Here is a 120,386-nt window from a genome sequence, read left to right as displayed (position 1 = left end):
AGCAAATGTTTATTGAAGAAAATTGATTATTATTAATTAAACCGGTCGTGTTTTCGCAAAACTTCATTTTTCCATCAAAATCGTCGTCAGAAAGTTCCTGTAAAATGTACATTTTGTAGCAATGAAATTTGTTTAATTTCAGCGCATTTCCTACAGATTCATGTAACATTCCAGTTTGACTTGCGGCCGTATACAGTAAATTGCTGAGCTTCGCAAAGAAGGTTCCCAAAACCTCTATTTGAGCAGTTTCATTCCAAACGCTCTGAAAAGCTCTTTTTTGGTTTGCAATAGAGCCCGTTTCAGTAATTTTTTTTTATTAAGTTTAAAACGTATCTTTGACTCACATTTGAGTTGGTGTTTCTACCATTAAAAACTTCCGCTGTTCTTGCACATCTTCGCTCCTCGTGAGCAAAAGTAATTTCAGTTCTTTGCTGAATTTCGCGTACTATTTTTAACATTACTCACAATACATTTTAATTGATTTTAATTAAATATTTAATAACATCGACCGGTGCCAGAGCATTTAATTTTAATAAATTTGATATTTTTCGTGCAAGATAATATGAAATTTATTAAAACCGCATTCCAATGCAAATAAAAATAAACTGTAAAAAAATTCACGTTTTCATAGATGTTTTTTTGAGAAGATCAAGCGAAATTGTTAGACTGATAAACATTTGTTTCGGTGATTAATGATTCTTTTCTTTTAAAGGCCCTGTAGACTAACAATATGTCAACAGGTCAGTAAATAAATTTATTACAACAATTTCCTCATCGTAAGACACGTTTGAATAAAAAAGCTTTAGTTTCAATGCCTTCCACACCCTAATAGGACAAATGAATTTAGAATGATCAAACACGTATAACTTGATAACGCAACAGTCAAATGGAACGAGTGAGGTATCAAAATGTAGGGATTGAAAAGCCCTTTAAGATGATGTATCACTTAACCCCTTTTTACCATATAAATTATTTCAGAGCGTGGCTCTGGGGGTTTGGGGTTGAAAGAGGCCCAGTGAATTCTACTTAAAAATTGTTTTCCTTCGATAACATAATCGACGCGTTTCGGTGGATTTTTAAAAATCTGTCTCGTTTCGCGACAATAGGGGTGGGAACTTTTCAAATTGAAACTCTGTATAATTCACTACGCCAGTTTGTTAACACACTGCGAAATACAGTGACTTTCTATGTCGCCACTAAGCAGCATTACAGTAATAGTATATGGAAGATCTATGGTCCGTGTCACGAAGATAAAATATCCATGTAAACAGATGTATCCAAGCCATCCGCTTACGATGAGATTATTGAAAAGGACTGCGGTCAGGTCATTATTACAATGAAAAAATGTTTTAGAAAAGCCTTTTTAATCAATTACATTTCTCAATGGTTATTAAAACAAATATCTAGAAGTGCGCCTAAAAGGCATTATCAGCTAAATTACTATTCGTCTTGTAATATTTGGAACAAATATTCTCCATTGAAAATGAAACAAATTTAACCCTGTGAAACGCTCTTGCACTTATGGAATATTGGTCGTTCAGACGACACAACCAACCAACCAACCAATCAGCGCCGACTAGCCCAGAGATCACACGTTTGGTTCGTTTACATGGATATTTCATGGTTGTAAGATGCAGTTTAGTAAGTTATAAGTTTTATAATTGTGATATTAGAGTAAGATGTAATTATAAGATAATACCAAGTCAACTGACAGAACCAGCCATGGTTGAAACGCTGTAGAATTATGTTACTAGTCCTCCCTCTGTTAAATGACTAACTCTCGGGGAATCCCGTTTTGGATTGAAGTATCTCCCAAGAACTGAGAAGGAAGGGGCAGAATAGAAATTAGGCAGTTTAGGTTAGAAGGGTAGAGGTGCTGTCGAGTAGCAGTAAAATTCGTTGGTCCGCCTTTCCGTATATAATTATCATAACAAAATAACATTTATTAAATATGAATAATGTTCACATTGTTATTACGATATATACAACGAATAGTAATTTACAACAGTAAAAATATGAATGAGCTGGATAGCTGCAGGCTGCAAGACTTCGAGGTTTTTACCCACCGTGTAGTTACATCTTTAAATCATACGGAGACTTTTTTGTACAAGAATATGTCAAATATAATGAAAAGTTCGTCTAAAATTGGAATTTCTTTGACTAATTTTTTGATTATCATTGTTAATGGACTAAGAAATGTTCCTTGTTATATATTTTTATATATTTTGTTAATGAACTATTTATGTTGCCTCTAAAACTCCATAAGTTTGTGTGGTAACTAACCGTACGGAGACTTTTTTGTGTTACTGTAACTGTTTTAAGTTAAATAACGATTATTGATAGTTTATAACTGGTTTTGACGCATGTTAACATATGCACGTTCGCAGACAGCTCGCTTTAGAATCGCTTCCAGAACATACAACCACACTTCTTTTTCATTTCTTTGTTAGAAGTAATTTCTACAAGTAAGAGAGAGAGAGAGAGAGAGGAACATAGGTATCGAGGGAACAATTATAGTGTAGATTCTCTATGACAAATAAAAATGATATGTCATTTATGACAAGTGAGTGATGAGTGGTGACAAATTCACAAATGTGGTTGTGTCTTATTGTTCATAATATTGAAAATAACTAGTTAGAAATTCAGTAAATTTGCATTGTAGTATTATTGGGTTTTAAATAATAAGTACTTATAATAATTAAAGGTTTTATGCTTATATTTTCCTATAGTACCCATAGTGCCCTACTCTAACCAGCTATCTATAGTAAAAAAAGCCATAGGTAAAATTAGGGAAGAGCCTCAATTCCTTATACATTGAAAGGAAGATATTATTTTTTTCTTCTGACCAAAATATGTCTAGTATGGATTCAGAAGGCAAAGAAATTCATTCCCCTAAAAGGACCCCCACTCATCACACAAGGAAATCTGATAGGAAGAGGAGGCATGATAAAAGCAGATCTCATTCTCCATCATCTGACTGTGAAGATAGCTATAAAAAAAAGAGCAAACACAGGAGCTCCAATAAATCCCATCATTATGACGATGACAAGAGGAGTAAGAGGAAAAATGATGATCGTTACTGGACCAAATACCCTAGAAAGGATGACTCATATATTGGAAGACGATACTATGATGATGACTTGCCTCGTGGTGGCGATAGAGAAAATTTCTCCAAAGGCAGAGATCCAGAAAAGAAGGCGGAAGATGCGGTTGTTAAGCCTCGGGAAAGAAAAGTTACAGATATGATCACATCCCGAACTGGAGGCGCTTATATTCCTCCTGCCAAACTGCGAATGATGCAGGCAGAAATAACTGAGAAGACATCGGTCGCATTTCAAAGACTTGCCTGGGAAGCCTTAAAAAAGTCAATCCATGGATACATTAATAAAGTTAATATATCAAACATTGGAATCATTGCCAGAGAGTTGTTGAAAGAAAATATTATTCGAGGCAGGGGTTTGCTGTGCAAATCGATCATCCAGGCTCAAGCAGCATCACCTACATTCACCAACGTCTATGCAGCATTGGTTGCAGTGATTAATTGTAAATTTCCAAATATAGGAGAATTGCTGCTTAAGCGATTAGTGCTGCAGCTTAAACGGGGCTTTAAGCAAAACAACAAGATGATCTGCATTTCAGCTTCCACGTTTGTAGCTCATTTAGTCAATCAGAATGTAGCCCATGAGATTTTGGCATTGGAAATATTAACGTTGCTTATCGAAACTCCCACTGACGATTCGATAGAAGTTGCTATTGCCTTTTTAAAGGAATGTGGACAGAAATTGTCTGAGGTGTCTAGCAGAGGTAAGATATAATGTTCTTTTTAATTTGGGTTTTGTGCTTGAAGCACTCTTCAATAAAGAGATAAACAAATTTCTTACTACTTCCATTACTTCCACTTAATTTCTCTATAAAGTCACAAAACTGGTTTTTAATAGCTTGATGAATGGAATGTTCCAGCCTAAGGTTATTTTGATACTCATGTTTGTCATAATACTTAACTACCAAATTTTTATGATTTAGGTATTAATGCCATATTTGAAATGTTGCGGAATATTTTACATGAGGGGAAACTGGAAAAGAGGATCCAATATATGATTGATGTGATATACCAAATAAGGAAAGACGGATTTAAAGATCATGCTGCTATTATTGCCGAACTAGATATAATTGAGGAGGATGATCAATTTACTCATTTGATAAAGTTGGATGATGTAAAACAAGCAGAAACAGAAGACATCCTTAGTAAGTTTAAAGGTAATTTCAAGAAATTATAACTTTAAAAACCCTTTTTAGATGTTTTCAAATTTGACGACGATTATGAACTAAATGAAGGAAAATACAAAATTTTAAGTAATGAAATTTTACAAACTGATAGTGAGGGCGAATCAGGGTCAGGGTCAGAGTCAGGTTCTGAGGAAGAGGAAGACAGCGAAGAGGAAGGTGAAGAAGGACAAAAAGAAGGCGGGACAATCATTGACAATACTGAAACGAATTTAATTGCATTAAGACGAACCATATATCTCACCATTCAGTCAAGTTTGGATTTTGAGGAATGCGCTCATAAATTGCTGAAGATGGAGCTTAAACCTGGACAAGAAATTGAGTTATGCCACATGTTTCTTGGTAACAAATATATCTGTTTTATTTATTAAATGCCTATTATTATTTCTTGTTAAATTTTACAGATTGCTGCGCTGAACAGAGAACATATGAGAAATTCTACGGACTTCTATCTCAACGGTTTTGTCAAATTAACAACATATATGTGGAACCATTTCAGCAAATTTTTAAGGATACATACGCCACCACTCACCGTCTCGATGCCAATAGGCTGAGGAATGTGAGCAAGTTTTTTGCTCATTTACTATTTACAGACGCTATCGGGTGGGAAGTTCTGGACACTATGAAAATGAACGAAGAGGACACCAACAGCTCTAGCAGAATATTTATTAAAATTCTGTTTCAAGAGCTGGCTGAGTTTATGGGCTTGGAGAAACTGAATCAGAGGCTGAAGGATCCGTAAGTAGCATCTAAGCAAAACGAGTTCTCCGTTTGCTTTTTGTATTAAATTTAAACTAAGTAAAGGTATACTTATAATATCTTATTCTATATTTTTTCCTAATTCAAATTCAGAACTCTCCAAGCACATTTTGCTGGCCTATTTCCCAGGGATAGCCCCAAGAACACACGGTTCTCGATTAATTTTTTCACCTCCATCGGTCTGGGTGGGTTGACGGATGAGTTACGTGAACATCTAAAAAATTTGCCCAAAACTCTGCCTGTTCTCAATAAAGAAGAGAGTAGTTCCAGCTCGTCCAGTTCAAGTTCTTCTAGTTCCAGTGAAGACAGCAGTTCTGGTTAGTATGTTCGATTGTAACAAAGGCCGAAAATGTGAAAAAGTTGGAAATCATAAAAAAAATTAGTTTTGACGTTGCCAAATAATTGAAATTTTTATTAATTTTTCACTTTGTTGATTTTCAACATTTTCCTTTAATTGGTTGATGTAAGGTTAGTTTAGGTTATTGTATAATGTATTTCTAACGCTGTGTGGCATGTACCCACCCTTGTTATAATATGGCATTAAATCGAACTTGTTTTTTATATAAACTAATAATCATTATATTACTCTAAATTGAAGTTTTTGCAATATGTATTTAATCATTCTTTTAAACAGATTTAAGTGATTCTTCTGAAGACGAGGATTCAAAAAAGAAGCAACAACAAAGACGGAAAAGAGAACAAAATGAGAAGTCAAGAACCAGTGTACGCCAAACCAGAGGCGAAAAACTAGAGTCAGCAGAGACGAGGACAAAGCGCATTAAGAGGGACAATAATGAATCACGTCATGATAGACGTCGACGGGATTCTACAGATGAAAATCGGGAAGTGAATCGCGGATCTCGAGATGATAGGAGAAAAGACTATGAGTGGATTAAGAGCCGACATGAGGATAATATTAGCCAATTGAAAGGTAGAAGGAAAGCTTTTGATAGACCTAGATCTAGGGAGAGGGCAAATGTGAAAGAAGGGAGGTCACGGAGGTCCAAATCTAAAGACAGATTGTCGAAAAGTGAAGAGGAAAAATTAAGGAAAAGGCAAAGGAGTAAAGAAAAGCGGAAATAGCCAATTTGACGAAATTTGGTTACAAATAAGTTTTATGTAATTTTAATTTTGATATTACAAACTTAATATAGGTCAAGATAATTATAAATTAATAGAGTGAAGTGTTATTAAAATTACAAATTATTGTTTAGGTCCACTTTCCGTATTTAAAAGAGTCCCCCATTCCTAAGTCAGAGAGAGGGATTTTACAACGTGTTTCATTTAATTGCGGAGAAAATACTGACATTTAGAAGACTCTTTATAGTCTAGTATTACTGTAGAGATCCGTAGAGATTTCTATATATATAATTTTTTTTTAAATACCCACCCTTTAATTTCCTTTAGTTACTTCCTGCTCTTGAATTTTAGTAGAAATCAAACTAATGCTGACATAAAAACCCAATAGTTTTAATAAAACCATTAAATATTAAATTTTCTAAATAGGTGTCATAATAGAATGAATTAAAAACTTTCCAGATCATATGAATTTGGATATTATCATAGTAAGACAATTCAAAAAAGCAGTCGGTTATTTTTTAGTAAAGAGTTGAGGGAACATACAGTTGCAAAGAACTGAACTTTATAAATATAAGGCGATGTTCACTGCCACTTAGTGTCGGCGCGTTTTACGCGTAGGGTTAAATAATAAGGATAAAGTGTACCAATTTTTAGTACCATATGCAAGCCTTTTATCAGCTCAAAGCGCTTATGGAAAGTTACTGATCCATTAAAGATAATTTTTTTTTGTACGTGTTCAGTACCACATACTTATTCAAAGATTACATTTTCAGCAAGATCAGAGGAAGAACTTCATTTTTTTTTCCAATAGTGTGTTAAGCATCCACGGTTCCTTATACACTCATTGATACGCCTGAGCTCGGATCTAATAAGATTGTCAATGTCTTCTTGAGGTATCTCATTCCAGGCAAACTGAACTTCATGAGTAAGGGCTGCTAAAGTCTGTGAAATTCAACAGTCTGCGATCAATCATGTCCCAGGCATGTTCAATAGGAGACAGATCCGGCGATCGAGGTGGCTAGAGTAAACGGTTGATTTGATGTTGATCCGCGAACGTTATTGTTTGCCTAGCAACATGAGGTCTAGCATTGTCTTGCTGGAAAATAGTGTTCGGGATAGTTCGAAATTATGGAATCACATATGACTCCAACACTTCTTGGATATAGCATTGGGCAGTCATGTTGCCTCTAATGAAAACTAGGGGTGACCCGCTACCATATGCGATAGCACCCCATACCATAACGCCTACAGTACGGTGGACATGACGCTCTCTGTCAAATTGTAGATCTCGCCTTTCACCACGTCGCCTTCTCACCCTTGCCCGACCGTCGTTCATTCCCAGACAGAAGCGAGATTCATCACTAAAGTTCACCTGAGTCCATTCTTGGTCCCACTGAATCCTCTCTCTACACCATTGTAAACGGTTAGATCGATGTTCGCGAGTCAGAGGCAGCACCCAATGCGGACGATAGGACAAAAGGTCAAAACTTCGTATTCGGCGATATACTGTACGCATACCGACCCTATTCCCATGTTCTTCAAACCACTGATTTGCAATAGCTCGACTGCTGCTAAATCGGTCTCTAAGAGCCAAAAGTCGCAATCGACGATCTTCGCGCTCTGTGGTTCCTCTGAGTCGCCCAGTGCCTCTGGCTCTGTGCCCACGGCCTTCCTAAGTCCACGCCTGGTAACACCGCACCATGGTTCCTAAGGATCTGTTAGTTCTTCTAGACACTTCTCTCACCGACAGACCTGCTTCGCGCAACCCAACAATCCGACCCCTCTTGAAGTCACTAAGCTGACGGATCTGTTCAATTCTACCCACTCTAGGCATAATGAGTAAAAATTATGACCGATTGCAACACACTTCACAAAAGTTGTGATACAAATGTGAACAAAAATGTTTAAATAAAATTTTATTTTTTTAAGGAACGACCCGTGGAAATTAAAAAAAAATTAACAGATAAACTTGAAATTTTGATCATTTCTTTCTTTTTTTAAGATAAGTCAACATGCAAAAAATGATCTTTAATGGGTGTTTACCTTTCTTTGTCACGTAGTATATCTTTAATCCGAACAGTCAAATGATTCCTAGATGTAAATGTGAGAATCCCCTAATTTAGTTATTAAATTTAGATTCTGTGCCGTTTACCTTTTAGTTTTATTTAAACTATTGGCCGTCACGGGCTGACTTCACTCTTACTCTATAATTTTCAATATGTTTTACAACAGAAAACACGCCACATTGTCTCTATAAGAAAAAAAATGAGATTATAAAGAACTTAGACTCAGGCTGTACAACAACTTTTTTATCGCAAAAATACAAGGTGGGAAGATCAACAATTTTTGATATGAAAAAAAAAAAGAAAAACAGTATTCTCTCTTATGCCACTTCATCGTCGAGTTCTTTAGTGAATAAGCGAAAAACGTTGAAAGCAAGTGCTTATCCCGAAGTTCACAAAGCAGTTTACACTTCGTTTCTGCAGGCAAGATCTAAAAGTAAAGAGATTACAAATGATTAATGTACATTTTTAATTCCATAACAAACTCTTAAAATTATTGTAGTTGTGCCATTATGGCAATATCAGGGGATATTTTGCGTGAAAAGGCACAATTTTTTTATGGCCACTTTTACAACGAAGGTAAATTCAAAGCCAGTATCAGCTGCTCGATAAATTTAAGAATAGATACGGAATAAGACAACTCGCTATTATAGGAGAGAAATTATCAAGTGATGAACCTGCTGTTGCACCTTTTAGAAATTTGCTTCGAAAGAAAATTCAGGAAATGCAGTTGTCTTTTGATCAAATTTGTAACGCGGATGAAAGTGGACTTTTTTGGAAATTGCTTCCCCAAAAAACGCTAGCTCCCCAAGCTGAGATCTCTGCTCCGGGCAGAAAAATGAGCAAGGAGCGAATTGCATTTATGCCATGCTCTAATGCTTCTGGAACACATAAACTAAAGTTATTAGTTTTGGGAAAGTCTCAGAAGCCAAGAGCCTTTGGAAGAGAATCGCTACCAGTGATATATTAAGGACAGAAAAAAGCCTGGGTTACCAAGGACATTTTTAAAAACTGGTTCTATACATGTTTTGTTCCTGAAGTATGCACAAAATGCAACAGTTAAATTTAGACTCTAAGGCAATTTTAGTCGTAGACAACGTCCCGGGACACCCTGATGATATATGCTCAGATGATAAGAAAATTATTTTATGCTTTTTGCCTCCAAACGCAACACCTTTAGTGCAACCAATGGATCAAACTGTGATTCAAGTGATCAAGTTGCACTACAGGAGGCTTTGTTAAAACGTATTGTTGCTTGTGAGAATACCGACATAGCTACAGAACTAAAAAAAAAAAATCTTGAGGATGGCATGTTTGAATTGAGTAAAGTATGGGAAAACATAAGCCCAGAACTTATTAAAAATTCGTGGACCAAACTTTCAGGTCGAGTGAACGGTGACTGGGATGAAGATGATAATCTTCCACTAGCTCAATGGAAGAACAAAATGGAGTCAGGAAGCATAGATAGTGAAATCGAAAAAGTTAATGTTCTCCTAAATCAAATTGTATCTGAAGATGTAACAAGGCAAGAAGTTGTTGAATGGGCTGCTGGACAAGAAGAATCATGTGATTATAACGATATGGAAATTCTGAGACATTGTGAGTCTGAAAATTCTCAAACTTCAGATGAAGAAGTGGACGCTACGGAAGAGATGTTACAGAGTGTAAAACACGTAGACGTAGTTAAATGTTTCGAAACGTGTTTAAAATGGGCTCAGGAAAATCATGAATCTGAAAATCACATTATATTATTATGCGAGATGAAGAAACGAGCTAAAAAGACAGAAAAAGCAAGCATTAAACGAAGCACAATTAAACAATTTTTTACACCTTTATTTGAAAATTTGTTAACTTTTTTTAGACAATTTGTTTTTTTTTTTAATTTTGTTTTCGAAATAAAGCCGGTTTGTTGAATATTTATTGATGTTTTTCATTGTAGGTAAATTGAAGTTCGCAAATAATTAGGTAGATACAGTCGTCTCGACAATTCGGATAGCCACGTGTAATCATTAGCTCGGATTAAAGAAGTTCTACTGTATTCATCTCTGGCACCGGTCGATGTTTTAAATATTTAAATCAATTAAAATGTATTGTGAGTAATGTTAAAAATAGTACGCGAAATTCAGCAAAGAACTGAAATTACTTTTGCTCACGAGGAGCGAAGATGTGCAAGAACAGCGGAAGTTTTTAATGGTAGAAACACCAACTCAAATGTGAGTCAAAGATACGTTTTAAACTTAATAAAAAAAAATTACTGAAACGGGCTCTATTGCAAACCAAAAAAGAGCTTTTCAGAGCGTTTGGAATGAAACTGCTCAAATAGAGGTTTTGGGAACCTTCTTTGCGAAGCTCAGCAATTTACTGTATACGGCCGCAAGTCAAACTGGAATGTTACATGAATCTGTAGGAAATGCGCTGAAATTAAACAAATTTCATTGCTACAAAATGTACATTTTACAGGAACTTTCTGACGACGATTTTGATGGAAAAATGAAGTTTTGCGAAAACACGACCGGTTTAATTGATAATAATCAATTTTCTTCAATAAACATTTGCTTCAGTTCGGATTCAGATTTTCTTAATGATCCGGTCAATAAACAGAACTGCCGATACTGAAGTGATTAAAATTTTCACGTTTTTATACCCAGTGGTCTAAAAAAGTATTAAAGTTTGCGCTGGTATTCTCGGAAATGACGTTATGGCACCTTCGTTTATTGAGGAAAACTTAATTGGAGACGCGTACTTAAACTTACTCGAAAACGTAATCGACCCTTTAGTAACAATTTATTTGACAGATCAAGTTGGTGAAATATTTTGCAAGAAGGCAAAATACATTTTCGGCAAAACGGAGCTTTGCAGCATTGTTTTCGCCAAGTGCGAGAATTGTTGGTTGACCGATTTTCCGACAAACGGATTCCTATCGGGGGACCGACAGAACGGCCTGCAAGATCACCTGACTTAACGCCGTTAGATTATTTTTATGGGGGCATACAATATCGGTTTTTTTCTACGTAAGGCAAGCAGGGCTATTCCGGAAGCGGTATTTGAAAATTTCAGAGAAAAATTTCAAAATGGGCTTTATTATTGTTTGGAAAATAATGTAGAACATTTCGAACATTTAATAAACTAAAAGTGTCAAAAATAGGAATGGCAATTTTGACCGTGTTTTTTTCTCTGAAAGGCCAATAATAAGAGAAATTATTTGTTTTGTAGTTCAAAACGGCCATGTACGAGTTTATTACAACAATTTTCTAATCGTAAGACATGTTTCAATTAAAAAAAGTCTCAGTTTCAACGTTATCAAAGCACTAATAGAAAAAATGAATTTAGATTGATCAAACACGTATAACTTGATAACGCAACAGTCAAATGTACGAAATGAGGTACCAAAATGTAGAGAATGAAAAAGCTCTTTAAAATCATGTATTACTTAGCCAACTTTACCACTTAAGATGTTTAAGAGGGGGCTCTGAAGCTAGAGGGTTGAAAAAGACACACTGAATTCTACACAAAAATTGTTTCCTCTTGATAAGAAATTCGACGTGTTACACAACGATTAACACAAAATCTTTTCCGTTTCACGATAACAGGGATGGAAAGTTTTCAAAGTGACCCCCTGTATAAGTAAAAATGACATCGAGAGGGGCAGATAACGTTAAATTGTTCTTCCTATTAATCCGCGGATATTCTTCTTGGAATCTGTTATGCCATTCCGGCACATTTGATTCACGAAGTATTGATCAAACTCATCCAGAGCAACGTACATTATTCAAATAAAAGTTCTATTTTCTAATGAATATCGTAAACGTGTGTTCAAGGTTTAGTTAAGAAATTTATTAATTTTGTCATTTATGTCCGGCAATTTGCTTGCTCTTGCAAAGTGGTTTCCTTCATCCATTGTCGAACATGAAGACGTCTTTAGTAGGTGCAGAGCCTTAAGGGTGACCTGTTTCACCCTAATTGGTAACATACTGAAGGTGGCAGATACAATAGAAATGGCTCAGAGTGCGAAACCTGACGATTCGGTAATGAATGATTCCGTCATTCTGGACGTATGTAGGTATTATGAAAAAGGTTTATTGATGACTTAGAGAAGTTGTCTCAGTAAAAAGGGATCCCACGAAAAATTCAACTTAATAATATACATAATAAATATTAAAACGTTGTAATGCACGGATATTTTTGTGACACTCCAGAAGTGGTATGTTATTTTTATAGCCGAAATCTGAATTAATATTTAATATTTAAATTACAATAAAGGAGATAATTAGGACTCTCTCACATGTTTATATGTCAATTTTAATTTACAACCTTAAATGTTTATTTATACTAACATTTTAGATGGTGTATAAATATTTTCGTGCCTGACTGTATAATGTAAATTATTACAGAATTTTGGCATAAATCCATAACACTAAATCATTTCAATATTTGCAGCTCCAAGTATAAGAAGACACATACCTATATACGTATCAATACAACAAAACAAGTGCACTCCACAGCCCAAATTACTGAATTTGTTAGTCGATTTCAAATCTAACAACAGCACAAGAACTCGAAAGCTAATGAGAACCATCGTCGATCTATTATTTGACATGTTTCGAGCTAGTTAGTTAAAATGCGTAACACAGATATTTGGCTTAGCATTAAATATTTGGATGACCCTGTACATTCTACGCATATTTCAATACGTTTCATAAATAAAATTCATTTAAGAAAACATCACCAGCTAATTTTCCATAATAAAAATTCGAAAATATTGTCAAGATACGAAGTGTTAAAGCCTGCAGACTTGTCATACATTGATCTTAAAATTTTATGATACTGAACACATTGAAGAGGTGATAACTGAAAATTTACAAGGAGATAAGTACAAAATCTCAGAAATCCTACTGATGCCACATTGTGCTTTCCATTTAAAGATACCGTAATGCGTTCGACAGTATAAAAATGTTCAGAATTTTCTGTATCGACTATCTATCACATTTCCTCGAAAATTTCCAGAAAATTGCTTTAAGTTCTAACCCCGCACCTCCACACACAATGACGGATTGGAAGCTTTTCCACAGGTTAAATATAACCATCACTGTCTAGGCCTCAATCCAGGATATGCAGACCTATAGTCTTTCTCACTTACAAACAGCCCCCACGGGGCACGGTCAAATATTGGCTCTGTAGGACTCCGATTGCAAGTCGGGAAAGTGTGAATTTGTCATCAATGGATAAAGTGAAATGTAACGCTCATGGTGGTGTGAAAATTATGTAAGGGTCGGTTTTTCATCAAAAGTGGAAACTAACACGCGTCAGAAACTTTGAATGTGTACGAAGTATCTTACCTTTAGCAGGCTAAAGTCACGGATGGTAAATCAGACACCAAAGTTTCTGAGGTAAAAAACGAGGATAGTACGATTGGAAAATTTGTTCTTAGTACTAAGCAAAGGACAATAGCGATACAAACTGAAAATCGGGAAATATCAGAGGAAAATACTGAAGAACATTAACAGGAAACCCTTCACGGATTTTAACACGGAAGAATTGCAGGAAGTTATAAGTTTCTACAAGCCAAGTAAACACTACGTCAAGACCGTAAGTGAGAAAGGCCGTGTCTTGAAACACTGTGATTGTTGCGGACACAAAATGAGGTCTTGAGTACTAACGGTATCCAAGAGAATGATTTTACTAGATGCACATAGCTTTCCATGAGGATAAGATGAACCTTCTAATGACGGCAACCTCGGCGGATACCTCAAGAAAGCTGAAGAGGGTATGCGAGTTCTTTTTTTTTTTTAAAGACGGATACCATTAACGAAAAGGACGTATGAGGTATTTTCAAAAATACAGGAATGCGCCAAATAACGGTAATCGTAAACCAAGAGTAACTAGAGATAGAAGGATCTACGACTAACACAACCGATGGCTAAAGAAACTAGTGAGAAAATAACGGTAAGAAAGAATAGAGCGAAAATGTTAATTATTAAATTTCAGGATGAGTGCTGCAACTACGCAGACGTATTGAAAATTTTAAAGAGGAATACCAATACTGAGGAACTGGTGGTTAAGGTCGACACCATGAAAATAACCTGCAAAAGACATACAGGGCCCTGCACAGGGCGTCAGACTTCCTTAGCTTCTATACCAGTAAAGTTAACAATTTCTTTCTTCTGTAGGACTATACAGCACATAATGGTGCCTTTCTAGAAATTATTTTCTTATGTACAGGGTGGCCCCAAAAAGTGTGACGATATACAACTTCGTTATTTTCAATCTTTTTTGAAATCTTTAGCTTTTTCGTTAAATTTTAAGGTCTGTTTATGTAAAGTGTCCTATTTTGAAAATTCCCCGTTTCCATGTTATTTGGACAAAATTTGACAACTGTAAGGTTCCACGGAAATCGATATTCTCCTCTGACCTTTATAAATTTCTGAATCAGTCTCCTGGGGCTCAAGGAGGACCTAATAAGCTACGTTTTGATGTGTTTTAATTTTTTTTTTAATTTCCATAACCCCCGAAGTTGCATTATTTCAAACTATAATAACTCACTTATTTCAAACGGGACGCCCCAGTTTTCTCGACACGATCGTATTCAGAATTCAAAAATCTAAAACTTTTATCAGAATTTCCCTATCCCTAAACCCAGCCGTTTCTGAGTTTCTGAAAATTGCCCCTTTTTGACTTCACAATATTTTGATAGTCATGAAAAATGTCAAAATGACACCAGCATGAAACGTGTGCAAATAATAAAAAAATATGAGAATATTTATTTCTGCACAGAGCAACAACATCTTTACCTGATTCTATCAACTTTTCAAATTAAAAAATAATAATTAATTTTACATAAAAACTGTTGTCATTTTTCATGATTATCAAAATTTTTAGATGCCAAAAAGGCGCAATTTTAAGAAATTCAGAAATGGCTACGTTTAGAAGTAGAGTAATGTTAATAAAAGTTGAAGATTTTTGAATTCTAAATATGATCTCGTCGAGAAAATTAGGGCATTCGGTCTGGAAAAAGCAAGCTATTGAGATATAAAGTTATACAACTTTGGGAGACTATTTCGGAGTTTCTGAAAGGTTTTTTTTTAAATTAAAACACGTTAAAACGTAGCTTATCATATCCTTTTTAAGCCCCAGAAAACGAATTTCGAAATTCACAGCGGCATCGAATTTGTCAAATTTTTCCGAATAACTCGAAAATGGTAAATTTTAAAGGTAAGATTTTAGTCACATTTTTTGGAATTAACCTGTACGTAAGAAAATAATTTCTGAGAATCTACCAATGTGTTGTGTAATCCTGCAGAAAAAAATTGTTAAGTTTATTGGTATAGAAGCTAAGGTCTGGCGCACTATTACAAGATGCCGCATACAACTGAAATCAGTGAGGGAACCTGACAAGCAACATGTAAGAATGAGCACGGGAAAAAATATAAAGTCCAAAGGGATCGGGAACATGAGTGCGATTTGCGTTATATTTAAATTATAGAAAGAACATCGTATACTGGTGGAAAAGTATCATAGCTACAAAAGGTAAAAAATGCGTTCAAACTCGGAGGAAACTTGCCACACTACGGGTATCGAGGGAAGGACATACCTGCCATATCGAGGAACTCCATTAACCAGTCAAATAGGGCCCAAAGGACCAAATCAAAATAAGTAAACAAAAATGGGAGAAATCCTGGGAACGTGTTTGAAAATAATTATTGACTATTACTTACATAATTTTCTGATATATAGAAAATAGCAAGGCTAATGCTGTTAGAATAGCCTAAAAAGAACAGAAATTCGCCGACGGCTTAACGCCCGACATGCTTGATGAATAACACTGATTAACATCTGGAAGGGCTGATAAGGCACCGGCTTTAGAAAAAATTAGACTACAGCAACGAAATCACCAAACGCTAGTTCGAATTCAGAGCGAGCCAACCCACTGCAAGTGTCATACAGGAAGTAAAGGAGCAGATTAATATTATCAGAGTGAATGCCTTCAAAAATAGAGAAAATCGCTTAATGATTTTAATCGATCTCAAAGAAACATATAATTTCACAACATAGGACATAGTAGTTGCTGCCCTTAAACATAAGCGAGTCAGCCTTTACCTTGTGAACGTCTTAATGTCGACGAAACAGGAAAATTCATTATCAATAAAAAAAGTCATCAAATCAAGGAAAAAAGCTGACGTGTTATACAGGGTCTTCCAGGGATCTATACTGGAACTTACCCTTTGAAACATCTTCTACAACGAAATCTTGGTAATTAGAAAGCAAAAAAGGGCAAATCTCGTAGCAACAGAAATTAGAAACTATGGGTGTGAAGGTGGCGATAAGTAAAATGAAAGAGATGTTATTACAAGGAAAGAGGAGATCTATCAAAGATATAAATCTAAAAATACATGATGTAGAATTTCTAAATGAAAATAAGGAAAAGTGTTTGTGAATATTCTTGAATAGGGGACTCAATACGGAGGATTTTTGTTATTCATGGAGATATCCTCAAAAATACTAAAACATGTGACAAAAACGGGCCACGAATCTTTAGAAGCTCACCCACACAAGATCGAAAAGCTAAACTCCAAAGAGTGCTAGTATTGTGCGTTAGATGGCGATCCAGAACATGTAACCTTCACTGGCGAAAGTTCCAGAAAGTCAGGAATAAATTATCTCTGAAGTGTAAAACAACCATTAGTATTGGCCACGTGTTGCAATTGTTGTTAAAATGTAAAAGAATGCATAATAGAAATGTTGGAATATTGGGGGGGGGGGGGGGGGGGGAGGGAGAGAAAGGAAGCGAAATATATAATATTAAAAATAGACCAAAAATTATAAAGTAATTTAAAATAGATTGCTGAAACTGAACTAAATAAAAGAAAAAAATGTGAGCCCAAATGGAATCCCCCCCGTTAACCAAAAGTAATGCCCAAGGGCAGTTGCTAATAAGAACAACGATGAAGGGGATGGATTTTGATGGGTAGGTGTTATCAAACGAACCATACCTTCATAGGCCGGTCATTAGATCACCAGATCCGGCACGTACGCATGTTTTTTTTTGTAAAAAAAAGGAACCCAAAAGACTATTTGCCATCCCAATCCCGACGTCTTTCTTGAATTTCGAATTAAAAACAATTGAATTTCCATCGTCTGCATGTTTAAATGCAGCTGCTAAAAATGAGGGCTCCTGGTTTTTTTTGGCAAATAAAAATGAACTCAAACAATAAAATAATCATGAATCATGGTAATAGACAAAGATTGAGTGATTTATAAATTTTAGGACGTGGCATATGCATGAGTCGCGGTCGTGGAATGTACTCACCATTTTGTCGAGTTTTAATTTTAACCAACGACATTAGCTTTAAAGGTGGTAGCCATTCCAGCTTATGCAAATCGAATGTACATAGTCCGATATCAATCATTATTGCAAGTGGATATTTCAAATTTGATACAATAATGAAACTTAACTTTTGCTAATGTAAAATTTCATTTTATGATTGGCCAAATTACTATTAACTTCTCTTTTTAAATAGCAAGGCTTACTTTTTAATTAAAATGTACTTGAAATTACCTTTTCAACAATCTGTTATATTTACGTTTTGGATAAATCTGTAAATATACCATAACTTCGGTCTACAAACTATGGGCTCCCCGCATGTGATACTTTTTAAACTTTTAAATTACAAATCAAAACTGAAATTTCCGAGTGAATAAATTTAATCATAGAGAAAAAATAAAGTTAGGTACATAAGTATACTATAACGTTTGGTTTCACAAAATATGAGCGATATGCGCGTAGCGCTTTTTAAGCACTTTTAAATGTCAAATCAAAACTAGCAATTTTTTAGAGGAAAAAATGCTTCGCACCCACACATAAAGCAATAAATGGCATTCGAGTCCGCACACTATATATGTGTAATGTAAGGTGATGATACCGAAAAATCTGTACATTTGGGTTGAAAAAATCATAACAGCGTTAGCTAACATCACCCCTTGTTATGTAAATAGTAATTCTAAATGTTGTAGGACACCCTGTACAACTGAACTTATATTTTCTCAAATATTATAACCTCAGAGTTTCGACATTACAAATCATTGTCCCAGGAGGTTGTAGGTTTTTTATGGTTACTATGGACGCTAAGAGTAAGCAGGAAAAATAAATATTGGGCGACAAGAAAAGTGGGTCACCCTGTCAGTTATTTGCTCTTTCATATAAAAATTTTAACTTTAAGTCACATATAGAAAACAACATTGCGAATTCTTTTGGATAATTTTGAATATTATGTTACACTGTACATGCAGTTAAGTTTTTTTTAATGAGATTTCAAATTTTTGGTTGGAAGTAACTATTGATAAACAAGAGAACATATATTCAGATTTAGTATTTCTCCCGTACTTAAACCCTAAAATAAAAACATTTTAAGAAAATAACTGTTTCGTAATTCTTTACATTTAAATTTAAAAAAATATATACTCCCTTGAAATCTAAAAAAAAATTCCAAAATGACTCTATTGCAGATAAAATTATCTGCTGAATATAAAAATGTTAAAAAGTACGGGGGAGTCCCATTTAAGAATCAAAATTTAGGCTACTTCCCGTCAGGTTGGAAGTGACATATTTAAAAAAATTTATAATTCAAAATTCAAATTTTTTTAGAAAATGGTAAAAAAATATTGTGCCCACTTTCTGTCATGGCCCGATATATTCTCGTATGGCTGTTCTCATACTGTCAATATTTAGTATATGTAATTTTTTTTTTAATTGCAGAAAAAAACAGTAGGTATTTTCAATTTGCAGCATAATCTTACTATCAACCTATTCCTATACATGATCCCGTTGACTGAGCCCTTCCACTTCATTGTGGGCCAAGAATGTTACTTATCTTACCGGATACATAATACACTTTTACGTCTAAATAATAAACATTTTGTTATGCTTCTGAATAAAAACATGCTTCCCAAATATATATACTATAATGCCAAAAATGTCGGGTAATAGTTATAATATTTTAGTTAAAGAAAACAAATAAAGAGCATAAATATGGAATTAAATGTGCTTACTTGAAATGATGGAGCATAACATGATTGACTAGAATCACTTGGTCAAACTATTTTTTTATCAAAAAGAGGCAACTTTGACCTAACAGCACCTTCGCAAATAACTAACCTCGAGCACTTCGGTCTCTGAGGAGTTAAATGTGTTAAATGTACACCCGAACTGGATACACCAGAGGAATTATTATGTCTTTCGAGTGAACGCCGCAACGTTGCTATCCTAGAGTTTAATTGTAGGCCACCTCTTCCTCCTCCTGAATGTCTCAATGAGGCTTCTTTCTTTTCGAAGTAGTCTACGATTGTTGATATATTAGGTTGCACATCTGTCAAACAGTCTGAACCTGCTAAGCTGGAAATATCCTCACTGCTATCCGTGTATATTGACGAAGCCCTTTTGCATAGAGCTTGAAGTTCTGCGGGTTCTAATTCGTCAAGTGATCGTAAGGAGCTTACTGCGGTTCCACTGTCTCCCCATAAACTACTAGGAGACAAGCATTCGCCTATACTCGAGTAGAAACCTGATTCGCATGAGCCTCTTCTTCGAAGGTTTGCTGGACTAGGAGCTTCATTTTGGCCCATTATTTCCGAGAGGTTACTACTCGAACCTCCTTTATACAACGGATGGACGAACAGGGAAGATTTACTTTTGCAACATTTTCTATTAGTTGTAGGGGATCCAGGTAAGGATTTGGGCGTTTCGGAAGAGGAAGACTCGATGAATGGTGCCGGCAATTCACAACAAGACGAGAAGTTCCCAAGTAACTTCTTTACTCCATGGAACTGAGTAAGTGTAGCAAATGGGTTGGACGTACGAGGCTTGTAGTGTGGATCTTGCTTGCACATGGTGATCGCATGACGGCGGGCCTTGTCACTAGGTGACAAAAACAAGGACAGGGATGCTACAGAGACGTCTTCTGAGAGAGATCGCCGATGAAGAACTGAAAAAAAAGTGCACTAAAAATACTGAAAACTACGACTTTAAACACATGTAGGTAATACATAAAAGTATATCGCGTGTTCATCAAAAAACAAAAATTGCTGCGAAACTGAAAGTGTTACGGAACCTTTTACGTACTAAGATCCTACTTATTATAATACGAAATGGCACGATCACAACTATGGTTTTTTAAATACCCAATCAGTGACTTACGGTACAATACCCATGACCGTGTTTTGTCCCCGATGCAAATCACTTTTTTCTCTCATTCTTCATCCCTTCAAAATTTATATTAAAATGCATATCACGATTTGAAGTTTAGATTTATAACTCCTAGATAGAAGCCATTTTTCGAAAAATAAAAACAAATACGTAAAAACAACTTATTTTTTCAAAATTACGATCACCGTTAATTAGTATGAGTGTATTTATTTATTCAATCTAATATTTTTGAAATAATTTACTAATAATATTGATTAATTCTGTTATTGAATAATCTAAGATTATTTTTGCAGTTTATAATGCACCAATTACGTAAAAAACTTATAACGAATCTTATAATGTTGATATTTTGAATTCGAATGATTTCTTATCCAATATTATGGGAACAAAAACCAATCCGGCTGTAGAAAATATGACGGTTTTTATCTAAAATAGTGTTGAGTTTTACTCACTCCTAAACTCTGGCAATTTAGATGATCACAATAGCTACATCAATACCCAAAAATGCCCACGCGCATTTGGAAATTAATTTGTATATTTTAATATGAAGCGTAACAAATTAAAATCTAATACATGTTGTTTTACTTAGCCTTAACCCAAATTTGAATCCAAATATTAAAAGGAAGCCCAAATGATCAGCTTCATCTTAATTGAACGGACATCACCTATATTATATTTACCGAGATCCCCAAGCGCGAACTACAAAAGCAGGCATTACGTAAGGCAGGTAGCAAAAAAGATTTACTTCTAGTACTGTTTGTATCAGTTTAAATACAAATACGGATAAGAGCCAATAACATAAAAATGTTGACAATGAAGAAACTAAATACGTACTTTTTCCGTGTTGTGGGGTGGAACTCTGCTGGACAATAGCCGCAGGTAACTGTTCTTCACTTTTTGCAGCACAACTTGAAATACTGGACTCCCTACTGTCCTTGACCTTCTCCATATCGGTAACGATATCCCTAAGGGTGTTTTTAATCTCGGTAAAAGTCGGGCGACTTTTTGGCTCTATCGTACAACACCTTAAATCAAACACATACATTAACAACATCTATGTCATACAGCTCGTAATGTTTTATTCAATGTTTTCATTACACAATTATATATTATCACTGTGCATATATTATGTCTGCATTATAATACTGCATGACAAGACCGACGATCTTTCCTAGTGTCTCACGATACAGTTAGAAGTTACACAGCAAATCTTAAGTTATTTAAAGGCCAAATATATTTCTCACCTACCTAAAAGTAAGTTTTAAAAAGTCAGGTACTACATTAGGACCACATAGCTCTGTGAAAGCCAGGTAATCTAGCCCGAAATTATCAGTTCGTGGCAGCTGGTCAGGATCAGCTTCCACTCGAGCAATCAATTCACATAGGACAATTCCGTAACTAAATACATCGCTACGCTCATCATAGTAAAAGCCCTGAAAGTATCATTAATTTTTAATTGACCATTCATATGTTACGGTCGGTTCTAAATCAGATTTGCATATAAGGCCTGTACCACATTCATACCTCACCATATTTGCTTATATAACGATATATGTACATAATATGAATAAAAAATTCTGTAGCAAATATGCCCAGCTATAAATGTGGCGCAGCCTTATGTGTATATCTCTACAAGGTGACTCATAACGGAACCAACACAGAGCAACTACCTGTAGGGGAACTCAAAATACGACGATTTGTTAAATATTTTTTGTACGGTTGATAGTTGAGGACATAGTTAAAACAAAGAATAAAAAGAGAAATAAAAATAACCAAAGATTGTTTGTGAGCAAAAAATTGAAAATAAACCAATTCCCTATCAAAAAATAAGTTTTTCCATCGTTTACGTACTACATATTTAACAATGTTTGTATTGCATTATTATCAAATTTATATATTTTTTTCTCAATAATTAAGCGATAGATTTTAGATCACAATACACAATTGAATGTATGAATATTCCCAAACACCTTCAATGTGAGGTATCGCTTGACTTATGTTTAAAATTTTCAAAACTCAGCTATTCTGTGTTACCGGTAACGTAAGCAACATTTAAAAAATAAAAAAAACGACAAAATATAGCATTTTTTGTCTTATTTAATGACACTTTTAAATTAAAAAAATAATAATAATTTGTTAAAAAGTAATTAGCGGATGTGTTGAATTTAGAGCCGCACAGTATTACATAGTCTGTACCAGATAAGGATGAGTAGCATGGAGGCCTCGGAAATGGTAGCATATACAAAATCACTTGAATTAGGAAAAAACTGCACAATGCAAGGCAAATAAATAATTTGTTTCTATACCGGCTAAATTACGAATGGTTAGGAAGATATCCAGAAAAAAACGAATTTGGCGGTTTTCGGCTTTTGCAAATAACTCTTATATGGTTATAGTTAAAGGAATGAAAGCCTCATATTATTAAGGCACTTTTTTGAAAACTTTGCAGAAACGTTGCCAGTTTTTTGTTAAGTCCTTATTTTCGGAGATAAACTTTTGATTTTCGTATAGGTGCAATATCGAATATTTATATTTTTAAAAACGTCATAAAATTTCCATTTTAGCCAAGTATTAAATTGGGCATTTTTCTCATAAACTCTGTGAATCGTTACCATTAAAACATTTTTTGATAAACGAGCTATGATTTTGGCTTATAGCAACGGTACACAATAAATATATAAATCCTATGGAAGCGGTAAAAAGAGCATATTTATGTTTTGATAATGATCGTAATTTATTTGAGTATTTATTATAATTTGAAATTTCTATTCGATCCAAATTTAGCGGAATTACTCTTATTAAATACATAATTTCATTAAATGTTTTTTTCTTACTTTATGCGGATTTCAGGAATACGCGTAAGAAAATATAACTAAGCACGTGTCAAAAAATTTTAAGGTTTTACAACTTTAAAATACATTTGACAGTTCTATAGCATTTATTTATGTATTTTGTGCCATTGCTATGTGTCAAAATAATAGCCAACTTATCAAAAAATGTTGTAATGATTATGACACATAGAGCTTCTGAGAAGAATACCAAATGTAATACACAGCTGAAAAGGAAACTTTCTGACGATTTTAAAAATGTAAATATTCAATATTGCGCCTATATGAAAATCAAAAGTTTAACAATTTATCTCCGAAACCAAAGATTTAACAAAATAACCGACAACACTGCTGAGAAGTAGTCAAAAAAGTAGCTCGATAATGTAAAGTTTTAATACCCTTAACTGTAACCATATAAGAGTTATTTGTACAAAAACGAAAACCGCTAAATCGTTTTTTTTTCAGAATATATTCGTAACCATTAGTAATTTAACCAATACAAAAATAAATTATTAATTAGCTTTAAAATACGTTACTTTTTCCAATTTAAGTCATTTTGTATCTATTACTCTTTCCGACATTTTCATGCTGTTGATCCTTATCTGGGACAGACTGAATATACAGCACCTTTTTCGCTGCTATGCACATGGAATTTTTTTAATGAGTGCAAGCAAAACGCAATAAGACCATTCATAAATGCGAGGAAGACAGGGTACCGTTTCCCCTTCCATTGTCAACGATTAGTTAGTATCTTAGACTCGCAAGCAGTACGCCTTAATCCAAGGATGAATCATGTCACAAAAAACTTGTTTTTCAATTGTTGTTTTCTAAAAGTACCATTTCTGCCGTGGCATTTGTCGAGGCAAAGCTACATTAAAATTTATCACTGAATTTGTTCTCGAAGAACGCATTCAAACTTGCATCTTGTATTTTGGGTATGATTCTTTGGTGGGTGTCCAATGGAAATTTACTTTAAAATTTCCTGATCGGCCCGCTCTTTCGGTGAGCACTACCAGAAACATTGTGGCAAAATTTAAAAAATATGAATGTGTGAATTCTGTACATTTAGTGTAAAGGAATTTACACAACCACAATCGGGAAAACTTTTATGAGGAAGACAAATTGAACGTTTGTCTGGCTGTTCAAAAACAAAAAAAAAACGTCATAGGTCTATTGAAACCATAGCAAGTAGGGTTGGCGTTTCTAATTTAAATGTATACAACACTCTTAAGAACAGTAACTACAAATATCTCGAACACTTGGCATCCTATAAAAAAATGTTTGGTATCAAGCTTTAATTACTCTGAGGGGAAATGCACTAATGCTAAAATTGATTTCCCTCCACCCCCCGTATTAGTGGGGTGGAGGTTCACTTTTTAATTTCAAATTGCAACTTCCTTTCTTAAGATTCGGATAATGTGACTAAAAATAAGAAAACGCAGTAATTAACGAAATTCAATTCAAATCTTAAACGGCAAGCTCCACTTTTAAAATATTTTTATGAGACAAAAAAATTCTATGCTAATAAAATGTGACAAATAAGCTATAAAGTAAACGAATAAAACTACTACTTTTAAACATTACATTGTTAATACTCCTTCACGAGGGAGTATTCAGCCGCAGAGTAGAATATTGAAATGGTTTTGGTGTATGTAGAAGGTGGGGGCATTTATATAATTTTGTCAATCTCTGCACTACAGCATTTTTATGGAAAGCCATAATCCTAGACTTCTTTCTCTCGTGTGATTAAAAAATTTATTAATGAAGGCACTCTAAATCAGAAAAAAGTAACTCTTCCAGCTACTGTGAGTGGACAAAACTATCAAATTGCGTCTTAGATGCTGTTGCTTTTAATCCCTACGTGATTCCCAGAGAAATATCAACATTATTAGGACTTTCTTATGTGAGTGTGTGGACAATGTTTAAGATGCACAAGTTTCATCCTTATAATACCTCTTTACATCAAGAGCTTCATGAGGTAGATTTTCAAAATTGTTGAGACTTTTGTGAGCGGAGATCTGGACAAGTAGAACGAAATCCCAATTTTCTTCGGTGTGTATTATACTCTAAGTAGTCATTATTTACACATTACGATCAGTTAATAGGCGTAAAATTCATTACTGTAATGTTGAAAATCCGCATTGACTTCGACAAGTTTAGCACCAGCGTCCTTGGACTGTCACGAATCGCATACAATTATTATTAGCAGTAAACTTATCGGCCCCTACATAATTGATGGCAACTTGAATGGTGAAATATACCGGAATATTTTGGAAAATGCAATGCCTATAAAACTCGACAATTTAAACTTAGAAGTACGTCAGAACATGTGGTTCCAACATGGCCGTTGTCCAGCTCACTATTCTGCGCTGGCATGGAAAGTTTTAATGGTAATTTTAACGGTTGACGGACCAGCAAATCTGGTCCGGTGAATTGGCTTGCTTAGATCTTCAAATGTTACTTCGCGGATTTCTTTTTGAAGGATATCTCAGAAATCAGGTTTATAAAGGAATACCAACGATACATGAGAATATCATTCTGCGAATTACAAACGCTCGTACCGATATTTTAAATGACACTTTGTAGATGGGAAGTTCTTTAAAATACAGATAAATAAGTGAAATGAAGTTTGGAGGCACCACTTCGAGCATTTACTTTGTAATGCTTTAAATTCACGGTTTCATTAATTCTAAAGCAGATATCATCAAACCTTTCGGTAATAATAAATCAAACTATAATATATATGAACATATATGTATCTCATAAATTCTAAAGGTTATAGAGAAGGCCAAAGTAATGCTAGTGCTTCATATAAAAAAAATTCTACCAAGTTATTTAAATCGTGAAACCTTTGTTTTATCATGAAAATCCTTTGAAAGTTACCACAAAAATACTTTTTAACTTGATAACGAAAGCCGCTAGGAACCTTTATGTTAAGTACTGGCATTATTTTCTCCTCTATAACCCGTAGAGCTTATGATAAAAGCTTTCCACACACTCTTCTATGTTCCAAACAGAGACCTCAGTAAACCAGAAAGTTAATCAATTTTGCAATTTTATGTAATGTTGCATTCTAAACTTCCAAATACCGCATAAATAATTATCTGTTCGATCATTTTGGTTATGGTTTGTCTTAAAAAAAAAAAAAATCACCCCGTCTGTGAATACCTCTATTGTACGTTAACATACTTACTTTAAGGCATTCTGGGGACATCCAATATGGCGATCCAACTGTACAAAGCTTATTTTTAGTCGACGGATCAGGTATTGAAGCAGAAAGACCGAAATCGCCAACAACTGCTTGCCGATGACCCGACTCAAGCCGTTTAATGAGAACGTTCTGAAGTAAAAGAATTCAATAACGATCATTTTATTTAAGCAATGATTCACTAACGATATTTTAAATTAAGCAAGTGAAATGTTAAAATTTTATTTACTTTATTCGAAATTAGTACTATCCAATTCTAATCGTCTACTCACCTTACTGGTTAAGTCCCTATGAAATATATTATTGGAGTGAAGATATTCCATTCCACAGGCAATATCACTAGCAATGCTCAGCCTTAACGGTTGCGGCAAAAGAATAGACCTATTTTGAATCAGTTGATCCAATGAACCTCCATTACAGAACTCGGTAAGGGCATGTAATTGACCCTCGTGAACGCAAACGCCCATTAACCTAAAGACAGGTTTGTAATATTATACATAAAATATATAAGTCTATAATGAAATATAACGGAAAAAATCGCACAAATAAAATAATGCAAATAGTTAATGCGCCTTGGAACTCACCTAAGAATATTTGGATGGGAGAGTCTGTTCATTAATTGCACTTCTTTCAACATATTACGTCGATTTGATCGGAGTTGGTTCATCTTCAACACCATGACTTGATCTGTTACTTTATGGGTGACCTAAAATATAGATGTGATGAAAGTGAAAATTATTAGCAGTAAATGACTATAAAATATAGACTTTTTTAAAAATTATCTGATATTTTTAAAACATGTTACTCTACAGGATGCTTCTTAATGGATGGTAAAAATGAAATGAGTGACTCATAGGCTCATTTTAAAATAAAAACTTCAAATAAAGGAATATCCTAAATTGGTTTCGTTTTGATTTGTAGGGTTTTGAAGTTAATTTTTATCATTTTCATAAATTTCTCTGTTATGTGTAAAGGTAATTAACTCAAAATTGGTGGTAACAATCGTTTTAGCATTAAGAAGAAACTGAAATAGCAATTATTTAAAATATTGTACAAGGCGTTACTTTTTTTGTGGTTGCTCATGATATTTTACATAAGAATTTGCCTCACGACGTTTTTAGATTTTGACCATTAAATTCTTTCAATCCTTTATGTCTTTTATTAACTTTTTTGCTTCTTGAGTTTTTTTTTTATCAAGAACGCTAGTTTATAAGATATTTGCGAAAATTAAAACTACTAATTGGGATTATAATCAAAGTAATTGCTGAAAATGTCCACTTTCTACCAAAATATAGGATTCTACCTTTCTCCTCATGGACTGCCGAACTCTACGAAAAAAAAAATTTCAGGTGTATTTCTGATAGTTTGACAAGCATTTACAATATTTTATTATATTGCCGTTTTTTCATATCTTTGGTCAACCGGGACGAACATGGTTAAATATTTTTGCAAATATCTCTTACATTATTGTCTCTGATAAAAAAAATTTAAGAGGCAAAAAAAATATATGAATAAAATTTTTAAATGTCGGTAAAAAAAAGTTCTGATGTAAAATGTCGACAGCGACCATGAAAAAAGTAACGCCCTGTGGAGTATTTTCAATAATTCTTTGTTTGTAATGCTAAAATTCTCATTGCTACTAGTTTTAAGTTTGTTATCTTTGCAAATAACAGAGAAATTAATAAAAATCGAACAAAAAAATAAAACTTCAACAGAATGTGAATCAAAATAGAACAATTTTGGACGTGCCTTAATATGAAGTTTTTATCTTAAAATAAGCTTATGATTCACCTGTTTAATTTTTTTACCATCCTTTAAGACACACCCTGTAATGAAACAAAAAATTTGTGTCTAAAAAACCATTTGTTGTAAAACTAGTAGCGTAGATTAGTTTATATTGAGATTATTTTTAAATATATATATATATATATATATATATATATATATAACAAATCTTTATTTCCAGTGGAAAGGGGCCATCGACCCATATGGTCTTTCAGCCCATGTATTTTTAAATATTATACATACATTTCCACTAATGGGACTGTAAAAACCAAAATTTCAGCTTTCATTATAACATTTAGGAACGCTGGGCTTCATCTTGAAACCTATTTGAGTGTCTTTTTTCATTCGAATGAAGCAAAAATAATAACATATACCTCTACAGGATGTCACAATGAATAGGAGCCATCTAGGATATTTCTTATATTGTCACGTTTGGAGAAATTTCCCGAAATACGTGGGTTTGTTTTTTTTAGGACATATTTTGACGTAGACTTAACGCCTGAACAAGTAACCCTCTACAAGGGGCCGTTACACCCCTTCCAATTTGCATAGGTAAAGAGTCGTGTGACAACTAGTTTTAAAGGTCTTCGAATCCTCTTTACAACAAGCAACGATGAAAGTAATTTTAACGAGTCGTTTTAGTAAAAATTTTAATTTCGTCATTGTTAAATTTACATTTAAAAATCACAATTTAAAGATTTATTTAAATTAAATGCTGGAGTTGACCTCCATTTACTTCTATACAAAAGTATAAAAGCGATTCAAACATTCCCGTACATTTTGTAAAACTGCTTACGATAATTGGCGACACTCCCAAATTATTCGTTGTTATAAGTACACCCAAACAGCTGGTTTTGTTTGTTATCCTTTAGACTTAGGGTGCCCCTATAATCCAATTTTTTTATGAAGGCGATAAATAAATTTTATTTTTCTCGATAAGTCCTGTACATGCAATCCAGCACTCGTGTAAATAATCGTTTAGAAAATTTCGAATTGGCACTGCGTAATGAGGAAGGACTCCATTCTATCAAAAAACAGAGTCATTTTCGAGTAAATTGTCTGCTCTTTCTGTTATTTCAATAATTTCTAGATAGATTCGATTTCGCAGTATATTGAAACCAAAGATGTGGTAGCCTGATATCCCTGCTCAAACATTAAGTTTTTCAAAATGTTGTGCCTGTTCTCTTCTCATTAAATGAGAGCTACCTTCGCTCGACATTAACAGTTTTGCCTATTCACCTGACCATTCAAGTATAATGAAGATTTACCCGAGAAACGAATGGGTAGAGTAGATGTCGATTATTGTGTCGGCGGTCTAACATGATTTCACAAAATTCTACATGTTTGCCAAAATCCTTTTTATGGACAAGATTCATTTTGTAAGGATGAAATGCATATTTATAAAGAATTATTTCACAACAGCAATCCATTCCAAATTCGTCGAATGGATTGCATATTATTTATTAAACAAATGTGGCCCAAAACACCGACTAAACTAGTTTCATTATTGATAACCCATAGTGAGTGATGGATCCGGACGCGAACAAAACTAGTTTCCCTAAATTTGCCAACAGTTTCAATACATACTTGTGACGAACAAACTTATCAGGACGATGCTGGTTAAATAGTTTTGCAGGAACCCTTGTACACTTGCAATTTGAATAATAGAAATTCACTAATTTCACACATTCTCATATAAATATCAATAAATGATCAAATTAAAAAGTGATAAGTGAAGAGTTTATACACAAAATTAATTTTTTTTTCTTGCAAGTGAATTTAATGATGACAAATAAAATGTATATTTATGCAAAAACAACTCTTCAAAATTATTTGTACCAGAACCTGTTATAAAAAGAATTCCAAGACCTTTAAAACTATGTGTCACATGACCCTTCTTTCTAATTCAAATTGGAGGGGTACCCTCTCTTACAAGGTTGATCATTCGGGTGTCAAGTGTAAATCAAAAAATGTCCCAAAAAAAATCCATCGACGTGGATCTAGAAATTTATCCAAACACGATTATATAAAAAAATCCAGACTGGCTCCTTTTCATTAAGATACTTTGTATGCCAATACAATCTAATGGGGTTTCAGGTTATCCACACTGAAGTATGTTGATGTTTAATATCAACTATCTTCTCAGTGCTACATGAAGTAAAGAAAAATGTTCTATAAACTTCGAAAATTGCTAAAACGCGTTTGAAGTTTTTAAAGAATTATAATGATCAAAACGATACAGGGTCTTATCTGATTAAATACACGCATTCTGTTTCACCTATGTTGATAACTACTTTTAATAAATGATTCAAGAATCTTCCTAGGGCAGTCATAGAAAGAGCACCATTTTACTGATCCATACTCCACTTATAACACCGAGAAAAATATTTGGACCGATTTAACCGCTTTTCTGAGGCAATCATCAATAGGGACTATAGTACAGATCTATGGTTCAAACTAGACCTACCAAATGCACAGCATAACCCTTTAACGGCTTTATCCTGGGAATGTTCACAATTTCTGATCGCCAACCTCAGGATAATAGATTCAGAGGCATAAACCTACTTAGGACACAACCCTTAACACTCTATGGAAAAATGATTCAATTACTGATAAGTTGAAAATTGGCTATGACACATTTATCAACATTAAGATACAATTGGTTTTTAATGTATCAATTCGTGAGAAACTGCTAAAAAAACTAAACTCTTATGCAAAAATTGCTACAGTCCACAACATGGCTAAAGATTTTCAAGCTACCTGTGTAGCCAGCCACAAACTCGTGGTGCCGTTCAATTGAAACAAGTTAGGTGAACAAATGGGTTAAACTGCCACTACTGCTTGACCTCTATTTCACAGTTTGTTAAATATTGGTAGCTTTGGTGGCTCACATCACATTCTAGTTCTTTAGTTTGTGTGTACCAAGCCACTCAAATGCCATTCAGGAAGATCTCAAAAAGCATATTGCTGATTACTCAAAACAGGACTAATATGGAGGTGGAAGCAATGTGAAAAGCAAGAATCAAAGTTTATAAATCAGGCCTCTGGGTTTTGAGTCGTTTATGCCACACTATTTAAATAAATGCCAACATTAAACTTTTGGATCAAGATAATGACGTAAATGTGTACATAATTAGTGAAAAAATAACATGTTTTTGTTTTGAAAGCTTTTTCATTTTCTGTTGAGGGCATGGGGTAGATGGTATATATGTATATTAGCAAGGTTTCTAAATAAGACAATTATGTATGATCAGGCATAAAATATTTATAAACAAATGCATTAAAAAATAATTCTGGGTCAAAGTCTTAAGCATTAATGCTTTTTTCATATACACAATCGCACAAAAATAATTTGCTCAACTATTGTTTCATAAAAATTTACGGCAAAATTTGTGAAAAAGGTATAATTTTTTGATTAATTAATATTGTACAAATGTTAATTCGTTTAAAACATATTAAAAAATGGATAAATACTGCAAATATTTCAATGGATGCTTCATCTAGGTCGTCCTCGTGACTGAATGATTGCAACGCATAACTGGCGCATCTATGCCACGGGTTTTTTCAAGATATCAGATATTATTTCGTCCTAAGGTGCTTCTAAATTATTGAAAGTCATTGGCTGATGTGAAGACCAACTGCCGGATCTTTATGTCTAATTTCTCCCACAATAATTCGATTGGATTTAAATCCGGGCTCTGAGGAGGACAAACGATTAATTTAACAATACGTTCCATTTCTAAATTGTGAAAATATTCTTTTCATAATTTGTATGTGTGTTTTGGATCATTGTCTTGCTATAACACAAAATTCTGATCTAAAAGCATTAGTTCAGAAGGTATTTCATGAGTTTCCAAAATGTCATGGTATCCTTTTTTTCTCAAAATGCCACCCACAACTGTGCCAACAAAATAGCCTTAAACCATTACTGAACGATCTTCATTTTTAATAGTAGACAGAATTCTGTCTCGCACATTCACTTACTGTTCTATGAAAGAAACCTACGTTTTCGTGAACTAAACAATTTAAATTTCGACTCATTTGTTCATAGCACTTTATTCCAGTCTTCTATCATTAATGTTGGTATTCCTGGGCCTATTGTAGTCGTTTTTGTTTATCCCAATTGCGTAAGAAAGCTTTCTTTATTGTTTCTCAACCTTGACATCTATACTCCTTTAGATTACTTTTTACTGTAGAAACGCTAACTAGCTTTGACAGCTTAACATTTATTTCTGCAGTAATTTCTGGAGCTGTTTTACTTCTATTTCTCATAGTAATCAATGCAGTTGCTCGATGATCTACAGATGAAGTCGCCCTTAATCCCCTCTCTGTTGTTTGCTTAGAAAACTACCAGTTTTTTTAGCATTGTTTTACAATAGTCTATGAACTATGAAGTCAACTAAACGCATTTCTCTGGTAATTTGTCAATTGCTTTTGCCACTCTGGTGGAAAGTTACAGTACACACATGCGTTTTAATGTCTAGTCCTCTCCGTTTAGACATTATTTTTAAATTTTTGCACTTTATTTCACACACATCCTTGTCACAATGAAAATTGAAGCATATTAACTTTAATTTCAATGTATTATGCAAATCGTCAACAATGCAACCTTATTATTACTATCTGAAATAAGAATAACAAAGACAAATCCAAATTTTTCTTCCGAAATCATTTTAAATTATTGTTAAACTTGCGTTTCTTTTGATGTCGCATAACCGTTTAATTTAAATTTACAATTTCCTAGAAAATAATATCCTTAGGCTAATATTAATTGCTATATTTTTGTGCAAAAATACTATATTGGATAGAAGTAATTGAATGTATGCAAAGGGGATATTTACACTATTTTTTTATATAAACAATATAAGAAAATAAGAATGCCCAAGTACTTTTGAGCAGTATTATAGGTATATTTCTCTAAAATAATCATAAATTTTTATACAGCAGTTATATTTAAAGATTTCAGGAACCAAATGGTACATTTTTTTGTGTTATGACAACTTTGTGAATTTTTTTACACAGAGATTTGCACAAATTTCATCATGACAAAATTCATGTTTTTTAATATTGAATACCTAATTTTTAACCTAGCACAGATATTGAAAGAAAGACCCCTGTAATCATATTCAAAATTGAACTATAAGAAAGATTGGACAAATAGGTACCACCCAGGTGGTTTGGGTCATACATCTAACATATAGGTCTGGTGCATTGGCCATTAGCATATAATGATTTGCTGAACTATTAAAAATGTTCAAATCAGAACAGTACATATATATGTATATTGATTGGGAGGAAAATTTTACGAGTAAAAACAAGGGTATTCTTTCACAGGAGAAACAGGTAATAATTTCCAATATTAATGATGTACATGTAACCTCACCTCTATCAAATTAGGGAATATCTAATGAACTTCCTAATAAGTAAGGAGTGTACGATAGGATTAGTTGTATAATTTATAATGTATATAAGTACCTTGAAAACTTCAGAAAAGAATCCAGATCCAATCTTGTGTTTATGAAAATCATCCAATCTGTGGAGAGCCGCCACTGCATGTTTAAGTGCTTGGCATGATGAGCCAGTCTTCAATCTATCACATCTAACCTTAGGAGGTTCAGAAAGTTCATTATTGGGACAAAACAACTTTTCATAGTCACTATCCTTGGGATCACATGGGGTGTCATATATACAAGAAATTTGTGTGGAGGAATCATTTTTTCTAATTGGGTACATCACACTAAATTAATGCACTATGTATCATTAACCAACTTCGTACATACTTCTGTACGAGTAATTGATGTTCTGTAAGTCCTCTTGTTGTACATACTTTAAAATTTACTTCAGATTTACCATAACTTTAAAAAAATCTTGGACATCAATAATTTGGCATTTCTGATGAAAAGTCCTCAGAAAACTGGTTCTGTGATAAAAGTTTACTTTAGAACACCTTCACAAAAAGCACCTATGAAATTCCCAAAGGCAATAAACTGTCTTCACTACACTGAATAGAAAATCTTGACTGTCATCCCCTTGGAGAAATTGGTCTGAAATTAGAGTTCACTCCAATCTCCTGTTATTTTAAGCTTCAGATAAGATATCTGCAAAATCTGCGTACAAGGGTAGCTAGTAAAATTCATTGACCACGACATGTCTCTACTTTTCAAAAACTAATATTCTTTATCTAAAATTATTATTTTTTAAAAGAACATAAAAGTTTGGGGAACTTTCACCAATCACCACCACCAATCCACTTTATTCACTATTCACTAGTAAATAATTATTCTAATGTCAGTGTCAATTGTCAATGTCTATTATGCTCACATGAGTCGCAGGTATGGTATTGAACATATTCCATGGGACCCAAATAGCATGGAAACAAATGGTTAACGTGGGACAGAAGGGAATGTTAAGAAGTCAACAGCAAAAGACACTCCCACAATGACCCTGATGAGAGGGTTCGGGCTTCTTCAAAATCACATGACACCTAAGTTGACGTGACAACATCGCCATCCGTCCTAGAACTTATTTCATGTGCATGAGTTTCACAGCAGACATTTTTAAAACGCTGCGCTCGTACTACTTGACTTAAAAAACTTTGGTTCTCTTCGTCTTATTATTCACGTAAATTATTTTTCTTTTCTCGAAATTATTATACGAAAAAATGTCTCTGATACCGCAAGCTCAGAAAGGTCCTAATATGAATATTCAGTCCATGGTTAGTTTGGCGTCCCATTTTTAAAATGTCAAATTTTGATAAGTATACTCAGGATGTATCAATAGAATTTTGCAACTCCAACGTAAAACTTCTTTCCAGACATGGAACACGTCTAAAGAAGAGTTCACACGTACCTGAACGTACTGGTTGCTCTAATTGTAATCGTATGCAATAAATACGTACACCATACTTACTCTGGATGGTTTTTACAGATATTTTTGGAACAGTTTCGTTTTTAACTTGACTGCGTGGTGAAGAACACAAATAAGATTCAACATTTTAAGAAAAATATTTGCTTCATAGAAGTTTTGTGGGTGTCACAAACAATGCATACATATCAAATGTATAGAAAATCTAATATTTCGGATTTTAGTGTGGTCGAAACATGTATACTCACCCGGTGTCGGGCCATGGTCCAGAAGAAGTGGATGTAGTTTTGTTTTCTTCTTGTCGTCCACCCTTTTTGGAAAATTAGGCACTGATCTATGGTAGCGAATCGGAAGAATTGACGTTATGGCCAGTAATAAGATTCTAGAGGTGTACATCGTATCTTTGGCTCCAAAATAACATTAGGATAGCACTAATACATAGGCCTAATATAAAAGTTAAATTACAGTTCATTGCTTGTAATTGTTTGTTACAGTCAGTTTTTTGATCATTGAGTAAGAGTTGGAAATAGTCACACTAAGTAAATATCGATAACTGAGAATCGATTCGAATTATCGATATGGTGGAGAACAAAATATCGATATTTGGATATTATTCTTGATGTTTCTCGATGACGGCCGATAGCAGTTAAACCGATGAGCGGCCATGGAATCAAAAATAAGAAAGGTAGAGGATAGAAGACTTTATGTCAATTCCAAGTCTCAAGTCAAGAAAAGGGACAATTATAATTCTCAAGTCGGAAATATCAATATCTAATGTTTTCAGCAATAATAACAAAAACCCTATTAGTAGAGTTTTGAATAACAGTTTAGTTAGTGATTAAGGCAAGAAAGCTTCATATCTTCCATTGGCTTTCAAACGTTTGTCCAACCAAAACATTGCTTTCTTTAATTGTGTTTACCGCAAGCCTTTCAGAGCCTTTTCACAAGCACAAGCAGTTTTCCAACAACTTTGTATTTAGTGAAAATCGCCCTTAAACACTCTTTTACCCGATATCCCGATAAGTAGATGCCGCAACCTACTGCTAACTCAGCTTATCAAACACTTTTATATCTTTGCCCAGTGATTATTTACTTGAAATCCCTGCAAGAACAATAACTTATTAGTATGTAAACAAACAGAATACTTAACATCCTACCTGTGGATGAAATGTTAAAAAACAATGTTTTGTGAATGTGTATGATACATATTTGTCGTCAAGAAAGTGTAATGGAACCAGTGTTGCAAAGGCTTGGAGATGTAACGATCCAGAGGCTAGAAAAACCCAAGGACCCGAAGCAGGATCCACCAAGTGGTATCAGTCATATGGAATCTAATAAGCCTGAGGAAGACCCAGAGAATTTAGATGGATTCTTGTAAGTAAATGCAATGATTTTAGTATCTATTATACAGTCACAGACAAAACAATTGCACATTTTGTTATTTGTTGGTTTGTTGAATTTACAGAAAAAGTGCGGATATATGCTCATGCTCTATCACAAATTTGTACCCACTGGAATATCCTGATGAGGGATATTAATAATAAAACATATGTTTAATTTAACAAAACAATTAGTAGAGAAATCAAATACAAATTGATAGGGTATGCTCATTCATCATTGAATATTCTTAGGTAGAGATGATGATATCTTTTCCTTTACTCACAATGATGTCAGTTTTTACATCTATTGAAACTTAAAGTGGTGTACTAAGTATGAGATGTGTTCATATTGTGCATCTCGTCTATGCACTAAATTAAGTCTGTCAGCGACTTTTATAATTCTACCAAACCTGGTCTTTTGAAATCTATAAATTGTTTGAGGAATTACTCAGCAGGTTCTGTGGATTTCTTAGACATTTTATAATCTGCACTAGTCACAGTAACTGGCTACTGAGGTTGAATCAACTTAAAAAAAAATATCAAAATTCTTAGATTTCATTAAATGTTATTAGGAAGCTGTTGGAAGAATTTTTTGAATCTATGTGTGTTTGTGATACACAATTTGCTTAGACTCACTTTGAACCATATAAGGATACATTGTCTTATGGATACTCAACATCTACCCAGGGTTTTATTGTTGCTGAATATGATTATACACTATGAGGTCATTAGATTATAATGTTCTTTGATCTGTTAGTTATATTACTTATTATATACTATACTACTTATATTTTAATTTCACATGCACATTTTTACAGAAGCTTGGATATAAGAATTCTGAATGAATTGGAACTTTATTTTTACATACTCAACCTTGGGAATCGGCAAAATGTTTAAGTGGCAAATTATGTCATTGCAATAATGAGATTTCACTATCTTCACTATCTAATGCTGTTGTTTTAATAATACTTTTAGTTAAATTTAGTCCCTTTTTTGCAAGATCATTGGAGTCAATACAATTGTAATAACAATATTAAAATTCCAACATTGTAAAAAGAACATATTGAATTTCATTATTACTTATTTGACATTTGCACTTTATGTGTTAAAAATAAATATATAGATTAGATTTTTATATGATTACAGTCCTTCAGATGAGGAAAGTAGCGGAGAATTTGACGACAAAGATAGAGTTGACTACCACCCACCTGTTTCAAACTCACTGCCATCACCTCAAACTCAGGATTTTAAACGCAGGTTTCCTGAAAAGTGGAAGCGTGGAGGTTTAAACTTAGGACCTGAAATATCATTTAAAAAATTCAAACCTGCTGATAATGATGTTGAGAAAGAAGTATTACCATCCAAGGTGGTTCCAAAACTTGTCCAAAGACCCATATCTCCTGTATTATCACCAATGAAGTATGAAGATGATAGTGAACCTAATCTTAGTGAAGATGAAGTATCTTATTATGATTCTGAGTTAGAGTCAGAGGGAGAGTTACAGGACCTTGGTTATGATCTTGGGATAAATTTAGACTCTGTTGAAGAACGGAAGGATGCCGAAGTGAGACCTCAAGGTAAGCATGGTTAACTGAAAATAATTGAATATTGGTATATTAAAAAAAGAAACATGGGCCGTCAGGCATGATTGGGGTATCTCAGTTGCCAAGATCTGACTGGGCAATAACAAATGTTGACCAATCATAAATAACAAATGTTGAGCACATATTGTTGGGCTGACCTTTTTTTTAAACTTTGTATAAAAACTCTTTTCGTGAATGTTAATTACCCCTACTTAAGATCATAGTTTTTACCACTGTCACACTAGATAATATTTTTTCAGTTTCTTATTTTGTTGTAGCTACCAGCTTAGATTCTATGTCTGCTAACACAGAAGCCAGTCTACTGAACTCTACTCTTCTAACGTCCGCAGGTAGATCAGGAAAATCTACCATATCTACATCAAAAAGTAACTCTTTGGACCCTGTTTCTAAAGGAGAACCTACTGTCAATCTTCCGTCATCTATTGATGGGGATGAGGGTAGTATTGCAGATGGAGATGAATCATTTTTTGAGAAACTTGTTGAGCGGGCAGATATACCTCCTTCAATAGATGCAACTTGCAATGTCAAATTGGAGAGTCCAGATGAGGATTATGACATCGACATAAAGGAAAAGTTAAAGGAAATGGGAGTTACTTTTGCTTCAGTTAAAAAGGGGGATAAACCAAAAAATCCTGAAACGCCTCCTTCGGAAAATGAAGTAGTCATAACAAAGAAATCAGGTTTGTCAATATATAAATTATATTTTAAGGTGGATTATATTGAATGACGCATTAATATTGGTCGCCAGCAGTTTATTGAAAAACTACTAGTGGTAGATAGATGCAAGAAAGTTTATTACTAGGAAATTCTCATTAAAAAATGGCTGAAAATAATTTTAAATTTACTAGACAAATTTAATCCAATATAGAAAACCCATTCTTTTCTATAATGACACACTCAATATATGAAAATATTTTTCTCTTATGATTCCATGAAGCATTTCGTATGTTTTCTGGTTAAGGTTCTTGCTAATCTATTCAATTAAACTGGATGGGGGAAAATGAATTGTTCTAAACACGAATATCAAAGGGGAATTTTAATTTTCGTATTTCTGATGGCCATCGTAAAAACTGTGTAATGGTTTTCACCTGCAATTTATCCAAAGTTAACATTCAAAACGATCAGCATACAAAGTTGTACCACTCTCCACTTTTGATGTATTATATTCATTCATTGCGAAGAAGCAGATGATGATCCAAGTTTGTATAAAATTTAAAGATTTGTTTCATGTAAGCAAACTGTTGGCTACTATATGATAGGAAACTTTTTTAACTGAGCAAGAAGTAGTTCTTGCTGTAGTACTGCATCTTGAAGGCCATTGTTAATGTTATGCATATTAATCAATTTGAGGAATTGTTCCTTGTCTTGTGGATATACGAACCTTACTACTAGTTTTGGATCGTACAATATTTCTATTACTTGAAATATTTTTAGAGATTTTGCCTTATATTTCTGGTTGTAGGAGAGGAAGTGACAGTTATGAGTAAGGGAAATTTACGTCGCAATATCAGAGAAGTGATGGATGATACGAAACTCGATGAAACAACTTTGGCCGCACAACGGCAGGAAGCTGAAAGATTGAAAAGGGTACAAGAACAACAAAGGATATTAAGGGAATATCAGAGGCAAGTGAAGGAGGAGAGGATGCAGCAGAGGGTAATGTCATTGTTGCAAGGAAATGATTTTCCAAAACCTGGTAAGTAAAATTGTCAAATGAATTTCCATAAAAACTTTAGGCGTTAGTGATCTAAGTGAATAGTTTTATCTAATATCTTTTCATATTGTTTAATTTGTTTCTAGGACCTTCAAATCAAACAAGAATAGGTAACACTGTGCTGGTGAAGTTGCCCAATGGTCAAAGCAAACCAATGACCAAAGTGCCAAAGCCTCCATTTGATGTTCTTAAGGTAAATGTGCAGTAAAAAATACTGGTTTTAATATAGTCATAATTTTCATTGAAGAATTAGGTATTTTCCATTGAATACTTAGATAAGTTCTGTGAGTTAACGAATATTTAACTCATCTTACATTTCTTGTAAAACTACTTTCATTTTTCGTCGTTTCTGTGCTGATGTAACTTTTCATAATTGTCAAGGGCTTAAATAGTACATTACATACTGAAGAGGAAAGTGTTTCATTATTTTCAAGAGATTTGATGGTTTACCACAACCCACAACGTTGAGGTTAGCTATAATTTTGGAACGGGAAGGCAAATTTCTATGTTGGTTTGTATATAGTTTTATTTACAACTGTCATAAAAAAATATTAACGTGAATCTAATCAAACGTTAGTTTTTTGCAAAAACGATAAAAAGTTTGAGCTTTAAAAATGCCTTAATAGTGTATTTTAGAGAACAAAAACAACCAGAAGGAATCATAATCCTTATACACAAGAACAATAGTAGAAATTAACAAAAAATGGGCTAGGAGTCAGGGTAGGAAATAAGGGTGGCGAATAAAAGTAGGAAATATGATATTTCCCAAGATGTAATGAGATTAGTATTGAACATTACATATATCGTTATAAATAATGATTTATAGTATTTATTGCGATTAATGAAACTATAGTTATTTTTCATCATTTTTCAGATGCCAAAAATTGAAACCGCACATTCAAGATACCCCCATCCTGGATCATCACTGGGGCCGATGGTGCCTATGGGACCAATGGGCGCTCCTCGTGGATATCCTAGAAGACCAATTCCTCATAGACGAAGTAGTGGGGGAGTAAATCTACCGGCTTCTTTGAGTTTCTCTCCCCTGTCGCATCGGGGTCCACCGTTAATGCCAACGATATCTCATCACAGCGATAGTGACAGTGAAAGTGAGGAAATCAGGCGAGATACTTTAATGAAGCTACCAAAAGCAAAGAGAGGTAAATAGTTAAGTTTATGCCAAATTTAAAATTACAAAAAAATAACATTTAATGCACCAAAGCTTAAATTGACGTCGGGTCGGTAGGTGTCTTCTATAAAATTGAACTCTTTAACTTCTTTGATACAAATGAACTTTAAATTGTTAAAAATTTACGATACATAAAATGTTTGCAGGTTTCTAAATATGTTGTAGGTGTGAAAACAGGTGCTATTTTTCTTTTGAAGCATCCGGTACATTTTTGACCCCCTATTATTACTTCAGAGGTCGAAGATATATGTCTACGATACGGTATAAGATACTCTGCAGATTACGCTACGAATAAGTTACTCTGATTTATTTGGTGAAGATATAGGCACATATATAAGATCTTAAGCGTCAGTAAAACGTGTCCATATTCTTATATAATTTCCCGAACTCTTTGTATTTTATAACCAATTAAATTTTGAATTCTCTAACTTTGTGTAATAGTATTAATTTAAGTTAAAAAAAAGTAAATTTTGTCTAATTGGTCGCTACATTAGAAATTTTAAGGACTCAGAAATTATTTTTGTAGGGAAATCAGCAGATAGTCAAACCATCGAAGTTTCTTCTGATGATGACTGCATTGTTGTTTCGGAGTCCGAAGCAGATCAGAATATGGAAGATGAAGATCAAGACGACCCAAGCAACTCCGGCATGCATACAAATGACGAATTTAACCTCCCAGATGAGCAAGGACGTGTTTTGGTCAATGTAGGACATACTGAAGATGAGCCCGATGTCTTTGTGGCACCGCAAATTGCTAGGATTATTAAACCACATCAAATAGGTGGCGTGCGGTTTTTATATGATAATATCGTTGAGAGCATTACAAGGCAAGTTTAATAAGATTTATTCTTGTCAATATAGAATTAAATAATTAATTTTCACCAATTAATTTCAATTGACCATGACGTCACAGGTTTTCATCTGTATCTCCATATTCAATCAAATGGACAAGTAAGATGCAGTGTATCTCGTTATGGTCAATCTTTATTTTCTGGGATACAGATATTTTTAATTGATAACGATTTTTGAGTTTTTCATATATATTAGTGTACAACGTGAATAGTAAAATAAATATGATATACAGGTATTATAACCCATGTCATTTACTATACACTTTACTATATATATTTTGTAGGTTTGATTCATCTGCTGGCTTTGGATGCATATTAGCACACTCAATGGGACTCGGAAAAACTCTTCAAATTGTAACATTTTCGGACGTTTTCCTGCGATATACGCCAACCAGGACAATCCTTTGTATTATGCCTATCAATACTCTTCAAAATTGGTTAGCAGAGTATAACATGTGGACCCCAACAGCGGAGGTAATAATATGTATACGGGCCCTCTTAAAATACGAAAAAACGTATTAATAGATGTACTCAAAAGAAATTCATGGCATTATTTTCGAACATTTGCTTTGCAATGTAGACTTTTTCATAAACAAGCTTAAACTTGTCATAGTAAAACGTACATCAAACTAAAAGAAGAACATATTTTTAAATTGTTTTCTTGCAAAAGTGATATTGACACTTACTGTCCCGCACTAATAACCTGAAAACGATTTGTTTATTATACAGAATATCTGAGATCACAATACTAGGCTTCTGGAAAAAATATTGATCTTAGTACTTACAGATCTTTACTGCATGTTTAGTAAAAATATACATAGGCCCTGTTAAGTAGCGTTCAATCCAATCAGAAATCATTTGCAGTGGATTGATACTGCAATTAATCTTATTTTAATTATATTAATTAGACATATTGATATATTAGGCTGCAGCAAACAGCCCATTAGGTGTACACGGAGAAGTGAGGCCACGAAATTTTAATATACATGTCTTGAATGATGCACATAGGACATTAGTGGCCAGACAAAAAGTGATTCACGAATGGACCACCAATGGAGGAGTGTTATTAATTGGTTATGAACAGTATCGGCTACTAAGTATGAAGAAAAACCCAAAAACTAAAAGAAAATCTATGGCTGCTCCTGAAGTGAATAACGATGATAAAAATAAACCTATTTTTGATGGTAAGTTATATTTTTCACATTTGGTGTTTTAGTTTAACGTTCATATCATTTTTGTTAATTTTTGGCAAATGTTTATTTAGTTTTTACTAATTAAAATAAATCAGACAATTGAGGAAATTAAGTAAAAAATTAAATTTGGTTTTGAAATGTAAGTCAAAGTCAACATTGTATATATGTTATCTATTTGTACCAAAATATTAGTGTATAATATACAGAGTGTTTCATTAAATCTGACATAAGTGTCTATATTCGAAATTAAATTTAAAATCAAGAAAGTTTTAAACAAACCTTGCTTGTTATGAAAAGGAATGTCCAACTCATGTCAGCACATTTTTACTTAAGGTCATTTAAAGGACATACGAAGGCCAGCTTTATTGTATTAATAACACACACTTTTTTGAATAAATTTGCATAGAACTTAAAAACTGAAGTATTTGTTGCTGGAAAATTTGTTTCTAAAACTTTTGGTTTTCCAGATATTAACCAAAATTGAAGTGGCACATTTACAATACACGTGACTTGAATTATGAAAAAAATTATTAATTGAAAATAAAAATTCATAGATTCTAAAAATTAACCCAAAATCTTAGTAAAAATTGTTTTTGAACATGTATCAATTAAACAAAAAACATATTTTCATTAGAATGTACTAGTAATTTTTTTGAGGTATCAAATTTATAAATAAAAAAAATCTTTCATGTTTAAAAACAATTTTTACTATGATTTTGGGTTAATTTTTAGAATCTGTGAATTTTTATATTCCACTAATGAAGGTTTTGCATAATTTAAGTCAACTTAGTTATTTTAAATGTACCACTTCAATTTTTATTGATATCTGGAAAACTACAAGTTTTAGAAAAAAACTTTTAGCAAAAAAATACTTATTTTTTTAAGACTTAAATTTACCAAAAAAGTGTGTTGCATTAAAAAAACAAACTTGGCCTTAAAATGTTCTTTAAATGACCTTCAGTAAAAATTTTATGATATGTGTTGGACGTCCCTTTTCATAATACGCAATGTTTGTTTGAAATTTGTTTTCAATTTTAAATTTGGTTTCAGAAATAATCGTTTACGTTACTGTAAATGAAACATCCTGTATAATACAGATAATGATACTTCCTTTCCAGAAATATATACCGCCCTGGTAAATCCAGGGCCAGATTTAGTAATTTGTGACGAAGGACACCGTATTAAGAATGCACATGCATCAACTTCAACAGCTTTGAAACAGTTGCGAACAAAGAGACGTGTTGTACTTACCGGATATCCGTTACAGAATAATTTGACTGAGTATTGGTGCATGGTAGACTTTGTACGACCAAATTATTTAGGTAAAATATTATTGCACTCACAGATATAATGTATTTGGTAAAAATTTTCATGTCTATAATTCTGTTGCTGTCTTCTCCATACTATTAAATTACTTTTGCTCCCTCCATTCGGAAATAAGTATCTGGTTTCAAAAATTTGTTTGTTCAGAAATAAAATTTTCAGTTTTGTAAAACATATTCATGAGCTTTAAAATAGACATAAAATACTTAGTCTGTTAAAATATTTCTATCACATTTCATTCTTCAGCGAATAAATTTTTTCCAGTAATTACATTTTAGTTTTTTAAATAAGATTAACATCACATAGCAGACTAAGTGTCTGCTAGTCTCTACAAATCAAACGATCGTTAACCAAATGGAGTATTTTGTTGTTACTACTGTTATTGGTTAATCGCTTATGTTATTAGACAAATTTAATTTTTAATTTGCTGGAGTAACCAAATTTTCATTCTCACCTTCAATATTTATTTTATAGAGGTGTTCCAAACTGCAGGCTTAAAAGTACACAAAATTGGATGTGCATTAAAGGTAGAAAAATTATACATAACTTTGCTTACATTTTATATATTGTCACATTTAAATAAACAACAGCTAGCAAAAAAATTTCGAAACCTAATAAGACAAACTTCACTTCTGATAAAAAGGAAATCAGACACTTATTTCCCAGCAGAGAGAGTATTTAAAATCTTTCTATTTTAAAACTGTACTTTATTCAGTAGCAAATTGGTATGATTGCGTAAAAATTTAACGATCCTAAAAATTAGTGCATTCATAAAAATAAAATTCACGTGTATGCATTTTTAAAAGTAATGTTATTTCTATTTAATCGTATTTGTTGTGCACCATCACATTAGAGAATTCCATATTCAATGATTTCGTGATCTGTTTTTAAAATGTCAAGTAGATAAGAAGAAAATGAAGTTTTCAACGCTAATGTGGTTAATTTAATATGTGGATAGAAAATATATATACCTGCTAAATTATTACCATGTATAACTTTCAGGTTCAAAAACTGAATTCCTCAATATGTTTGAGCGTCCAATAATGAACGGCCAATGTATAGACTCAACAGAAGCTGACATTAAGTTAATGAGATACCGAGCACACGTTCTACATTCTTTATTGGTGGGTTTCGTGCAAAGGCGATCTCATAGAGTATTGCAAACAGTCTTGCCACAAAAGGAAGAATATGTGCTGTTAGTACGTTTGACACCGTTTCAAAGACTACTTTACGATAGATTCATGAACGAAGTGGTTAGGAAACAATCGGTGCCAAATCCATTAAAAGCTTTCGCCGTTTGTTGCAAGATCTGGAATCATCCAGATGTGCTGTATAATTTTTTGGTGAAGAGAGCTAGAGGTGACGCAGTGGATCTCGACCTGGAAGAAGTCGCAAGTACCATTAGCAGTAAGTTTGTTATTTTCCCTTAAGATTACATATCTAGTTCAAAGTGTCGTCATATTTTCAACAATGTAAATGCTGTACTAAAATATGTAATAACTTGGGATGTCTTGATAGGTCAATTAAATGACGGGGAATTTTTAATAATTATGTAAATTTCAGGGTCAACAACTTCCGAGACAAAACCAAAGAGAGGACCAGGTAAACCAAGGAAGGCACCACTTAAAGGTCGAGGTGGTAAACCGGCTGCCTCCATAACTCCCTATAATAGTAATATGGAACCTTCTTTCAATCCTATGCAACTCCCTACTTCTACAGGATCTAATGGACCACCCATTAATTCGCAATCTGCTAATAGTCCTGGACATTCTCAAGCTGGAGCAAATAATATATCATTTTCCACTGCCCCAAAAAGTTCTGAAACTAATTACGGTCCATACACCGATGAATTTAATCAGCCTCGTATTACGTTTGAAGGTATTTCTCAATTCTTTGATGATCACATAACTCAATCTACCTATAGTCAAAATTTTGATGAAAATGCTCAGTTTTCTCCAAGAATTCCAAGGACTTTCGCTCAATCACCGAGTGCTGTTAATTCATGTGTCGGCGGGTTTACACAGCCCATCCAAAATATGTCTCAAAATCAAAACTCGTCATCAAATCTTCAAGCACCTGGACAAACAAGGCTTTTTAATTTAGATAGCCAAAATACTGTGACAGTTAGCAGTACGAACCAAGCAAAACAGCTCCCTATTATACCCAGTCTGCCTTCTGGAATTTCATTAACTCCTTTAAGTAATAAAAATCAAACAAGTTCACAGAATTTTCCCAGTCAAGTGAAACCTCCCTTGGATTCCATGGAGGTTACACCTCCGACAAATCCCACTTCATTTGGACAGTATGTTGAAAATGTTCAGTTGCAACCACAAATTTCACATTTCGGATCACAAAATCCCGCCCAGAAAGATTTCGAATCCAGCCAAAATCCCCAAATCGGTTTTGCACAATCGGAGCAATGGAAACACGAAATCAATCCATCTTCAAGCAATTTGAATCCTACTCCTAGTACCAGCCCTCTTAGGCCAAAGAAGGAAGAACTAAGCCCAAGCGAGACTACTAATCATTTTGCCAGTCCTCTGAAAAGCGAATCAAGCAACGATTCGAAGCCAAAAATAAATATTATCAGCGACATTATTTTACCGTCAGTATTTGCCTCAGACAAAAAGAAAAAAAATATTAGTGATTGTAAGATTGATATAAAAAAAGAAGATGTCGATGAAGATAAATTTGGGGTGAAGCGGGAGATAGAGAAAATTAAAAATGAATTAAATAATGAGCTGAAAATTGAAGATGACAATAAGCCATTGCCGGTAGGCGAGCCTCCTTTGTCAAAGTTTCCTGCATTGTCACCAGCAAAAGATTCCAAGGAGGATAGTGGAATACCATATGATTGGGTAAGTCTACAAAATATAGATATCTTTGAACTCCAGATGGTGCTAGAGGCATCTTGGTTTTCACTTTTTAAAGTCGAATATTTAAATTTATAGTGACAAATTGCAAATAGTACATACTACTGCGTAAATATTAGAAAGTTTTACATATTACAGTAGGTTTGTCTCAAAAAAAAAACAAAAAAAAAATATATATATATCGGGAGTACTCAACATTTTTTAAATCAGAAAAAAGAGGTGTTTTCATTTTTGCAAAATACATTGAGAATCAAAAGTCCTGTGTAAATTTGTTGAAAAATTGAAGTAAGTATTTTTCATTAAAATGCTGGAACGCATCATGTATTGTTTCTAGTTGTGCATTTTTGATATAACACATACATACAGGGTTACCTATGTAGTATTTAAATGTACTTTTCAATTTTTTCTTTAGAAACCCCATGTATATTAAAATGTTTTAGAACTCTAAGCATTTTTGAACATATTTCATGTAATATACTCATGTTTAAATGCAACTGTTTTCTAAAAAAATTACAAAAATAGAAATAATGATAGAACTATTAACACTTAAAAAATAACAACATAAACTACTATAATCGAATTATAGTAATTATATGTATAATAATATATATTATATAATAATTAAACTTGCAGTGTAACTGCTCACAGAAAATTATGAGGAAGAATGATGCAGTTCCAATTGTTAAGGGTGGCCTTATCTTGTCTCTTCTCGTTGTCAATCATATGGGTACCACTTGTCCATGACGTCAGGCGTCTTTGTACAGTATGAAACAACAAGATGAGATGGAATGAAATGCAAATGATTATAGAATGACACAGATGGCCTCGCCATAATATAAATGACTATATAACTTATATTGTTGAAATTTTCCAATTTTTTTTAGTTCAAAATTGTTTTAACTGGAAACTCTTAAGTTGACACTTGAAGCAGAAGTTGAGTTGAAAAAAAAAACAACTTTGACGTTACTTAGTAGTCTGAAAAATATTATTTTATTTGGTTTTTGGTTCATCAAAATCCGTTCATAAATAACTGAGTTATAGCTTTCCCCATTTTTTTGACATCCTTTATATTTATTACATCGGATGGTTTTAGATAAATGAGACAAGCAAATATCTTGAAATCGAGAAGATTACAAAAAAGCGTTCGAACGAAGCATTTTTTAATTTTCGGTGGTTCAATTTTATCTAAAATCACCCGGTTTATATCCATCTTTTGATATCATTTTTGTGTTGCTCTATACATAATATATTTGGAGATTTACGGAGAGAAGTTCTAAAAATATTTTATTTAATATATCACGGTATTTTGACAGTAAATTCTTTTCTAGATATTGATGTTTGAAATATGTCGCTTTTTGCATTTTTGAAGATCGCAACGTCTAGCAGATTATTGCTTTGAATGTGTAATAGCTATTTGCTTTCAAAGTATCATTTAGTATATGGCGCTTTATTTAATAAAATAAGAAATCAATTTCTAATATAACCGAAAGTTTCGCTTCCTTTCTGTGTTGAATTTGTTTTAATGGTTGTTTTTCTTCTTTTTAGGCGATTGATTTATTAAAAGAGTACGTTCCCGGCAAGATAGACAATTCCGCTAAATTTCTCATTTTATTTCGTATTATAAGGGAAAGTTTAGCATTAGGCGACCGGCTATTGGTATTCAGTCAGTCTCTAATAACATTAGATTTGATAGAACAGTTCCTACAGGCAAGTGATATTCCTGGCGAGACACAGAAATGGGCAAAAAATATTAGTTACTTTCGTAAGTATTCGTTTAAGATGTTATTTACGGTACACCTTTTTCGTAATATTTCTTAAAAAATATTAATATACTGGGTGACAACATGTCATGTGTGCAACGGTATTTTTATATTTCGTAACGGTACCTATGGTATGTTTTTTGTTCCTTGCTCTTTGTAGCTGTGAATGACGTATACATGATGCGCAAAGAATACATTGTGAATCGTTTCCGGTCACTGTTCAGTGTCGCTTCACAAAATGTTTCCAAATTTAATTACTGAGATATGATATATTTACAATAAATACATCGAATTCCTGTACTTATATTACTTTGCGTTGCCACCTGGCATGTGGCACCACGTCAGAATCTAAATATAGTTCAACGTTTTGATTTTTAGGATTGGATGGATCTACAGTTGCCCAAGAGCGAGAAAAACTAATCAACGAGTTTAACTCTAATCCAAAGATTTACTTATTCTTAGTTTCTACAAGGGCAGGTTCTCTTGGAATTAATCTGATTGGTGCGAATCGGGTTGTCGTTTTGGATGCATCCTGGAATCCTTGTCATGACACACAAGCCGTTTGCCGAGTATACAGATACGGCCAAAGAAAACCATGTTTTGTTTATCGTTTAGTGGTGGACAACTGTTTGGAGAAAAAAATATACGATAGACAAGTTAGTAAACAAGGTGAGTTTTTTTAATTCACTCATTAAGCATACAGGGTGAGGCACACCTGAAGTGTACATATATTACTGGTTAAATATGCAGCTTCTTAAAAATTACAATGTAAAATTATCTATACAGGGTGGTCAATTTATCTTGAAACTTAAAATTTTCAACAACGGCGCATTTTTAAATAAAACGCTCAATTTAGTGTTGTGCTGTGTTAAAGGGGTGACAAAATAGCAACTTTCGTTTTTCATTCAAATATCGTTTTCTAGGTTATTGAAGATGATCTCTATTTTTTAATGGTAATGTGTCGTTTTTATTACAATTGCATATGCTTCTGACAAAGACGAAGAACTTTTACTTGAAAGATTTTTTACACAAGCTCCAGTTAAGCAAGTTTTGGCATTACCAAAAGAAATTTAAACATGTATTGAATGATAATTATTTTTTATTGTCAATATTGATAGAGTCGATCAAGGCTTATTTACATATTTTGAATTGGTATAAGTTTTTATCATTTTAAATCAGTCTTTTTTAAGATCACAATTTGTACGGAGTTTCAATATGGTGACTATTATTATCTTGTTGCAAATATGAAATGTCTCTCTACCGCAGAAGAAAAATCAAAATTGTATTTCTGTACAGTGAATGCAATAGAAATATTGCGAATATTGTTGTATTATACGCTGATTTTTTTTTAATAGAAATGCTTTATCACTTTCGTCCTTGTATCATGTTGTAAAAGAGATCAAAGAAAGTAGAAGTGTACAGCTAAAAAAAAGCTACCGCGACATATAGGTACTGGGGCAGATAATGAAGTTTCCATATTAGCAGTAGTTTCTGTGTGACTGTCATATTTCCCTTTGGAAACTTTTGCGAGACTGGAATTTCTAAAAGAAGTAGTTTAACAATAATGAAGCGACATAAATTTCACCCGTATCACATTTCTTTACGTCAAGAAGTTTATAGTGATGATTCTCAAAATCGAGTGATGTTTTCTCAACGGGCAGGTAATAAAATTGAAATTAATAATTTTTTTTTGCTAAGTGTTTTATTTTCTGACAAATCCAGTTTTACAAATCGTGGATAGGTAAATCGCCGTAATAGGTATTATTATAATGTTGAAAATCCACTTTGGTTGAGAGAAGTAGAAAAGCAGCATCCTTGGTCAATAAATGTTTGGCGTGGAATTATAGGAAATAAATTGATTGGTCCATATTTTATTGATGGAACATTGGATGGGCGAAAATATTGAGAATATCTGGACCAACATCTGCCAGTTCTAGTTGAATACGTGACACTTGAATAAAGGCTAAATATGCGGCATCAACTTGATGGCTGCTCGGCCATCATGCCAGGATTTCACGTGAGGCATTAGATCAGGATTTTGCTGATCGATGAATTGGTAAAGATGGTCCTGTTGCGTGGCCTGCTAGGTCACCGGACTTTACGCTCTTTGACTATTTTTATGGGGTTACGTTAAAAACAAAGTTTATCACGAATTTTAAACTACACCGGAAAATCTGAGAGAACGCATTGCAAATGCTTATGGCACTGTCGATAGAGAAACTGTTTTAGAGGATAGGGAATCCTTCGGAAGGCGAATTGGCAAGTGTATTGTTGGGGGTAATTATTTCGAACTCCTTTTATAATAAACATTTTGTCATTAGTCATTTTGTTTTATTGAAAAAATCAAAAAAATCAAAACGCAAATTTTAGATATCTCACTCATATCTGCTTATCTTGCTGTTGCATAAAATATGTTTCAAGTGAAAATTATTTCTCTCTGTCAGAAGCATTTAAATTTGTAATAAAAACGATACATTTTCATGAAAGAAAAATAGAGGTCACCTTCAAATAATTTAGAAAACGACGTTTAAATAAAAAATTAAAATTGTTTTGTCATCCTTTTAACATTTTCATATCTTCTGCAGTGATCGGAACAATATGGTATACAACATTTTTTATTTGCCCCCATAGAAAAAAATCTATTTTTGGAAAGTGTGGGGATCTTGGTGGCCAAAAAACCGGACCGCCGTGGCCTTTCGACCTACCTTTAAATTCTCGATTTAACTACGCTCTAACGTCTATCGCAAAGTGTGATGGAGTATCGTCATGCTGTAGCCACACGTTCTTTCTTAAAACTAGAGGAATATTTTGCAAAAGTTATGATCAATCATTTTGCAAAAATGTAAATATTTAACAGCATTCAAATTCGTTGAAGAAATGTGGCCCAATTATAAAATCGTCCATAACACTACCCCAGACATTTACACTTCACTGCCCCTGCGCATCAACTGGTCTTACTATTTTTGGGACTTTCGTTGCATAATAATGAAGATTATGGCTATTTGGACCACCACTCTGAGTGAAAGTTGATTTGTCGGAGAATTATACTTTTAGGAAAAAGTTAGGTGTTGTTCTTTCCATTTCCAACCCCCACTGGCAAAATGTTCTTGTTTAGGCCAGGGGCTTCCTGAGTTCCTGCCTAACAGTAGTGACTGCTTCACTAGGCACCCACAGAGGAATCCAAATACGCTGGCGAGGTTTCTTAGTTGATTCGAAAGACCAGACGGGCTACCGTCATAAAGTAATGGGGTTCCAAAGGTTCGAGAAATTATATAAACTCGGTTACATAAATTACCTTAAATTTAATGACAGACTAGTTGAATTACAGGGTGAGTTGTGACTAACTTATTAACAATAATGCCCGTGTGTGGGGTTTTATGGCAACGAGAGCTAGAGAAGTTTGTTGTTTTCGCGACGGGGTGAAAAACGGTTCTGGTCTTTGCTCCAAGAGGAGTTCGTGCCCCTTCCCGAAAAGACGCAGGTTCCCGAGTTTGGGTTCCCACGATTTCATGAGAAAGTTGCCACCTTGATGCTTTCACACCATTACCTTATCGCTAACACCCTCTGGTTCATGTCCACTTGCACGTTTGTTGCCACATTTCATCCTAATTTACTGCTGCCCTTAATGTGTTTGGGCAATTTGCACTTCATAAATCAGGGTGAATGTGCACCAGATGAGAGGTGATTAGCGCGGTACCCATGGTTTGGCACCCAGTGGTATGTCGAGCTTTTGTTTCTGGTTTCTCTCTTTACCAGATTTATTACCCAGATGTTAGGGCAATACGTGAGAGCGATCTTTATGTTGGAGTTTTTCCAACAGTTCTTCTAATCTCTAAATCAGGTTTCAACAGTTCTTGATGGAAGGATAAACTGTAGTCATGAAAGTTGTTCCTCTTTAAAATTTTACTAATGGCACATTAGGGTACATTGATTTCCCTAGATATTGTTGTCAACCTGGTAGGTCTCAAAATTACAGACAACAAAATATTCAGCTGATCTTCGTGTCCCATTTGTCCTTTCACATTTTGTATAATTCACATTGTCTGCTCTAAAAATATTTCCTTAAGTTTTTTCAAACTCCTAACCGACGGTTGCCTTCATCATCATCATCATCAATCATTTTTTGCAGAGTTATTTATAATATATTCAAGGTGATTTGTAAGTTGATACTTTCTTTTAACTCTGTGTCAAGAAGTCAATATACCAAACATTTTCAAATAACTTTTTCAAAACATTTAAAATAAGAAAGTTACATCAATTTACCACAAAATGAGTTTACAATTCTATCTAACTACAAAGATGTGTTTAAAACTGGCACCATTAACTTCAATACAACGCTCTGCTGAATGCAACCACTGTTTCTTAATGATAAGTAATAGGGAAACCGGTTTTCCTTTGATTGTTGCTGCTGCCTGCTCTATGCGAAGTATTAATTCCTCTCGTGTGTTTACAGTCGTCTTGACAAATAAACTTTTCATTTAACCCTAAAGGAAGAAATCGCAAAGATTTACATTTCCTTATTACGCGCCATTAACGAACAGTTTTTGCATTGAGCAGAGGGTTGTGTTGAAGTTAATGGTGACAACTTTAGATACATCCTTTAAGTTAGATGGAATTCTGAACTCATTTTGTCGTGAATTGATGTAAGTTTTTATTTTCCAATTTTCTGAAAAAAGTTATTTATTTATTTATTTATTTATTATTAAAAATTAACGTGCGCCGGCAACTACAGGCCATTGGCACAGGGACGCGAGACAAAGAGTACACGTGAAGTGTTCGGGTTATAGACTGTTGTATAAATTGGTGCGTTTCAGAAATGCAATAACATTTGACAGTATTTGATAGCTAGTAAGATTTACTCTGATGTCGTCGCTTAGGTTCTGTCGTGACCTCTCCATGGAGTAGTAAGGGCATTCGGATAGGATGTGTTTGACTGTAAGTGTTACACTGCAGTGCTCACATACAGGTGATTGAAAAAAGTTATTTGAAAGTTTTTATTTTCTGGACTTCTACGCACCAAATTTAGTATCAAATTAAATTGACACCATTGTTAACTTTGTTATAAGCAGAGATAGAACCCTAGTTTAAATTGTAAAAAGGTGCATTTTCTTGGGTTGGTTACGATGGCGATACAAGGAAAACAACTGAACATCGCATTGTAAAGATAATTTTAAAACACTTTGTATATTTATAAATGAAATTAAAACTTATTATATTTTATACAAAAAACTTCAGTATTTTTTTAAATAAAATCAATATTTTTTTAAGGTATTGAGCCATTTATATTTCTAATTGTTCGAGCGGCAATCAATCAAATTACTTAAAAAAAAAAAAGATATTTAAAGCAAATATTGAAAAATGCTCCCTTCTTGCTCTATTGTACTCTATTGCAAGCTTTAAAAATTTGTTAACCATTTAAATTGCGGAATACTTGACGTTTTTTTTGTTTTCACTTTTTGATACTTTTCTCGATACACCGCATCTTTTACAGTACTCCACGAAAAAAATTTAAAGGAGTAATGTTAGGGGATAATGCAGAAAGACCTATAGGACCGTGTGTACTTATAATTCTGTAAACAAAATATTCGTGTATTAATGGATAAATTTCTTTCATATTTTTAGCTGGAGTACCGCCTTGTTGAAAGGATAGCTGCTATCTTTCTGCTAAGCTAACGCCATTCATAAAATCATCAAAAACTTTTCTTAATAACTGATCACAGCTTTGCTCTGTTAACGTTCCTTGGTAAAAAGCTGGTCCTATTATTTATGAGCACGTTACATACATTAACACTAAAACGTCTTTGTGAGTGGTTGGGATCTATCAGATAGATTTGTCTTGCTCTAATAAAGGTCATTTTTTCTAATGAAAATTCCTTGGTTAGAGAAGTTTGACTCATCACTCTACAAAATTGGTCGGACAGTATTTGGTAAATCTATAAACCATTGGCGAAATTTCCACCCTTTTTTCGAAATTTTTCTCATGAAATTGATGAACTGATTGAAGTTTATATGGTACAAACTTGAGTTTCTTTAAATTTCGCCAAATTCTGAGTTAGGGTAGGCCGCTTTCTCTTGTTGAATCTTTCATGGATTTGTTAGGATCTGCCTCAAAATATGCCAGAATATTAATTTCGTTTTGTTCGGTTATAACATTAATTTTTCTTCTTTTTTTTGAAAAAATGTCATTTTGTTAAAATATGCGGTAAAGTTAAAAAAAGTATCGACGAACGGGAACATTTTTTCTGCGAATGATTCGCGATATAGGTTTAATGCATTGATACTATTTTTGTTAAATAGTATGTACAATTCTAATATATAATTTTTTTTCTTCGTATAAAAAACATTTTAAAACATTGTAACACATTTACTATAAATTTGCGAGTGCTTTAGATTTGACATTTTTTTATTGATTGCCGCTTGTACAATTAAAAATAAAAATACCTCAATATCTTAAAAAATATTCATTTAAAAAAAAATGTTACTGAATTTTTTTGTATAAAATTTAACTAGATTTAATTTTCTTTATAAATATACACAGTGTTCCATAAAAAAGTGTTTTTTTTTTTAAAGATTTCTGCAACACGGTGTTTAATTGCTTTTCTAGTATCATCACTGTAACCAGGTCAAGAAAATACAACTTTTTGCAATGTAAATTGGCGTTCTATCTCTACTAATAACTAAGTTAATAATAACGTTTGTAGAATGTATTGCAACACGATTATAACTTTCATAAACTTAATATTTTGAAAAAATTCTTATATGCTACAGACATATAGCATATAAGAGGGAGTTCCATTTAAAGCTGCTATTGAAGATTACTCCAAAACGATACGTTGTATGAAAAAATTTTTTTAATAAAAGTTGTCCTCTGAAGCGAGCGACATGTCATGAATATGGTAACTTTTAGCCAAAAAGTCATATTAGGGTTATTTCAAAGGCAACTTTTTTTTTAACGGCAACCCCGTATTTTTTTTACATCCTTGTAGACCTTCAAAAAAATTTTATCTTTTATTTGAACAATTTTTTATTAGCGTTTTGCTGCAGAATTAGCTTTGATTTTGGTCCAATTTTTTAAATCGTCGAAATTATTGAATTTTTTTCTAAACAATTTTTGCAATGCATATTCTGTCTAAAACATATAACAATTCTTCTATCTAAAAAAAAATCATGGCAGTGAGGTAAATTATTGCAATTTTATTTTTAAAAATGCATTTAGTGCATTATTTTCGATGTTTAAATTTTTCACTCTTATCCAGCTACTCCTACTAACTTTTTATTTAGAAATGGAAAGGTACTTATTGTACTATATCAAATGAAAGGTAATTTAATAAGGGATACAACGGTATACAGAACTAAAATTGGATCTACAATTTAAAAAGAAATTAAATTATTAGATTCAAAATAAAGTGACTCATTACATCAAAGAAAATTGAAATTTCTTCAATAAATGTGCAAATTGGGCTCCAGCAACAATTTGGCATTGAGTTAGTCGTTTCTCGAACATTTATTCGCAATTATCCATTGTTGTTTCTGTTATTATTTTTAATTGTGCTTGAATTCTAATACGTCAAACATCTAAACTTGGTGGTCTATTTTTGTAAATAAACCCTTTTAAGTATCCTAAAAAAAAAAGGTGTTCCATATGATTCCAACTTAAGTAAACACATTGCTTCTCTATTTGTATTCTATGAGAGATCATATATGTTATTCCAATTTATTGTAAATCTTGACTTGCTACGAAATGCAGATGTTTTTCCTTTCACAAATAAGCGACAGCACCAGTGGCCAAATTTGACAAATGAATGTAGTTAGAAATTTAGTAAATGTGAAATTTAATTGGGAAAGCACCAACTTTCTGATCTATTATATAAGAATAATTTAATATTTTTAATTTTAATTCTGACAAGGAATCCTTCTATTGTTTTGCCTTCTATTAGTTAAAAATAAAACTAACAATAAATCCCATTGCTTTTTAAGGTATTTACATATGTGGTTGTGTTAAGTATAATTATTAATTTTTAACAACTCTGTATAATGTAGAATGTCGCACACACGAATATATTTTAAATAGATGGGCCAAGGATATTTACTTAATCGACTAAATTGTGAAAATTATTCTATATCTAATTTTTCATAAAAGTCTAAAATATAATACCTAACAGACACCCTGTCTCGAATTTGGAAAATCAAGTACCTTAAATGAGGTTTATTATTAGTTAAAGTTTTGCACAAAACAAGCTGGAAGTCTTTCATAACTCTTGCAGCCAGCAAAAGATAACTGTGAACCGCCTCATCCTGTATAAAACTTATAAAGATTTTTTCCATGAAATTTAGATGGTAATGTTTGAGGTCAATATTGTATTGAGGTGTATGGTTGGTTTTAGGTATGTCGGATCGGGTGGTTGACGAATGCAACCCCGACGCACATTTAACGATCAAAGACGTAAGTACTCTGTGTTTCGACGACAAAAAGGACGAGGGAGAAATAAAAGACTGGTCTTTCTGCAAAGACAAATACATAGATGTTGTTTTACAAAAAGTTCTACAGGCGCATGGCACCTCTTTAACCAAAGAACCATTTCAACATGAATCGCTTCTCGTTGATCGAAAAGAAAAACAACTGTCTCAGCAAGAAAAGAGATTAGCTAAAAAAGGGTATGAACGGGAGAAGAACGCAGCGAGACAGCCTTCATATCTAAGTGGATCTTCTAGAGGTAAATTTGTTTCCTTTCCACATTTAGTTATTTACAAAAATGTTCAAAAGTGCGTATCCATTTAAAATGCAAAAGAAAATATCTGGATCTGAATAGGATATATTTAAGACACATGATGATTGAATGGTATTTCACTTATTACTTTAAGTGACATATTACCACATTTTTCTTTTAACAGGCCAGAGGCCAGTTGCTTCAGTAAGACCAATGCAACAAGGAGGGGAGCGTCCCTCAAGGTGGATTCCAGCCGAACACTGGCAGCGACAAGGTATGACCGCCCAAGAAATGACGTTGCCTCTAGACGTCGTAATTCCTACAAATCAGCCAGAAAAAGGAAATATCGTTCTGAAAGCTGGACAGAAAGTTCTAGTTTTGAAGTCTCCTAAAGGGGTTTACATGCAGCTAGAAAGTGGAAAAATTGTTGCCATTAAGACTGCTATAAAAGTGAAGGGAAAGGCAGATGATAATTCGTCTGATCCTATGAAGATGAGTGTTAAAACGCCTTTCCTGCCTCCTTCAATGAAGGTTAATCCTCCTCCTCCTATGTCACCGATTGCCCAGAAACGACCTTGCAAACAAACAAACCAAGGACCATTTATGACAGGGACGAGAATGAACATGAAAAGCGTTCAAAAGCAGGTCCCCAATTTATCTTCAAGAGTTCAAGGTGTAGGGAAAAAACTTCAGAATATGCAAGAAAAGCCCAAACCTTATGAAATAGGAGCAGAAATTATGAAGCCTTTGAAAGAAAATGAGCCGCTTCCTGGGAGTAGTAGCGAAGATGAGCACCCCCCTCTAGAGCGAGAGAACGCGCGACCACAGCTTCCGTTACCTACCAACGATGCGGATACAGATGATTTGGAAAAGAGGATATTCCAGTTGAAGAAAAATATATCGATACAGCGGGTAAGATTGCCTATCACTTAGCAATACTTCTACCAAAACAGTACAGTCTGGTCAAGCTTCGATGCTTATAGTTTAAATTAATAATTTTTAGCATATACATACAAATATTTACAATGAATTTGAAGTAAATAATGAAATTACAAAATACAAATTTGTAAGCAAATCTACTTTGCTCATTGCATTGGTTGTAATGAAGGATTAGACGGAAAATTATTTGAGGAGACAAACAAAAGCAACTACTTTAAGGATTAATATCCTTACGAGCATTGGATTACAGTGTTTGCCTATATGAGAAAGTGAATTTACAAAAATTACTAATCGGGCGCTCTACCTAGATGTTAATCGGAAAGAAGATTTAATTATTGCGAGAAAAAAAATTCAGTTTCGCATTTTTAGCGTTTTACAGATCATCATTGAATTGCTATAATATAATGAGTATAACAAACCCTTGACTGTGAATCTAGTAATTAGTAGTAAATTGGGCTAATATACTATTTTAATATTTATATACATACATACATATTAGTAATATAATATTTTAGGTGACGACTGGAGGTGTGAAACAACCTATTAAAGCCTTACCGACTTCCCAAATTCCTGGCAGTTCTCAACCGCTACAACCTTCTCAGCAACAAAAATCAACGCTGAAAGAGTCTCAGTTTTTACCGAAAAACGTAAAAAAATTAAACCTCCAGGAGAAGTCGAAAATAAAGCAAGGCGATTCGATTCTAGAGCGTTTAGGACAATCTACTTCCATAATGGAAACAACACCATTTCAGGTACGTAATAACCGGTTGTAATCAGAAATCAAGATTATGGTGCGTGGTTGCTTGGCAATAGGAGTAACCTAGAAACACTTCTTATCTAGACAAACTTGAATTTTATAAGTAGATTGTATGGAATTGAATTAAAATGAGGTGCAATTGTGCAGTGACGGCATCTAAGTTCCAGTGTGTTATTTTAGGAAACACTAGACAGTATAACTGCCGGGTTTAAAAACCCTGATCATTTGGATCATCTTGACACAGATGATGATGAAGACGAGGGTCGACCTTCGCTGGATGACCTCGAAAATGAAGAGGATGGCATTTCTGATGAATCTCTGGGGCCCCATAAACAGGTAAAAAAGAATGTGTGGTTGATCAAATTTTGAACTCTAAAAATCTACCGTTTAACACCATTTTTTTACCTCTACACAAAAATTTTATTGTGGATAGAAACCACCCACCGCCTTTCTTTTAAATGAATGAATTGTAGCAGGCTTTAGATAAGGCATAAATTTAATTTTGTTCTTTCCTTATCTGTGCTACCTACTTTTGAGAATCCGATCACATAGGACTTATTTTTTCTAATTCTGAACGGTTGACTATTCTTTTTGACTATTTCTTGTAGTCCCTGCTTGCAAAACATATTACTACGTTTAAGAAAGCCGTAAACTTTTTCAAAAAATAAAAGTGTTTTTAATCTGATCACACAAAACTGCAGTTCTTTCCCCATTTATTTAACTTCGTAACTTTGTTGATTTCATGTCATTTAACTGACGAAAGAAATTCATCCTGTATGTCTCTCTTATTAGAATTTAATATCTATACAGCATACCCCTTATGTAACGTAGGTTGGGATAGGCGTCGAAGCAGAGCCCATCGAAGGTAGCGATCAAAGTGATGAAGTCACTTATGTTTCGGAACAACCAGGAGAGGCAGTTGCCGGACAGTTTCCCAATCAGCCAAAATCTGACGGGTCGGCGGATTATAATGCAAGCAATTATAGTTTTAACTATAACTACAATGTCACACCATATCAGGGACATCCACCACCTCAAAGTGAGTAATGAATTTTGAAATAATTGATACAATATATTATTACTAAACGTCTAACGTATCATAAATATTATTAAAATTACCTAATCCCCATATTTTCTGTACGCCAAAGTTGAACTAAAAATCCAAAGGTCGCTAAAATGGACAAATCTATACATAACGTATTATAAAAGATTGTGAATTTTATTCAAGTTTAGATTTTTCCTATTTTGACCTACGGAACATATGGGGCTCAGTCTCTGTGATATATCGATAAGTAATGTCACGGTGGTGGTATAGTATACGACACCTTTTTTAGAGTGCGCCATGTTATTTTCTTATACCCTTCAACTGGAATCTCATGATAGAATCCGTTCAACTCCTAGTAAAACAGTGTATAATTTAAATTGGTCGTTTTTTTCGTGAAAATTTGATACTTTCCCTTCTATATAATACGATAATATGCAAAGGATTGTTATTCTTTTAAGGCCATATTTGAGCTTCGATTCTGTGTATTATTTAGATTGAAGTATCCTACAACTTTTGTATTTATGGCGTTTTCTTAGAAGCACTATCTCTGTTAGGTCAACATAAAGAAATCGACAAAATTTGAATTTTGTTATATATCTAATAAGCAATGATATTTTTAAGAAAAATGAGTTAAACTACAATTCTTTCCCCATTTAAGCCACTTTGTACCTTTGATAGTTTCTGGTGTCCTTTCACCAATCAGCCAAAAAAGTTACTCTGAATAAATAAGTGAATGTTCATCAGATAAATACAATTATTTTTGTAAAAGCTAAGTATGACAGGTATCTCATCGTATTCAGAATAAAAAGTAAAATTTATTAAGGATAAAATAAAATTTTTCGACAAAATATAAAAAAACGCAGTTAATGATGGCTCAGAAATGGTGAACCTTTATAAAAGTGGCATATAATGTAAAATTATTTTCCCTTTATTCTTTTAAATGAAATTGGGAAACTAAACACGAAATTGTAAAAATTCGGTCTCTCTCAGCTATTTATTTTCAAAAATAATCAGATTTTCTTAAACTTCAAAACCCAATATTCTACTTTTCATTAAGGTATACTTTTTTTCTAATTTAATAATTTTTGCACTTCTTATGGTTCACAAGTTATCTATATTGCACTTTTATCTATAACAACTTGTATTTTGATTCTTTTTATTTTAAGAATATAATTTTTCAAGTTAGATTTCAAAAGCTTATATCCGTTACTCGACAATAATCAAAGTTAAAAGTTGATGACGGAGACATTAAGGCGTCTTTAGATCTAAGACAAATATATTGAGCCGTCTAAATCTTCCAGTGTTTTCGTTCTAAATCCAAGGGTTAAAGCGATTCTATCTGCGTTCAATTTTTGGTAATTAACCATATGTAATCCGTAGAATAGCGTGGCTAGTATACTCTGTATATTAATCTATTGACAAAGACTGTCTCTTTTGGGACGCAATGTTGCATTTTCTTTTTCTAAATAAGGGATGAAAATGTAATTTTCTGTTTAAAAATTATTATTAGCACAAGGGATCTTCTCTTCTCCGATTAAATGTGCAGGACGTTAGCATTCAAGGGAATAAAAGGTACTTTTTCCCGGAGGTGTGTACTTAATTTTCTCTACGATTTTTGTCCCGTTTTATAGAAAAAGAAGCGTATGTTGCCTGAATAAATGAAACGCAACCAGTAACATTAAAATCGCAATGAAGTAAAAGTAATAGTTTCCTCCCTTGTTGTGCGAATAATTATAGAGTTAAGGTTAGGTAAAATACTTTTACTTACTTTTGCTGCTCTTTTCCATCAAATAACTGAGGCAAGTCCTGTGTTCTATTAAGGTCGTAAAAAAACAAATTTCTGTCGCGCTTCTTCACTTACAAGCGTCCCCCGAGTATGTTATATGGAGACCCTGAATATTATTTTCATAATTTTTGACCTACGACTCTCATTATTATTGTTTTTCAGGCTACACATACCCCCCTCAACAAGCACCGTCATATGATAGTTATAGCGGATACACCCCCCAACAACCACCTTATAATTACGGATTTCAAGGTTATCCTCCGCAGCAGCCACATTACGCTTCTCATCCGCCCCAACCAGGATATGACTACAATAATCCTCCTCCGGTATATCCAAATTACCCTTACCCAACTCATTCACAACAATACGCTCCTCCACCTCAAGGAATGTACCCTCCTCCCGCGGCAGGTGTTCAACCTACTGGTTACACCGAGTATTCTCAATATCCCGGTCCGTCTCAGCCAACTTCCAACTACTACCAAAATAATTAATGCGTCGGAAATTTTTGTCAGATTTTCGATTTATGGAATAATGTTATTATTGTCGTCTAGTGACATTTATATTCCTTGTGATATAGATCGTTTGGTAGCATAATCTAAAAATTTTAGCTTAATGTTTTCACGAATTCTAGAAAACGAAGCATTTCGGTGAAGATCTTTCAATCTTGAATAATCTGATTAGTAAATGTTCCGTGTAAATTCTTGTTGTCTACAAGAGTTTTGTTGCGAGTCCCCAGATTTTCTATTTGTTAAGCATACATTTTTATTTAAAAAAATGGCAGTGCCCCTGTAGCTATTATGGTTGTATAAAAATTGGATAATGTAAAATTAATTTTTCTACTCGTATACAAGAAAGTGTACTTTTCCTCACGCAAAACTAGGTTTGAAGTTTACATTTTTCAGCAGTAGAGCGAAGAAAGCATTCTTGCCGCTTGAACACAAAAATTGCAGTTTCAGCTGCGATCGGAAAAGGCAAGAGTACTTTTGGCTAGAAATATAGGCTATACTTTTTCGACAATTGACCATTCCATATTACTAAGTCAAATTAAAAAAAATTGTATCATTTTTATTTTATTAAGGACAGTAACAAATAATTATTGGTTTAAACGCTAGTTTGATTGTTATTGTGAACAATGTAACTTACTGTACAATTTTGATTAATAATTGATTCATTTTCGCTACTTGTTACGGTTGCAGATATATTTGTAGATAGCGATCTCTATTGTATTTTCCGCGCGTTGGGGGACCTGATTTTTCGAAATATTTCTGTTTTGTCGTGTATGGAGTTTTCTATGTAGCCTTCTGCTGTTGTGTTGGGTCACTACAAAACCATCCTAGTCTTTTTAAAGTGGTGTTATTCGTTTTAAAATCTTCTAGCACAATGGTTGATGACAAGTAATTGCATATTTAATCACATTGGGAAAATTTAAAACACCTTACTATTTGTCTTGGTACGTTTCCAGAAGTATGCAATTCAGCCACTTGATTTACACATGTCCAAATAATCTCAAAAGAAATCGTCTTGTTCAACTTAACGGACGCAGTTCAACATGTTTATGGTAGAATCAAGCATAATTGAAAGTCTCCTGTCCACTATTTCAAACGCTAACTGTGGATTTAGTATTGGTTTTTGTGTTCGGTATTTTTATCATTATATTCTATGTTGCTGTAATTTTTATGTTGACGACAAGCTCCGGAGACACCCAATATTAGAGAAACTATAAAATGGTTAAATTAATATTTTCTAAATATATCAACTAAGCTACCTGTGCAAATTTTCAACAGGGTATCATTATGCAAACAACCAAACAGAATGTCCAAAAGTTAAGCCCAAAAAAAGTCGGTACTTTTTTGATACGTCCAAAACGCAACGATTTTGCGCTATCATGTTCTGTTCATTTACTTTATATTACGTATAATGTTTTCTCAAATTGTAAAAGAAACATTGAAAAAAAAATTAATAAATGGAAGTGGCCCAAATCAAATGCACAGATAGTCATAGCAAAGAAAAATTTTAATTACAGCAAGTACGTAATTTCATATCTATTATCTTTTGAAGCTGTCAAAAACAAATAAACCGAGATAAACCAGCACCTTAGCATTTTTTTATGGAGCATCTTGTATATTGTTCTCTAGTATAAAAGATTTTTGTTTTAATAAATATATAGTTTGCTTATATTTCTTTCGGCCATTTTAAAGTAATGAGTTTTAAAATTTAGAACTGGAAGTTTGAAAAGAACAAGTATAATTCGTAGAAATACTCAATATTGGTCTTGTCACTGGGTCCATATTTGGCCAAGAAGTAATTTTGTTGCCGCGGAGCAACGAAATTGCAAAAACGCTCGCTGATCGGAATACAGCAGCTTTTGATCACAAAAATGGGAGTTTTAAAAGCTGTCTTTTCGAATTCTCATTTAAAAACACATCGAAAAAAAGTAATTTCACTAATTTTTTGCCCATAAACGTGGATGCGTGGTTTCGTTGACGTAAGTCGTAACATGTAACCTTTAATATTAAAAAAAATTCACAAAAAGCTAACGTAAGACGCGACATCTGATTTCTGACATCTTTATAATATTCAATATTGGATCTTAAGGGTACGGCTTACATTAAAGAAACTATAAATCTATTTCAATAGCTGCTCAAATGGAAGGTTCAAACACTTAGTTGCAACCTTTTTTTTATTTATCAAAATCATTTATCAGTTGTATATATTTTGCGCTTCTGCTGTCCAGCTAAAAAAGTTGGAAGTTTAATAATTAAACAATAAAATGCAATAATTATATCTTTGCATAATGGCCGCATAAAGGGGCACCATGCATAGGCTAGGTAAAGGGGTAGTTTCGGTCGTATTACATTAAAACAAAAAACCATCTGAACTATAGATTTAAACGAATCACAATTGGGCCTGAAACTGCTCTTGCAGCGTAACCTAGTAGATCTGTTGTGTTTATCTGAAATATAACGAATTGTTTCAATGATCAATGAAATCACTAAAATTATAATAGATCGTAAAATGTAAATCTCTCCTAAACTGGACATCTTGAACTGAAACTGGTAAAATTACAGCTTCTTTTCAAACTGATCGTTGTTTTCTTACTTCTCGTGTTACTGTACTTTTACTAGATACATTTATATCTTCATAATCATTTGGTTTCTCAGATTCAAGCTGCAGTAGTTTTAAAAATGTTCGATCTATTTTCAATTGCTATGTTCATTGTAGATCGAAGTTCCATCGAAGTAATCGTCGAAAGATGAGAAAGTAACTTTATTTGCACAGGATTACTATTGAGTGGTATCAAAGCTTGTAAAAAGGATTTTTTGTGATTCAAGAAATATATTTCATTGAAACTCTCTTGCTAGGATTTCTTGATCTCCAGTCATCAAAGAGACCGTGCATTTGCGGTTAAAAGGCCGATTTTGCACATTCTATGTTTTACAACATGCTTCAGTGTTATTACAAATAAGTATCTCGTAATCCATCCTGACTTACTGCCATATGGTGCGCATAAAGCCAGACGATTCTCTAAATAGTTGTTAATCTTTCTATCTTTTAGAAATATACATGTTAATGCGTGAAAGTGCATTTCCTGTGGTGCTAATGACTCATAAGTAACAAGTTCTTCTCTCTCAGCCGAAGCTACAAGATTAACTTGGTTTTTTCCTCTCGGTGCTACAACGCTTCGTGATCTTAGGGCAGTTGTTTTCCAGATTTCGTCTAAGTTGTAGATTCGATCAAGAGTAAATTGATATTTCTCCGAAACACGAAACAAGTCTTTCTCTTTGGCTTTACTAAAACCCAGTTCTTCGGCCAAACTTGGGCATTCTAACTTGTTTAATTCTCATTCACAAATTGCTTTCTTCTTCGAGTTCCATCTTTCAGGATAGTTACAATATGACTGCATTTTTGCTAAGGATATAATAAAACATTGGTTTGTTCGTACGTCAAACCATAATTCATTTCTGAATATTGTTTAATATGCTGAATTAGTATATTTTCCTACGAACTCACAAATCCTTGAAACATATTTACCCAGAAGAAATGTCAATAAAAGTAGCATTGAAGGTAAGTTATGCCACATTTTGAATAAATGTGCATAACACGGTATCAATTAAAATTTCGATTTGTACATATATCTTTTACTTAAATCACTACCGCATACATCATAATCATAACGCTGCAGATATTCTTCAGCTGTTGTAGCTCTCGCATTTCTTCTTCCACTGCTAGATTCAAAAAATACCATTATTGAGCATGTTAAATGAGTGTGAAGTAAGTTTCTCATCGTTTTTCCAGTCCAGTCGAATAATTGGTTAATAATGATGCACATAATACGGTTTAGATAGTAAGCCAGTCGGCCAAAATGTCCTTATCATCCTCATTATTGTATCGTGGAAATGGAAATGATTGTGAAATAAAACATCATCCTTGACGTTATGGTTCAAGACGCACCGTCTTTTTGTATTTAGGATTTAATTTATGCTTAATTTAGATAAATGTATTGTAATTTTATCAATTTTAATTAAATCTTGTAGTGGAAACAAGTAAATTACACACCACCGTTGTAAAGTACATCATTATGACCCGAACGTCAAGTTTAAATCTAAGAGGTGGGAGTCACAAGTAGGTATCACTTTCCGAATTTGTAGGAAAATATTTAACTAAAAGGTATTACGTGGCTTGGTGGGTTTTTGTTAATAGTTTGCTAAAATATCTCATGCAGATTTACTTAAATTTTAGCATGGCCTGTCCTTATGTAAATGAAACTGACACTCTACTTACCAAACGTTCCCGAGCTTTAATGAAAGTGGAAAGATTCAGACATGCTACTTTGAATCGAGTTTCACGGATGGATTCTCATTAGCATGTGATGATAATACAGAACTGATGTAATAATAACTTCCCTGAAAAATCTGAACCTTTGTAAATATTAGAACTTGCCACGACTGTTATTACACAATGACATCTTGTACATCGCGGTAAGAAAATGACAATTCAATATGATAGTTCGTCATGCATTTTTACAGTAGACAATTACATTTCTTATCGTTAAATTAATAACTTTCAAATGTACAATGTAAGTTTCACTAAAGGCAATTAAATGTAAAACGCCGTCATAAAAGTATTGTTTTTTTATTTCCAGTGTAGTAGTTCCTCCTCTCTTTACATCGTTTTAATATTAAAAATACTAGTAGTATACAGGGCGACCGTTATCTTCCTCGTAAATGGGCAAAATTTTTAGACTTCGAAAATACAGGGTGTCCCAAATAAAGTGAGTTCCATGGGGACTATGGGAGCGGTAAGAGATACAAGGTGACTCAAATTAGAAAAAAAAGCGCATTTTTGTGCCCATTCAAAAATTGTTCTAAATTTAAAAATATGCACAGAGGTTGTCAAAATATGAGCAAAAAACTGTTTGAGTAAATTGTACCAAATTTGACAGTTCTTTATTATCGACAACTGCCAATTGAATGGCGTTTTCAGAATTTTCCCAGGCCTTCTAGATTTCGGGAAATTATATTCAACTTTGTTATTTCTTATGGCCGCCATATTGGATTTTGGTGCCATCGAATAGACAATAAAAAAAGTTTTTTAACACAAAGGTGCCCTTGGACTTGCAAAAGTAAGAAAAATAAATAAAAATATTTTTCACCTTCCCCCGCCAGGGGGTTGAAAGTGGCAAGGTTGACAATGGTCGCAAAAGATGTCCCCCTCCAAATAAAAATCGACGGGAGTCAGCGATTTTTTTTTTTTTTTTGAGTGATAAATAAGAGAAATTGGCCTTGTTTCGTCTTCGTTGGTCCACCCTGTATATATAGGACACAGGTTAGTTGAGGTTAGTTCTTCTTAATATTCTTGAAGCAGCGAGGGTTTTTTGATTTTCCAATAACAATCAACATAAGTTTTTTTTGGTTTTGTCGCTATGGCAACAGTAAAAACGACATTTTTCTACCTGTGCACTTTTTTTCTTCAAATTTCAGTATTTTTTTCGACTTCATTCTGTAGAAAAGACAGTTTCATCTACGTTAAACATCTCGCCATTCTGGTTATTTTTTCGAATTCTTAGCCACGTAGCTTTGAGCTAGCTTTCTGTCGCTAAGCCTGGTACACAGTCACCTCTCATTTTTTCATACACACTGTTAGGCCTATATCGGTCGCGTTTAATATAACTTTCTGACCATTTATATTCCGGACTTTTATTCGTTATTTTGGCAAACTGTGTCGCTTTTCCCTGTAGTATTGAACCACTGATTGCTGGCCCTTTCCTTCTTTCCTTATTGAACCACTTAAATAATGCCTGAGCTACATCTCTATGATGGAATAACTTAAACTTTTTCTTTGACAACATTTCATTAAACGTATTCATGATATTTGCCTTGTCCCTCCGAATTGTAGAAACAGTCAAATGCAATAGGTGCAACTCATTTGCAATGGTTTTATTGCTTTCACCTGCTTCAAGGCCGGAAAGCTTTTCTTCTCCTTGGAGTCATTTTTTTAAATACAACAAACTTATAATAATGCAAACATGCTAAATATTAGGTCGTGTAGTATGAAATGAGTAGATTCTCAAAATGCCAGATTCAACTGCGAATTACTTCACTCTAAATCTATATTTGGACTTGACTTTTTTATGTGAAAAAGGCACATTCTCTTCCTCTTCCGATCAGAGTTTAAAGTGTTAAAAATCATTGAAAACTTTTAATTTTATAAAAATGTTTGTGCAGCCATGCAAAATAGTGAAATTCGTGTGTTAATGAAATATGAGTTCCACTGTGGAACCACAACAGCTCAGACGGCTCGCAATATTAGTGATGTGTTTGGTGCTGAAGTCACTTCACAGCAAACAGTATCTCGTTGGTTCATGAAATTTCGTTCTGGCAATTTTGACCTAACAAATGAACCACGTGGACGACCTGAAACTCAAGTGGATAACGATCATCTGAAAGCCGTGGTGGAAGCGAATCCACGTCAAAGTGCCTTCGAATTTTCGTTAATATTCAGTGTAACCAAAAAAACAATGTTGACTCATTTGGCTGAAATTGGTGAGGTGAAAAAGCTGGACATTGGGTACCGCAGGGTACCGCAGGGTACCGCATGAGTTGAGCGACATACAGAAAGAACGACGTCTCGAAGCTTGTGTTTCTTTGCTGTGCCGGTGTAATAACGATCCATTTTTGAATCGGATTATTACTTGTGATGAGAAAAGGATCCTATATGACAATACCAGACGTTCATCGCAGTGGTTGGATCAAGATGAACCACCAAAACATTGTGCGAAAGAAAATGTTCATCGAAAGAAGCTTATGGTGTCCGTTTGGTGGTCCAACGCAGGTGTCATCCATCGCAGCTTCATGAAACCTGGTGAATCGATCACGGCTGATGTCTACTGCCGACAACTGACCGAAATGATGAGGCAACTGACGGTTAAGCAGCCAAGATTAGTCAATCGAAGCGCACCGCTATTGCTGCACGACAACGCTCGGCCACACACCGCACAAGTCACCTTGGCCAAGCTACAGGAGTTGGAATTGGAAACTCTTCGTCATCCACCGTATTCACCCGACTTAGCACCCACTGATTACCACTTCTTTCAAAATTTGGATAACTTCTTGGTAAGGAAAACATTCAACTCCGACGAGGCTGTCAAAGCTGCCTTCCACGAGTTTATCGACTCCCGGCCTGCAGGCTTTTACAGCAGGGGAATCAATGAACTTCCCGTTAAATGGCAGAAGTGTATTGATAATGGTGGTGCATATTTCGATTGACAATAAAAACATTTCATATGAAAAAAAAAATGACTAAAGTTTCAATTCAATTCTACTCATTTCATACTACACGACCTAATACATACAATGAACACAGCCTTTAATTTACATATGCAGTCCTCGTTCATAATTCAGGAATTTTCACGACAATTCTGATTCTCTCCGTACTTTTCTATACAAAATTAATTTTTTTGAGTTTTTTTATCGACAAAAACATAAATGAAAATATCGACATGAAAAACTCATATTTTGTAGCTTAACTGAACAAACGCCATTGTTGCAGTTGCAGTTGCTTAGTATTGGTAAATATCTCAAAGAATTTTTTTTTTTGTGTATTTACAGTAATTGCAATGTAAAGGTCCCAGTACCAGCATTCAATTAGAAATTTTGCACAAAAAAGACTGAAACTTATAAAAAAGCGGGGTTTTAACAGTTTTACATAGAAATCACTGAAAAACCATACTCATACGTAGGTGTGTAAAATAGTATATAAAAAAGAAATTTTCTGAAATTTGTCTATAAAAGCGCTACAGGCATTACTTCAAAAAAAAGTCGGTCACTTTTTGAATGACTTTTGAAAGAATGCCGATAGTGTCGGCTTTATTCTACAATCACCATATCCCATTGCGTCGTCATACCCGGCTACTAAACCACAGAAAATGTTTTTTGTGGAGTTTAAAAGCGACTTTTCTACAATGGGGTACATGCAAATCCTACCAATCATTCGGGTTTCCGTCGCTATGTGCCACTTCTTATAACTGATGTCGTTATTTGCAACTTCCATTGCATTTTAAAGAAAAAGTAAACTATTTTGTATAAAAGCAGATTTGAGTTAGGCATAGTAGCGGCTCCCCCAGGAGACCCCAACCATAAAATAACTTGGAACCAGCATGCAATTCTGTCGGGTAATAGCCAATTGCTACAGTACCGACGTCTTTTTCAGGTACCGCTGAATTACCCAATTCAGTCTCGGCGGTTGTAAACTTGGCAGAAACCCTAAGACGAAACGGCACAATGGTCACGTTCACGGGGGTCGAAGAAGGAGCCCTTGAAGAGACGACCAACACTCGACTGAACTTCCAGTTCTGAGAATGGTTGAACACGTAACCGACAGCTTCGACAAGAAACAAGCCACAGGAGCACTACTGTTGGACGTTGCGAAGGCCTTCGACAACGTATGGCACAGAGGACTGCTGGTGAGACTGTTGGACTCAGGATTTCCAGTACCACTTGTCAAGCTAGTTAGATCCTTCCTCGACGACAGACAATTCTGCATCAAGCTGGACGGATGTTACTCAACCTACAGGACCATAGAAGCAGGAGTACATCAGGGAGCGGTACTATCGCCGTTCCTATACAATGTCTACGTGCCGGATTCTCCCAGGACGGAAAGGACAGAACTGGCACTTTACGCAGACGATACTGGAAAGATCCGGCAACGTAAAACTGTCTGTCAAATACCTGCAAGAAGAAGTGACAGCGCTGGACAAATGGTTATCGAAGTGGAAAATCAACGTCAACGCCGAAAAAACCCAGGCCATCGTCTTTTCCCGAAGGAAGAAACTCGAGACGGAAGACAAAGTGGTAATTCAACACAAGCCGGTGCATTGGAGCGACAATGTCACTTAGCTTGGAGTACACATGGACCAGAAGCTCATGTGGAAACATCACATTGCAAAGACCAGGCTAAAGGCGAAAATGACGAGGGCAAAGCTCTACCCTATGATTAGCGGCAAAACCAAACTGCCCCTCAAGACCAAGATCACGCTCGTCAAGATCGTCATCCAATCGCAGCTATCGTACGCATCAACAGTATGGGGTTATGCAGCCAAGTCGCATCTACGGAGCCTACAGGCAGTGGACAACATTGCACTAAGAACGGTTCTAAAAGCGCCTTGGTTCGTTAGGAACGAGATGATCAGAAGGGATCTCAACTACAAGTCGATGACGGAAGTCACTAAAAGCCATGCCATCAAGACGTTCCAAACCACGGAGGAACATACAAACGAGCTGATCAGGAGGGCAACGGACTATCACCCGAAGGATGCCGTTCCACACAAAAGGCCAAGACACCAGCTGCTGAACAACGGGTGAAAAAACGGGGATCTACCCAAGCACGACAAAATCAAACTAAAAAAAAAAAGCTACAAAAGCATCCCTGCAAGGATGAAGGGAAAAGACCCGAAAGCAATTCAGGTACTTTGAAATCATCGTTGTAAAATAGGTCAAAAAAGAAAAAAAGCCGACAAAGAAAAAAATCACCCAGAAAAAAAATTAAAAAGGGCAGGAAAATCCCCAGTCGGCAGGATATTTCTTGCCGAAGATCTGGAAGGTGACGTAAAATATCCTCTCCTTGGAAAAGGCATAAAAGGTCCTAGAGAGACGGCAGAGCAAGAAGCGATGGCCCCACTTGTCTTTCTTACTATAGGACAAAAATCAAAAGCGCCCCAAAATCGCGATTGAGGTTGTTTGGGCACGGGCCCGAAAACCTCTACGAATTATGGGGTTTTTTACTGGGTGAAAACCACCACACAGGCTGGTGCACGGGCACCGGTAACGTTTTACCGACAAGATTTTTTATCCCCAGAGTCCCCCCCCCAAAAAAAAAACTTTTACCCACGACCACCTTTCGAGGTACGAACGCTGACTATCGTACTTTCGCGCTCGTTCATCATCAATACATACCACCGTTAATTGTTCATACCGGGTATTGCTTTAACGCATCCCTAACCCGCCAAAGCATCTAATACGAAGAATTTTAAGGAAGGCATAAATCAAGTCTAAAACTCAGAAATTTTATTTCCAGAATACTTGAACAGATTGCAAAATATCCTTTTAATATTAATGTCAACTTTGGTGGGCTCCGCCTGAGAAAACCCTTTTACCTTATTGGTCACGACTTTCATAATCCCACTGACATCTTCGCCGGGCTGTTTCAGCGACGTTTTCACCTGGTCGGCCAGTTTCTGATACTTTTCTACATCACCAGAATTGAGGCAATCGAAGATGGGCCAGTTATTCTCACATGCCTCGCAAGTACAGGTGAATTGATAAAACCTCCACAACTGGTGGGACCTGACCAATTTTGGGTATTCCGCAAAATTGTAGTTCCTGCAAGAAGTCAAAACGAAATACTGCAGTGAATTACAAAAATCTTTAAATCGTGGGTTTATAAGTACACCTAGTTGAAAGTCTCTTCGATATTTATCTCCAAACAATATTAATTAAACAGGTTAACGTACAGTAGTGGCCATAAGTATGGAACCTTTTTTAATGTCGCTTTTATTTAAAATGAACGATTATAATTTGAAATTGTAAATATAAAATAGATTCTATATATATATAAACAATATTTATTTCCTCAGAAATAGGCTATCGATCTGTTAGGTCTTTCTGCCTGTGATACAATGGTAATCTTTTGGTGACTAACTACTATCACATTACATCTGGAAGTGCTCCCAAAGGGTGCTCGAAGGGAAAAGGAGGCGGGATTGTCTTGTCTGTCTTGTTAAGCAAAGCGGGCTCAGTATAGTTGAGCTGTTGGTGTTCTTTTTCCATCTGTTCTGTAGTTGTCGTAGTCTTTCTGTTATTCTTATCATGTTTGTGCGTTCATACAGTAATTGGTTGGGTGGGTTGTGTAACGGGTTTTCGGGTGTCTTAGTTTTGTGATTAGTCTTAGTGTAATCTGTTCTGTAGTCTGTATGTGTTTGCTTGTTTTTTCTGTTGCATTTGCCCTCAGTACGTGCCCGTAATCCAATAGTGATCTGCATATGGTTTTGTATATTTTTATGGCGTTTTCCATACTAATCCCTTTGTCTTTGTATGTCAGTGTTCGGAAGTGTTTAACACAAAATCCGCATTTCATACTTGTATACCTGGTATATTGGTATTTATTGGAATTTGATTTGGAGTAAATATGAAATTAAAAAAAAACTGCGGACAAAAGTATGGAAACTATTTGCATTTTTTGATAAAACGAATCGAATAAAATCTAAATTTATCGACTTTACACAAGGATGTCGAAGAAAAATCCACTATTGACTTCAACGGATATTTCAAGACTTCTTGCCGAAGAACACAACATAGTGGTATCGAGTCGCACGGTGCGAAGATTCTTGGTAGCTGGAGGTTCGTTTGGAAAAGTTGCTGTCAAAAAACCACTAATTTCCAAAAGAAATAGAAATTGCATTTGCTTGGCAACTTATCAACTGGTCACAGGAAAAATGGAATACAATCTTGTGGAGCGATGAAAGTAAATTTCAGTTATTTGGTAGTGATGGTATTCGATACCTAAGACGTCCTAAGAATGCAAGATTCGATTCTAAGTATCAATTGCCTCCTGTAAAACATGGCGGTGGAAGTGTTATGGTGTGGGGGTGTCTTTCTGCCTCTGGGGTTGGGCCATTAATTAAAATAGAAGGGACTATGGACTGATTCGTGTACAAGGACATCTTAGCGAATCATATGCTTCCTTATGCAGAATGGGAAATGCCCTTGTCTTGGAGTTTTCAGCAAGACAATGACTCCAAGCACGCGTCAAAACTGGTTAAAAATTGGTTTGAAGAAAATTCTGTCGCGAAAATGGAATGGCCGTCGCAGAGTCCAGATCTTAACCCGATTGAACATCTTTGGGAACACCTTGGAAGGCAAATTCGGAAAGGAAAAATTCGTAGTTTACCACATTTATTCGAGGTTTTGGAAAGAGAAGGGAAATTAATTCCAGTGGAAGTTTGCAGAAAACTGGTGTATTCTATGAACCAACGGTGTCGTGCAGTAATTAATGGAAAACACACACAAAATATTGACACAATTTTGAAACAACGGATTATTTTATAAGTTACTGAAAATACATTATTGATTTCCATACATTTGTCTGCAGTTTTTTTTAATTTCACATTTACTCCAAATCAAATTCCAATAAATACCAATATACCATGGACGTTGATAAAGTATTAAAAATAGAATCTATTTTATATTTACAATTTCAAATTATAATCGTTCATTTTAAATAAAAACGATATTAAAAAAGTTTCCATACTTATGGCCACTACTGTATGTTCAACGTTTTTTCGTATACAATTTGTGCATTTTTACAATACTATTTGTGCATATGGACGGTTTTCAATTTTTTACTAGCAAACGCTTCATCGAACGAAAAAGAGTCAAGGGAGCATTTTTCTGCTAAATTAAATAAAACTAAAAAAAAATAATTTTTATTTTGATAAAAAGCAGTGGCGCACCGTTTTTTCTTTTAAAATGTGCTGAGAAGTGTCCGTACCCACGCCACTGGTGAAATGAAAAACAACTTTTTTGCATAAATAAATGCGCTTACTTAACTCTCAAAACGTGCCAAATTTCACTTACATATCTCAAGCAGTTTTGACTATGTCAACAAAAGTTGGATTTTTTAAGTAAAGTTTAACACCCTGTATATTGGGGCGTCTCTACCACATTTCAAAATCGTGAAAATTTTAAATTGCCAGAGTTTAAGTGCTTTCTTAAACTATCAAAATCGTTGATAGTTTAAGTCGTCGTGAATAACACAGACAAAGAGCCGAAATTAGTTCAAAAACACTTTTTTTTTTCAATAGAACACCTTATATGTAATATTCTATTAGATGTATCTTTTGTTTGTAGTTTAAGGGCGTTATCGTTAATGATTCTTAAATAGAGCAATGTGTGGACTACCTAAACAACCAAAGCACATGGCTCGTACGGATAAGATACTATTAGGTTTCAAAATGTCCGTTAGAGATATCGCCAGAAAATCCTATACAGCGCCTTCCAAAAAAAGCAGACAATCAGCTAATCACAAATAATTTGAGCACAAAGAAATTTAATTAGGTTAATCAGGATTAAGGTATACGGGATGTTAAAGCTCAATTTTAGTCTTTTTTGCTTATGGCTCCTATAGTTTTTGACGGTTTAAATTCGGAGAATGTGCAATTCGTTTTAATTTGATCAATTTGCAATTGATTGATTGTCTGAATCTGCAAAACGATGTTTTGCCTTGAGTGAAGATCAGACTCTCTTCATCCGCAGGAAACTGTTTCGTGGTACTTCAGTGTTCCTTTATTTACCAAGACTTGAATCTCCGGTTCAATTAATAGATTTTTGCGTTCTTTTTTTATTTTTTATTTCGGTTTTTTAGCTATTTCCAAAACTATTTAGGAATTCTATTTTTATTTAATGTACCTGAAAATGAAAGGAAAAACGCATGAAATACACCCACTTTTTATGGGAAATTCATGTGCATTTCTAGATGATTTTGCAAACAATTAGGTCTGGAAAAAGTGCAAGAGTTAAAAAAAACAACTTGAAGAATAAATTCCATTGACGTGCCACGAAAACAAATTTTTGTGAAGAAAAGAGAATTTGACCCTACAAAAAAATCACTTTGTAGATCTAATTGTCATGAACCTCCCGTATTATCTTAGTTCTCATGGAATATTTTTTTTGAGCTTTTAGACACGTCACAGAACAATTAAGCTATTTGTTGCATTTAGATACACTCACTTTCACATGAAATGCGCCACCCAGTAATACTAATAATTAAGTCTTGTAACTGTGGCAAAATAATGCTTCATAATGGAGGATCAAATGATCAGACTTTCAGTAAAAAGAAACAACACATGTTAATTAAAAAATTAATAATGAGTGACATCACCTCGTACAGCAATGCAAGCGCGTACTCTTCGCGGCATGCTTTGCGACAAATGATCAATATCTTCCTGGGGTATTTCATTCCATGCTACCTCGAGATGATGTCGTAGGTCATCCACATTGTTTGGAGGCCTCGGTAAATTTCGAAGACGGTGACTCACCATGTCCCAAAGATGTTCGATGGGCGCTAGGTCCGGTGACCGTGCAGGCCAATGCAGTATTTCCAATTGTGCTTCTTCCAAGTATTGTCGAGTAATGTCCGCACTATGTGGTCTTGCATTATCCTGTTGGAAAATGCCATTTGGTAAAGTTTGCATGAAGGGTACTAATACTGGCCTCAGAACATTGTTAATGTAGCGACATGCGTTTAGGTTGCTTGGAATGAACACAAGAGAAGATCTTCGACCAACACATATCGCACCTCAGACAATGACACCAGGTGTTAAAGCTGTGTGGCGCCTTTCACAAAATTGCAAATTTCTTCTTTCACCTCGGTATCGTCTGACTCTTCTACGACCATCATTGATCCATAAACAAAATCGCGACTCGTCACTGAAGACGATGTTGTTCCATTCATGACTCCAATCAACTCGTTCTTAACACCAGGCCAATCTGAAAGTTTGGTGTTGGGCGATTAGTGGCAGTCGTTGATTTGGGCGGTATGAATGTAGGCCAAAAGGCGAAATTCTTCCGTAAACTGTTGCCATCGACACCCGACGATTTGGAGCTCCCATCCAATCTACTGCAACAGACATTGTTGTTCGAAATCGATCACCAATGGCCATCCGTCTAAAAAGTCGATCTTCACGTGCGTTGCTGCTACGGGGAGGACGTCCAGCTGGACGATGTTGCTGAACCCTTTCTTCAGATCATGGAGACCATATTCTCGCAATCGTGGTGTGGTTCCGATTGATTCTTCGGGCAATCTCACCAAAGAAAGTCCACCCTCCTTCATGTCGATAATTCGCCCTCTATCAAAATCCAAAACGTGGGGAAAACTTCGATGCTGTCTCACTGGGGGCATTTTGAGATGTCTTGTTCACAGTCCAACAACAACAAAATAAACTGATATTTCCATGTAAATATTATTTTATTTATTTACAATTGAATAAAAAATCTAAAAGGTCAATGACGAAAAAACCACCAGCATTCTTCCTTTTTTACTGAAAGTCTGATCATTTGATCCTCCATTATGAAGCATTATTTTGCCAAAGTTACAAGACTTAATTATTAGTATACTGGGTGGCGCATTTCATGTGAAAGTGAGTGTATTATCTCCTTGTTCATATACAGTAAATTCATTCTAATCTAATTTGCTGGGGCGAATTTCTCAGTTCAGGCTTAATCTACAAACTACCCTTAATGACAATCAGTAGCACATAAGTAACTTGGAACCCCTTGAAAGACAGATTCCCTACAGAGTCACGCAGATTCGTTCTCAGAAACCGATAGTTAGTGTTTAATGTCGTCTTGCTCTTGTACCATTGAGAAGTCGAATGAAAGTGTTGCGTAAACGGATTATGATTTCTTATCCCCAAAAACCGCCCGATACGACATTTTGTGTAGATAGCAGCATTACCAACCAAGAAATAATTTTTTTTTGCTTTTTTTTGTTTTCACTTTGACGCCCTGTATTTCGAAAACCGTCCACTTTTGGACTAAGGTAAATTCAGTTAAATCGTCATGTTTTGACCTCTGAAATCTATGGTAGAATTTTGTACAGACCTTTTAGAGACACCCTGTATATTGAAGGTGACGGAAAACTTGTACGGCACGTGTGGTAATCAGAAGCGTCTAATTGGCTTTACCGCATCGCTTAGCTACAGAAGCAAAAGGCCGTCTTCGTTTTTCAAAATTTCTAATAACACAAATAGGCACTTGGAGTTTCAACAGAAAAATCTCGCCAAAAGAAAAAAAAGTTCAGTGGATTGCCGCCAGCCTGCACAGGGCGATCCGTGAAGAATGCGCCAAAAGGGAATTTCATAATCTAGACACTAAGACAATAAGATTTAAACCAACTTGCTTTACGAAAATGTTATTCGTTTAGGATGTACAAGGGGTTAAAGTTGATTTTTATATTTGAATTTCTTTAAATAAATCGAGCAGTTTAGGAGATATCTTGTCCAAATTTTGAATTTTTTTAAGGGCGCTAAAAAGAATTTTTCATGAGATTTGAGCTTCGAGGAAGGGGGCGTTAGCTGCATCCTACAGGGCGCACATTGATGTGCCCACTTTTTTTTTTTTTTTTAATGCAATAATTGCGATTTTAAGCTATATTATTGACAGATCTGTCATTTTTAAGGATAAACGGTACAACACGTTTATTTGCTAGTCCGGGCCATTTTCGAAGTATGACGAATTTAAATGTCCACAATGCGCCTTTGTAAGTATCTGATATTAAGTAAAAATACATTTATTGATAACAATTATTAATTTATTGGAACAGTATTTTTTATTTCAGCAAGTGCGCAAAGTGCCCGTCGTTTACTTCATTGCATTTTCGTACTCCTTTTATTAAGTGTTGTCTCACTCTAAATAAATAGCCCTCATTATTCTTAATTACTGCGACGACATCCTGGATGCGTTGAAATAATTGATCGCCCGTATTCATCTCTGTACCATCGTAGACTAAGGATTTCACGTATCCTCATAACGAGAAATCAATTGGGTCGAGGTCGGGGCCACGAGCTGGCCAGGGCACGTCCTCGACCAAATCATCCATTAGGAAATTACTTATTCAAAAAATTACGAAACACAATGGGCAAAATGGAAGAACGTCGTCGTGCATAAAGATGATAGTTTGATGATACGTGGTAAAATAAATTCCCTAATTCAGTTTTTAAAAATTCTAAATGTGGTTCTGCATCATGCCTTGCAGGTAATTTGACAGGTCCAATTATGAAATCGTCCAAAATTCCACACCACACATTAATGGAAAATTCACGTTGAAAGTGATGCTCTTTTATTACTCTTAGATTCTCAGAGTCCCAGTAATGGCTGTTTGTCCAGTTGAAAGGACAATGTATTTTAAAAGTTGCTTCATCGGTGAATAAGGCTGAATTAATAAAAGTTGGATTGGCGATTTCGGTGATCAATAATTGTTTAACAAAATTGAAGTGTTGCTGATAGATCGTGTTCCAGTAAACTCTGTACAGTAGTAACGTGACACGGATGTAGCTTCTCTCGTTTTAAAATTAGAAAACTGTTCTTTCTTTTATTTCAGTAGCTCTTATCAACTAGCTAATGCTTTTTTCGGAATTTTCTGTAACACGAACAAACACTTCCTGTTCTAGGTCAATAGCAATTATTTTAACGGGTCCATGTTGACTTTTAGAGCGAAATGATGCAGTTTCTCCTAACTTGGTAGACAGTCGTTGAAAAATATTACGATCCGGCTATTACAACTTCCTTCAGCGTAAACTAGTCTGTTTTAATTGGTAAATTTACTTACTGTAGTATACAGGGTGTAAAAGGTCTGTACAAAATCCTACCACATATTCCTGAGGTGAGAACATGATGATTTAATCTAATTTGTCTAATCCAAAACTGGACGGTTTTCGAAATACAGGGTGTCAAAGCTAAGATTAAAAAATCGAAAAAAAAAATTACTTCGTTGATGATGCTGCTTTCTACACAAAATGTCGTATCGTTGGGTTTTTAGAGGTAAGAAATCAGAATCCGTTTAAATTTTCGATGCACAATGTAAAGAGCGTTGTCAGCGCTCGTTGAACCCTCTTTAAAAGGGCATAAATTTTTTATCACCCGGTATAAAATTTATTTATGACTAAATTTGTGTTTTCCTGCGTGTTTTAGGAAAAAAGTCTCTTGGCAGAAGTCTCTACACACACTCTTTCTTAAGATATTTGCTTTTTAAAGTTTGCCGCATCTTTAGTGCAGTAACTATTCGTACAGTTGAATACCTCGTAAACTATTCGAAAATACAACTTTAACTAATAAATCGTGCACTTCATAAGTAATTGTATTTTTTTTAACTGTCCGCTTTTATTAATTGTCCGCAGCGATCGTCACACAGATGGATCGGTAGAGGAAATGATGCTCCGGTAATCTGGCCACCACGCTCCCCTGATTTAACTCCACTTGATTATTTTTTACGAGGGACTCTCAAGCTCATGGAATACTCAAAGCTCGTAAATAGCGAAGAGGATTTGTGGAGACGAATTCAAAATTCAGTGGATATTTTAGGAAATAACGAACGTCTATTTTAACTTTTTATGTCGAATTAATCTTTGCAGGGATGCTAACGGAGATCACTTCGAACGTTTAATAAAAGCGAACAATAAAAAATAATACAATTACTTATGAGGTGCACGATTTATGATTAGTTAAAATTGAATTTTCAAATACATAGTTTACGAGGTATTCAACTGTACGAATAGTTACTGCGCTAGAGATGCGGCAAACTTTAAAATTCAAATATTTCAAGAAAGAGTGCTTGTAAAAACTTGTACCAAGAGACCTTTTCTTCCTAAAACACGTAGGAAAATACAAATTTAGTCATAAATAAATTTTATACCGGGTGATAAAAAATTTATGCCCGTTTAAAGAGGATTCAGCGAGCGCTGACAGCGCCCTCTACATTATGCATCGAAAATACAAACGGATTCCGATTTCTCACCCCTAGAAACCACAGATACGTCATTTTGTGTAGATAGCAGTATTACCAACGAACTAATAATTTTTTTTTATCTTAACTTTCACACCCTGATTTTCGAAAACGGTCCAATTTTGGATTAGATAAATTAGGTTAAATCATCATGTTCTCACCCTAGGAATATGCGGTGGCATTTTGTATAGACCTTTTACAGACACCTTGTGTTATTACAAATTGTAAATAGTAGTTAAATAGAAACAAAAAAAATCGTAATTATAAAAATAATTATGCCTCGAAATTTTGAAAAAATAGCATTTAAGTATTAATATAAATTAAATAAGAACAGCTTGCTACATGCAGTTGATTTTAAGTTGATTCACAACATCACTTCTTTCCAATTGTTCTTAACAACTCCGGAACGCCAACTTACGAGTGTATTAATAAAAGAACATTTTTTTATCATTTAAATTCGCTATACTTCGAAAATGGCCTGGATTAGCAAAATAACTGAGGTATACCTTTAACCTTTACAAATGATAGATCCATCAACAATACTGCTTAAAATCGCAATTATTGCATTTGGCAAAAATGGGGGCGTAAATATGCACCCTATAGGCAGCAACTAGCGCCCTCTTTTTCGAAATTCAAATCTCATAAAATATTTTTTTTAGCGGTCTTAAAAAAATTTTAATACAAAACTACTCGATTTATTTTTAAAAAAATCAAATATAAAAATGAACTTTGACCCCTTGAATATCCCAAGCGAATAGCACTTTCATAAACCAAGTTGGGTTGAATCCTATTATTTTAATGTCTAGATTACAAGACGCTTTGTTGGCGCATCCTTCCTGGAACACCCTGCATGTTGCAGAAAAATGAACTACGTCACTGAGAATAACGTATACAGGATGGTGCTTCAAAACGCACAAATTAAAAAAACCTCGTACCAACGAAACCAATGTGGTTGTCCACATTGTTGTCCTCTTCGACATACATCTCATAAAAATCGGACATTACATTGCGAAAATAGTTTCTCTCTTACTTCGGTGGTAACTGCAAGATTACTTCAGATCACATCGAAAAATATGATCTTTAGCTTCTACTTATCATCGAGTGGGTACTAACCTGTAGGTTAAGCAACAGGACTCGCCACTCTTAATATTCCTCGCTGCCCTCAAAACTATGGTGGATCCATAAAACGAGGCAGTGATATTTCCATAACAGTGGTGGTTTAACAGACTGGAAAAAGCATAAATGGCGTCAGCAACTTCATGGAATTCAGTATCCAAAGAGTTCTTCTTAGTTTTCTCAACCGTCAGTTTATTCAAGGTGGTGTTGAAATAATGATGGAACAGAAGCTCTTTGAGACGTTCCCCGGATATCTCCTGCTTGGAGAAGAAGTCCGAGTATTTGGTGAGAAAGTGGTGAATTATGCATGCTTCATTTGCTGCTTCAAAGAGATCACGCACAGCTCGTTTTTCTTTGTTGGCTTGGAGTTCTTGGATTTCTTCGTATCTGAGATAGAAATTGTTAAAAAATTGAGAAAAAAAAGCGATGGATCAGTTTCGGGGCAGAAATGTATTAATAGTATAATAGTATATAGTATTATAATATAATGTAGTAAAAAACATAAAATTAGCATAATATACCACGTGACAAAGAAAGGTAAACACCCATTGAAGATCATTTTTTGCATGTTGACTTATCTTAAAAAAAGAAAGAAATGATCAAAATTTCAAGTTTATCTGTTAATTTTTTTTTTAATTTCCACGGGTCGTTCCTTAAAAAAATAAAATTTTATTTAAACATTTTTGTTCACATTTGTATCACAACTTTTGTGAAGTGTGTTGCAATCGGTCATAATTTTTACTCATTATGCCTAGAGTGGGTAGAATTGAACAGATCCGTCAGCTTAGTGACTTCAAGAGGGGTCGGATTGTTGGGTTGCGCGAAGCAGGTCTGTCGGTGAGAGAAGTGTCTAGAAGAACTAACAGATCCTTAGGAACCATGGTGCGGTGTTACCAGGCGTGGACTTAGGAAGGCCGTGGGCACAGAGCCAGAGGCACTGGGCGACTCAGAGGAACCACAGAGCGCAAAGATCGTCGATTGCGACTTTTGGCTCTTAGAGACCGATTTAGCAGCAGTCGAGCTATTGCAAATCAGTGGTTTGAAGAACATGGGAATAGGGTCAGTATGTGTACAGTATATCGCCGAATACGAAGTTTTGACCTTTTGTCCTATCGTTCGCATTGGGTGCTGCCTCTCACTCGCGAACATCGATCTAACCGCTTACAATGGTGTAGAGAGAGGATTCAGTGGGACCAAGAATGGATTCAGGTGATCTTTAGTGATGAATCCCGCTTCTGTCTGGGGATGAACGACGGTCGGGCAAGGGTGAGAAGGCGACGTGGTGAAAGGCGAGATCTACAATTTGACAGAGAGCGTCATGTCCACCGTACTGTAGGCGTTATGGTATGGGGTGCTATCGCATATGGTAGCGGGTCACCCCTAGTTTTCATTAGAGGCAAAATGACTGCCCAACGCTATATCCAAGAAGTGTTGGAGCCATATGTGATTCTATATATTCGAACTATCCCGAACGCTATTTTCCAGCAAGACAATGCTAGACCTCATGTTGCTAGGCAAACAATAACGTTCGCGGATCAACATCAAATCAACCGTTTACCCTGGCCACCTCGATCGCCGGATCTGTCTCCTATTGAACATGCCTGGGATATGATTGATCGCAGACTGTTGAATTTCACAGACTTTAGCAGCCCTTACTCATGAAGTTCAGATTGCCTGGAATGAGATACTTCAAGAAGACATTGACAATCTTATTAGATCCAAGCTCAGGCATATCAATGAGTGTATAAGGAACCGTGGATGCTCAACACACTATTGAAAAAAAAATTGAGTTCTTCCTCTGATCTTGCTGAAAATGTGATCATTGAATAAGTATGTGGTACTGAACACGTACAAAAAAAAATTATTTTTAATGGGTGTTTACCTTTCTTTGTCACGCAGTATACAAAGTTTCCAATTTAAGTCAGTTTATGTCGACAATTAATGCGTCGAAATTGAAGTGACGCACTTATGCAATTGAAATTTTGTGAAATTCACATGACAATTCTTAAATTCTACTATGGTTTTTGAAAATTCCAATAATTCATCAAAAATATAAATAATGACAATTTCTAAATTGCAAGTGATATTTCTAAAATTGTTGTTGTTCAAGCAACGATTTGTTGACTAAATTTGGAAAAGGTGTCAACAATTTGTGTTCTGAGGGTCGCATTAATAGATTCATGAATTTAATCGTTTCAAAAATTTTCGAAAAGCACCGAAATTTTGGAAAAAGGGTTTCATTCTTTCTTTAACTTATTTGTCGAGGTAATTTGACATGATTGACATGTCATGAGTGCCCTTTTGCGTTTTCACAAGCAAAAGGGATCACATTTGAAATGAGACGTCTTGGTTTTCGGCCACGATGATCAACTTTGTTTTTCTTATGGGTACAATCTTATGAATATTCACATTCTGAAATCATTTTTGTTTCTTCATTATGGTAATTCATCACTTGTTACGGTTCAATCTTGCAGTTTGGTGAAAATATAAAAAATCCTTATTTGCAAATAGTGCCTGCGAAATAACGTCCAAATTTGGGTTTATAACAATAAACACATTTGTGACGGTTCGACCGAATTTGGCGGAACGCCACCTTCGGTGACTAAATTAGTATATAGGGTGGCCCATGTAAAGCTCTGATTGAAAATTGCTGAAAAACGGCACGAAAAAGTTTCAAATAAAAGTTGTCTAGTAAAGTGGGGGATATGTCATGAAGATAGTGACTTTTAACTAAAACGTCATTTTAAGCTCATTTCAAGGGCAACTTTTTTTTCAAACGACAACCCCGTATTTTTTACAGATTTTTGTATCCCTTCAGAAAATAAATATTCTTTATTTAAACAATGTTTAAAAAATGTTTTGCTGCAGAGTTCTCCTTGATATTTGTCCAATTTTCTAGATTGACGGAATGATTGCATTTTTTTTTCTGAAAATGTTTTGCAATGTATGTTCTGTTTAAACCTCACAACAATCCTAACTAATCAAGAAAATATATTTTTTAATTTGCTCTTGTTAGAGTCTACCTTGTGACAAGGTGTGCAGGAAATCGATACTCTTTCTTCAACAATCAATCTAATTGTTTTGTGTGTAATTATTTTAAAATTATGCTTTTCATCTGAAAATTCAATGATTCAAACGAATCACTGCACTTTGAATGAAACATTAGAAATGGTTTTAATTTATGTAGAGACTGGAGGAAACGTTAGTCGGGCAGAAGTACTTTATGCTGAAAGATTTCCGGATGAAACAGTTTCCCGTTGGACGACATTCAACAGGATCATGAAAAATTTCAAAGAAACGAAGAGTTGGAAACGGAAAAGCGCAATCGACCCCGGAGAGCAACACATGAAGGCAATCAAATAGCAGTTCTTGCAGCTGTTGCCCTTGATCCCCATGTAAGTTGTCGTCAAATCGTTTCTGGCTCAGGAATGTCAAAGACAAGTGTTCAAAGAATTTCGAAGGTGAATAAATACCATCTTTACCGCATTTCTTTACATCAGAAACTCCAAGGAACTGATGTTCATAACCGAGTCAATTTTTGTAATTGGGCAAGGCAGCAATTAAATCAAAATGCAAATTTGTTTTCCAACGTTTTGTTTTCGGACAGATCCACATTCACAAACCATGATGCAGTGAATCACCATAATTTGCATTTTTAGAGTGCTGTAAAGCCACACGGGCTTAGAGAAGTTGAACATCAAAGGCCATGGTCGGTGACTGTATGGTGCGGTATTACTGGGAAATACTTAATTGGACCTTTTTTCATTGAGGGAAATTTGAATGGAGAAATATACCGGAATTTCTTGCGTAGTAATCTTCCGGAATTGTTAGAAAACGTTCAACTTGCGATTAGACGGGTGATGCGATATCAGCACGACAGCTGTCCGGTTCTTCTTTTTAGAATGTCTCGATAGATTTTGGATAAAATGTATTCAGATCGATGGATTGGAGGGGACGGTACAGTGAACTGGCCTCCTAGTTTGCCTGATCTGACTCCATTAGATTTTTTCCTCTGGGGGTTTTTTAAAGGACAAAGCTTACGCGGAAGTACCAGCAACTGCAGACGACGTGAAAAGGAGAATTGACAATGCGTGTCAATTGATAAACGGGGCGAATGTTGCGCAGAGCAAACGATCCTTATCGAACAAGAGCTGAGACGTGTTTGGAGCAGGAAGGACATTCTTTTGAACAATTCTATAAGTTTGTCGAATCAGGATTTAAAATTAATTTTCCAAATTAAAAAAAAATATACATTTTTTTCTTGGTAAACGACTGGTATGACAACTTCTTAATAACGCACTAGATCGCTCATTTCCAACTATTACCGACGCGGAATTCGCCGAAGTACATGCACTCACGAAAGACACAGCACCGGGAAAAGACGATATAAAAAGCAGAGTGCTACCGAACTTAACACCGCAAGCTTACGAACTCATAATAAACCAACTTAACCATTGGATTAAAACTAACACAATACCAAAAATCTGGAATACAGGCATAATTATACCCATTCTAAAAAACGGTCTGGATAGCACACAAACAACACATTATCCACGTATTGCATTACTTCTGGTGCTGAGCTAAATTTTTGGACACATTATAACAAATAGACTTCAAAAATTGATTTGACACCATATACCGTCGTACCAATTTGGATTCAAATCAAAACACTCGACCATACACCTACTCTTCATCTTGACTAACAATATTCAAACAACCCATCTTAACGACAAAAATCTGGATGTTCGTTCATGGACATTAACAATGCATTTGATAGCATCTGAGACAAAAGTCTGCTTGACAAACTAGACAAGCTCGAAACAGACTAATAGAAGTCCGAGTAAACAACGCCCTATCCTTTCCGTTTTGTCCCGAGCAAGGTCTTGCTCAGGGTTCACCACTCCCACCTTTTCTTTATAATATATATTGTCATCATCTATACAATTACAGCCAGCGGGACAAAAACCACATCGACAGAACAGCATACATATTACAATACACGGACAATACTGCAATTATTACATACGACAGAACGACCGCAAAAGCTGTTGAAAAGCTCTAACGGACATTACAATGGTTTGGTTTTACACATGGCGATTAATACCAAATGCCACTAAGAACTAATTTCTACCACCAAATCGTTAAATAAATGACAACTCTCCCTTGATAATGATGGACGGTTATGGGACGGAACCAAGACACCATATGAAGTACTTAGGAATAACAAAAGACAAGAAGGTGAAATTTACTAAGCACGTTCAAAATATAAGAATAGAAGCTATTAAAAGAACAAAACGCTTCAGGGCCCTCACACACAAGAACCATGTCACAAGCATTAAAACGGCAACAACCATTTACAACTTTATCTTTAGACCATTGTTGGATTACGGACACATTCTCAGAGCAAATGCTACGAGCAACACGGAAAACACTTACAGATCACAGGACAAATCGCACTCAGACTAATTACAAAGATAAGACATCCTGAAAATCTCACACACAACCCATCGATCGAATTCCTCTACGAAGGGACAGAAATGATACAGATTACAGAAAAATTGCGACTCTTACAGGCAAAGTGAGTATTCTGAACCCACTTTGCCTAATAAAACCCAATGGACAGTATCGCTAGCGTGTCCCTACTTCTACGCTTCTGGAGTAATTAAATTAAGATCTCAGGCTTAAGACAACATTGTTACTTTATCAGATATTGCTTCATCACTGTTACTCTCAAGCATATAGGTTCAAGGCACGATAAGTATGTGAGCCATAATAATTGGAAAACACACGGGCAGAAAGACCGAAGGGTCGATAGCCCGTTTCTAGTAAATAAAGATTATTATATAAAATATACATACATACATATATATACAGGGTGTTTCCTAAGTACGGTACATAATTTTGGGAGAGTATTCTAGAGCTAAAATAAAGGTAATTTTGTTATATAAACTGTATCCCAAAAATGCTTCGTTGCGGAAATACAGGGTGTGCAAATTTCTTTAAAAAATTACAATTTTTTAAATATTTCCGAAACTACTTGAGATATTTTAATGAAATTTTAATAAAACAGGCAAGTAGACAACAAAAAAATTCATATCTTCATGCAAATATTTTTTCTTTTAAGAATAATAAAAAAGGATGAAAAAATTAAGCAACAATGTTTTTTATTTATTTACTCGAAAACGGTGAATCCTACGAAAAAAAGTCCTGAGCCCTTTTTTCTTCCAAATCTAACATTTAATTAAGAAAGGAACAAGATATTGAAAAAGAACAGTGACGTACCACATTTTTCTTTTAAAATATCCAGCAATTATCCTGGCCGCACGCCGCTGGTTACACAACAGCCATTGTTTTCAGCGTAAAATACGCCCCGTTGCGAACTCTTAAACCCTGCAAAATTTCATTAAAATGTCTCGAGTAGTTTCGGAAATATTAAAAAAGTTGTAATTTTTTAATGAAATTTTCACACCCTGTATTTCCGCAACGAAGCATTTTTGGGATATAGTCTATATAACAAAATCACCTTTATTTTAGCTGTAGAATACGCTCCCGAAGTTAGGTACCGTACTTAGGAAACAACCTGTATGTATACAGGGTGTCTCTAAATTGTGGTGCCAAATTGATATGGAAGGTAGATTATATCATTTTATGCCAGAAATTCTATATAAATGTGTGTCCAAAAATGCTTAATAAAAAAGATACAGGACGTTTCATGATAGTTTGGAAAAACATATTTCTATTATTTTCTTCCAAAGGGCTTTTGTGATTTTATTGAAAGTTGGTACACAAGATGTGGCCGACGGGTGCAACAATTATTGATGAGTACATTATTTTTAGTTGCTATGGTAACCAAATAACAGGAGTGGCCTAGAAATTTTTTCGATAAATTATTTTGTGCGTGGACAAAATGCATATTTGGTCAGTTTTTCTTAGAGTTTGTTTAAAAATACCCAAAAAAGGTACTCCGGTTTAAAACCGATAACGTACTCTGTTTTCGAGAAAAATGATTAAGTATGAGACACCGCAAATTGCTTATTTTATTTATTATTTTCTGTTATACACTGTATATATATACAGGGTTCGCCATTACTCCGGCCTCGGTTCCTGGTGTCTTTGTATAAATATCAATATGAAATGTTTAGTACAGTACTCATTTATATTGGAAAGCTGCATGATTTATTAATATTTTTGTTTATACAGAGTGTTCCGTTTTCGCTGGGCAGCATATAGTTATAATTTTTTAAATTTGCAACCCATAATTTTTCTTATGCCATTTAATGAAGCCTTAATTTAGAAGGAAAATACATGAAACATTTCTTAAATTGGTTCCGGCGTTGCCATATTAGAAGGTAGTGACAGGTAATATGACAACTAAATAAAATAAGTAATTTATGCTTTTGTTAAATAGAAGCAAAGCTTACTAGAATAAATTTGTTAGATTATGATAATGCCTGTTGCAATTTGATTGAAATTTTGTAAATATCTCCATAACTGTAAATGCTAGATGAAAAGATGTTATTGCAAATTAATAGAGAATTAAAAACTACATTAGAAGAACTTGGAAAAAATCATGGGTACTATTTAAAAAAAATGAGTTTCAGCAAGTTGTAAAATTTGAAAATTAGTGCTCTTATACAAAAAAAGTATGGTGCATTAAAAAAATGTTTTAAAGTTTTTAAGTACTTCTGACTTTGATTTACTACTTTACAAAAACAAATTTCAAAATTTCAAAAAACACCAGTTTTGTGATAATTTTTTTCTGACGCTGCATTTTTAAAGAAATTTCTCTAATATGGCAACGCCGCAACCAATTTAAAAAATGTTTAATGTATTTTCCTCCTAAATTAAGGTTTCATCAAATGACGTAAAAAAAATTATGGGTTTCTATTTAAAAAATTGTATCTTTATGCTGCCCAGCGAAAACGGAACACTCTGTATAAACAAAAATATTATTAAATTATGCAGCTTTCCAATATAAATAAGTACCGTAATAAACATTCCATATTGATATTTATACAAAGACACCAGGAACCGAGGCCGAAGTAATGGCGAACCCTGTATATATACAGGGTGTCCCGAAATTAAAGCACCATATTTAAACAACGTAAATTAGGTCAAAAAATAACACCAAAACTTTAAATAAAACAATGTCGGAAAATGCTTCCTTAATGAGGTATGCCTCTTTAAAGACGTAACTCTGATGATGGTAATTTTGAAATATTTCCAAAACGGTGCAAGATAACTTTATGAAATTTGGTACGATTTTATACCTTATAAGCCTCAATTGACTGATGTGGCTGAATGGAAATTATTTCGTCAGAGGCGTGCTGCACGGGTAGTGTCGGGGTTAAAAAATGCTAGATTTTTTTTATGTGCCCCATTTTTTAGTTGCTGATGCAAAATTATGAAACCATATACGCTTCCAGAAAAAAAAGACACTCTTGGTTCACGATGCTAGGACGCTTCGTTTTCGAATAAAATGAATTTAAACATTACAATGCATGACAAATACAAATGATTTACTTTCTGTGAAAACTTAATAGTAGGCTACGAAATATTAAACAATGTTGACTGTCAATTTGATGTTTATATTTATTCTGTTGGGGAGTTTCTTTGTGTCATTATTAAGCTGTTAGTGAAAAATGGAGAAATTTTCAAGTAGGGAGCTTGCCGATATTCATTTTATTTATGGGTTCTGTAATGGTAATTCGCGAGCCGCCGTAGAAGAGTACAGAAGGAGGTACCCGAGAAGAAGAATACCTTTTCGATCTGTTTTTAGTCGAGTACATAGAAATTTAATCGAATGTGGTTCTTTTCAACGTTCTCGAGGCCAAGGAAGACCTACAGTAGATTACGATTTCGAGGATGTGCTTAATCGAATAGAAGAAAATCCTCAAATTTCTCTAAGAACGCTTGAAAACATTACAAACATACCAAAATCGATCGTAAATACAGTCGTTAAAATAACAACAGATAAACAGTTATTTCGAATATTAATTTTTAGATAGGAAGAATGACTCGGATGCAGGGATTGCATCCCTTTCACTATAAAAGGGTTCAAGACTTACGAGAGGAAGATTTTACAGTTAGGATGAATTTTTGCCAGTGGGTTTTGAATCACCAAAATGTTTTACATAATATCTTGTGGTCTGATGAGGCTAGTTTTACGAGAGACAAAGCATTTAACATCCATAACACACATTATTGGGAGTATGAAAATCCAAAAGTCGTAAGGAGAACACATTTTCAGCATAGGTTTTCTGTCAACATTTGGGCAGGTATCATAGGAAATAGATTAATAGGACCAGTTGTATTTCCAAACCGGTTAACAGCACAACACTATTTACATTTTCTTCAAAATGAGCTGGCAGGCCTATTAGAAGATATACCATTGCATACCCGATTGCAAATGTATTATCAACAAGATGGGGCACCAGCTCACTTTGGAAATAACGTGAAAAATTGGCTTGATGAAAAGTTTCCAGGCAGGTGGATAGGAAGAGGTAGTCCAATAACCTGGCCCCCTCGATCACCTGACCTTAATCCCCTGGATTATTTTTTTTGGGGCTTTATGTGTAGCATAATCTATGCCACAGAAATAAACACGAGGGAAGAACTGTTGGATAGAATCAACTTAGCTGCTAATCAAATAAAAGAAAATACGTTTCAAATTTCCCGTGCCTCCCAGAGCATAAAAAAACGATCTAGACTGTGTATCCAACAAAACGGAAACTTATTTGAAAACTTACTTTGAAAGTGCGTCATTTAAATTTCTTGTTCGTTTTTTATTATTGTTTAATCGTTTTGATGTGTTTAATAAAATATCGCTTTAAGCATCATTTGTATTTGTCATGCATTGTAATGTTTAAATTCATTTTATTCGAAAACGAAGCGTCCTAGCATCGTGAACCAAGAGTGTCTTTTTTTTCTGGAAGCGTATATGGTTTCATAATTTTGCATCAGCAACTAAAAAATGGGGCACATAAAAAAAATCTAGCATTTTTTAACCCCGACACTACCCGTGCAGCACGCCTCTGACGAAATAATTTCCATTCAGCCACATCAGTCAATTGAGGCTTATAAGGTATAAAATCGTACCAAATTTCATAAAGTTATCTTGCACCGTTTTGGAAATATTTCAAAATTACCATCATCAGAGTTACGTCTTTAAAGAGGCATACCTCATTAAGGAAGCATTTTCCGACATTGTTTTATTTAAAGTTTTGGTGTTATTTTTTGACCTAATTTACGTTGTTTAAATATGGTGCTTTAATTTCGGGACACCCTGTATATATATATATATATATATATATATACATATATATATACATAAGGTGCCCCGTAAGCCTTCGACTGTATTTCACCTGATGGAAGGCCCATCCTTGAGAAGGCAGAAAATGAAAAAATAGCCTAAATGAAAATATCACAGGTTTCGAGATATTTACACTTTTTATAAAACCGACAAACACTAACATCAGTTGATATTTCGTACTATCAGTTACATCACTCCAAGTAGAGAAGCAAAATTTCGGCATTAGCTTCGTCAATGGTCATTGTTCAAAAGCACATCAATAGATTTTATATGTATGCTACGGACTTCTAAAAAACTTTTTTTTAAATAAAAAATTTGATTTAAATTTAAAAAAAATTAAAACTTTTTTAATTAAAAAAGTTTTAAGCTGAACATGCAACGCAAAACTTTTGTAGAAAAAAAGTTGCCCTTGAAATAACCTTGAAATGACGTTTTGGCTAAAAGTCACTATCTTCATGTCCACTTCTTTACCGGATAACTTTTATTTGAAACTTTTTTTCACATAACGCACCATTTCTGAGTAGTCTTCAATTACAAACTTATATGGGACACCCCGTATATGTATTAAGGAAATGCCTTTTTCACGTAATGGAAAACAACTTGTGCTAGAAATTTATTACAGGGTGCCCGGAAATGAGGCGACCAAAACTTAGCGAAACGATTTTATATTAAAAATTAGTGTAACAAGTTCCTATAACACTTTTGCACAAACTCAAAAATAACGGATCTATAAGTCATTCAAATTAGATTTTAAAAGTTATTTATTTGAAATAACGTTTTTGTTCGGTCTTCGATTATTTTCAAAATTTAGAACAATCAGTACTTATGGTCTTTGCGTTATTGGTCAAAAATTGACATTTATCCCTTAACGCTAGGGGGCGAACTCACCCTTGTCATCCGCTTAATAGCCGTTAATTCTTTAGGTTTTTCCTTTTTTTTTATTCCGTTTCAAAAAATAAAAGAGCGCGCAAAATTACGTAAAAAAAGTTGACTTATTTTATCTCTCTAAATAAAACATTTTCGAGAAAATCCACTTTTAAAATTGTCTTTAACGGTGTGAATGCGTTAAATTATTTTCAACGTTTTAACGGAGCGTGCCGTGGAAACAAGTGCTATAGTTTCCATAGCAACAACGACAAATGAACAAACAATTTTGACAGATTGTAAGGTGCCAAAAATCAGTGTTAAAGCTTTGCCGATAATAATTATTTGAATTCAAAAAGAGTATAATGAATAACGTTAATTATTCCAACGTTGAATTACGTGATATGCGTTATTGTGATGGTGTAGCCGGAGACAATTCATCTGCGGCAAGACGTGGGCACGCTGAAACATATCTACATAGGAGGATTCCATGACCGCGACCATTTGACGTCATTCATTTTAGGCTTGGGCAATGTGGATCATTTAAGATGAAAGTTTTTGAGGTAGTGTTGGATTCCCATCCACATCGCCATGTTATTTATGGTTGAGTCTGTTACATGTTAAACGTCGAAAAGTCAAATTCGTAAATTACTGGACGCAAAGGGCAGTTCTGGGTTCATTAGAAGAAACGTAAAACAGATCCACCATATGTTTCATCTAGGGTATTGTGAATGTTCTCCGCTTATAGACTGATATCAGCAATTTTACCATTCGCAGAACTCGCGAGTTGACATATTAATGGCAAAAACCCATTAAGGTACATGCTGGGATCACTTCCACCCTGAAAACCCTGACCCATGGGAAAGTATCCAACCAGGTCAACGAAGGGTGATCCAAACTTTACGAGATCGGAAACCCAGAAGACGAAGTCAATTCGGTTTACCAAAAACACACGACGAGTCTCCTCAACCCATAACCATTTTTGTACGATTCGGCCTTTGGAAACTAATAGAGAGATTTGTTGAGGTTACGTGGTAGTGTTGCTCTCGCCCATCGTCCTGCTTTTTCGTGGTGGTATCCACGTATAGAATAATACCTGGAGTCAGAGGTTTCTTCCCTGGGACTCCAACAGTAGTTCGTCGGAGACGCACCACGAACACCTTAAGTTGAAAATCGTATATTAAATTCCATTAAGAATGATCCAAACCCGAGTGTAAGATTAAATGGAAAATGTTCCAAAAACTACAATGCACTAAATGTTAAAGGAGCAACTCCTTCATGCGCTTAATTATCACAAGGTTTAGTCTAGAAGATCCCTTGGCTCGTGTGAGTATGTGTAATAGAATCTTTGGTCTCCATAATGGACACGGAAATTTTCTAGGAAGTTTGCTATTCATGGATGAAGCTAGAGTTGGACATGACGGCTTAATTAATCTACACAATGATCAACAATCGGCTTATGAAAATCCTTATGTGACTGTAGAACGTAATTTTCAAAATAAGTGATAACGTGCGTATCGTATTATACCAATCCACACTATTTATAAGTATTAAGTAGTCTCGTAAGACTACTTAATTGTGTCCTATTTTTTGCTATCCAAACTCAACAGTGAGACATACTTAGATTTCTTAAAAAATCAATTTCCCATTCTTTAGAAGCATGCACCCCTTCAAGTAAGAAACTCAAAGTGGTTATTACAAGAGGACCTCCTCCTCATTGTAGCATAGCTGTTAGGATATTCCTGAGTGAACCATTTCCTGAAAGACGGATAGGCCGGGGTGGATTCGTAGCCTGGACTCCCAGATCTCCTGACTTAAATCTCATGGATTTTTTTTGCGGTATGCAAAATCGTTGGTATGTTGCACGCCAGTACACAACCCCGTCGAATTGAGGGGGAGCATTATTGACAAGTGTGAAGAAATTAACAAAAGGATGGAATATTATTATGGGTTCGTCGTAATTTCTTGAGAAGACTTAATTCGCGCATTGCGCAGGATGGACAACACTATGGAAATTCGCTATGAAGATTATAAAACTATATTGCAAAATCTTACACTGCCTATTATCTAATCGGCCATAGAATAAATAGTAATTAATTCCCGAGTTTATTCTGCAATTGCTCTGTTAAAACGTTAAAAATAATTTAACGCACTCTCGCCGGGCAAAACAATTTTATAGGTGATTTTATCGAAAATTGCTATTGTAGAGAGAGGAAATAAGTAAACCTTTTTTACGTAATTTCGAGTGCTCCCTTATTTTTTGAAACAATACACAACAAAAAACTAAAAAGTTAAAGGTTATAAAGTAGATGACAAAAGTGAGCTCCACCCCTAAGCTTTAAGGGATAAACATCAACTTTTGACCAATAATATAACAGACTATAAGGGAGTAATTATTGTGGCAAATTCAAAAATAATCGGAGAACCAACTAAAAAGGTATTAAAAAAAAAACATTTTTGAAGCCTAATTTTAACGCCTTGTAGATGCGTTATTTTCAGGTTTGCGAAAAAGTGTTATAAAAACTTGTCGCACTCATTTTTGATGTAGAATCACCTTGTTAAGTGTTCGTCGTCTCCTTTCTGAACATCCTGTATTTGCACTTTCTAAGGATCTGCCTTACGGATTACATCGATAACAATATTTGCTTCAACCACTTGAATCTTCAGATCCAAGAAGATGGTGCACCGCCGCAGAACGTTATGAAAGCGATTGAATATTTACTTAAAATCTCGAGTATAAAATCGGGGTCACTTGAAAAATTTCTCAAAGCTTATACAAATTCAGGGGGGCAGTTTTCCACCCAAGGATGGTTTCTTTCCGAAATCTAAAACGATCTTCTACAATATTCACATGTTTCCATGAGCATTTTACAAAAAAGACACGACCTCGTTCCAAAATGCCTGAGATGCAATATCTTTTTTTTAATTTTATATCTTTATCTGTATATTCCAAATTCTACTATTGGTTTTGTTATCACTGTCGTTTTGCCCTTTCGTCAAAATGCCCATAAATCCTGTCGTTGTGGCACGAATTGTGATGGCTATAGAAGATGTCGTCCATCTTTTACAGCTGCCTAACAACTACTGGAAACTACAGAGGAAATTTATCTAGTGCGCAACGAGTACTTTAGCAGTATGAAGAGACTGAGCCGTTCATTCGAAGACTCGGAGGAGGACGAGGAAGGGCTACGACAGCTAGAGATGACTCGGCAGTTTATCTTCCAACTCTTTTACAAGTGGGAAATGTAAATGTAAATGAGTGCACTGTAAGACGCAACTTCATGCCGTTGGACTAACCTTTCAAACTAGAGCTAGAGGGCCTCTGCTCTCTCGTGAACACCAGATTGCCAGGTTGAATTTTGTGTGAAAACACTTGGCTTGGACACTACAGGCCTGGAATCCCATATTGTTTCCGATGAATCTCGATTTTGTCTTACGGACTCGGACAGATGGGTGAGAATGTGGCGACGACCAGGCGAGAGATGTGCCTCAGCGTGTATTGTTAAACGGCTCGAGGCTCAGTTATGGCACGGGGAGGAATTTCATTTGAGGCTCGTATGGAGTAAGTCCATCCAAGATGTGATCCTAAATACGTAGAGGTACCAGACAGAGGTTGCAGAAGACCATATTGTACCGTTCATTGTTATTCTCGGAGATAGCGCATCTTTTATGCATAATAATACACGGCCCACAATGTTCACGTACGGTTATCGCTTTTCCGGGCTGGTTCATATCACGCGATTTGTCTGGCCTGCTCGAAATCCGCATTTTAATCCAATAGAGCATGTATGGGGTGAGATAAAGAGACGCTTACACAAACATTTGTCGGCTTTTACGAATTCCAAAGGGCTTCGTGAAATGCTGGAGCAAGAATGGGATAATCTCTCGCAGAACGAGCGTTGTGGTAACGGACTAAACGATTGCGGAGCACCACCCCGAGTTCACGGTCTCAGAGACCCCGTGATCGTGCAAATGAAAGAAATCATCAACCCTTTTAACTGTAACAGAAGTTCACCGATCACCAACAACTTCGCGCAGGTTAACAACAAGAAGAAACCTTCCGAATGATAACTTTCTATGATAAACTAGCTGTTACTGCTAGTTAAACGTGTGTAGGAATCGCGAGTAAAACTCTTCGCGTACGAGTGAGCGTGCGAGTAACGTGCAAGGTATCGAGTTGACAGTCCAAAACCTACCAGAAAAAGAGTTCGGTTTTACATTTTACACTTCTTAAACACTAAAGTTAGGAATAAACGCACATGGGCGTGCCAAGCTAGGAGGTCATCATTGACACATCTGCTAGGTCTAGCCTCATAGCGTAACCAACTCAAATAACACGTTTGGGGTTCTATTAGAGGGTGGAACTCCTCGAAATTTTGGTCGGAACACAAGGGCGGCGGAAATGTTAATTAGCCGGGTATTTCTTAGCTTGGAAAAACGTCTAAAGAGCTGGTAATGTTCATAGGTGTGGCACAGGGGTTCCTAATACAGTGATACTAAGTGTATGCAGAACGCCATTAATTAGAATTAATAGATTAACCCGGTTCTCGGCTATTTAGTCCTCTACACGAGTCCTAAAAGTGAGATCCAAAAGCCTGGTTCGAAGCATGCTTCGCGCCTAGAAGCTGTAATCGTTGCTAGATGAAGAAGTACTCGGTACTGAAGTCCGCAAAGTGTTCCATCTTCGGGGTAAATGCATGTTTATTAATTTTATTATTTTTAATAAGTTTTGGAGCAAGAAAAAAGTATCGTTTCATTCGAGCAACCATGACCAAATCACCACATAACGTTAATAAATTATGTCCCAGGTCAAAGAAATTTTAATTATAAAGTATAAGCTAAAAATGGCATGCAAATTATAAAGGGATCCTAATTTTATACTCGAGACTCCTATCTCCTGGTAGTTATTTCAAACAATGAAGGCACACGTTGACGAGATCTTTCCCCATTAGATTATGATCTGGGGGAGTTACGAAAGACCTCTTTTATAAATTTGTACTTATCCATATTACGAGATTCAAAAAGAGCTCATTACAACTTTAAGGACCGAAATAATAAGGGAGGTATGAAGATCGAGGCTGAATTTAAGTAGACTCATAGAGCTGCCCTTAGAATTGAACGATGAACCCTTTGGGCACCTCTTACAATTTCCTTTAATTAACTGTTTGCAATTTGTTACTTCCAAGGCGCTATTTCAAGGAACAGGATTTTTTCATGCTTCCATCAAACTGCGAACTCGATACATTATCATGATCGGACAAAGAGTCGTATTCAAAAATTTGAAAATTCAAAATGTCGGATTTCACATATGAAATCACTACATTGCACAAGATGAAAAGTTGCAGTGATAAAATGTTCATTATTTTGAGTCACTTCGCCGAAGAAGTTAAAAAAAAAAAAAATTCAAAAATTTCAGTTTTTCGAATTCCCCCCAAAGTGACCAAGCGTTGACAGATTTGAAACCGACATATTCTTAAAGTGGAATTTGCCCATCTTTGTCCAAATTTAGACTTCTTTGTATTTTTATGGTTACCGAGATCCCCGCGATTGGAACCTGGTACAGGAATAGGAAAATATTATTTTACACTACTTTTTTACCAAACAAATTTTCCCCTCCTTACCTATCAGATTTATAGATAGTTCCATCAAATTGTTGCCCTTCAATCCCCGCATTACTCAGCTGCTTCAATCCCTTCAACACCGTCTTCACGCTCAATAGCTCATTGAAATCAAACTGACATAAATCGCACTCATTGTAATGGTACCACTCTTTAGCTGCGTCTCTACATTTTTCGCTGCAGTACAGAGCTGTTCTGCATCCAGGACAGGGTATCAAATTGTAGCAAACTTCTAAGCACTCGTGGCAGTGCAGGAACCTTTGAGATGGTTTCGTACCCACTGCAACCACGTATGGTTTTTCAATGGCTATTATTTCGCCTGCTTCAATATTGGTGGTGGCAACGATGTGTCGACCCCCATACGAGTCTCTTTGGATTTCCACCTGATTGCTTGCGCATGGTATTTTTGGATTCGGTTGGTTTAGTGTGGGTGTGTTTTCATGGTATTTCCTGGGTGGTTGGTTGTTTTGACTGGCTTCGGCCTTGAGCTTTTTCTCCAGCAATTTGGCTTCAAAATTTTTGGGGTAGTTGTTGTGCAAGGCTCGCTCTATATCCTGCAATATTTTTACAGCTGACCGTCAGGTAATGAACTTCAACTAATGTGAATCATGCTATGTTAGTCACCGAGGGACGATTTCAAAGATAAAATACTGAAACGCAGAAATGTTAATTGAATCGAGTTTGCCTTCTCGAATGTGCAAAGGTATTCTCTATGTTTTTACACGATTATTAGAAGAGATGCGAGAATGCCGTTTTCACGAATTCTCACTACTTCTTGGTGAAGGAAACGAAGGTATAATAGATTGGCGATGGCCATTTTGGCTTTTGCTATGCTGGGTAGCTGAGAGCGCTAGATTCGAATCTTTAGATTATCTAATTATTTTAAAATTTTATTTTAATTTATTTGATTTGCATTTTAATAATAGTGGCTATTACACAGGATGTTTCATAAAAACGATTTTTTTTTACATATATTTTCACAAAAGCGTTGTCAGACTAGTTCGAAAACTAGTTCAAATCATAGAGCTTTCAGTGCTGATTTCTAAAATCTACGATTCACTGATAAGGCTGATTTTTAATAGTTTTCGTGCAAACAGAGAATTCATATTTCATAATAATCGGTGTTTCCCAAGTGGATATACAGGGTGTTTGGTTTACCGATACACATCCGAAAGAGGGTGGTAGGTGAGATGATTGTGAACGCATTTGGCCATATACCGGGTGGTCCATTTAACCTGCCAAATCGGGATATCTCGAAAATTACGCATCAGATTGAAAAAAGTTTCAAATGAAAGTATTTTGTCTCGAATGGATCCACGATATAACACTAACCATCACTTCCCAACTCTTTCACTTGGGGTTGGGGCGGGGGTAACTTTGAAATCTCAAATGGCAACCCTAATTTTTTATTGCAGATTTGAATTTTACGATAAAAATTACTTGGAATTTGTCTGAAACTTTTTTTTCGATTCGCCACAGATGGCGCTGTAATCGGAAAAATTTGTTTTATTCCGATTCTGAAAGAAAGCATCGTGTCTTTCATATTTTTAATGGAAACTTGTTGGTTTTTTTGGGTACCTCCGATAGTTTAAAGAAATAAAACCGTGGTTTCAGCATGATGGTTGTTGCCCAGCTCATTGGGTTTTAATATCCCGAGAAATTTTACATCATAAATATCCAAATCGATCCATTGGACGAGGTGGACCTATTCATTGGCCAGCACGATCACCTGATTTTACCCCACTCGACTTTTTTTATGGGGTTATCTCAAAGAAAAAGCGTATTGAAGAGTACCCACAACGCCCGAAAACATGATGGAAAGAATTAGAGATGCTCGTGTTTCTGTCGTTCCCGAAGTGTTAGTGTCCACTCAACAAGCATTACAGATGCGCTTAAGAAAATGTATTGATGAAGGTGGTGGACATTTTGAACATTTGCTTCGTCATTAATTTAATGTTCGAACAGTTGTGTTTAATGGAATGAAAATTCAATGTGGATCTAAGTTTATTTAGAAATTTAATAATAAATAAAGTTTTTTTTGTCACAGACGGTTTTATTTCTTTAAACTATCGGAGGTACCCAAAAAAACCAACAAGTTTCCATTAAAAATATGAAAGACACGATGCTTTCTTTCAGAATCAGAATAAAACAAATTTTTCCGATTACAGCGCCATCTGTGGCGAATCGAAAAAAAAGTTTCAGACAAATTCCAAGTAATTTTTATCGTAAAATTCAAATCTGCAATAAAAAATTAGGGTTGCCATTTGAGATTTCAAAGTTACCCCCGCCCCAACCCCAAGTGAAAGAGTTGGGAAGTCATGGTTAGTGTTATATCGTGGATCCATTCGAGACCAAATACTTTCATTTGAAACTTTTTTCAATCTGTCGCGTAATTTTCGAGATATCCCGATTTATCAGGTTAAATGGACCACCCGGTATACTATTATACAAAGTGTCACGCATTTTCAGATATCGCCATTTTTCCGAATTTTACCAAATTCGCTGTTTACTTCCGTGTAAGTTACAATCAAAATTTAATAGAACATTTGTTGTGACTCTATCGATTTTCGCATAAACTTGAATATGTATTTTATTGATATCAAACATGTAGTAGAATCTGCATATGAAAAAAATTAAATTTTATGCCTTAAAATCCCAAAAATGAATTTCTCTAATATCAAACCTCTACTTTGTGAGTAAATAAAGAGAAAGATGCAAATGGAAGAGTCGTTCAAATATCTTTAAAAATTCCCTTGACCATCGCTCTTTCGAATGATGCTTTGAAAGGCGCAGACTTAATGCTCCACAAGGTATTCAATTAAAAAAGAAAAAAAATTGCAGAAAAGATGCAATGGGCAATTTAACAAATTGAATAAAAACTTAATAAGTAATTATTATTTATGTAAATTATACTATTTACTTGTAACTAATTATTACTCTCAAAATGGGAACCACCGTTTCTGCTCCAACACCGACATCTTCGTCTCATTTCTGTGGTGGTTGCTCCTAGCCTCATTTCAGCCTTCATTAATTTTGCTGCTTCATTAAATCTTTGAATGAGATGGTCTCGATCATGAATTTTCTCATTGTATACCAGTTCTTTCATTCCCAGATATGATGGTCAACTGGGGTGAGGTCTGGAGATCTGGCAGGCCATAATATCGGTCCATTTCGTCCTATCCATCTTTCAGGAAATCGATTATTTAAAAACTCTTTTATTGTTCTCTGATAATGGGCCGGGCGTCCATCGTTTCGAAATACGATTTTCAATGGTCAAAGAAGTTTTTAAAGATAATTGAACGACTCTTCCATTTGCATCTTTCTCTTTATTTACTTACAAACTCCAGGTTTAATATCGATAAAATACTTATTTAAGTTTATGCGAAAATCGATAGAGCCACAACAAATGTTCTATTAAATTTTTATTGTAATTTACACTGAAGCAAACGACGAATTTGGTAAAATTCGGAAAAATGGCGATATCTGGAAATGCGTGAAACTTTGTATAATAGTATATACGGTCAAATACGTTCGCAAACATCTTACCTACCACCCTCTTTCGGATGTGTATCAGTAAACCAAACACCCTGTATATATATTGAGGCGATGATTGTACGGCAAAAATATATTCATATCATCATAGGTTGGGCCTAAAATGAATGAGATATAATCCTCCATTGCCAAATATGGAACTCTTCAATTGAGGAAGTGCGATCCTCTTTAAAATTTGTTTTACTTGAAAACGGTACGTTTTTTGAAATCTACAAAGAACACTTTTTCAATGTAGAAAATAATGTTTTTTTCATTACCGCTTTCGAAATGCACAAAAAGTTGAGGACAGAAAAGTTAGGGGCAAAAACCAGCCATCTTTAACAAACGTATTGTTTCGATTATACCAATAAAAGTAATTGTGCAATAATAAACGTTCAGAAATCACCTTCCTGTAACGGCTCCACCTCCCTCGAGGTCGGTTTACCGACCTATATTTACCGTACAATCACGCTTTGAAGTATCTCTATCTAATTTTGAGACATGCTGTATACCTATCGCGAGAGTGCTGAAAAAAGCGAATAAACTAACAAATTTTATGGTACACTCCTGTTTCTAAAACGATTCATTCTATCAGTATATAGGGTGATTTTGGAGATTATCTCTCTTCTAGAACAGTTACCTTTCCAGGATTCAAGAAAGTGTAAACGAATTTCGATAGATTTTTCCACGGAAATCCAATAACGCAGTTATTTTTCTTCTATGACGTATGAGTTGCCAGAAATGAATTTAGTTGATGATTTTGTTAAGGATGCATTCTATACATTGTTTCTGGTAAGTATGAAAACTTGGATAATTGGACAAAAGTTGTGTAATCGAAACGACAACATATACAGGGTGTTTCAGAATTATGGTGACAAATCGATAGAGGTAACACATTATCGAAAAATAAATATAGTTTAGTTAATAAAAGATCGTCTTAAGACCCATCATTTCTGATATACATCTACTTTTATCATATTTTTATGATAGCCTGTTGTAAAGAGAGGTACAAGACCTTTAGAGCTACGTATCGCACGACTTTTCTTTCCTACTCAGACTTGTGGGGTTCTAATGCCCCCTCTCAAGGGGTTTCTCGTTAAAATGTTCAGTGTACATCAGAACATGTTCTGCGACAAAGATCAACCGACGTGTTTTGGGAACGTTTTCTAAACCTGGCAATGCACGAAACATTCAGAATAGCTCTTTTACGTTGGGACACCCTGTATAATTTGACAATTTACAATATAAAGTTGAACATCTGTCAAAATTTCCACAATTTTTCATCACATGTAAAGTTTTCCACAACTCTTTGACATGCATTAAATTCAAAATTTCTGAAAACTGATATAGGAAAGAAAGCTATTTAGCCACATTTTAAACCGTTTGGAAATTGTGACCGTGCAAAGGGCAAAAACTGCCATATCTCAAATGTTGAAATTTGAACATTTCTGGAAAACGAGGTGACCTAGGCTACGTTACATGAAACTCTCTCAAAATTGCAAGGCAGATGTAAACATATACAGGGTATATAATAATTTCGAGATTATATAGGGTGTCCCGAAAAAAAAGGTCGAAATGGTTATTTTCCCCTTCACACCCACACACACTTTATTGAAAAAATAACGTTGTTGCATTCGCTAAGATGTGCGAGATACGTAAACGTTATTTTAAAACGGGCCACCTTCAAATGAGATACTTCTTTTAATATCCCGCTTTAACTCGTATTGCATGGGATTGTTGGTATTAATGGAAATGCGCTGTTCCATGACAGAAGTCTCACAAAGATAAAAAGACATACCTGCAGGGCCTCTTTGAAATATCCCTTCTCGAAGAGAACTTCAGCCCTGCCTGCATACGCCAGCCCTAAAAGCTCCGTTTTGTCCTCTGCATTAGCAATACTTTGAGTGAACGCCAGCAATGCCTTGAGGTAGTTCTTTTGCAACAGCATTTTCTTGCCTTCATCTTTGAAGGTCAGAGCTTTGTCGTTCGACTTGGAGATTTTGCCGCCAGTTTCGATATCTTGGAATTGCGATGGACAATGTTTGGTGGCCAGTTCCTCCAGCATGTCGATAATTCGAATATCGCTTTTCAACGAGAGCAGCTGCTCGCTAGTGATTTGGGGGTCTTCGATTTCACCGGGTGATATCATGGTGTCGCTGTAGGAAGAAAAATTCTGTTAGATTCGTTGGAAAATTAGTCTGCAAACTACGGTAGTTTTAAGTTGGAATTTTTATCGTTCACGTCGAAATATGTAGTAATAAAATTGCGAAATGAAAGTGCGCAGGCAAATCCCACTTCGCCGCTTTCCCATTAGTTACCATTATTTCAAATGGACAAGCATACAAATTGAGAAGAGACAAAAAAATTAAATAAATAAATCAGATAATCGAATGGAAAGAAGTTTTACTTTCTGAGAGAACGGTTGAAATCTGAGCTTTCAGCACTTGCTGAGAAGTAAGTGCAATGAACGTGGAGTAACGAAATCAACTTGGTATTGATGCCAACATGTCGACCTGCATATGCTGACTTGGACTCCCTTTTGTGGTCGTTTGCGTTCAACTTTATTCATTATTTATCTCTGATAACCGGTTGCGACCGGTGGGCTATTACTTACTTTGTATACTTGGTACCTGTTTCTACTTAAACGCCAAAATCTCCGACTTTGCAACATTTCTCTTTTGCTCGTTAAAATTACGATTTTATAAATCGATGACGTATCCTCGTCTCTATTTGCTAATTAATTTATATTCTATAGACTTGAGTAATATTGCGGAACAGTGAAAAGCTTTTAGTGAGTGTAGCATACGTGCTTCCGAACATAAAATGTAACGAATTAACCTACTTATACTATTAATCTTTAGCTCCAGATGCGCGCGTTTGAATTTGAAAAATTCAGTAGCGGTTGAAATATAATCTCATTTAAAAATACACATACACACTGCTTTAATTGAAAATATTTGTTAGTGTCAATCATATTGAACCAGTCGAGTATCTAACAAATTTATTTAAATAGAATTAGAAAGATCGTGAGCGTTACAACCAACACTGGATGGTAGGACAACACTTCGTCAATTTGCTAAACAGGCGATGATAACTCCCAAAGGGAATTTTTGTAAATATTGTGAAACGCTTATAACTCTTTATGAAGAAGAAGATAATTATGCAATTTTTGATCCATCTAACAATATCTACTGTACGATGTAATTTCCGTTATTGTTTACGACTTCTTGCCAGCGTGGTGGCAATTCGTAAATGCCATTTTTGAAGAACGCCCTGTCTTCGGAGACGAACAACTCAAGACATCTTCTATCATCATCAATGACATCTTTTTCATTTTTGAACTTTTCTCCCGCCAAAGAGTTTTGCAAAGAGAGGAACAAGTGAAAATCAGAGGGTGCAAGGTCTGGGGAGTACGGTGGATGCGAGAGAATTTCCCAGCGTAGCTCGGCGGTTTTCTGGCGAGTCGCCAAAGCTGCACGTGGACTGGTGGTGCAGTATGATTTGCTTCCTGTTGAACATCTCCATCATCCATCTTTTCTTCGTGCGCTCTCTTTAACTCAGCCATTTGCCAACAGCATTTCTCCGAATCGAGCTTTTCGTTGGGTTTCAAAAGCTCGTGATGGATTGGTCCTTGTACGTCCCACAATATACACAGCATTCTCTTTTTAAGGCTCAATCCAGGTTTAGGAGTGGAGGGGTAAGTTACAGTACGCCCTTTTCCTTACAATGTTTTCATACGTAATCCACTTTTCATCACCACTTATCATGTGGTCCAAGAAAGGTTAGCTTTCGTTCCAAGCAGGCAGAGATGTGCATGTGACGATGCGGTCATGCAAATTTTTTTCACTTAACTCATGAGGCGCCCATCTGGACTATTTATAGACCAATCCTAGCTTCCGAATATGGTCCGAAATGGTTTGCTGAGCTGAGTTAAGTTTCTCCGCGATCTCCGATGTTGTTAGATCTTGGAGTATCACGGTCATTACATTATCGTCATCAATCAGACATGGCCGTCCGGAGCGTGCCTTATCACTAAGATCGCAATCAACTGCTTTAAATTTTTCTCAACCATCTCCTACACGTTCTCTCTGAAACAGAATCTCTTCCAAAAACAAAAAAAAAAAAATTTCGACGTGTTTCGGTAGCATTTCTACCCTGTTGGAATTCATACAACATACAGTGCCTCAAATGAACTTCATCAGTACCCACGTTTCCAGCTTAATAATGACATGAGATATCCTTACTGTAGTTAATTTCCAAGGGAACATGTATGTACATGCAGTTATGAAGGAACACAGCTGTGCATGGCTCAAAAGAGTGTGCGCACACATGTTTAAACTTGAAACGAAATTATCGGAGAGAACTTTCCGGTAGATCTAATATAATCAATGTGTTTAAATTCTTTTTTTTTGAGGAATGCCATATTGTTTAAATCATTTTTGGACCCTTTGTATATTTTTTGGCGAACAATGATACATTTTTGTCTACGGCTCTATAAGAAAATTGAGATTTTACATGTGTATTCAAACACGTTATAAGGTCTATTGATCCTTGGAGTGGGAAAAATGTTATTGAGCTTGAATGATGACGGATGCATCATTCACGCACAATACCGTTTATTTCTTATGTATAGTACATTCCGTTAGCACAGACATTATATTTGTACTTATACATGTATTTTATGACTATCGTGCAAGTCACGTGGTCAAATGTCCCAATGCCTTTTTCATAACCCGAGTGCCTTTATTTCTTGCCTTTCGCACCCGCCGAAAGCAGCCAACAAAAAGCTGAACATATCAAAATGTTTCCTGCCAAAAGAAAATTTTTGTCTAATTTTTTAGCCCCGTTTTGAGCAAAAATCCTGTGGTTTAAAGTAAAACATGGACTTTTTTTATTGGTGGAATTATTCGTTAAATACGAGACGCATTGGTATAAAATGTCATTTTTCTTCATATTAATACATCGTCCAAAAATAAAATATAAAACAAATAAAATAAAATAAATTAATTAAATTAAAAATCTTATTTTTTAAGAGCAAATTTAAAGTATGCTGAACTAACGTTCTTATAAAAAAAACTAGCCAGTTATTCATATACATATACTATTGGACAATAGTAGATAAACTTTACTGATTTTGAATAAATTTTTTTGAACCAAACTGAATCTGGAAATTATTATTATTATATAATTATTAAACATTATATATATACAGTATATATATAAGAAACATTCTTGGTAGGTAACTAACGATTTGCAACCAAAAATCGAAAATATGTTCAAAATATAAATAATAAGCTGAGGGGCACAAGTAGAGAAACTCTAAAATGAGGGAGGAAATTGTTGATAATTTTAAATTTCAATTAATAATCCGTAGAAAACCCTTTGTTAGCTATGACTTCTTGGCATCGATTCCAACAATTTCAAAATCACGTCATTTCCGATGGACTCCCAAGACTCTTGCACTACCCGAATTAATTCTTCTTTGGATAGTATCATAGTCTGATGAACACGTCGTTCCAATTCCTCCCATAAATTCTCTATCGGGTTGAGGTCAGGACCTTGTGCAGGAAAATCCATAACAGGAATTTTTTGCGGCAGAGAACCATTCTCGGATGACTCTAAATTTTTGATCCTGATCATTATCCTGCTGAAACATCCACATCAGTGGTAAATGGTCCTCGGCAAATGGCAGCATTGTGTTTTTTAATATATCTAGACACACAAACCGATCCATAATGATCTTTATGATAGGTAACGGACCTACACCATTTCCAGAGAAACAACTCCACACCATGCAAGATCCTCCGCCATATTTAACTTTGGGTTTGGTGTACTTGCGGTTAAACCTTTAGAGTGGGGGACCATGGACCCGTGATACACCATCAGAACCAAAAATGCTAAACTTGCTTTCATCTGAAAACAGCACTTTTTTCCAATCATTGCTTGTCCAGTGGAGATATTTATTAGCCAAAGCAAGTCGGGCCTTCAGGTTCTTCCTCGATATTAACGGTTTTTTGCAGCTTTGCGACTAAACAATCCCACCTCCCTCAGTCTTCTTTGAACTTGAATTTTGTAACTCATCTGGGCTTCACCAATTCGCATAGAATTTCTTCTGCAGATTTGTTTGGAGATTTCTGAGCAATTTTCTTGATTGATGCATCAATTCGCCTCGTTGTTTTCCACTTTTTTAAATTGATTTTAATGCATTTCGCGATTTAAAATTGGAAACTGTTTTTGAAATAACCGATTTACGAACGTTAAGTCCTTTGGCAAAATCGACTTGTTTAATACCTTCTCGATGGGCGTTAATGATTTTATGTCGAATGTCTTCAGACAAATGCTTTCCACGAACCATGTTGGAACCGAACTAATGCCAAAAGTGTTTATAAATTTATTTAAAAACGAATTCCAATTGTTATAAACAAAATTCTTCGTATGTTTCGGTCCTTATGTCCCTTCAAAAAATTACTTCTACCTGAAGGTTCCACGAAAACCGATGCACAAGAGTTCATCTCTGCACAACATTAACGTGTTTACCAAAACTACCTTAAGGCCTAATTCATTATTTTCGAATATGAACACTTAAAAAAATTTCAACCGAAGAACAAAGTTTCTCTACTTTTGTCCAATGGTCTACATGCACCTCGATGTCTCAATTCTGGACATAGAGAATTCCTCGCTTTCTCACCTCGCAGTAAGTGGGACGCTTATACTTCTTAACGATCAAAACAATGTAGACCGTATCGATATAGCTCACGGTCTTTTCGATACGAGATCGATTTGTCTTGGAGGTAAGCATTTGCGCGCCAGACTGAACGATTTCAGCTGTTAAAAAACCGCGCGACATACACTATAATGCAGTTTTTTTAGTTTTTCTCGACTAATTCCATTGATTTCATTATGCATTAAGGAAATATACAGGATAAGCTTGTCATTTATTAATTTGCATTAAATCGACGGTTAATTAAAATGTTCGTATTAACAGTTATTTATTTCAAAAAAATAATAATAAGCATTGGTTTCGCCGACGTTCGAGCCGTCTCGTCTTTACATCACTCCGTAATTGCACAAAGTTTGCAAGTCAGGACGTACAAGGTGTAAAATAACATTCGCAGATGATAATGGGCATAATGAGTATAAAGTATGATTTCAAAATTCGAGTGTTAAGCAAGCGTTATGAGAAAAGCGCAAAATGAATTCGATTAAAATATAAAAGTCACGTAAACAAATCCACCGAATGAGAAAAACGCTAAAAATACACACATTACACATTCGTCCAAACTAATCTCTAGAACCTACTACTTACCACTTTTATGGTAATTAATCGTGCTACGAGCACCTATTATTCACTGAACGATTTGCCGAAGGAGCTACGAATCCTGGAAAAGTACTGGATGAAGGCACCAAATATTCGTTGACTTTCTGGACCTGACCGACTTACGTAAGCCACAAACTCCGGTCAGTGATTGGCAAACCTCTGGATTTCATTCGGAAAAATGGCAACTGGAAAGCGGGCAACTTTGGCTCCTTTCCAACATCCGAATAACATGGACCACTTGTCGTTCCCGAAACACGCGTGGACGCACATCTCGACATAGCCTTTATTTGTTTTTCTATACCAGAATAAACTTTGTTTTAAGTGTGAGGAGGAACTAACATCGTGCCCCAATTTTCCTGTAGTGAAAACTGTTTGGAGATGGGTGTCTAAAATAGCGAAAAAGCCAATTAAACTTTTAATTTTACACAAATTATTCACTTATCTGCGGGCCCTCGAGAACCATAAGAGATACGAATTCATTATGTATGTTGGGGCAAACTTGTGAGGTTTTGACCCTACTTGAAGGTATACCGGGAAATTCTGGATAAGTGGGTCAAGCAAATATCTCGAAATCGAGAAGAGCTACTAAAAAATGTTCCAAAGAAGTTTTTTTCAATTTTCGGGGGCTCAACTCTGTAAACTGTTAATTTTTTTCAAGGTCACCTTCACCGGTCATTTGGGATCAATTTGGTTTTCTCAGATGCAACATCCAGTTCTTTGCTACAAGGTACCCGCACCTTGGAGAAGTCAATTTATAGTGAAGGTTGACAAGGTGGTTTCAACTCGATGGCTGCCCTGCTCATTATGTTAAAAATGTCTTTGATATTAATGATCTTTCTCCACAGACGTTGGTTGAGAGCGGCAGAGCAGTTAACTGACTAGCTCGAATACCCAATTTAACTTCACATAGATTTTTTTTGTGAGGTCATTTGAAACATATCGCTTACCATCTAGTGCCGACTACTGCAGAAGACATGGGAATTCGAATCGGAAACGCTTGTGGAAACATCACACAAGCAACATTGTCAGGTGTCTTGAACAGCAGGGACACCATTTCGAACATTCGTTGAACTGATTTGTTTCCTAAGAAAATAAAAGTTACTACGATTACCTTGACAAAGTTTAATAAAGAGTTTATTTTGTAACTAGTATTATTATGAATTTTATTGATTTATATAATTTAATATTTAATTTAAATACATATTTTTTTAATTTTAAATATTTAAATTAAAAACATTTTTACTATCAACAAAGAATTCGAACCACCAAAAAAACTGGGTGTTCTATTCGAAAAAACGAAGTTAAGCGCAAATAACAGGTAAAGGTGACTTTGAAGAAACTTCATAGCATAAAAAGTTGAACTCCCAAAAATAAGACTTTATTTGAATTTTTTTAATGGATCTTTCGAATTTCAAGATACTTGTAGAAATAAACCTTAACCGCCTTTCTTTCAAGAAGCCAAAACAGCTGCTAAATTTCCCTAATACTTCTTTGACCGTGGTACCTAAGATGGCGACCTCGTGTGGGGTAGTACTTCCCGAGAGGAGCAAAAGAAAGCACTCCCGGACGGGTGGTAGCACATGAAAGTATCATGATAACCGTGTAAACCCTGAATTATTGAAGGGTTCCTGATGGACTTCTGCTAAGAAGTCCGGTGTGTGAGAACAGTGGCAACCAGGAGCAGGTATGTTGTTCGCCTAGGCTCATTGTTTATTGATGATGACATACACTGTGTGTTGATGGCCATAATGTGATATTATCGAAACCTCTGCACTTGCTTGTAGATCAGGGTGCGGGTGCCGTCCCTTCGGGTGTCGTGTCTTGTAACTTGAAGGTGTTACATGCGGCCTGAACGACACGGATAGGTTGGGGATGACCAAAAAGGTAATCCCTTACTGTTTCCGTGGGGATTCTACCTGTCGGCCACAGGTGCGAGTCCGGGGGAGCCCATACTTATTTTAGGGGGGCACTGGCTAGTTGTCGAAGACATTTTTATTTCTACACGTAGACGCTTGGATTTGATGTGAGGTATTAGAGCGAGGATGTCTAACATACCTAAACAAGGTAGTCGCGGTTAGAGTAGGGGGCCACACCATCCCTGGTGAGTACACCTTATTTCGTGCTGCCTTGCAGTACAGTAATTCTGGATTATACTTTTCATGTGTTACCCATACCTAACGGGACACCATGCTGTTGTGGATGAAAATGCATTGTGATGACCCGAGGAAAGAGTAATTCCTGCAAGGTAACCAAACCTGACCAAGTATTAAACCTTAAATTCCCTGAATTATACACTTTGTTGTCCTACTTATCTAGAATCGCCCAGTACTATATTATAATAAATTTCATTCTTCGGGTACTTTTCCTTTCTAGGTAATGGTACCATTTGATTTTTAATGTGATTTCAGTGTCACTTTTCATATTTCAAACGTCGCACGTTTGAGAAACCGAAAGTTGTTCTAAAAGTCCATATCATATTCTCAATAAGTCATATTCCCCCTCTCTCTCTTTCTCTCTATCTGTCTCTGTCTCTCTTTCAGTTCTCCATATATCGGTTGAGTTTAATATTAATTTTCTTTTTTTTATTAATTAATCTTCTCGATTCTAAAAGTGCCGACATCAAAGCTCTTCAAATTGCAGTTTTGAAGCTTTAGAGCCTCAATGAAGATATTCGGGGTCAATGTAGGATCCATATTTGTCGATTATAATAATAAATCTGATTTCGTGAAAGTTTGCAAAATAGTAAGAGGTTTTTCATTTTAAAGTGTTAAAACGAAACGAGTTTGTTGATCATACAAGAAATACTTACCATATTCAATGAAAGTAGTACACGGGCAATAACTAAAGAAAGGAAGGTTCTTATGCCTGGACTCGCCGTTGTAAAAAGAGAAACTATAAAATATGAATCTTTGGACTTGAGTTAGTCCTTGAAGTTAATTTCCCAAATCTCCAAAAAGACCAAACTTGAACACCCCCACTATTTCGACTAATTAACTAATCATTTAAGCCCAAGCTGCTTATACAAAACTTGTACTTATTGCTCTGTAACCCGTTTGTCAATATCTCAGAGGTTTACAGATATTGAATCTTTATTAAATCGTTAGAAAAGACTACTCTGACAAAGTGGTGTCTTACATTAAAGTGCTTCGATTTTTTGTGGAAAACAGGATTTGCTGGCAATTTTCGTGCACTCTGATCATCATTGTACAGTGTGATTTTCTTATCATAATACGCTAATTCCTTTATTAAATTCTTTAAATGCATTGGGTCTTTGGAAGCTTCACCTCGTGCCATAAATTCAGCTTCAGTGCTTGGTAAAGCGACGGTATTTTGTTTCTTGCTTTCCTATGATTCCGCAGCTCCAAAGAGGTGAAAAACAAACCCCGTGAAGGATTTTCCATCCCTCTTGTTGCTGACCCAATCGGCGTCAGCATTGCCAAATCACAACCTTGTTTTCTAAACGTAAAGGAGTCATTTTTCCTACTTTTTAAGTAGAATACCACACACTTAGGACATTTTCAATGATAATCAGCGTGACAATTATTGAAATGGCTTAGAAAACTAACAAAAAATGTCATATCTCGGCGCATCAACACTTTAGACTATCATTCAGTTGTTGATAAGGTTGATTGTTATCACACACCTTCAATAATTGTGCACGTTCATCAGCATTGTCAATAGGTGCCACTGCATTTTTGCCTTCATGTGATAATGAAATCAGGATACATCAAGAGGAATACATTAAACAACGAATCGTTAATAACATTTGAAACGATTTTATTAATATTTTTTTAATTTAGTGCTCTTGATTTGTTCCGATTTTATTATTATCTCTACTTATTCTAACTTCCAAACAGTTCCTGGCCTCATCAAAATCTTTATTGTTACATTCGGCATTTAAATTATCTTTTAGACTATCGCTATTCCAAGGATCATTTGAAAAAACAAAGAAATCATGGACATACAAGGCAAGGGAGGTGTATAACTCGTCAACTTTCTTTATATACAGGGTGCTCCTTAAGTAATGGTACACAGAGCGACGGAAGATACATTTCGTAACAATATGGCGGTTTGAGTCATGAATCCTGAGTCGGAAATCGCTATCAACCGAACTACAGTGTGTTTAACTTTTATTTCATTTTTCTTTTTTTCGAATAACTTTTTCGATTTTATAAAAAATCCGGTTAAAACTGGTACTTAAGTGACCACTGAAATTCAGATTTAATATTTATTTGCTGGCATCAGTTAGAGGGCGTCACTTGGCTCATACTTCGCATGTTCAACTTCACGTGACCTTTTGACCGCTCACTTCATCAATTTGGTGAATGCCAACATGGATTCTCTCATATTTTTTGCTCAGAAAAAAAAATTAATTCTCTTGAAAATCGGTGGGAATCACCGTTTTCGGAATACTTACGTTGAAAAAATTCAGTGCCACTATGTCTATTTCAGTTGATTGTAATTTGTCTTGTGAAAATATTCGAACGTTTTATGGGAAAAAATGTTAAGAAACATTTTTTTTTCACATATTGAAACGCCAGATATGGTGTGCGCGTGTGCGAAGAAAACTTTAATGGACGAGGTGATTAACGGCCAGATTTCCAATTGTATCCAAACATGAGGCAGCCGCATTTCGAACCTTTCAAGAACCTTTATAATAGACTAGGAGATACTAGATCATTTCGCCCAAAGAGGAACAACGTGAGTCCTAAAACAATCAGTATTGAAAAGGAGGATGAAATTTTTGTCCGTGTTGGTGAAATCCAAGAAGTGAGTCCTAGACAAATGGCTTTGAGCATGAGAGTGTTCAAATCGTCCGTTATAAGAGTACTGCATAAAGAACATTTTTACCCCCACCATTTCGCCCCTGTCCAAAACCTTCTTGAGATGCGCCCACGATTCCCATGTTTTTTTTCGAAATCAGCATAACGTTGATGGTATGTTAGCGAATAAAACTTTATTCGCTAATAAAGCCACGTTAACTCGACGGGGTGTCTTTAACTGTAGAAATAACCATGTTTGGGACGTTGAAAATCCCCAGGCAGTAACGAATCGTTATTTTCAATAAGAATTCAACATCAATAGTGCGGAATTATCAACAATTATTCTCTCGGACCATTTAAATTGCCACCAAAGTTTAATTGTAAACCACATTTGCATTTTCTTCAAACTCAACTGATGAATTCTTTTGATGATTTGCCGCTTAATTTACGGCTAAACATGTACTTTATGCATGATGGTGCTTCACCACGTTTTTCTATAGCAGTTAGAAATTATTTACATGCAAAGTTTCCAGATCGGTGGCTAGGCCGTGGAAGCAGAACGCCTCGGCCTGCAAGAAGCCCTGACTTTAATCCGCTTGATTTCTATGTTCGGGGATACGTCAAATCAAAATTTCATGAGAAACCAATAGGTACGCGTGACGAATTGTGGCAGCGAATTAGAACTGGTTCCGACTTGTTTCAGAACGAACATTTATTTTTTTTAATGTTAATGGAAGTCACATTGAACAATTATTACCTAAAACAGTATAACTAATTTTTTAAATAATTATCTCAAATTGTTATTATTGTGAGGTATTAATGCGCTAAAGTTCTTTGTTGCTCCTTTCTATTGTTCACATGGTACTTCTTTGTTAGAATATCTGTAATTAAATAAATTACAATCAATTGAGACAGTTTTAAGTAATATTTCACTAAGGCCAAATTTGACAGTTTCGTTAATTTTTTTGTTTTAATCACGCTTATTTTGGAAAAAAAATGAACACTTTGTGATTCAACTCACACGGACACAGTGACACTGAATTTTCTAAATGTAAATCTTTCGAAAACGGTGATTCCAACGGAGTTTCAAGAAATATATCTCTTTACGGGAAAAATTATGGGAGAATATACTTTGACAGTTACCAAATTGGTAAAGTAAGAGGCCAAAAAGTTATGTGAAGTTAAACACGCGAAATATGAGTTAAGTGGCGCCTTCAAACTAATGCCGCAAAATGAATATTAAATCTGGATTTTTGACGTCAAATTTTCTTCAAATTCCAAATTTAAACGATTAGAGAAAAAATATGAATTATCCGAAAGGAAAAGAGAAATAAAATAAACCTCGTAACGCGCTATAGATCAGTTAATAGCGGTTTCGGAGCCAAGGTCGATAAGTCAAATAGTCTTATTTTTATGCAAGGTATCATCTATTACTCTGCGTACAGGGTGTCCCACATAAAATGTTGTATTCCTTTACCTCAGAAAATGTGCAAATTAAGTCAAAAAGTTCAAATGGTTTTTAAAGGTCTTTTATAATATAACAATTTGACATATTCCCCGAGTGCATCGTTTCTGTCGTACACAGACCAACTTCGTTATTTTAAATGGAACCCCCTATATTTTCGGTATTTTAGGAATCTTCATCAAATTACAGGGTCACTTTATGTAAAATATCTCATGTTTAATTTGTTATTCCCCAGTTATTTCGCAAAATTGGAATATTTTGATATCTGCAGGGTCCTACGGAAATGGATGCTCTGCCTTAATTATTACCAATTCCGGAATCGGTCTTCTGGGGTTACAATAGGAGTTAGTAAGTTACGTTTTGGCTTATTTTAATTAAAAAAAAAGTATTTCACAACCACCGAAATATGCCCCCAAAATTGCATTATTTAGAACGTCAATAACTTGCTTCTTTGAAATAGAATGCCCTATATACAGGGTGTTACCTAAGTACGGTACATAACTTCGGGAGTGTATTCTACAGCTAAAACAAAAGTAATGTTGTTATATAAACTATATCCCAAAAATGCTTCGTTGCTGAAATACAGGGTGTGAAAATTTCTTAAAAAAATTACAATTTTTTAAATATTTCCGAAACTACTTGAGATATTTTAATGAAACTTTGCAGGATTTGAGAGTTAGCAAGTGTTTTATTTTACGCTAAAAACAGTGGCCGTTGTGTAACCAGTGGCGTGCGGCCAGGATAATTGCTGGATATTTTAAAGGAAAAATGCAGTACGCCACTGTTCTTTTCCAATATCTTGTTCCTTTCTTAATTAAGTGTTAGATTTGGAAGAAAAAAAGATCTCTTGACTTTTTTTTTGTAGCAAGCACCGTTTTCGAGTAAATAAATAAAAAACATTGTTGCTAAATTTTTTTATTTTTTTAAATTGTTTTTAAGAGAAGAAATACTTGTATGAAGATATGCATTTTTTGTTGTTGTGTACTTGCCTGTTTTATTAAAATTTCATTAAAATGTCTCAAGTAGTTTCGGAAATATTTAAAAATTGTAATTTTTTAAAGAAATTTTCACACCCTGTATTGCCGCAACGAAGCATTTTTGGGATGTAGTTTATACAGGGTGAGTCGGGAGAATCGTGCCAAACTTCAGGAGCGTATTGTACATGAAAAATAAATGTAAAAAAACTCAAATGTTCTTATCCGATTTTCGTTTGTTTACAAGTTATAGCGTAAATAAAATTAAAACATAAAATTTAAAAAATTTATAAATTTCATAAGAAATTCCATAAATTAACGTTTGGATATCATAGTAAATGTTAAAAAATATTGCCATTAACTTCTAAACATTTTCGGCTTCGTCTATGAAGAGCATTCGTTGCGCTCCTGATTGTTTCATGTCTTTCTTTAATGGCAGCTGCAGCATTTCTAATGCGTTGAATTAGTGCATCTTGAGTGTCCACTTTTACTCTGTACAGTTCAGTTTTAAACCAACTCCACAAACAATAGTCTAGTGGTGTGAGGTCTGGAGACCTTGGAGGCCAACTAATAGGGCCACCACGACCAATCCAACGTCCAGGAAACGTTTCGTCTAAATGTTGCTTAACCTTTATGTTTTAATTTTATTTACGCCATAACTTGTAAACAAACGAAAATCGGATAAGAACATTTGAGTTTTTTTATATTTATTTTTCATGTACAACACGCTCCTGAAGTTTGGCACGATCCTCCCGACTCACCCTGTATAACAAAATTACCTTTATTTTAGCTGTAGAATACGCTCCCGAAGTTATGTACCGTGCTTAGGAAACACCCTGTATTTTTATATTTTATTTTATTTTATTATATATTTTTTATATTATATTATGGGATTCAAGTAAGGCCTGAAATGATGGCTAAACGTCAGATGTAGCGAAAAACAAAACTCAAAACGAAAAGTTCTGCGTTTTATCAGCTAAGTGGTGAAAATGTATTCAACGCAAGAAAGATTCGATATTTACAGTTGTTATATAAAATGCAATAAAAGTATAGTTCTTGCGTTATACATGTATCAACAAAAGTTTCCCAATAAAAATGTTCCGGTAAGATCAATATTTATTAGAATTACACAAAGTTTACGCGAATATGGAGTCTCGAGACATTCTCATCGAGCTAAATCGAAGAAGGTTTTAACCGAAGGCGTTGAAGAAACGATTGCTGTATACTTCCAAGAGGCTCTAGAAAATTCTTTACGAGATTGCAGTAGACACGTGCAAGTACCAGAATCAACAATGCACAACTTTGCGAGGCTTAACTGTGGAAGTCGTAAGAAGTCGTTCAAATTTGCAAAATTGCAATATTTTCTTCCAAATGACAATAATAGACGTTTGAAATTTAGACAAGATTTAATCTATCGTGAATACTTCGGTAATTTTTTTGATTGAATTTGTTGGACAGATGAAACGATATTGACCACATTCGGAGTGTTTAATCCAAAAATCATCCATTTTTGGCCTCAAATAAATCCGAAGCAAGTTAAAGCTGTTCAAAACCAAGGAAGGTGTAGTGTTCATGTTTGGCGTGAGATTTTCAGGCATCATATTTTGGGGCCTATGTTCATTGACAATAATGTGAATGGTTTACCATATTTAGAATTATAGAGAAACGAAATTAAATCATTATTGGGTACCTTGGGTAATAAAAATCATAATTTTCGTGATTTCTGACTAATAACTTTGGGGAATGGATAGGCCCCAGAGGGAACATTCAATGGCCCCCAAGAAGTCCCGATCTAACCACGTTGGATTATTTTCTTTGGGGAATATTGAAAGACAAAGTTTACAAAAACAAAACCAATTTCATTAAAGAGCTTAAGCGCAATATTGAATGCTGTAAACAAACTCTAAGTTACACTGACAACTTGTATTGTTGAAAACGATGGGCATGTGGCTCACTTATAGTAGATTATTTTGTATTATTATAGTTATTATTTTTATAAAGTTTTTTTAAAATTAAATTTATGTGAGTTGTAAACGTTTTGTTTTTTGCTATATCTGACATTTAGCCGCCGTGTAAGGGCTTATTTTATTGCGATAATAAGAAAAACCCATAGATTTTTAATAAAAAATTATTTTTGCAGTAAACTTTTGCTTTTTTATATAGGAATATATATATCCTATATAAAAGTAATAAAGTTATGGACAATTAAGTTGGACTGCAATTGACGAAAGAATATACAGGGCATTCTATTTGAAAGAAGCAAGTTCTCGACGTTTGAAATAATGAAATTTTGGGAACATATTTCGGTGGTTGTGAAAGGCTTTTTCTTCAATTAAATTAAGCCAAAATACAGCTTATTAAGTTCTCTTGTAGCATCAGAAGACTGATACCGAAATTCGTAACGGTTAGGGCATAGCATCCATTTCCGTACTATCCTGCAGATATAAAAATGTTCGAATTTTCCGAAATAACTGGCAAATGGTAAATTTTAGACACAAGACACTTTACATAAAGTGCCCCTAAAATTTGATAAAAAAAAACCGAAAATACCAAAAAAGGAGGCTCTATTTAAAATAACGAAGTTGAGTTTTATACCGCCAAAGTGATACATCCTGTATATATCAAGCTATTTTGCAGGGTATCTCATTTAAAGCTGTGATTGAAGATTACTCAAAAACGGTATGTTATATGAAAAATGTTTCAAATAAAAGTTATCCGGTTAAGAGGGGGGCAGGTAATAGAGATAGTGATTTTTAGCCAAAAAGTCATTTTAAGGTCATTTCAAGGGCAATTTTTTTTTTCAAATGGCAACCCCGTATTTTTTACAGATTCTTGAAGTCCTTCAAAAAATTAAAATCTTTTATTTGAATAAATTTTTCTAACGTTTTGCTGCAGAGTTATTCTTGATTTTTGTCCAATTTTCAAGACAGTCGAAATTATTGCATTTTTTTGTAAAATTTTGCAGTACATGTTCTGTTTAAAACTCATAATAATCTTTCTATCTAATCAAAAAAAATTATTTCTATAAAAAAAATATTTTCTTAAATTTCCTCTTGTAAGAGTATACCTTATATGTATTACCTTAAGGTCTACAGGAAGTCGATTTTTTTTTTAACAATCAATCTAATTGTTTTGTGTGAAAACATTCAAAAGTTATTCTTTTCATTTCAAAATTCAATGATTC

General features: G+C 34.8%; 4 protein-coding genes, 3 long non-coding RNA genes and 1 pseudogene across 8 annotated transcripts in view; 4 read left to right on the top strand and 4 right to left on the bottom strand.

Moving 5' to 3' along the window:
• The first annotated feature begins 2,566 nt into the window (after nucleotides 1-2,566).
• On the top strand, nucleotides 2,567-6,256 carry LOC136348878 (pre-mRNA-splicing factor CWC22 homolog). Its single transcript, XM_066300053.1, has 6 exons — nucleotides 2,567-3,804; nucleotides 4,024-4,245; nucleotides 4,297-4,626; nucleotides 4,689-5,022; nucleotides 5,137-5,360; nucleotides 5,678-6,256. The coding sequence occupies exons 1-6, from the start codon at nucleotides 2,853-2,855 to the stop codon at nucleotides 6,124-6,126; spliced, it is 2,511 nt and encodes an 836-aa protein (XP_066156150.1). The 5' UTR covers nucleotides 2,567-2,852; the 3' UTR covers nucleotides 6,127-6,256.
• Nucleotides 6,257-7,485: 1,229 nt separating this feature from the next.
• On the top strand, nucleotides 7,486-8,272 carry LOC136348890 (uncharacterized). The gene is made up of 2 exons (XR_010733746.1): nucleotides 7,486-7,631; nucleotides 7,684-8,272. It is a non-coding gene; the product is annotated as an uncharacterized lncRNA (long non-coding RNA).
• A 9,463-nt stretch (nucleotides 8,273-17,735) lies between these two features.
• Nucleotides 17,736-34,564, bottom strand: cdi (center divider). The gene is made up of 7 exons (XM_066300057.1): nucleotides 33,679-34,564; nucleotides 27,003-27,124; nucleotides 26,691-26,889; nucleotides 26,404-26,550; nucleotides 21,631-21,815; nucleotides 21,217-21,407; nucleotides 17,736-20,161 (listed from the first exon to the last, which is right to left on the bottom strand). Exons 1-7 carry the CDS (start codon nucleotides 33,934-33,936, stop codon nucleotides 19,272-19,274), a joined length of 1,992 nt encoding a protein of 663 aa, XP_066156154.1. The 5' UTR covers nucleotides 33,937-34,564; the 3' UTR covers nucleotides 17,736-19,271.
• A 1,174-nt stretch (nucleotides 34,565-35,738) lies between these two features.
• LOC136348723 (helicase ARIP4) lies at nucleotides 35,739-67,310 on the top strand. Its single transcript, XM_066299824.1, has 21 exons — nucleotides 35,739-35,752; nucleotides 36,150-36,441; nucleotides 37,593-38,023; nucleotides 38,308-38,730; nucleotides 39,513-39,746; nucleotides 39,851-39,957; nucleotides 40,639-40,924; nucleotides 41,480-41,780; nucleotides 42,089-42,278; nucleotides 42,730-42,988; nucleotides 44,116-44,319; nucleotides 45,323-45,727; nucleotides 45,884-47,178; nucleotides 48,739-48,955; nucleotides 49,332-49,622; nucleotides 57,338-57,667; nucleotides 57,846-58,573; nucleotides 59,116-59,352; nucleotides 59,538-59,693; nucleotides 60,189-60,396; nucleotides 62,351-67,310. The coding sequence occupies exons 2-21, from the start codon at nucleotides 36,260-36,262 to the stop codon at nucleotides 62,677-62,679; spliced, it is 6,813 nt and encodes a 2,270-aa protein (XP_066155921.1). The 5' UTR covers nucleotides 35,739-35,752; nucleotides 36,150-36,259; the 3' UTR covers nucleotides 62,680-67,310.
• Nucleotides 36,041-37,227, bottom strand: LOC136348724 (uncharacterized). Its single transcript, XR_010733712.1, has 3 exons — nucleotides 37,083-37,227; nucleotides 36,225-36,407; nucleotides 36,041-36,169 (listed from the first exon to the last, which is right to left on the bottom strand). It is a non-coding gene; the product is annotated as an uncharacterized lncRNA (long non-coding RNA).
• Nucleotides 67,311-68,915: 1,605 nt separating the features above from the next.
• LOC136348731 (histone-lysine N-methyltransferase SETMAR-like) lies at nucleotides 68,916-70,040 on the top strand (annotated as a pseudogene).
• A 2,688-nt stretch (nucleotides 70,041-72,728) lies between these two features.
• LOC136348882 (SET and MYND domain-containing protein 4-like) lies at nucleotides 72,729-110,250 on the bottom strand. 2 transcript variants are annotated; one of them, XM_066300060.1, is made up of 6 exons: nucleotides 110,124-110,250; nucleotides 109,989-110,061; nucleotides 104,481-104,838; nucleotides 99,155-99,705; nucleotides 82,355-82,744; nucleotides 72,729-73,065 (listed from the first exon to the last, which is right to left on the bottom strand). In XM_066300060.1, exons 3-6 carry the CDS (start codon nucleotides 104,829-104,831, stop codon nucleotides 72,735-72,737), a joined length of 1,623 nt encoding a protein of 540 aa, XP_066156157.1. In that variant the 5' UTR covers nucleotides 104,832-104,838; nucleotides 109,989-110,061; nucleotides 110,124-110,250; the 3' UTR covers nucleotides 72,729-72,734. The 2 variants fall into 2 exon arrangements, with proteins under 2 accessions (XP_066156157.1, XP_066156156.1); XM_066300059.1 differs by having other exon boundaries at nucleotides 109,989-110,202.
• Nucleotides 110,251-115,554: 5,304 nt separating this feature from the next.
• Nucleotides 115,555-120,386, bottom strand: part of LOC136348889 (uncharacterized) — a 9,692-nt gene continuing 4,860 nt past the window's right edge. The window contains exon 3 of the long non-coding RNA XR_010733745.1: nucleotides 115,555-115,644. This is a non-coding gene — a long non-coding RNA (uncharacterized lncRNA). The remainder of the gene's footprint in view (nucleotides 115,645-120,386) is intronic.

Source organism: Euwallacea fornicatus, chromosome 35 (assembly GCF_040115645.1).
Source record: "Euwallacea fornicatus isolate EFF26 chromosome 35, ASM4011564v1, whole genome shotgun sequence".
NCBI lineage: Eukaryota > Metazoa > Arthropoda > Insecta > Coleoptera > Curculionidae > Euwallacea > Euwallacea fornicatus.
The sequence above is the reverse complement of the archived record's forward strand: the minus strand, read 5'-3'. Positions and strand labels throughout refer to the sequence as shown.

Bases quoted from the DNA above. Each gene is read 5' to 3' on its own strand.
- LOC136348882 (XM_066300060.1), bottom strand. From the start codon at position 104,831: ATGATATCACCCGGTGAAATCGAAGACCCCCAAATCACTAGCGAGCAG. The intron at 82,745-99,154 runs GTAAGGAGGGGA...TTTCTATCTCAG, and splicing joins ACTATCTATAAATCTGATAG to ATACGAAGAAATCCAAGAAC. The intron at 73,066-82,354 runs GTTAGTACCCAC...GACTTCTTGCAG, and splicing joins TCCTGTTGCTTAACCTACAG to GAACTACAATTTTGCGGAAT.
- cdi (XM_066300057.1), bottom strand. From the start codon at position 33,936: ATGTACCCAATTAGAAAAAATGATTCCTCCACACAAATTTCTTGTATA. The intron at 26,551-26,690 runs GTGAGTAGACGA...CTTTTACTTCAG, and splicing joins ATAGGGACTTAACCAGTAAG to AACGTTCTCATTAAACGGCT. The intron at 20,162-21,216 runs GTACGTATTTAG...CTTTTTTTTCAG, and splicing joins CACCCCACAACACGGAAAAA to TTCTTCATCGGCGATCTCTC.
- LOC136348878 (XM_066300053.1), top strand. From the start codon at position 2,853: ATGTCTAGTATGGATTCAGAAGGCAAAGAAATTCATTCCCCTAAAAGG. The intron at 4,246-4,296 runs GTAAGTTTAAAG...AACCCTTTTTAG, and splicing joins AGAAACAGAAGACATCCTTA to ATGTTTTCAAATTTGACGAC. The intron at 4,627-4,688 runs GTAACAAATATA...TAAATTTTACAG, and splicing joins GTTATGCCACATGTTTCTTG to ATTGCTGCGCTGAACAGAGA.
- LOC136348723 (XM_066299824.1), top strand. From the start codon at position 36,260: ATGTGTATGATACATATTTGTCGTCAAGAAAGTGTAATGGAACCAGTG. The intron at 38,731-39,512 runs GTTTGTCAATAT...TTCTGGTTGTAG, and splicing joins AGTCATAACAAAGAAATCAG to GAGAGGAAGTGACAGTTATG. The intron at 59,694-60,188 runs GTAAAAAAGAAT...TATGTAACGTAG, and splicing joins CTCTGGGGCCCCATAAACAG to GTTGGGATAGGCGTCGAAGC.